We start from the raw sequence: 120,556 nt of genomic DNA on the forward strand, positions 1-120,556 counted from the left end.
TTTGAATTCAGGTCTTCTTGACTCCAGGCCCAGAGCTGTAGCTGCCCATAGTGCCTGATACATAGCAGTTGCTTAATAAATGCTCATTGACTTGACTCTTGTCATCAGTTTTCCCTGTGTCAAAAGAGGAGGCTGGGTTAGATGACCTCTAAGTCCCTTCTTCATTCTAAATGTATGATTCTATGACACAGCCACGTTTGATCAAACATAGCCCAGTTTCTCACTGACTCTCCTTCATCTCAAAGAGACGGTCATTTCCCAGGTTCTGTTGATTCTCATTCTCTGAGCATGGCCGGCTGCTCTCATATCTTTTCTGTGCTGTTCATCCTCATTGCCACCAGACTGATTTAGATCTTTATCGACTATTGCCTCCTGATTGGTCTCCCTACCTTCTGTTTTTCTCCATTCTGCACCATCCTTCACACTGTGGCTCAATTACGTTTCCTAATGGCAGCTAAAGGGCTCCCCAGTGGCTTAGTGTTGGACCTGAGGTCAGGAAGACCTGAGTGCAAATCTGGCCTCAGACACTTCTAGCTGTGTGACCCTGGGCGAGTCACTCAACCTCTGTCTGCCTTAGCTGCCTCAACTGTAAAATGGTGATCATAGCAGCACTTTCCCCTCAGCATTGTTGCGAGGATCAGATGAGAAAATAGTAGTACAGTGTCTGGCACCGCAAGTGCTGAATAGAAATTAATGCTTGTTTCCTTCCTTCCTAATTTACAAGTCTAATCATGTCACTCCTCTGCTCAAAAACCTTCACTGGCCCATCTTAGGTGCCACCTACTCCATACAGCCTTCCTTGATTTTTCTGCTGCTGAAAGTGATTTCTCTCTCCTCCTAGAACACTATTATGCTTGACTCTCTCCTTTGCCCCTATCACAGTTTGCCTTGTAAAGCCTGTGCATTTGTGTATATGTCATAGCCTATGGCGATGACTGTAAGCTCCCTGAGAGCAGGGGCAGTCTTGTTTCTTTTCCTAGTTGCCTGTAGAATTAAATAGAAACCCCTCACTCTGGCATTGAAGGCTCTCCACAGTCTGGTTCCAACCTCCTTTTCTCACTTTATTTCCCAGGACTCCCCTTTACACAGTCAATGTTCTAAGCATACTACACTACTTGTTGTTCCTAGGTCTCTTCCTGTCCTCTTCCATCTCTGCATCTGCATATAACTGAAACATATTCCCTCTTCCTTCAAGGCCCATCTTGGGTGCTTCCTCCTCTATGCAGCTTACCTTGATTTTCCCCCTCTGAAAGTGATTTTTCTCTCTCTCCCCATAGAACACTATCATGCTTGAATCTCTCCTTTGCCTCTAGCACAGGCTACCTTGTATCCTACTCATCTGTGTATGTGTCATAGCCTACGTATTAGATTGTAAGCCCCCTGAGGGCAAGTGCAGTCTTGTCTCTCATCCTTGTAAACTCAGTACTGAGCACAGGGCCCTGGCTCAATAAATATCTGATGAATTTGTTTGTGGAGAAGATCTACTTCTCTACCCTAGATGACCTTAGGATTTGAAGCTGGACAAGGCCATAGGTCATCTAGTCTAACCCCGCTTCATTTTGTAGACAGGGAAATTGAGGCCGCTTGCCCAAGGTCACGCACTGAGCTGGTGGAAGAGTCAGTAACAGAATTCAGACTTCCAGACTCCCAGACCAAAGTTCTTTCTGCTCAAACATAGAGCATATCATGACACTAATATTAACAGCTCCCTCCCAAGCCGCCTAGGGGCTCACTTAGTTGGCTTAATGTCCTAAATCCTGTCCCTGGGGACAGTCCATCAGAAAGGGAATGTGATTGGCCTAAGCTGGTCCAACATGTGGATGCTGGCCCCGGGTGCCCTCATCACCCCCTTGACCGGCGACACTGGCACGTGTGCCTCAACCCCAGGGCGTAAGAGGCCCCAGAGGAAGGGATTGTCTTCCAGATGAAGCAGAAGTGGGAGAGGAAGGAAGCCTGGATCGGTGAAGGGTCTGTGTCGCCTCCCTCCTCCCCCCTCCTCCCCTTGTAGCAAGAGGCCAGGGAGTAAACAGGAAAGACTGACTGTTCCATGATGGGTATTGGGGGTGTTAGAAAGAGCCAGAGGGAAGGGGGGAGTACTGAAGGAGAAGCCCTTGCCCTTGTAAGTGGGGAGAGGCAGGAGAGCCTTGGCTCCATTGGAGGCTACACTGGAAAGGGCCTCAGAGAATCTTGTCTAACCCCACTCATTTTACAAATAAGGAAACTGAGGTCCAGGTGGGAAAAGGGTCTCGATCAGTCATGCAGTGAGTCAGTGGCAGTGGGCAGGTAGGTATCTTGATTCCCCATCCACTGCCTTTTCCACTCCACAGCTTTCTCTGTGTCTCTTCCTCGGCACCAGGATGTCTGGGGCTCCAATTTTGTACCAGATGTGCCCCTCACATAGCCCAGCAGCCTCCTCACCTTGGACCACCAAGACTAAGGGAAAAGGTCAATGCCACCCGGGCTCTTGGCTGGGGGGAGTGTTGTGGAGTGTTGTGGGGTGTGAGAGAGGAGTCTCTCCACTGATGGAGAATGAGAAAGGAGGCCAGGTGTCCAGCCCAGGGTGGTGGAAGACCTAGACATCTCAATGCCTCACTCCAGACTGACTGGTCCCAAGGGGCTGCTCGCCTGGCACCCCTGCCCCTTCCTTCTGGGCAGAGAGGGAGGCTGTGAAGGGCGGCCAGTCCGGAGCCAGGACAGACCAGCCCCCCAGGACTTGGCCCCTCCAGATCAGATAAGGCCTCGGGAGGACAATGGAGAACACAAACACTGCTGGGGTGTTTAGTCCGACAGGGTGCAGGGGGCGGCAGAACCAGGCTGAAGGCGCCGGCCCCAGACAGAGGCCCTGACTTGCCCCTTCATGGGCCACTAGGGATGATGGAGCTTAATTCCACTACATCTCTGTGAGTTCGCTTAAGTTTATTATTGAACCCGCTTTCTACAGTGCCAGAGCTGAAATACATCTTAGAGACCGATTGAGTCTCATTTTAGGGATCAGGAAACTGAGGGCTACAAAGGGGAAAGGACTTACCCAAGGTCGCACTGACAATTAGTAGCAGAAGTCCCCAAGAAGTGGGCGTTTGGGGTATTACCAGGTAAAGTGGAGGATTTAGGGAGCATTTGGGAGGCTTTGAGTCAGGCCAATCCTGGGAGTGACAGTGGAAAGTTACCTAGTAGAAGAAGTGGACAGGAGACCTACTTGGAAGCTGTCCTTGGAAGCATAGCCCCCCCCCCCCGCCCGCCCCCGGGGTGCCAGAGTTTGTGGAACAGAGGCTGAGATCCTAGGGACAAGAAGCAAAGGACCACTTCAAACAAGGACAGTGGGATTTCATAGTATAGACCTCACCTTCCACCCTGCCTTATTCATTCACAGGCAAGAGTGGGGGGTTGGGATCAGACACCTTTTCATGGCCCCTGGCTCTGGGCCGAGACTGGAGACAGGAGGCTAGCTTCAGTGGTCCCCAGGGGCAGCACCAACATTCTTGGGGTGGCTAGCAGCCAAGGGAACACTCTTGAAGTCCGTCCCTCTGGGGTCTTAGCCTGAGAGGATGTTCTCTCCTTGATCCCTCCCTCCCTCCCCCCAAGATTCTTGGTCAGCAAGGAAGCAGGAAAGAGCCAGATTCACTGACCAGTCTGTGGAGAAATCTCTGGGGCTCTCCTGAGGAAACAGAGCTGTCTGCTCTGGGAGAAGTTTAATTAATATGTTTTCTTAGAGGTCCTGGGTCATCTGATAAACTTAGGCATTCCAAGACCCAGGGGGTCCTAGATATTACCCCATTTGGACTCGATATGTGATCCTGAGGGATGGTACTGATAACCTCACATTTATGTAGTACTTAAGGTTTGCAAAGTGTTTTCCTCATAATACAGGTTGTCCCAGAAGTCTGTGTGCCATTTTAGGCTATTAAAGCTAAAACTTAGGGGGCAGCTAGATGGTGCAGTGGATAAAGCACTGGCCCTGGATTCAGGAGTACCTGAGTTCAAATCTGGCCTCAGACACTTGACACTTATTAGCTGTGTGACCTTGGGCAAGTCACTTAACCCCCATTGTCCCACAAAATTAAAAAAAAAAAAGCTAAAACTTAGAACTTCACTAAATTTGAGGTAGGTGGTTCAAGTACAAGGTGTTCCAAAAGTCTTAATGCCATTAAAAGCTTAAAACGAGGGCAGCTAGGTGGCACAGTGACTAGAGCACTGGCCCTGGCTTCAGGAGGACCTGAGTTCAAATCTGTCCTCAGATACTTAACACTTACTAGCTGTGTGACCCTGGGCAAGTCACTTAACCCCAATTGCCTCACCAAAAAAAAAAAAAAAAAAAAAGCTTAAAACTGCACTGAGACTCTTGTGCCCTTCTGTATTATTTTACAGATGTTGAAACTGAGGTAGTATTAGACCCCAGCTCTCCTGGTGACAAATTCAGCATGCTACCTGCTAACCCACACCACCTCTCCTTTCTCAAGGTGGCACTTAACTCCCAGAGGAGCACTAGATTTGGAGTTTGGCTGAGGACCAAATCCTGGTTCTATCCATTGTTTGACCTTGGGCAAATCATTTAATCTCTCTGGTCCTCAGTTTCCCAGTCTGAAATAAAGCCAACCTCCCAGGCTATGGTGAGGAGAAAATGAGGTGATATTTGCAAAGTGCTTTGCAAACCTTAAAAACACCATTCTAATTGGGGCAGCTAGATGGCACAGTGGATAGAGCACCAGCCCTGGAGTCAGGAGTACCTGAGTTCAAATCCGGCCTCAGACACTTAATACTTACTAACTGTGTGACCCTGGGCAAGTCACTTAACCCCAATTGCCTCACTAAAAAACAAACAAAAACACCATTCTAATTGTTGTTATTATTATTTGTATGAGGGGGTTAAATTAAATGGTCTCTAAGAGCTTTTATAATTGTAAAGAGCTCTTTAATTTATATATTATATAGAAGTAATTTATATATTACATATAATTTATGTATAAATTATAAATGTAAGCATCCCTTGGGCAGAGGTGGGGAATCATGAGAATGAATTTGCAGATTCATTCAGGACAATGCAGATTCTCCTATGATCGATCCCCTATTTAGACCTCAGTTTCCTCATCTGTGAAATGAGAAGGTTGGGCTGGAAAACTATTATGGTCCCTTTCAGCCCTCACATTTTAGGAATAACAGCAGCTGACCATTTACCGCCTACATTCACTTTGACGACTTCGCTTATACTCCCCAGTGCCCTACGAGGTAGGTAGTACAAGTATTATTAGTCCCATTTTTTTTTTTTTTGGTTTGTTTTTTTTGTTTTTTTTTAGTGAGGCAATTGGGGTTAAGTGACTTGCCCAGGGTCACACAGCTAGTGAGTTTCAAGTGTCTGAGGCCGGATTTGAACCCAGGTACTCCTGACTCCAGGGCCAGTGCTCTATCCACTGCGCCATCTAGCTGCCCCCTATTAGTCCCATTTTACAGATGAGGACCCTAAAGCCCAGAGAAGTGATGCCACTCATCTTAGGTCCCGCCACATGCCAGCTGGGGCGTCTGGAGCCTGAGCTACTTCCTTCCCACCTCCCTTCGTGTGCTGTTCTGTGGACCAGTATTAGGCACTTGGTGGATTTCCTCCCAGATCCACACCCACCCCGGCCTGTGCCCAATGCCGGCTGTCTTTGATGGGAAATTTCACTTCCCCATTGGCATTGGTCAGAGCGGCGCCCTTGGCTAGTGCTGTCTATCTCATTCTCCCCTGTCATGTCTGGCTTCCCATTTTACTCACTTGAGAAACTGAGTTAATTTTCACGCAGCTACTGAGTTCAGAGTCAGGATTTCACCCCATGTCCTCTGCTTCCAAGACTGGTTACTCATTTCTCTGACTCTTTCTTAGTCAAGTCACTTCATCTCCTCATCCTTGAAATAGAGGAATTAGCCTAGGTCCCAGGGTCATAGATTTGATGCTGGAAAGGGCCTTAGTGTTCATATAATCCAACCTCTTCATTCTGCAATTGAGGAAGCAAAAGCCAGAAAGATTAAGTAATGGCCTGGATCACATGGGCTATTAGGAAATGACAGAAGTGGGATTTGAACTCGGGTTCTCTGACTCCCCATTCAATGTTCTTTTCACTGTACAACACTGCCTCTGCCTCTGCGGGAATCCTACATGATCCACCTCTAAATCCTCTCATTCTGTCATCCTTGGGTGGTGAGAACTGAAATAAAGGGGCAAAAAGAAGCTGATATTTGGTGGGCTAACAGTGTGGGGATGGGTGGACTGTGAAACCTCTTTCCCTGTCCTGGTCCCATGTTCTGGGGAGAGGGCCTTGTGGAGAGTGGACACCATGGGAAAGTGTATGAAGGAGATTTTTAGAAAACTCCCATCAGTTGTCCGAGAAGAGGGATGAGTATCAATTCAATTCAATTAACAAGCAACAAAGGAGCCTTCTGCTTTTTTAGCTCTCTCCCTATCTCTGACAATCCCAACACCCACACCTCAACCCTCTCTCTACACAGCCCCTGAACTGCACCATACCCTTTCCCCGGTAATTTCAGGAAAAGAAATAGGACAGCAGGGTGCCCATCCCCCTCCTCCACCCTATCTGGGGGCTTCACTGAAAGGCTAAGGGGGAAGCAGCTGGAATCTCAACCCCATTGTCTTGGATGGATCCCCCCCACACACCCTCCCCTTTGCTCTTTCCTCCCCTAGGGATCCTCTTCCTGGCAGATCTTGCTTAGTGCCCAGATTCCCGGTATTTCCGAGGGTGGGATATGGGGACCATAGGGGCATCAGCAAGGGCCTTCCTCGGCTCCTTGCCTGGGGGCGGGCCGAGGTCCTGGAATGTGTGTTTGGGTTCCTGAAGGGAGCTGCCCTCCGTCCCTGAGGAGACTCAGCAGTCCTCAGACCCTGGCCCCTCCCTTCCTCCTTTCTCCCCCACCCCCCACCTCCAACTTCTGGTGGGCTGTCTTCTCACTGGCGAGAGACCTTCGAGATAAACAATGGGCACGGCCTTTGATCTCATCAGCTGCTGCCCAAGACAAGACACCAGGAGGCAGCTGGCTGGATAGTTTAGGTATTGAGCAAGGGGAGCTGTCCAGGAGTGGGGAGGGGGGAGGTGGCCTTGTCAGGCCTGGGTGAAGGGAGCTGTCCGCGGGTAAAGCCTCGGTCTCCTGGGATTGGGGAGACCGAAGAGAGGACAGCAGACACAAGAACTATTGAATCCATTATCTGTGCTAATGAAGGAGAGACAGTCTAGAAAATCAAAAAGCAATGGGGTAATTTAAAAAATAGCAAATACTATACATTGGATATATATTATGAATCACATTTCCCCTCAGTCTGGCTAAGGATGTTCATCAAAATGAGTTTGCATTCGCTGGGGGCAGCTAGCCCGGGAATAAAACGTGCCAGACACCAGACCACTTGTTGATAAAAGAAGATTACAACGACGGTTGGTCTCGCGTCCAGTTTTCTGTTCTCACAAGCGTAGCCCTGGGTGGTCAGGACAACAGGGTTCCAGGGCAAGCTGTTACCATCTCTATTCTTTCCCTCCCCTTTCAGGAAACCTTTCCTGACCATGAAATCAATGATTCCTTCTTTTGAACTTTCAATGTCCGTGGGCTTTGGACACCTCATTCTGGCCCTTAATCATCAGATAATCTCTGGGGATACTTCCTAGCCACACCAAGTACTTATTTGTCTGAGTCGTCTCCCTAACTAGGTGTTACTCTTCAAGAAGGCACAAGCTACTTTGCAGTGATCACAGGGTATCAGATTAGGTACATGGTAAATGTAATAAATTCTTGCTGAATAAATGAATGTACAACCAAGGATCACTCGCTAAAGAGTGCTTTGAGATCCTGAGAAGAAAGGCGTCAGATCCCTCCTCAGAAAGTACTGACTGTCCCTCTCATCCACTGGCCACCAGCTCTAACCCCCACTCCTCAAAGCAGTGGTAGGAGTCCAACAGACCAGAAAGGGGGGCACCCAGGGATTTCCCCTCTTGGGGATTGATGCCTCTCAGGAGCTGATTGACAGAACCAGATGTTTCCTGCCAGATGTGCCGGTCCCTGTCAGTAGAGACTGGAGAGAGCCAAAGAGGGGAGGTGGGATAGGAGTGGGGGAGGGGAGTAAAGAGTTCTGTCAGGCCCTGACAGCCCCCCAATCCCAAGCCCAGACTCTAAACAGCACTTCCTCTCTCCCTTTGGCTGGTAGCCGCCCCACAGCCCCTCCTCTAAGGAAACTCATTTCCTGCCTCCCCGGGTCACTGGGGCTGGGCTGCTCGCGAGCAGCTCACTCCAGAGAGTGCCTAGCCTCTGGTCAGCTACCCCAGCCGGCCTTGAGGACAGAACTTTCTCTCTCCCTCTCTCTTACTCTCTCTCTCTCTCTCTCTCTCTCTCTCTCTCTCTCTCTCTCTCTCTCTCTCTCTCTCTCTCTCACAACATCCCTCCTCACAACCCCACCGGGCTCACCCTCCCCTACCCCCCCTGACATCATCCCATCCTTCCTGCCTCTTCCTCCATCTTCTCCCCCCCACACTTTCCCCACCCTTGAGAAGGCTGGAGCAGGGAAGCTGCCGGACCCCTTGCCTCTGCCTCTTTGGTCACGAGGACAACCCACGCCATCCAGCGAGGCCCCCGGCTGCCCTGCCTCTGGACACTGGATAAGGTCCCAAGGACAGACAGACAGAGGGACGGCATGGAGGGAGCCTTCTACATCGCGATGTTTCTGGCTGCTTGTTCCTTCAGCCTGGCAAGTAGGTATCCGACAACTTGCCCCAGGACCCTCTCTCACTCACCTTCTCCAATGAAAGGCATCTCTCTGCCATTCGAGAGGCCTTCTGCCTGCATTAACTGGAGGTGTTGGGGACCCCTCTTTCCCTCTCTCTTGGGTTAGTTAGTTTGGCAGGGTCTCCTTACCCTGGGTCCAGCCTAGCCTCCATCTTAGCCTCCCTTCTAGTCTCCAGCCTCTTGCTAGCCTCCTAGAATACAGCCAGAGAATGATGAGCAAAGCCCACCATCTCTGAACCCTGGTCTATCTCCCGAACCCTGCTGTCCCCCCCCCCCCAATCTGGGAATATCCCCGCCAAGCTCATTCTGCTGCTGAGATAAGCCAGGACTCCTCTAGCAGCCTCGTAGAAAGAGACCCCTGAGTCAAGAGGCTTGGGTTTCCATCCCAGCTCTACCAACAAACTTGGGCAAGTGGCCTCATCTACCTGGGGTTCAGTTTACTTTGTAAAATGACGAATTTGGACTCCATGATTCCTGTGGATCCTGCCAGATCGAAAGAGCCAGGATTCTGTAGATTCCCAGCGATTCTTCAGGCTAGATCATCAACTTCTTGTCTTTAGGGGCTTGGTAGGGAAAAACTGAGGCAGCTTTTTGTTTTCATCAGAACTTCCCCCTCCCCAGTTCCCTGGGGTAAAAGTACTCAGTCATGGCTAGGAGGGAGACATATATCTGGGCTGATACCAGTTCCTAGTACCTAGATCCTGGACCTCCACTCCTGAGGGGAGGGAGAGGAGGAGAGCAGAGCCTGGGGACAATAGACCCCCCCGCCTCTCAGAAGAGGGATGCCCTTCCACCCCTATACTCTACAGTTAGTGCCTCTAACTCCCAAGCTGGGGAAGACTGAGGCTCTATTCCTATGGAAAACTCCAGGCCGATACCTTATACCTCACGGCACAATCTGGGAAGGCTGACCAGGGGAGGTTGGGGTGAGGACTATAGGGAAGGAACCTTCCTTCAGGAGGGTTGAGACTCAAGGTGACTTGGCACCTTCACAGTATAAAGAACACAGGACTGAGAGTCAGGAGACTCGGATCCTGGTTCTGATCCTGTCACTCATAATTGGTGTGATATTGGGCAAGTATCTCTACTTCCCTGGGCCTCAGTTTCCACATCTGTAAAACGAGGAAGTTGGACCAGCAGGGTTTCAAAGGTCCTTTGCAGCTTTTACCATGCTATGTCCCAAGACCTGTCATGGGTGTAATGTTATGTTCTAAGGTCTCTTCCAGTTCTGACATCCCGCTATGCCCAGTCCTAATATTCTATGATTCAGTGAAACCAAGAGATTCAGTGTCCACTCTAGGGCCATTTGAGATGGTGCCTGGCTCCTTCCTTTTCCAGATTGTCCTTAAGATTCTCCAGAAACCTGCTGAAGGGAAAGGAGAGCCAAGGGACACTGAGGAGAAGCCCCTACAAAAGCTGCTGTGTGCCTTTGCACGGCTGAAGCTTGCCAAGCCCCCCAGCCCCTCACTTGGTTTTTTCGTTTTTGTTTTTTTTTTAAGTGAGGCAATTGGGGTTAAGTGACTTGCCCAGGGTCACACAGCTAGTAAGTGTTAAGTGTCTGAGGCCGAATTTGAACTCAGGTACTCCTAACTCCAGGGCTGGTGCTCTATCCATTGCGCCATCTAGTTGCCCCCAGTCCCTCACTTGGAAGGAAAATAGTCAATAGTCTTCAATAAATTACACTATGGGACTCCACACCCTACCTCATCCTCCCCTCTCACATCATCCCCCCAAGGAACTTCTCTTGTAGATGCACCTCCCTGGACATCCCTGGGCCCTAGACTGAGTTCTGGCTTCCCACTTGGGCCGGGGTCGTGTTTGAGGCCCAAAGAGAGGGTGGCGGGAACACTCTGAATTCTGTAAATAGAGGAGAAGGGGGAAAAGGAGGAAGGAGGAAGAGCAGCAGAATTCATCCAGAAGTGAGGAGATAGCGTGGGCTGCAGAACCCTCGGGGTTCTCCCTCCTAGGTCTGTCCCCTCATTTTTTGGGAGATGTTATAGAATCATAGACTATTTGAGTTCACAGGGACATTATGGATCATCTGGCCTTGGAGTCCAATACCAACTGGGTAGCATTGGGCAAGTCACTGAAAGCTCTCTGGACCTCAGTCTCCTCATCTATAAAATGGGAATAATTCTTGGAGGGCTTTTCAAAGTGCTTTGTAAACTTTAAGGTATCTTATAAAGGTGAGTTTTCCTCCTCCTCTTCCCATTATTTTTATATTCAAAACTTTCATTTTAGAGATGAGAGACTTGAAGTCTAAACAGGAGCAGTAACTCACCCCAGGTGTCATAGCAAGTCAGTGGAACAGCTGAGACGAAAGACCTAGACTGCCCAGCTTGTACCCTGGGCCTTTTCCTACTCCCTCTGGCTACTTCATTTTGTGGTAGAATTTTGATGCATTTCGTTTTTTCAATTGTATAAATTATAGAAATTGTAGTTATCAGGATAGTTTCTGGTTTGTGTCCTATCAGAATAATATGTATGCAAGGAAAGCGCATGGCGCATGGTTGCCCAGCTGACTTACTGTGCTGGGGGACATGGGAGATGAGCCCTATACAGGGTTGACAGAGCCCTGTCCTTAGGGGCTACATTCAGGGCCCAGAATCCTGCCCCATCTCCTCTGGGCAGCTGACCCATCCTTCAGAGGGACCATACAGGGGAAAGAGCAGGAGAATTAGAGTCCAGGGACTTGAGTTTGAATTCTAGCTCTGCTTCTTACTGTCAGCGTGATCGTTTCTTTGGGCCTCAGTTTCCTCTATCTGTAAAATGAAGGGGTGGGACTAGAAGCCCCAGGCTCTCTGCCAGTTCTATGATCTTATCTTCAACCTTGGGGAAAAAAGTGGCTCTGACCAACAAGGTTAAGGCACACACACACACACACACACACACACACACACACACACACACACATACACGAAGATGCCACAGGTCTCTTGGGAGAAGATTGAGATGATAGGTTTTCATGTTTATATGGTGTTCAAAGGTTTACATACATGTCCTCTACATGACATCTCCAGCAGGGCATCAACAGCTGCCTCCTGAGTCAGGAGGACCTGGATTTGCATCCTACCTCTGACACTGACTGTGTGATCCTGGACAAGTCACTTACCCTCTCAGTGCCCAGGCAATTCCCTAAGACTCTGAGTGATCAAAGGGCTGCCAATCTGCATCAGCGGAGGGAGTTTACTCATTGGGAGTTTCTTACATTGATAAAATCATACACCTGGATCATAAAAACCTCCAAAGACTTAAAGAACACTTCCCTTACAATGACTTGTGAGCTATCTGATACAAGTATTCCAGATAGGCACTAGACCTATGATTTCATTTGTATAGGGAACTATAGTTGTATGTAGTAAATCGTATTTGTAAATATACTATAGATGTATAGCCGAGGACCCTCCCTCTGCCAATTTAAGTTAGCACCTCCCTAGGCCCTAGAGTAGGTGTTACTGCCCCATAGCTAGGTGGCACAGTGGATAGAGTACTGGTCCTGGAGTCAGGAGGACCTGAGTTCAAATCCAATCTCAGATACCATGTGACCCTGGACAAGACATTTAATCTCTATTTGCCTCAATTTCTTCACATGTAAAAGAAGGACAATAGTAACACCCATCTCCCAAGGTTGTTGTGAGGATCAAATGAGGTCATAATGGTATAGTGTCTGGTACATAGTAAGTGCCGTAGAAATGTTAGTTATTATTTTTATTAGGAACCCCTTCTCAGGATGATGTTTAAAAAAGAATCATAATTGAAAAAAAATGCTCAATTTTAAGTAGAGAGTAATGAAAATAAAGATACATCTATTCCTGTCCATGTTCACAGGCCCCCTGAAATCTAACCACCCTTCTCTAGAAGGTAATGGGGAATCGCTCTCTGGGAGAACCTGAAATCCTTTTTGTTGGGGGTGGGGGCGTGGGGAGAAATCAATGAACTGAGCCCCAGTCCCTGGGCATTCTTCAAAGTGGCTTAGATTCCTAGGAATCTGGGGAGATAGTTTTATTCTGGCCTCATCCCAGAAGGAAGATCAGGAAACTCCTGGAATATTCTCTAGCCTTCAGATGGCTCTTTCTCATAATCTCCATCTCCTTTCCACTGAAGAAGTGACCACTGAGGTCCTCTAATCCAAGCCCCACATTTTCCAGGTGAGGAATCTGAGGCCCAGGGAAATTAAGAGACTTACCTAAGGTCACACAGAGAGTTAAGTGGCAGAGATAGCATTTGAACTCGTCTCCCTATGCCAAATCCCAGTGTTTTTTCCACCGGACCCCACTTCCTCATCTCTCTGTTCTCTCCAGCCCAGGATCCCTATCTTAGATCAGAGAACGTGGAAATGGAAGAGATATTGGAGATCATCCTGCCCCAAATTCTCATTTCATGGGTAAAAGATGGAGGAGGCAGGGCTAGGTAGCATTTTGTTTGCAAAAGATGAGGTGGTGTTAGTGGACTGCAAGCTTGATATCCATTATAAGTTAATGATTTGACATGTCCATGAAAAAGGCCAAGAAGACCAAGAAAAGTGACAGTCCAGCTGTGTTCCATCTGGTCAGAACATACCAGAACAGTTCTGAGTGGTACATTTCAAGAAGGACATTGACAAACTGGAGGAGGACATTGAATTGGATTTCCGTTCATTACATTTGAGGTTCAGTTGAAGGAAGTTGTCATGTTTAGCCTAGAGAAGACTTAGGGGGCATATGAGAGATGAACTGAAGTATCCCAAGGGTCTTAACATAGAAGACAGATCAGATTTGTTCTCCTTGGCCCCAGAAGTCAGAGCCAGAAGCAATGAGTGGAAGTTGTAGGGATGTAGATTTAGGCTCTTTGTGAAGGAACATTTTTTGGCTATTAAAGTTATCCACAAGTAGAATGGGATGCCTTGGGAGGTAGTGGGATTCCCCTTCACTTGAAACATTTGAAGACTATGTGATACTTGTTTGGGATACTCTAGTGATGATTTCTGGTCAGGTAGGAATTGCACTAGATGACCTCTGAGGTCCCATCCAACTCTGAGATATAAATTAGGAAACTGAGTCCCAGTTAGGTGAAGCAATTTGTCCAGTGACATGGAGTGGTAAGTAGCAGAGATCGGGATTCAAACTCAAACCCCCTGATTCCAAATCCAGTGCTCTTCCACTATACCACAGTGTCCCCGGCTAGTCTCATCTCTCTGTCAGTAGGTCAGTCAACAGCACGGAACAAGTGTTTTCTGTGAAATGAGAAGGTTAGAGCTGGAGGAGACATTGAAAATCATTGAGCCCAACTTCATCTTTTTTTTTTGTTTTGGGGGGGGGGGGTTTGGTGAGGCAATTGGGGTTAAGTGACTTGCCCAGGGTCACACAGCTAGTAAGTGTCAAGTGTCTGAGGCCGAATTTGAACTCAGGTCCTCCTGAATCCAGGGCCGGTGCTCTATCCATTGTGCCACCTAGCTGCCCCCCAACTTCATCTTTTTACAAAGAGGGAAGCTAAGGCCCAGAGAGGAGAGATGACCTGCTCTCTAGGTCATACAAATTAGTGACAGAACCGGCCTGGAACCTCTGTCTGCTGACCCCTTCCACTAGACCTGAGCCTCTGTTGGTTTTTTTGGTTTATTTCTCCATTTCTCTTCTCCCTGGGACACATTAGTTTATGGAGAGTTCAGTCTGGTTTGAAAACTGACAGATCTCAAAGCGTCATTAACACCCTTCTGTCTCCAGTCATCCCACTCGCTGGCTGGCTCCTTCCCATAGAAGCCTCCTCCCTCAGACCTTTCGTGTTTCCCTGGTGCCTGCTTAATTGTGATTAAGCTTTGTTTTGATACCGTCCCCCCTGGCTGGCCCCACTGACCATGGGGAGACAGGATGGGGCGTCACACTCCCTTCTGTCTCCCCATTCTCCTCTGTGTCGGGGAGGAGGAGGGGGAGGGGAAGGGGGAGGGGGAGGGGGAGGGGGAGAAAGCCGGCATTCGAAAAAGCCCCAAAGGACCAAAATAAACGGGCGCTTATCTGATCTCCCAGCTGGCTCTGTTATCTGATCATTACATAATGCAGCTCAACTGGACCTCTCCTTGCTGATGGAATAGGGACTTGGGAAGGAGGGATGAGAAGAGAGAGGAAAACATCAGGGCTTTTTTGTGTTGTTGTTTTTTTTTAACACTCTATTAGCAATCAAATCATTACCTTCATTCTTGGAAAGGATGATTTGGTCAATTGTCCTCCCATCGTCACTAGGATTTCCCAGACCAAAACACCCCTCCTTGGGTCCCCCTCCCTTGTTTGTATTGTCTTCCCGTTAGAATGTGAGCCTCTTCAGGGCAGGAATAGTCTTGCTTTTTTTGCATTTGGAGCCCTGGCACTTAGTACAGTGCCTAATGCAAAAGCTTTTCTGCTCATTCGTTCATAACACTTCTAGACTGACAGTATCTCAAGAATTAACAGGGCAGTATAAAGAGCAGAAATCTTCTTGAGTGTCCTGTGGCATGTTAACGTGGGTTAGTCTTGGGCAGTAGCTTCTGGACGTCAGAGTGGTGTCTGATGACCCTATGTCCAGCTGTTCCCCTTTTGGCCACTGACACTCAAGATGGTGCCTGTGTTGTTGGCTTTGACATGGTGAAGAGATGGAACTCTTCCTGGAGGGAACTGTCATTTAGACTTCTTTGTCTAAGGGCTCTGTATTCCTTGGGACTGAGAAAAGGGAGACGGGGTTAGATGAAAGTCCAGGGGTCAATAGAAAGTTCCTTTCACCCTCATTCCCCCTGCCCTGCCCCCCTCCACCAACCCTATCAATCAGGCTTGCTTCTGTTCCCCACCAGAGCCCATCTTTGATCTCGAAGAAAACAGGAAGTGAGCAGGACAAGATGGAGACACAAACTTCCAAACAGTCTCCCCTTCTCCATCCTCCTCCTCCGGGCTCTGCGCATTCCTCAGGACGAGGTGTAGGGGGCCTGTTTCCTCTCCCCTTCCATGCCTGGCAGAGTAAATTTCCACTCTCTTCCCTCCCAGTTCAGAGCTTCCTGTCAGTCCCAGTGACGGGAGGCCCAGAATGTAGACTGGTCATCCCCCTACTTCCCTTGCTCCCTGGCATCATGGGATCATAGGGCTGTGAGCTAGAAAGGATCTTAAACATCATCTAATTCACTCCTTCCCCCTCATTTTTCAGAAGAGGAAATTGAGACCCAGAGAGGGAAAATAACTTGACCAAGGTCACAGAAGAAGTAATTAGCAGAACTGAGATCACAGTTCCCTGTTCAAGTACTCTCTCCCAAGTGACCCTTGGTAGGGTTGACTCTGAATCCATTAGTCCCCTCCTAGAATTTTTGATAATTGTATTTTTTTTTTTAGGCAGGGCAATAAGGGTTAAGTGACTTGCCCAGGGTCACACATCTAGGAAGTGTCAAGTGTCAGAGGTCAGATTTGAACTCAGGTCCTCCTGAATCCAGGGCCAGTGCTTTATCCACTGCACCACCTAGCTGCCCCTCCTCCTAGAATTTTTAAGTTGAAAAGGCCTTTGGAGATCATCTGTTCCAACTCTTTCATTGTACAGATGGGGTAACTTAGAGAAAGAGAGGAAAAGTGATTTTTTTTTTTTAGGGAGCAATGGGGGTTAAGTGACTTGCCCAGGGTCACACAGCTAGTAAGTGTCAAGTGTCTGAGGCCACATTTGAACTCAGGTACTCCTGAATCCAGGGCCGGTGCTTTATCCACTGCTCCACCTAGCTGCCCCGGAAAAGTGATTTATTCACCCAAAGTCACAAACTAGGAAGGAATGAGACCAGAAGCTAGGACACGTAGCTCCTGGCCCAGGAATCTCTAATCTGTCACATAACTGTATCTTTAAATGACCAAGCCAAATGTTCCTACCATCATTCTCCCAACTGGTGTTTTCTCCGATTTAAATAGTCAAAAAATAAGTATTGGATTAGCCATCCCTAAGCCTAGCACTGTGAGGGAAACAGGAAAGGAAGACACGGTTTCTGCCCCCCAAGAAATTTCTAGTTTAGTTGGCAACCCAAGACAAACACATGATCTTTCTGCATTTTGCCCACCCACTGTCAATCAATTAATCAAATAACGGAATTTTTTTATCAAGCAATTACTATGCACCAGGAATGCAAAGATAAAGACAAAACCAACTATCTCTTCTCTTAAGGAGCTTACAGGCTTTTCTTGTAGCCCTTCTGACTTGTGGAGAGAAGAGAGGGGCCTAGAAACCCAGCCTGTGTGACTGCACCTCAGTTCGTCTCCTCATTGGATTAAGTGGCCCCTGGAGTCCCTTCACCTCTAGTTATAGATCCTATGTGCCATAAGTTAACATACTACAACGATCCCTCTTTTCCTCGAGCAAGGCAGGGGGTTTGGGGTGAGGGTGGGGACAGGATCCCTATCTGTCATTCCGAGGCAGGCATATATCCGTCCAGCCAGGCAGCTGGGTGACACATGGGCAGGGCCACTGGGGCAGGGCCTGGAATTGTAACTCTCCAGCCAGCTGTAGTTTGGTAGGTATGGCTGTAACTGGAATGCCCCACCCTACTCCTGGCCCAGAGTAGTACCAAGTGAATATCTACATGAGAAGGCATCCCTCCACTTCTGATTTCTGTTGGTTCAAGCCTGGGAGGCTTGACAACCACATACCTGGAAGTACTCAACGGTTATCCTCAACATCTTGCTAGTACCCAGTGGAAAAAATCAGGGTTCCACCCTGAACTATCTCCACTGTTTAGTGGTATCAAAGAAGTCAGTGAACAGTCTGCAATGTTTCATCCTTATCAATAAGGATTTAGGTCTGTTGTAGTAGGAACTGGAGTATGTGCCTGGAGGGAAACCAAGGTACAAAGGAAAGGCACCGTGGCTCAAAGAGAATGGAGAATTTTTAGAGGGGGAGTGAATGGTTGAGGTCATAAAAAAAAAATTATTTAGAATTTTATTTTTCCCAAATTACTTGTAAAAACAAATTTTAACACCGATTTTTAAAACTTTATGTTCCAAATTCTCTTCCTCCCTCCCTCCCCACCCCCTCCTTAAGAACTCAAGCAATTCAATATAAGTTATACATGTGTATTCATGCAAAACATTTCCACATTAGTCAGGTTGTGAAAGAAAACAGACAAAAAAACTTTAGAAAAAGGAACTAACAAAAAATTATGCTTCAATCTGTATTCAGATACCATCAGTTCTTTGTAGATTCACCCCTTCATTTTTTTTTTTTTTTTTAGTGAGGCAATTGGGGTTAAGTGACTTGCCCAGGGTCACACAGCTAGTAAGTGTTAAGTGTCTGAGGCCGGATTTGAACTCAGGTCCTCCTGACTCCAGGGCCGGTGCTCTATCCACTGCGCCACCTAGCTGCCCCCACCCCTTCATTTTTAAGATGAGCCACCAGAGACTCTAGGAGTTGTGTCTTGTCAGAAGTCACAGAGCTAGTTAGAAGTGGCAGAGTTAGGATGAGGCTAGCAATGTCTGTTACCAAACATAGGGACCAGCATGGCTGTCAGATTGGTCCCATGAGAGAGCATGGATTTCTTTTCTCTATCACATTTAGGCTTGTTTTGGTTTTTTTCCTTGTTTTTTGTTTGTTTGCTGGTTTGTTTTGCCTTGCCTGGCATGTTTTAACACTCAGTTAGTTTGGAATCTAGTTAAAGGAGATATGACATAAGCAATGTCTCTGGGAGAGGAAAAACCTGGGGTTTAATGCTCCACTAAGAAGTCTTGGGTGGGACTATGGAGGCCTCCGGAGTGGGGCCCTGGTAGGACCCTAAGGGTTATCAACCAATCTGATGGTAGGAAAATGAGTCAAACTCCCAACTTTTCCCCTCTGAACCAGACACTGGACCCTCAGGGAAGTCATGACCTAACTGCTACCTTTGCACCTACAGCAGCTGCTGCTCAGGTGCTTTTGTGAACCCCCCCACCCAGTACAACCACCCCCTTCCCCACCAGATCAGCCCTCATCTTTGTGACAGCAGATCTGGGACAGAGTCATCACACAAGATAAGCAAATATGTAGTTGTTCAGTCATGTCCAACTCTTTGTGACCCCATTTGGGATTTTCTTGGCAAAGATACTGGAGTGGTTTGCCATTTCCTTCTCCAGCTCATTTTACAGATGAGGATACTGAGGCAAACAGGGCTAGGTGACTTGCTTAGGGTTACACAGTGTCTGATTTGACACTTTAGACTAGATTTGAACTCAGATCTTCCTGACTCCAGGCCCAGAACTCTATCCACTATGCCACTTAGCCGCCCAAGCGAACAGGAATGGTTAGCAAATATGCATCAGAGACCTCTTTCTGTCACCTTCCTCTTCTCCTTCTTCCAAAGCCACCCCTCTTCAGAACTTCCCTATTATGGTCACCAAGGTAGTGATCTGGTGTCATCTTTGGCTCCTCAGCCTCCCTTGCCCAAACAGATGCCAAAGTGTGTCGTTCCTCCCTTCCCAACATCCTCAACATTTGGAATTTGAGCTCTGTTCCCAGAGTTCCAGAAGGGAGCCATTCCCGCAGTTCAGGCACTTATCTCCATTCTCCTGGACTATTGCAATAGTTTTCTGTCTCGTTTCCCTGTCTGAAATCTCTCCTCCTTCCAATCTGTCCTCCACAAAACTACCAACATGATTTTCTTTCATCACAGGTCTGTCCTCAGTGGGCCCCCACCATTGACTCTCGATACAAATATAATTTCATCTTTATCTCTCATTCTTTTTCAATTTATATTTTATGCATTTTATAATGTACATAAATACTAGCACATAAATATACTGTATACTTTATAAATATGTAAATATAGAAATAGTGGAAGTGCATGCTCAAAATTTGGTGTTTTTATAATTGATGGGTTACTTGACCAGAAATATTCAGAGATCTTTTTGGAGAAAGCTCTAGACCTAAAGTGAGAGTCTCAGCCACTTCCCTCACCTTTGGCCTTTTGGGGTTTGATGGTATTCTTCACCAGAAGTTGAATAAGTGCCTATTAGGCAAAAGGGGAAGTCAGGGATTATACTGAATAAAGAGCTGGCCCTAAGCTTCAGGGAAAGTCTGGGGTCCAAGTCTCATTTCACACATAGAACTGGCCGGATGATCTGGGACAAGTCATTTAATCTTTCTGTGGCCCAAACAACCGCCCAAAGCCTTATTGCAGAGGAGATGGTGATCTACATTGGTGAAGAGTGTTTCCTTATTTGGAGTTCCCAGTGAAATCCCAAGTCCAGTTCCTGTTCAAGGCTCTGTATCATAGATGGTTCTGTGAGTTGGCATTAGAAGGCCTGTTCCATTCTAGTCCCAGGTCTGCTACTGATTGAGTTAGTGGTGATTCCCCTTGTCCCACAGGGCATTTTTATTCCTTCTTAAGGTGCCCTCAGGTCCCCAGAGAATAGGTGAGAAGATGGAAGAACCACCTCACCCCAGAAATAGAAAATCCCACTGCCTTTTATGGGGGTATAGCACTGGAGACTAAGAAACGAAGTTGTGATGCTCTCAAGCCTATTTTCTCTGGGTCTTGGGTCAACCATTGGGCCACCAACAGTATGGGCCAGTCACATATGTCTGAGTGACTCATATCCTCATCCATATACCCAATGAGTTGCAATTTCCTGACACCAGGATCTTCCCTTGATCATAGAATTCACTTATAGTAATCTAGGAGAAACAATACCCCCTGACTATATCACTTATTTACCATCTTCTCAACATAAGGCATGAAGAAATGACAAGCAGACTCAGAATTCCAGGACCTAATAACCCCTGATGTAGAATTTGGCAAGGGGGTGGGGGGAGAGGGAAGAGAACAGGCATTTATTTTTTAAATAGTATTTTATTTTTCCCATTAAATTAAAGATAATTTTTTAAATAAAAAGAGACTTATTAGGAGAGAGGAATATATGGCTAGGGGACAGATCACTATGGAAAACTGTCCTACTTGAACAAGAGAAGACCTGGTCTTCTGTATGTTTACAAAACAAAGGGGCCATGTCCCATGCCTGTAGTTTCAAGGAAACACCTGGTTGCAGGCAGGCCTTAGACCTGGTATGTTTGTCTCCTGCAACAATTCTTCTGAATGGGGGGCATTAAGGCCATGACCTAGGTCCAAGAGTTCTTAGCTCTCAGTGGGTGTCTCTTACATACCCAAGTGTCTGCTTTAGCTACTGCTTCTCCCAATAGAATCAGGGCCTTATCACTCCAGGTAGCAGAGTCCATCTTTTCAAAGTTATGGGAGAGCCCAGGGGATGGTGAGGGGAGTGGCCAAAAGTGGGATGGTTTAGTCCCTGAGGCAGCAGGCTGTGTTAAGAACATTAGGCACAAAGAGCAGAAGGGTCAAAAGTAAAAATGAGGGTACAAAGAAGAAAGAAGGAATACTTATTCCATGGTGTCTGAAAGACAATTTTTAATGTTCGTATTTAAAATTTTTTGAGTTTCAAATTTTCTCCCTTATCTCCCCCTCCCTAAGACAGGAAATAATTTGATATAGATTATATATGTGCAATCATGTAAAACATATTTCCATATAAGTCTTGTTGTGAAAGAAGAAACAGACTAAAAGGGGAAAAAACATGAAAAAAAGAAAGTGAAAATAGTATGCTTCAATCTGCATTCAGACTCCATAGTTCTTTTTTTTTTTTTGGCAAGGCAATGAAGGATTAAGTGACTTGCCCAGGATCACACAGCTAGTAAGTGTCAAGTGTCTGAGGCCGGATTTCAACTCAGGTACTCCTGAATTCAGGGTTGGTGCTTTATCCACTGTGCCAACTAGCTGCCCCCTTCACAGTTCTTTTTATGGATGTAAAGATCATTTTCCATCATGAGTCTCTTGGAATCATCTTGGATCATTGTATTGATGAGAAGAGCTAAGTGTGAGATTAAAATTGGATATTAGATCATAAATCTCCCCTACTTAACCTTTCCTTTAATTTATCTCCCAGACTAGTAAATGGAAGAAGCTTCTGGTTTTCTAGTTAGAGCTTTTATTGTATGGTAGTTACAAGGTGATGTTGATTAGAAGGATAGGAAAGTAGAAATACAATACAAATCGTCTTAAGTCTAGGCTTAGTCTATATTCCGTATAAAACTCACCAAAACCCAAGGCCACCTTTGGGGAGAGAGACAGAGTCAAACACGTGCTGTTAACTGAGAGCCGGGCCGAGTCAAACTCCAGTCAGCGTCTGTCTGTGCAGCGCAGCCAGGAGACCAGTGGAGCAGGAAAAAAGGCCCCACTTCCATTCTCTCCTTGCCTTTTAAGCTCGCACCCCGGAAGTCGAGTGCTCAGCAGGCAATCTGGCGTGCGTCGCAGGCGGACTGGTGTGCGTAGCTCATGCTGTTGGTCTCCTCCCCAAAAGGGTGGTCCTAAAAAAAAACTGGCGTCTCTCCATTATCTAACCGACTGTTAAAACTTTTTACCACATAAGTCATTCATAGATGACTTAGTTCTCAGCAATACTCTGATCCAAGACAATGGTCATCTCATTGATCCTCACACAATATTACTGTTAATGTGTACAATGTTCTCCTAGTTCTGCTCATTTCACTTTGAATCAATTTACATAAGTCTTTCCAGGTTTTTCTAAAATCTGCCTGCTTATCATTTCTTATAGCACAATAGTATTCTATTACAATCATAAGCCTCAACTTGTTCAGCCATTCCCCAATTGATGAGCATTCCCTCAATTTTTAATTCTTTGCCACTACAAATGATTTACCCAAAGCCATGAGACAAAGCAGGACTGTTGGCAATTTGTCCCAGATGTCAATGTTGGGGTGGGGAAAGTATCATTCCTTCACCCAAGGTGGTCTGGCTATCAATGTGCCCCCACCTGACCCCACAGGGGCCATGAGGAAAAACAGGCTGAGGAGAAGGGCAAAGGAATGGTATTGAGGCTGGAGGAAGGGGAGAAGAGACACATTCTAGGTCTGGGGACCCTAGAGGTCATTTAGTTCAACCCTCCTCATTTTATAGTTGAGGTAACTGAGACTCAAAGAAGTTAATTGACTTGCCCTACAAGAACGCACTGGTTGTGAGGGTCAGAGGCAGAATTTGAACCCAGGTCCTCTGATTCAAGAGCCAACATTCATTCTACTATATCACACTACCTCCAAATGAAAGTTGTCCATTCCAGTAGTAAATGGACTATCTTCTGAGCCCATCATACCTCTCCCCCTGCCCCTCCTCAACTGTTTTGGCCATAGATTAAAAAAAAAAAATTCTTAGTTATGCTTCTGACCAAGAACTAGGACTAAATCTTGGTTTTCCTGACTCCTACTCCAGGACTTTTTTCACTTTTTTTTTTTTTTTTTGGTGAGGCAATTTGGGTTAAGTGACTTGCCCAGGGTCACACAGCTAGTAAGTGTCAAGGGTCTGAGTCTGGATTTGAACTGAGGTCCTCCTGAATCCAAGGCCGGCGCTCTATCCACTGTGCCACCTAGCTGCCCCACTTTTTCCACTTTGAAAGCAGGGATCATAGTCCCCAGTCATCCTAGCTTCTTTCCTCCCCCATCTCTGCCTCCCTGCCCAGGTGGCTTTAAAGATGACTATGTGTATTCCTTAACAGATGCTCTGAAGGAACCTGACTGTGACCTGGAGCTCCCGGATTCTGAAACAGGAAAGGTGACATACACCACAAATCAAGTCTTCTGGGGTTGCCTGGGCAAGAGATCCCTTAACTCTACCCAGGAAGTCCATGTCCTCAACCTGAGGTTTCTAAAGGTGAGTTATCCCTTGACCAGCTGGCTCCAGGGCCAACTGCCATAGGACGCAAAAGGAAAGTCTCCCCAAACCTGACACCCCCTCTCAACAGTAAACAGAAACTCAACCAGCTGTTACTGGCAGGTCTCAATGTCTTGAGATGAGCACAGTGACACTGGCATCTTACAGGGAACAGGGTGGCTCTTCCTGACCAAAACGCCCACCAGAAAATCATTTGTAAATGATGCAAATTTCCCGAGTGCTATCATTAACTAAATAGGCTTCTTTGTTCTCTGATTGGGACTAGGAAGGCCAGATGACAGTCAAACAATCAGCAAGCATTTATTAAGTGCCTACCATATTCCAGGCATTGTGGGATAGAAAGAAAAAGGAAATAGTTCCTACCTTTGATAGATAGACAAACAAAAGATGATCTAAACTGGATGGATGGATGGATGGATGGATGGATGGATGGATGGATGGATGGATGGATGGATGGATGGAGAAAGAAGGAGGAAGAGAAGGGGAGAGAGAGAGAGTTCAAATGAACATTTATTAAACACTTATTTTGCACCCAGTACTGTACTAAGTGCTAGAAATACAAAAACAAGCAAACAGGACAGTCTCTACTCTCAAGAAGCTTACATTTTTTTTTTTTTTTTAGTGAGGCAATTGGGGTTAAGTGACTTGCCCAGGGTCACACAGCTAGTAAGTGTTATATGTCTGAGGCCGGATTTGAACTCAGGTACTCCTGACTCCAGGACCGGTGCTCTATCCACTGCACCACCTAGCCGCCCCCAAGAAGCTTACATTTTAATGGCGGAAGACATACCAGTGTTGATCGGCAGTTTTCCTTCAGTATTCTTTTTTTGTGTGTGTGAGGCAATTGGGGTTAAGTGACTTGCCCAGGGTCACACAGCTAGTAAGTGTTAAGTGTCTGAGGCCAGATTTGAACTCGGGTACTCCTGACTCCAGGGCTGGTGCTCTATCCACTGCACCATCTAGCTGCCCCTTCAGTATTCTTTATTAGCCTTGGGGCTATAACGAGCATGTGATGACAAAAATAAAATTGTCCCTGTCCTCAGGGAGCTTACATTCTGTTAGTCCATTACGCATCTACTAAGGCTTCTTGCAGCTCTGAGTCCTATGGTTGGAGTCAGAGCAGGAGCCCTAATGCTTTCCATCAGCAAGATACAGGAGGAGCATTGATTGCCCCCAGGTTCCACAATCTGCTGGAATCCTTAGTCCTGTGACCTTTCCTGACTTGAGGCCTCCTCTATAGATCATACTCCAAAGGAGAGAGAATTTCTCTCATGGAATCTGAAGATTCCCTAAAGTCATGAGTTATCCCTATGTGGACAAAGCCAATAAAAGTCCTTAGTTAGGGGGTTTGAGGAGAGGGGAGTTCCCCTCTAGGGTGGGCAGACTCAGCAATTTCAAGGAGAGAGGTTCTTGACTGACCTGACTCTCCTAGCTCTGACGGTTCTGGGAAGCTTGTTGTGGAAACAGGAATAAGAACAAGCAAAGGGACAGGGCTCCATTAAAGCTGCACCCCGAGTCACATCGTACTCTCAGAAATCAGGAAACCACCATGGGGTGTCTCATGGGCTGTGGTAAGAGAGCTTCAGCATAAACACCCCTCACAACCCCAGACCAGTAGGACTGATTCAGCCCTTACGTAGATTCCAGTAGCGCCTTGAACAACACTGGCTGGAAATGTGGAGATTTGAGGATTTTCTGATTAATAAGACAGTGACTCATTCTTGATGACAATGGCCAATCCTGTCAAAAAGCAGAGACCAGGAAAGGCTCCTTCCAGTCCTTGGGCAAGGGAGTGGGGGGGGTTCCTGCCACCTCCCCTGGGGCCAACTGGGGATATGAATAGGGAGGCACTAGCCCAGCGGATTTCACTGCCGTAAGAAACTCCCAGGTTACGAAACTCTCTCTGCCAATACAGGTTGGCACATTTTCTATAACTCTCACCGACACTTACATAGAAAGCCAAGAGGTCGAGTGATCTGCCCAGAGTCATACAGCTATTACTTATTTTTTTTAAATAATACATTTATCATTTATTTATTTTAAGCATTCATTTAAAAATGTTTTTGCATTCCAAATTCTCTCCCTCCTTCCTGCCCCTCCCCCACCCATTGAAAAGGCAAGCAATGTGATATCAGTTATACGTGTGAAATCATGCAAAACATATTTCCAAGGGTGGCTAGGTGGCGCAGTGGATAGAGCACCAGCCCTGGAGTCAGGAGGACCTGAGTTCAAATCCGGCCTCAGACACTTGTGACCCTGGGCAAGTCACTTAACCCCAATTGCCTCACTAAAAAAAAACAAAAACAAAACCAACATATTTCCATATTAGACATGCTACAAAAAGAAAAATAAAAAGTGAAAAAAATCACGCTTCAATCTGCACTCATGCTTCATCAGTTCTCTCTCTGTAAGTGGATATCATTTTTTTGCTGGGCAATGGGGGTTAAGTGACTTGCCCAGGGTCACACAGCTAGTAAGTCAAGTGTCTAAGGCCGAATTTGAACTCAGGTACTCCTGAATCCAAGGCTGGTGCTTTAACCACTGCGCCACCTAGCTGCCCCAAGTGGATAGCATTTTTCATCAAAATTGTTTTGGATCATCGTATTGATCAGAGTAGCCAAGTCTTTCACAGTTGATCATCACTACGATGTCGCTGTTACTGTGTACAATGTTCTCCTGCTTCTGCTCACTTCCCTTTGCATCAGTTCATAAGAGTCTTCCAAGCTTTTTCTGAGCCCATCCTACTCGTCATGTCTTACAGCAGAATAGTATTCCATCACAATCATACACTACAATTTGTTTAACCATTCCCCAGTTGATGGGCATCCCCTCAGATTTCAATTCTTTGCCACCATGGAAAGAACTGCTATAAATATTTTTGGTTTTGATCTCTTTGGGATGCAGATCTAGTAGTGGTATTGTTGGATCAAAGGGAATTCGTGGTTTTATAGCCCTTTGGACATAGTTCCAAATTGCTCTCCAGAATGGTTGGATCAGTTCACAACTCCACCAGTAGTAGAACCATTAATTACTAGAGGTAGAACCTGAACCCAAGTTTTCCAGGCTTGGAGGTCAATTCTCTAACTACTTCATTATGCTGCCATCTGATACAATAACAATAATAATGATATAAATAATAGCTAAAACAATGTAAGCATTTATATAGCACTTTAAGGTTTGCAAAATATTTTTACAAATATTATCACATTCACTCTTTAGTACCAATGGTGTCAAACACAAATAGGAATGGGAGCCACGAATCTATAGCTAAGGTTCCCTGTGAGCTTAATATTGACAGTTTTAAAATGGAATATTATGTTTTATTGTATTTTTATTTATTTTGTTAACTATTTCCCAATTTCATTTTATTTTTATTGAGGCCTATGGTTCCTTGTTTGACACTTCTGCTTACAACAGCTCTGTGACATACTATTACTTTCCCCATTTTACAGATAAGGAAACTGAGGCAAGCAGAGGTTAAGTGACTTGCCCAGCATCACATAGCTAGTAAGACTCTAAGGCTAAATTTTAACTTAGGTCTTCCTGATGACAGTTATAGTGTTCTATACATTGAGACATCCCCTTACAGGTTGAAAAATATGTTCCCATACATTAATGCATCCTCACGATGACCCTTGTCAACAGGAAAGGGATTATTAGAAGGTCTGCATATTATTCTACTGGGCCTCTAGGTGGCATTATGAATAGAGTGCTGGGCCTGGAGTCAGGAGGACCTGAGTTCAAACCTGGCCTCAGACATTTCCTAGCTGTTCGACCCTGGGCAAGTCACTTAACCTCTGTTTGCCTCAGTTTCCTCAACTGTAAAATGAACTGGAGAACAAGGAAATGTCAAACCACTCCAGTATCTTTGCCAAGAAAACCCCACATGGGATCGTGGAGAGTTGGACATGACTGAAAATGACTGAACAAGAAAATAATCTACTAGAGCAGGCTGCAGGAGGCAATGGGGACAGTGCCTAGCTTTGGACTTGGAGTCAGGGAGACTTGAGTTCAAATTTGGCCTTAGACACTTGGTAGCTGATCAAATCCCTCTCTTGGCCTCAGTTTTCTCACCAATAGAATGGAGATAATAATAGCACTTACCTCCCAGGGCTCTTGTGAAGACAAAATGAGATTCTATTTGTAGAAGACTTTGCAAACCTTTAAGCATTATCTAAATGCTAGCTATTATTATTACTTTTAATGTGTAAGGGCAATGTTCATGACACTACATATGTAAAGTACTTTGGAAAACTTGAAAACACTCTATACATACGAGCCATTCTGGTTATTCCCATTTTTCTGATGAGAATACTGAAGCCTAATGAGGTGTAGTGACTTGCCCAAGATGGCACACAGTGAGTCTGTGACAGAGTTGGGGCTAGAATATGATGTGTTTTTCCCCTGCATTCTGCTGCTTCACTGGATGGTCAGACAAGGCGGGGATCAGAGTCCCAAGGCTTGGCTCGATGCAGCAGCTTGTTGGTGTCTGGGTTGGGGCTGACAGACAGCCGGCTCCTAACCAGGCTTGGGTGGGAGGGGGCCTGGAAGGGGAGAGGGAGGAGGACCAGCCACATGGCTCCACTCCTAGAAGAATTACTGGAAGCTGCTTTCTATAAGTGACTCCCAATGTGCAGGGGACAGAGAGACAAAATTCCCTTTCCCGCAGTCGCTGGGTCCATCAACAATGGTCTCTGGAAAACACAGGCAACAAAAATAGAAACGGAGGCCCCACATGGCCTGGGGGGAGGGAGGGAGCCCTGGGGTCAGTCAGGGGCCTGGAGTCCTGGTCTGGAGCTCTAATTCTCCCTTCTGGAAGTCACATGAGCTTTAATGGGATCACAGGAGGAGGGGGGAAGGAGAGGCGATTTGCTGCCAAGCATCTATGAGGGCTAATACTGGAGCCTAGTCCCTCTCTCCTCCAAGCCGGAGGCAGAAAGGGTAGGACAAGTGGAGTCATCTGGACTGGAAGAGGATAGGGATCTGTTTTCCCAGAACTCACCATCTCCATGTAGGCAAATGCAGAAAAGAGCTGCAATTTTGTCAGTCGGGAACCCCTGGCTTGGGAACTCCATCCATCAAAAGACATCACGACCAACTATGTCTTAGGAGAACATAGGATTGTCGGATCATTGATTTAAAAGCCGAGAGGACTGTGTTGTTGTTCAGTCGTTCGGAGTGTGCAGCTCTTCGGGACCAGGTCAAGGCTGAATAGGCTCTTCTGTGGGAATAGGGAAAGTATCTCTCTCTCTCTCTCTCTCTCTCCCAGGCAAGTGACCTATATAAAGGGTGAGTGAGATAGCTCAAACTAAGGCCCACACACACAGAACCAACTTCACTGGCAGTTGTTGTTCAGTTGTGTCTGATTCTTTATGCCCTTTTGGGGTTTTCTTGGCAAAGATACTGAAGGGGTTTGCCATTTCTTTCTCCATCTCATCTAACAGATGAGGAAACTGAGGCAAACAGGGTTAAGTGACTTCCCCAGTGTCACATAGCTAGTAAGTATCTGAGGTCAGATTTGAACTCGAGTCTTCCTGCCTCCAGGCCTGATGTTCTGTCCACTGCACCACCTAGCTGCCCAGAAGAGACTATAGATGTCATCTTATTCTTAAGGAGTTGCTTGAGACAGAGAGAGGTTAAATGATTTGCTCCAGGTCACACAGCTAGTAAAGTGTCAAAGGCAAGATTTGCACCCAGTCTTCTTGACTCCAAGTCTAGCTCTCTGTTCCCTATTCTTAGCCACCTCCATAGGAGTGTGTCTACGCATGCATAAATGTCAGTCCGGGACTGGCAAATGGATCTCATTTATGCTGGAGATGCTCCGTGCATTTCTATGAAATGATTTGTCCTGCTTTACCACAGTGTTTTCAAGCTTTATTCTCTTGTTGTGTTACTTCAACTTCACTGAGCCTCAATTGCCCTCTCTGTAAAATGGGGAATTGGTCTTTTCCAGCTCTTAACATTCTAGATCCTATCTATGGGCGGTAAGATCAACACTGTTATCAGCCCTTAGGGATTTTCCCAAGTGACTTTTTCTGAAGATCTCCGTAGACCTTTCCAGAATGAGAGGAAGGAGACTGATAGGGTGACCTGGCGGGCCTGGCCCCTGCCCTGCCAGCAGAGTGTCCAGCTCTTGGGTGGAAAGCCTGCATTTCCCCAAATGTCGTCGGTGCCGAATTGTGAATTTTCTCCAGCTGACTTCGTGGTGGGGCTCAGACTTCCCAAGGGAATGAATGGGTTCTCTGCTCTGATCACCCAGGGCTTACACCGGTGCCTGGGGGGTCCTGTGCTCCTCTTCCTCCCCCTGCCCTGGCAGCTTTAGTGATCCCTGGACTGGGGGATGGGCCTGATGTAGTTAGGTTTGTATTGGCCTTCTGCCTTGGGGATATATGTCCCCTCTGGTAATGTTTTTCCTGCCTCCGCGCTGTTTGCTGAAATCATCCACCACCTCTGTCTCTCCCTTCTGCAAGAAGCCTTTCCTCTCTGCTCCCTGTTTGATCTTAATGATCATGGAATCACAGAATCTACATGTCAGAAAGGACCTCAGAGTTCAACTAAACATACCCTCCTCTCTCACTCCCTAGCTAGCTACCACCCTAGTAAGGCTCTCATCACCTCTCACCTGTACTACCATAATAGCCTTCTTCTTCTTCTTCTTCTTCTTCTTCTTCTTCTTCTTCTTCTTCTTCTTCTTCTTCTTCTTCTTCTTCTTCTTCTTCTTCTTCTTCTTCTTCTTCTTCTTCTTCTTCTTCTTCTTCTCCTCCTCCTCCTCCTCCTCCTCCTCCTCCTCCTCCTCCTCCAGGGCCGGTGCTCTATCCACCTAGCACCATCTAGCTGCCCCCATAATAGCTTTCTAACCAGTCTCCCTGCCTTAAGCCTCTCCCTATGCCAATCCATCCTCCACTCAGCTGACAAAGTGATTTTTCCTAAAGTGCAGGTTAGAATATGTAACACAGGGGCAGCTAGATGGCGCAGTGGATAGAGCACCAGCCCTGGATTCAGGAGGACCTGAGTTCAAATCCGACATCAGACACTTAACACTTACTAGCTGTGTGACCGTGGGCAAGTCACTTAACCCCAATTGCCTCACCAAAAAAAAAAAAAAAAAAAAGAATATGTAACACACCAGCCTCCCTCTCCTCCTCCTCCTCCCGACTCAATAAACATCCATGCTCCCTATTACCTCCAAGATCAAATATAAAATCCTGGTTTTTTCATCTAAAGCCCTCCACAAGCTGGCCAATCCAGGCACTCTATCAACTAGCCACAATGGCTTCTTTTCTGTTCCTCATACTCAGAACACTTCATCTCCCACCTCCATGTATTTGTACTGGTTATCCCTGCTCCCTCCCCATTCCTATAACACTCTGCACCTTCATCTCTGCCTCTTAGCTTCCCTGGCTTTCTTGAAAACTCAGGTCAAATCCTACCTCCATCCTTTGATCCCCCTTACCCCCATCTCACTAACTTTCCTCTTAAGTCACCTTCCTTGAGAGCAGGGACTGTCTTTTGTCTTTCTTTGTGTTCTCAGTGCTTAGCACATACTAGGTGCTTAATAAATGCTTATTGACTAACTAAATGTATATATTATATATGTATGTAGTTATCCACATCTTTTCTCCTCCATTAGACTATGAGTTCCCTGAGGACAGGGACTGTTTTTTTCCTTTCTTTGTATACCCTGTGCTTACCACAGAATTTGGCAGCTGGGTGGCTCAGTGGATAGGGTCCTGGGTTTGGAGTCAGCAAGACCTGAGTTCAAATCTGGCCTCAGACATTCACTAGCTGTGTGACCTAGGGCAAGTCACTTAGCTTCTCTTTACCTTCATCCACTGGAAAAGGAAATGGCAAACCACTCCAGGATCGTTGCTAAGAAAATCCCATATAAGCTTATGACAAGTCAGACACTGAACAACAAAAAGTGCTTAATAAATGCTTGTCAGAGGTTTGTAAAACACTTAATGTTAAAGAGGAGTTAACCAGAATCCTCAGAAGGTAGGATTTTCCAGCTCAGATTTTCATTCTATAATCTCAGCTTTTTTGCATGAAAAAGAAAATGATGACATTTCATTATTGAAAATGAAATTAGTTTGAATTTTAAAAAAATAAGTGCTTGTCAAAAAAAAAAAACCTTTTTAAATAAAAATAAATAAATAAATAAATGCTTGTCAGTCAACTGTCTGACAACCCACTCGTTGCAGAACAGAAATCCCCTCGATTACATATCTACCAGGTGGTCGTTCAGCCTCCACTTCCAAGACCACCAGTGCTCTTGGAGGCAGCCTCTTCCATTGTTGGGCAGTTGGAGATTTTTTGTGTTGAGCTGAAATCTGCCTTTCTGACACCCTCATCTGTTACTTCTCAGTACAGATGACCCCTATCTTCTGTCCCCTGAGTGTTCTCCAGGCTTAATCACCACAATCTCTTCATTTCTGACCCCTCCTTGTCATAGTTGTGAGTTCACACATCATCCTGTTTTACCCCTCAGGACCACACTCCAGTCTGGCATTGTCCTTCCTAAGATGGGGTACCCAGCTCTGCACTCAGTGCTCCAATCCCAAGTTTTCCTGCTCTTAATTCTAATTCTTCTCATAATGCCATAAAGGGGGGGAGGAGCAGCTAGGTGGCTTCGTGGATAAAGCACCAGCCCTGGATTCAGGAGGACCTGAGTTCAAATTTGACCTCAGACACTTTACACTTACTAGCTGTGTGACCCTGGGCAAGTCACTTAACCCTCATTGCCCCAAAAGAAAAAGAAAACAAAACAAAACAAAAATAATGCCACAAAGGTCCTCATTTTCACCTCTCTTAAGAAACTGAAAGCTCTATGTGAGCAGTGTCCATTTTAGGGACTTGAGTGTATCACAGTACCTGACACAGAGCCAGGCACACAGAAAGCCCTAAATATAAATCTGTTGGTTGGGTTTAATAATAGCACACTATACAAAATGGCGCTTTGAGCTTTGCAACCCAGTGCAAGGAGGAGATAGGAATTGGTCCAGAGGTATGCTGGCTCTGGAGAGCCAGTTGTTAAATTTTCAGTGTATTTATGCCTCAAAAGTCTTCCAATGCTACAAATCAGGGCTTGGTTGGTTTGTTTGTTTGTTTATTTATTTGGCAATGGGGGTTAAGTGACTTGCCCACGGTCACACAGCTAGTAAGTGTCAAGTGTCTGAGGCCGGATTTGAACTCAGGTCCTTCTGAATCCAGGGCCAGTGCTTTAACCACTGCGCCATCTAGCTGCTCCCCCCCCCCCCCCCCCCCCCCCCCCCGCTTGGTTTATTGATTGTTTAGACTTAAGAAAGTGGTGAAAAATGTTAATCCGCTAACACAGATTAAATTTAAAAGTCTGTCCTTTGTAAACTTTTTTTCCTCTTGGGGAATCAGTTGTTAAACATTTACCAGCACATCACTGAGCTATGATTTCACTGATATAGGGAATTTGATGATACAGAAGTTCCCTTTACCAGTGCGGGTTGGCACTTACTCTACTATTGTTCCGTTGATGGGTCATACTTGACCTTTTGTGATTCCATTTGGGATTTTCTTGACAAAGACACTGGAGTGGTTTGCCATTTTTTTCTTCAGCTCATTTTACAGATAAGGAAACTGAGGCCAACACAGTTAAGTGATTTGCCCAATATTACACAGATAGTAAGTGTCTGAAGTTAAGATTTGAACTCAGTTCTTCCTGACTCCAAGCCCAGTGCTCCATCCACTGCACCCATCTAACTGTACCTTAAAGAGTTGCCTTTAGGGGTGGTTTCAGAAAAACCTGGGGAAAAAAAAGGAAAGAAAAACCTGGAAAGACTTATATGAATTGATACAAAGTGAAGTGAGCAGAACCAGCAGAACGTTGTACACAGTAACAGCAATGATGTATAAATGGCCAACTGTAAATGATTTAGCTATGCTGATCAATACAATGATTCACTACAATTTCAAAGGACTCATGATGAAAAATACTATACAACTCCAGAGAGAGAAAACTGGTGAACTCTGAGTGGAGTTGGAGCATAATTTTTTCACTTTATCTTTCTTGTTTTGTTTTGCAACATGGCCAAAGTGGAATGTTTTGCATGTTTTCACGTGTCATTAATATCATATTGTTTGCCTTATTAATGGGTGTGGGAGAGGCTCTGGAGAAGAGAGAATTTGGAACTCAAAATTCAAAAAAATTAATGCTAAAAATAATTTTTGGTTATAAAAAGAGTTGCCTACATCACTGGAAGCTTTAGTGACTTGCCCAACATCACACAGCCAGAATGTGACAGCAAGTTGGGGGGAATCAAATCCATGCCTTCCCACCAACACCAGCTCTTTATGCACTATATCACAGGTGCTTCTCATCATATAGAACATATGTGATTATCTCCATTTTGCAAGCGAGGAAATTAAGTGCCCAGGCACACATAGGTTAATAGATGCAGAAGTCAAGACTTTAACTCAGATCTTCTTGATTCTAAGAACCAGACATGACTGAAATAACTGAATAACAAATGTGTCTTCATGTTCCGGTCTTGGCTCACTGGGCTACACTGGGTTTTCAGCCCATGCTCAGATTTTTACTAATGGAGTAACCTGAGACTTTAGAACTGATTCTCTGATGATTCCTAGAGCAGAGTGGGGCCCAAGGATGACCTAGGCTGTGCATCTTCCTAACCCGAACACTACACATGGATCCAAGTGAGATCTGCTTATAAATATCCAAAGCAGCCCCCAAAAGCCTGAGGAGGGAATAGAAGAAGGCTAGAGGATCTTCTCCCTTTGTCTCCAGTTGTGAGGGGGATTGTGAACTGGTTCTGTATATGTTCATTTATTCATTCAACAAGCATTTATCAAGGGCCTACTGTGTGCATGGTTCTGTGCCTTGATGCAGTAGAAACAAAACAAAACAAAAAGTCCCTAACCTCAAGGAGTATATATTCATGCATGTATGCACATGTGCATATACATGTGCATGTATATGCCTGTGTGCATGTATATAAACATGCATGTGTGTATACGTACATAATTACATATATTTGTACCTCAAAAAATGCTACAAACCAAGGCTACACAATGTGTGTACACACATACACGTGTATATGCATGCACACATATATAAATGTACATATATTGGTTATATTCATTTGTGTGTGTGGTGCATGCACACATCTTTTTTTAGGACCAGTCAAAGGGGCTACCTCATGCTCCACCACAGATGGTCAGAGATTTGGAAGGGAATTTAGAAATCATCTGGTCTAATCCCCCCTCAATTTATCTTTAAATGTACTTTATTGATGCTTTCTGTCTTCCTATCACAGCCATTTCAATGGTTCCTGTTAGGTTGAACCTTCCTTTGTGACAAAGAAAAAGAAATCAGCAAAAACATGCCATGCAGTGCCCGCATCCAAGCATCCGGCACTCTGCCCTCGGCGTCCCCTCCCTGTCTACCAGGAGCCCCTGCCCCACCCCTGCCATTCAACATATGGGCACACAGGAAACAAGTGGCAAAGCAAGTTTTTCTGCCTCCAAAAGCAATGTTGTCTCCGCTCCTCTGCCTCCTTTAGACTGTTAAGCAAACTGCAGTGCTGGGGCATAGGGAGGGAAGAGCTAGGGGACCCATCCCCACAAATCAGGAGGGTCTCTTAGAACAGCTAACTTTGATCATCATATGAGGTCTGACTTTGTCTCTTTGTCTCTGTCTCTCTCTCTCTCTCTAGTCCTTTTTTTCCCAGGGTCTCTCAGAACTGGAGCTGACTATTCAGTCCAGCAAGGGAAGTGGCCCACAGATCAGACCTCCCTATGTCGTTCTCGGTGTCCAAGGTCGCATTACGCTTTCGCTCCAGGTCAAAGGAATCTCAGTCAACCTTTTCATGGTAAGGGCTCTGGGCAAGAGTCATGGGAGGGGGGCAGCTAGGTGGCGCAGTGGATAGAGCACCGGCCCTGGAGTCAGGAGTACCTGAGTTCAAATCCGGCCTCAGACACTTAACACACACTTACTAGCTGTGTGACCCTGGGCAAGTCACTTAACCCCAATTGCCTCACTAAAAAAGAAAAAAACACCTAAGAGTCATGGGAGGGGTACCTCCCATCTGGGAACAGATATGGGGAGGAAATATTGGCTGTAGCCTTGGGTAAGATATATGTCTACATCCCTGGCTCTCTGCTTTATTATTCACTGTCCCAAAACTTTTCATACTCTTTTTTTTTTTTTGCTCCCAGGAAAGTAAATATCATAATCTTGGTCTGATCTACCTTACAGAGCCAGATAAAATGAGATTGTAGTTGATATGATTTTAATACACTTTTGCAACCTTGGACAAAGCACAATCCCTTCCTGAGAGTCAGTTTACTCACTTGTCAAATGAGGTTGGATTAGATTAGGGGGTTCTTAACCTTTTTTGGCATCATTGACCCCTTTGGCAGTATGGTGAAAGCTATGGACTCGTCAGAATAATATTTTTAGATGTATCGAATAAAATATATGGAATAAAAAAGAAACCAATGATTATGAAATACAGGTATCAAAGTTTTTAAGAAACAAATTCACATACTCCAAATTGAGAACTCCTGGACCAGATGTGTTCAATATCCCAGTGAGATGGTTCTATGAAATTCTAAGCAAGAAAAGAAAAGAAAGAAATTCTAAGCAAGGCATGAGTTCTTGAAAAAGAAGTTTAAAAGCACGGCACAAATGGGGGAAATTATTGTTGTCTCTCTAAATAGTGTTCTAGGATCCCTTTTCAAACAAACTAAATTTAGAGATTCTCCAAACCCCTCACTCTTGTTTCATCCTTGGTTAAACCCTCTAACACTATTTCTAGACAGGCCTTGGAGGTGGGGGTGGTGCGTTGGAGGAAGAGTGAGAGAAAACAGGAGAGAAAGTCACAAGACCATAGAATCAAAGAATCTTAGGCTACCAGTGTTAGAAATAATAGTTAACAATAATTTAGTCCAACATCCCACCCAGGACAAGAATGTTCTCTGCAGCATCTCTGATCAGTCATTCAGTGTCTGCTTAAACACTTCCCGGGGTAGCTAGGTGGTTCATTGGATAGAACACTAGCCCTGAAGTTGGGAGGATCTGAGTTCAAATCTCACCTCAGACACTTATTAGCCATGTTACCCTGGGCAAGTCACTTAACTCCACTTGCCTTAAACATCTGGGACCATCTCCAGTCATCCTGGCCTACATCTTGCCACTGGAACCAGATGACTCTAGAGGAGAGAGTGAGGTTGGTGAATTTGCACAACCCTCCCTCACTTAAATCCAAGTCATGACATCACCTCCTAATGTAATTGGTCCTCTTCCAGAGGAGGCTCATTCCACAAGGCAGCAGCACTTTGTTGGACAGGTCTGGTTAGGCTAATCAGTCAATCAACAAGCATTATTTAAATAAGTTATTGTGTGCTTGACACTATACCAAATGCTGGAAATACAAAGATAAGAAAAAGGAAAAAAAAAGAAAAAGAAAAACAGTCCCTGCCCTCAAGAGGCTTACATTCTAATAAAAACTATTATTTATGTAAACAGAGCACTTTGATAAACATTATCTCATTTGAGACTCAAAACTCCTCCTATAAGGTAGCCACTTACAGGTATTACTATCCCCATTCTCCCATTGAGGAAACTGAGGCCCAGAGAAGTTTAGTAACTTGTCCTTAGTCACATTAGCTGAGGCAGGATGGAGAGTGAGGTCTTTCCTGATGCCAAATCCAGTGCTCTTTCCACTAGACCAAAGCTGCCCTGGGGGACCAATTAATCTTTGCTGGGAGACTATGGAAAACACACTCAGAAGACACAAGACATATACCTAGGAGGCACATAAACCGCGGTGGGCTGAGGAGCAGCTGGCTCAGACTCTGAAGCCAAGTGTCGAGGGAGAGTCTGTAAGAACTGGACAGAATCCCAGCCTCTGTCCTCCACTCTTCCACAGCCAGCAGATCTTCCCAGCTGTTGTTCTCAGAGAAAACAACACAAGAGAGGAGTGAGAGATAACCAGAGAGATGAGAGACAGAGAAAGAAGAAAGACAAAAAGAAACAGAGAAAGAAGAATAGCAGGGAAAGATTTGGGGACCAGGAAGGGAAGGGGAAAGGGAAAGAGATAAACCATAGGAAAAATGGGAACAAAGGGTCAGAGACGGGTGGAATGGTATGTGTTCAGAAGTGGGACGGGGAATCAAACAGTAAATAGCAAATTGGAGTCTGTTATCTTTCACCAAAAAGGTCAAGTCCTCAGACACCAAGGAGTTTGACCCCCTTGTTTTGGGTGGGGAGACTGAAGCCCAAATGTGGGCATGGGCTTGTTCAAAGTCTCCATGGCAGAGCCAGGACTAGACCCCAGGGCTCCTGGCTGGGTGCTTTTTGCTAGATCATCTTGGGACATGTGGAGCTACCTACTCCCTCCCCTTAGCCCTCCCTGGGCAATTTCCTTGCCTGCTGGCAGCCTGCCCCTGCCCTGGTGAGTGATCTGAGTCCTGAGCCAGCAGGGACCTGAACATGACGCAGAAGACATGAGAAGGGGCCCGAAGCCCAGGGCAGGAAAGTGATCTCTGGCTCTGGCTCTGGCTCCAGCGGGGCTCTGGGGCCCGGTGCCCAGGGGAGGGGGAACAGCCAAACGCCTTCCTCTCGGTGGCTAATAATACCCTAGACGGGTAGACAATGGCTGGAGCAGTGACTACTATTTGATGTAACACGTGGCCCTCACCCACACAGGGCCCTGAGCATCTCCTCTGAAGAAGTGGGAGCGCCACTTCTTCAGGAGTCCAGAACTGAGAAAGGACAGGACCACACAACCAGGGTTCCCCCATGAGAGGTCCCCCTAAGCTTCCTCTCTCCTCTTAGCCTGGATCCAGTCTAACAGATGTGGGGGCTGGAAGAGTGAGGGTTAAGTAGAAACTTCAAATCTAACCTTCAAAAGAGATGGATGGGGCAGCTAGGTGGCGCAGTGGATAGAGCACCGGCCTTGGAGTCAGGAATACCTGAGTTCAAATCCGACCTCAGACACTTAACACTTACTAGCTGTGTGACCCTAGGCAAGTCACTTGACCCCAATTGCCTCACTAAAATAAAAAAATTTTTAAAAATAGAGATGGATACACTGGAAGGAGGCTTGCCTATTTGTCTGTGGACCAAAGATCAAGTTTGGGAACTCCCTGCTCCCCTTCTACAAATCAGGAAATGTGAAGACGCCCCAGGGTCTGGAAAGAGAAGCTAGGGGATGTGGTCATGGATGAGGGAGAGTGGAAATTAATGGGAGCAGGTCCAGTCAGGAAAATGGGGAATCTAGGTGTGATCCTGGAACTAGCAGGAGTCCCCAGAAGCCATCCAACCCAACCTTCTGCTTCTGAACCACCTCAGACAGTTGTCGCCCTGTCCTCTTTTTTAAAGAGCAGCTCATCAGTCTGCTGTTTGACCCCCTTCGTTTCCTCTCCCTCATGCCTCAGTGAAGACTGATCTAGTTGCGCGCCACACCCCCTCCCCTCCCCAGCCGTCCCTCAGGTGAAATTCTTCCTTTTCTAAATCTCACTCATCCTTCAGAGTTTGCTTAAGAAGACAGGCCCCCTTGGGGCAGCTAGGTGGTGCAGTGGATAAAGTACTGGCCCTGGATTCAGGAGGACCTGAGTTCAAATCCAGCCTCAGACACTTGACACTTACTAGCTGTGTAACCCTGGGCAAGTCACTTAACCCCCATTGCCCCGCCAAAAAAACAAAACAAAAACAAACAAACAAACAAGAAGAAGAAGAAGAAGAAGAAGAAGAAGAAGAAGAAGAAGAAGAAGAAGAAGACAGGCCCCCTCCAAGAAAGACTGCAGCTACCTGAACTTACTCTGAACTCTTGCCGTGCTTCTGTCCGCACCTCAGAGCGCTTGGGCCACTTCTAGCTGGTATTGTTCTGTTCTTAGCTCTCCAAGTAGAAAGGAAGCTCCCCATGGCAAGGACTTTCCTCTCTCTGGCTCTCCCATGGCAGCTAGCACGAGGCTCTCCCAATAGGCAGACAGTAGGTGCTCCAGAAATGAGTGTCAATGGATTGAAATAGCCTCTCACCCTCAGCTCTCTTGCTAATCTCTCCCTCTCTTCTCTTGTCCTGGGCTCCCAGCCCCTGTGGAGTTAGGGAATAGGGAGAGTGGAGGGGGCTGGAGAGATTCTTCAAAGACACATTTCTTGGAGAGCAACAGAGAGGGTCCAAGGCTCAGGTCCATCCCAAAGGACAATTACAGTGCAAATTACATCCCATAACATACATATCAGTTGAAGTTAAAATGAATACTCAGACTTTTATTTTATTTTTTAATCATAAAAGTATTTATTATTTTCCAATTATATGTAAAGATAGTTTTCAGCATTTGTTTTCATAGGATTTTTAGTTTCAAATTTGTCTCCCACCCTCCCTTCCCTCCCCAAGACGGAAAGCAATGATATAGGTTATATATGTACAATCATATTAAACATATTTCTGCATTAGTCATATTGTGAAAGAAGAATCAGAACAAAAGTGAAGAATCTCAAAGAAGAAACTAAATAACATCCAAAAAGTAGAAACAGTATGGTTCAATCTGCATTCAGAAGCCACAGTTCTTTTTTCTGGATGTGGTGAACATTTTCTATCGTGAGTTCTTTGAAACTGTTTTGGATCATTGCACTGCTGATAAGAGCCAAAGTCTGTCACCGTGGATCGCTGCATGCTGTTACTGTATACAATGTTCTCCTGGTTCTGCTCATCTCACACACATTAGACTTTTAAAGGGGGGAAGAAAGTCATTGAGGAGCAGTTTGGGAAGTGGGGTGGAATAGAAAGACAGCGGCAGACTCTTCATTTTGGTGATGGTATAGACTGGTTGCATGTAAAAAGTCTTGACTTTTTAACCCCAGTTGAAGAAGCCTTGTCTAGTAACATGCTGGTAAATGTTTAACAATTAACTCTCCCTATGAAGACATACTCCTAAATTTAATCTGCAATATTAACATTTTCTCCATTGCTTTCTTAAGTGTAGACAATCAACAAAACAAAAGAGCTTTTTTGTAGCTTTCTTTGATTTCCCAGGTGTAAATGCTCACACTGTAAATTTAACAATTGGCCTTTGGGTCAAGTTGGCTCCAGAACACCCCTACTTGTCCCTCTCCCCATCTGCCACCCCTCTGATTTACAGACCAGTTGTCTGGTCCCCTCAGCAGAGTTGGAACCGACTTTCTCTGCCCCAGGGTAAATTTCACAAAGCATGCCCAGGAAAGCAGGATAGAAAAGCACCTGCAACTTTTTAATGTAGGTGGATGTCCTGCAAGGGATCAGGGCCCACGTAACCTCCCCATGGAGTCAAAAAGTGTAGCCCAGCACCATGGGAAGTGCTCCAATCCAGCTCCTGCTACATTAAGACAAATTCAGCTGAGGTTGAGCCTCAGACCCTGACACATAGAAAGACTAATCCCAAATGGAGGAGCTCACATGCAGACCAGAGTGTCAGCCCCTGGAGAAGTCTATCTGGTAGCTTCCACTTTTAATTAATCATGCTTGCTAACTCATTGCTAAGCTCAGTTGTTTCAACCTTGCTGAAAGAGTTTAAGTGCTATCAATACCCTCTAAATTTTTATGCCCTGGGTCAAACTCTACTCAACCTGCCCTAGATCTGGCTCTGCTTCTTAGTGCTGACAGCCTTTCCACAGGATGTCTCTGCTTAGAAGAGCAACTTTCTGAGAATTTCCCTCATGTCCTTAGAATCCTACAAAGGTCTTCTTCAAAGATACACCAGTCAGCTACAGTATCTTGCCAGAATTCTCCACAAGGGAAGAGCTCCTTGACTGGGCCCAGAGGAAATATGGAAACATCACCTCCTATGCAGAAATAGATGACCCCCAGAGCATCATACTCCATCTAGATCAAGGTCAGTTTCCCCAAAGAAGGCCCTCCTTGAGGCACAAGTTTCTTTCCCCCCAAACTCCTACCCCTCTTTCCTTGTAACAGTGCTAGCACCCACTGCTAACGGTGGGAAAGACCTTAGAAATTGTCTCCTTCAACACTATTCCCTCCCCATCCCCCAATTTTTTTTTCAAGGATGAAGGAAACTGGGGCCTGGAAAAAAGGTGAAGTGACTTGCTGAAAGACAGTACACAGTGTGGTGGCAAAGAAAGGGAGATGCTCTATTTGGCCTTTTCTTAACATGGATAATACCATTTTAGAGTAACTTGCTTTTCTTTAAAATGTGTTAAACAGGGGCAGCTAGGTGGCACAGTGGATAAAGCCCCAGCCCTGGATTCAAGAGAACCTGAGTTCAAATCTGGCCTCAGACACTTGACACTTACTAGCTGTATGACCTTGAGCAAGTCACTTAACCCTCTTTGCCCTGCCCCCCCCAAATGTGTTAAACAGACAAGTACAGCTAACCCTCATATTATACCCTCCTTCAGCCCACTTCTCACGAAGTGTGGCTCAGAAGACAGAGTCTACCCTATGTCAGACCCTTAAAGACAATATCAGGCTGGCAGATTAGAAAGTCTTTGTAGCCACTCCCTGGGAAAACCAACAAACTGTCCCCAAGGTCAATGATTGTCCCATTGTGAACCAGCATGACCAAGCATGTTCTGTACAAGTGCTTGTAGGAAATGGTTCATCATCAGAAGTCTATTTGACCCACAGGGACACACTTCTGAGTGTGCCACCTGTTGCTGCTCCCGGCCCCCTGCTTGTAACTTGGTGTTTGGAATCATTTGTTTTTTACTCATGTATTCTGAATTGCACTGGGTCTCTTTGCCCTGTAAGCAGAAAGAATAGAGGAAGCAGCAGAGCTAGAACCCATTCTTTTGACTCCCAGTCTAGCATCCATGTGAGCAGAGATTCATGATATCAGCACTCTCCAGGCTCCCAGTCCCCAGGCTTCTCCACTCCAGCAGCCCCCCACCCATGCAGTACCTAGAAATTGCAAAGCCCTTATAGATATTTTAGAATAAACCCATATCTTGCAAGACTTTCACTAACTGGCCCTCGGACCATTCTTGAGGTTCTCTGAGTTTCCTTAATGCTGAGCCTGGGCCAGAAGACTCATCTTCTTCTTTTGGGAGGTCCTGAGCATGGCTGGTTTGATGACCTCCCAACCCTTTTCTCTATCACCTCCCCAGCTCTGGCACCTGCATTCCCATGTGTCCCAGAGTCTAATTTCAACATGGGCAGCTACCTTACATGGAAGGCCATTGCACCGGTGTACAAAGGCTGCTACATCAGGAAGGTGCCGGGCAGGAAAGTGGCTCACATCGTGAAAGTCATGCAGAGTTCCTCAAGCAGGTAATATAGCTGACCCAGGGGCCCAGACCTTTTGCCCCAGTCTGGTCAGGGTTGCTAGTACCCCCTCTTGTCTCCCTGGAGTTCTTCCTGTGTGCCCATGGTCAGCATTTGTTATGCTGAAGTCCTATACTTCCTTTCTCAGCTTGTCCCAGCCTGTGCCCACCACCTGGCATTGCTGCTTTTCCAACTTGCTCACAGATGATTTCCATCCTTGGTCTTGATATAATGGTCCCATTGTCCAACTCCCAATGGCAGGTGGCGCAGTGGATAATGCACTGGCCCTGGATTCAGGAGGACCTGAGTTCAAATCCGACCTCAGACACTTGACACCACCTGTGTGACCCTGGGCAAGTCATTTAACCCTCATTGCCCCACCAAAAAAAAAAAAAAAAAAAAAAAGAATGCCAAAAGGATCCTTGACACAAAAGAGGTTTAAAAACCCCACTCTAGTATATCTACTTCTCACCTCAATCAGAAAGAGTCACACTTGCCAAAACTTCATATTCTGGGGGGCGGCTAGGTGGCGCAGTGGATAAAGCACTGGCCTTGGATTCAGGAGGACCTGAGTTCAAATCCAGCCTCAGACACTTGACACTTACTAGTTGTGTGACCCTGGGAAAGTCACTTAACCCTCATTTGCCCTTCAAAAACAAAAACCCAAAAAACAAACAAACAAAAACTCCCAATGGCAGGACTGATTCTCCCAAGAGGTCTCTCCTCCTTATGCCTAATTACAGGGGTATTGGGGTGGGTGTTCTCGTAGCCCTCAGATAGTGGAGGTGAAGATGAACTTGAGCTGTCCTTTGGGGAATATGGCTCCCACACTGGATGCTGTGGTGATTCTGCAGGGACCTCCCAACGTCAATTGGCTGATTGACTCCGACTACAATGTGCAGATCTGGGTGAGTTCAGGTCCCTACCCCTTCCTCCCTTTGCCTTCCCCTCACATAGGGGTGGGAGAAGCCAACTCCTAGACACCTCATGTGGATAAGGTCAATTATTTTATCCAACTCTCAGTTTTCCCCAAATAGCTTATCCACTTTTGGGAAGGTCACCAAGTTAAAGACTGTTAGAATTGCAAAGGTTGTGGAAAGAGGGGTTGGCATGGGTTAGCATAAGGAGCTCTGGGGGAGAAGGAATGAAGGGTCCCCAATTCTTTAGGGCTAAAGGTGAAAAGAAAGAAAGTGGTTTTCACTGTGCAGTGCTCCTTTCTCTTCTCTCTGTAAAGAATTATTAAAAATTGGTCCCCACATCTCCCATTCTTATCTTTGCTCCTCTCGCCTGTATCTGCTTTTTTCTCTTTCCTTGATATCGTTCTCTTCCATTTCTCTCCCTTCATTCTTGCTTCTTCCTTTCTTCCTCCTTTTCTCTCTCTCAATTCCTGCTTTCCCTCTTCCCCACTGCCCCTTCTCTGTCTTTCTCTGTTTCTCTCTCCCTACCTTAGACCACAGGTGAATACTCCTTCAAGATCTTCCCCAACAAGAACATCCCTGGCTCCATCCTCCCTGACACATTCCCGGAACTACTTCATGAGGTCCATAAGAAGTTCAATGCTAGCATCTTTGCCTCCTACGTGGAGATTCCATTTACCGGCCACATTGCCCTGTGGGCCCCTAGTTGTGGTGAGACTTCCCATTCTAAGACTTCTTGATCCCTTCTAGGAACCTCTTGAGCCTTCCCCAAAGCTCAGCCATGATGCAGAGCCTTGAGAGGTGTACACGGCCTTACTGTCTAGACTGGTCTGAAGGCTTTGGGTTCAATCCTGGCTATGCTGTTAATTCACTGTGGGACTTCGATCCAATTTATTTGGGTCTTAGTTTCCAAGGTTATAAAATTATGAAGCCTCGGGGCAGCTAGGTGGTGCAGCGGATAGAGCACTGGCCCTGGAGTCAGGAGGACCTGAGTTCAAATCTGGCCTCAGACACTTAACACTAGCTGTGTGACCCTGGGCAAGTCACTTAACCCCAATTGCCTCACCAAAAAAAAAAATAATAATAATAATTATGAAGCCTCTAAGAATCCTTCTGGTTCCAATGTCCCATAAGTTTGCCCTTTGTGGGGCAACTGGGGGGAGGTTGGGGTGGGAAGAAGTTGGAAATTTTGGCCTCACAGCCCTAATCTCCTGATTTTTCCTACAGCTCCCCAAGTAGAAACCTCACCTTCTCCAGTGCTGACAACTCCATCCTTGATGACTTGTTATTTGCCTCTGCTGAGTTCCCTGCTTTTGCCCCAGTGCTCCCCAGACAGCATGACACTGGTGCTAAAGAAGAATATTCTCATGGTATGGGCAGGTATTTGGTTGGGGGGTGGGGTGGATGGGAGGACCTGCAAAGAGTATGGAAGGCATAGTTATAGTCTGGGGCTGGGGTGGAAAATATGGAATCCAGGAATGCCGACTCTGGAAGAGGTAGCAAGATGGCACAAACCCATCAGACTCAAATGTCTATCTCCTCCATGAAATCTGCCTTGATTTACCCTGCCAGTAATGACCTCCTTCTTCAGGCCTCACACAATAATTTGTTTTGCTCCTCTGTAATGCACCCATCACAGAATACCACATAGTACAGTTATGTGTTTCTGTCTTACCCCCCTACTTTAAATCCCACAAGGGCAAGGGCAGGAACCATGTCTTATCATGCATGGTTGTCTTCCCTAATAGAATGAAAGCTCTTAGAAAGCAGAAAGCACTTAATAAATGCTTATGGTTTATCAAAATTTAAACTCTCGGATAGAACACCAGCCCTGGATTCAGGAGTACCTGAGTTCAAGTCCGACCTCAGACACTTAACATGTGCTAGCTGTGTGACCCTGGGCAAGTCACTTAACCCCAATTGCCTCACCAAAAAAAAAAAAAATTAAACTCCCCATCATAGTGCTTTCCACAAAAATGTTTGCTGAAGGAATGAAGAATATTCACACAACATCCCACCCTGGGGCTTCAATTTACCTCTCTACAAATTGAAGGAGCTAGATCTGATCTCTGAGATTACTTCCAGATTTGAAAACATCTTCCAATTTCATGATTTAGCCAATTAGGCAGGTCTCTCGGTCCTGACAATGCCTTGCTCCTTCCCAGGTCCTGAACTGTCAGATCAAACATCTCTCCTTCCGGGACCCGAGTTGCCAGTCACAGGAGAAAGATGATGAGCTGGTCCTGAGCAGCAGCTTCCATGGGTGTGGGATGAATGTGAAGAAAGGTATCATTTTAGACAATGAGGTGAGTTGAGGCTGGAGCCTCAGGGAACTGATCACCTAATCAGCATTCCCTGAAAAGTCCAAACAGACAGGATTCCCCAGCTCTGTTTTCCTTCCACGGGCATCCTCCAGGCCCTGGGGTCAACCAAGAACCACTCCCATGGATCTGCCATCCTTTTGGGACTGACCATTCCAGGCGGTTCCAATTCTTAAGGGCTTTTAAAACTGGTCTTTAAGTTACCTCTTCAAGCCCCAAGGGTTCCCTTACAATTTGGAATTCCTAGATTAGATGAATGACTGCTCCTGGCTTGCCACCGGCTCATTCTATGACCATGGGTAGGCAGTTATCTTGCCCTACCTAGCCCCTCTGTAAAATGAGGGGATTGAATTAGACTTTCTCCAAGGTCCCAGTTGGCTCTGACATTCTAGTTTTTTATTTCTGTTCTCCCAGGTGGCTGTGACCTTGACCTCCAGCTCTGTTCCAATTCTGGTGAGCAGAAACTCTCTTCCCTTTCTCTCCCCCTTCCCCAGTTTTCCTGTGTTTTAATCCATATTCTCTGGATTGGAATTTGGCATTTCTCGTTTCCCTCACTGACTCCAAGGTGGGGAGCAGCAGGGGCGGGGGGGGGGGGGCCGGAATATGACTGACCTCTCCTGCCCCCTGCTACATGCTGAGGCAGCACAGTCTGGTACAGCTGTGTTCTGGGGCAGGTGGGGGTTCCTTGTCTCTAATTGACTGTGTAACCCTGGTCAAGTTCCATTTCTCAAGATGTTTCTATATCTGTAGAATAACAAAATTCATTCACACAATGGTCTATCACATTCCTTGGCCTAGGGTGGGACAAAGCTAAGGCATCAAACCCCCTCCTAGACAATGTACCCATCACCTTGAATGACTTTGTCACACATGGGATCTCTCCGATCTCCTTCCCGGAGTGACAGAACCACATGCCTGCCTCCCTGTTCCTTACAGACAGAGGTTGAGTGTCTTAACACCAGTGCCTTATCTGTCCACATGGATGCCTACAACAGCCAGCAATTCCTTCGCACCTCCAGCACCATTGAGCTGGGCCAACGGGTCTATGTGCAGGTACATGTCTCCCTGCCTCTACCACAGCTGCTCAAACCCACAGGAGGGGGAAGTCCCAGAGTTCCACACCTCCAGTCATCACCCTGCCCCACCTTAAGGCTGATCTTGGACTAAGGGCTCCATCTTCTTACTGTTCTGAGCCACTCTTTCCATAGGTGACAGTGACCCCAGCTGCTGAAGAGCTCGCTGCATACCTGGACACCTGCTCCCTGGACCTGGGGCCAGAGGCTGATCCTGTGGAACTAATCTACGATCAGATGCCTAAGAGCCCCCGGGTGAAAATCCTGACATCAGTCTCCAACAAGATACAATTCAGCTTCCTTCTCCGGGGTCACATGGTGCCCACACCAACTGCTGCCATACTTAATTGTAATGTAGATCTGGTCCTCCGGGGCAAGCCTGAGGTAAGATGGAGGCTCTGGGGCAGGAATTCAATTCAACAAACATATATTAGAAGTGGAAAGGAAAGAGATCTTGATAGGGTGCTAGATTTCAGGAAGACCTGAGCTCAAATCATCTTTCATACATGTTCTAGCTATATGACTGAGCAGGTCACTTCATTGCTTTCAGCCTCAGTTTCTTCATCTGTAAAATAGAGATAATAATATTTACCCCCACAGGGTTGTTGTGAGAATCAAATGAGATAAAATATGTAACATGCATTGTAAACCCTTATTATCATTATTTCTATCATGTCTGACTCTTCATGACCCCATTTGGGGTTTTCTTGGCAAAGATACTAGAGCGGTTTGTCATTTCCTTCTCCAGCTCATTTTACACATGAGGAACTGATGCAAACAGGATTAAGTGACTTGCCACGGTCACACAGCTAGTGAATGTCTGAGGCCAGATTTGAACTCAAGAAGATGAGAAATACTACATAAAATGCTAGCAATATTATTCAAGGGGCTTGCTACCAAACATCAACACAGCTGCATTTCACAATATAACATAAGTGCTTTAAGTTTCAAAGTGCTGGAAACCTACTATGTGCTAGATGGAGGCACAAAAGTGTACAAGACATTGTCCCTTCCCTCAAAGAATCTGCAATCTAATTGGGAAGACACAACACACAAAGGTTACTAATGATACAAGGTTGGATATGGTTAGTGGCATGTCTGGCAACTGCTAAGGAGGCTGGGAGTTAGGGGATGATGCTGTGAACCAGGGTGACCAGGAGAGGTGGCATGGATTGGAACTTGAAGAATGGGGTAGAGTTAAGCTGTGTGGAGGGAAGGGAGGAGACGAACTAAGAGACAGAGCTACAAAATGCTATTCTTTCTTCCCACACCCTAGACCAAGGTTATCCTTAAGACCTCTATGAAGCTGAACATCAATAACCCCACACTGACAAGTGAGTAGGACATTGGTCTCTTCTCCATCCCCACCCCTCCAGGAGTAAGAGAGGGGAGAGGGTTTCTGAACCTGACATCTGGGGTCCCTCAACTGGAAACCCAGAGTGGCAGGATGTGGGGAGGATGACATTGGTCCAGGCCTGAATCTGGGAGCTGTGGGGCTCCTGAAAAGGACAGGAGGGAGGGGAAACTCAAAGCTAAGCTGTGAGGGGAGAAGCTGGAACTGAGTCCAGGTGCCCCAGGCCTATCAGATTGAAGAGGACCAGAGAACCAATCACAACATGTCAGGGCTGGAGGCGAGCTCCGAGATCATCCATCTTCACCATGTTTGTACTTGTGAGTTAGTGTTGCTAAGCAGGGAAAATACCTCTTCCCTGGAGATGGCCACAGTCTCGACTTTTGGCTTCACCTCTGAGCTGTTGTGTACAGGAGACTCTCTTGGGAGCGGGGAAGAAGGGGATGGAGCATTCCTTTGGGGGACCAGTAGGACTGGAAAGTAGCTCTTCTTGGCCTGCCTGGCTTCCTACAGAAGTGGGCTCCAGGGAGCGGCTGCTACCCTGGGGAGTGTGGCTCAATTTCCTTCCTCTCTGGAACGTGCCTAGGACACATCTCTCCCCTTCCTAGTAGCCCCCAGAATGGATGACTCTCCCCCCTCCTTTCCCCCATGGCTTCCTGCCTCTGTTTGCTCGCCTCCCTAAAGACCCCTGTCCCCAGTGAGCAGGAAGAGTCGCTGACTCTGGGGTCAGTGCTGATACTCCCCCCTCTCCCTCCTCCCCTCCACTTTAAAGCTAGAGCCAACATTCCCTAGAAAGGACCCAGGTGTCCAGGAAAGAGAGGAGGAGCCTTTGCTATCTTAGAGCCTTGGCTTCTTCAGAAGAGCTAGATTTGGTCACACCTTTTAGAGAGCTCGTGGTGCCAAGCCCTGCTGGGGAGAGTGTTGGCTCCCCGTTTTAAGAGAAACAGAGGGGAAACAAATGCCACAAAATATGAAAATCACAGTAGACCAATGGTCAAACTTTGGGTGAATATTCTGCCAATTTGGTCCAGGTAGGACAACCTCCACTACAGGTACTGAGCACAGCCCAAGGACAACTGATCGCTACATTAGGTGGGCCCAGGGAAGACTTGACCACAAAGTCTGACCTTGTGGACTATGGCAGGCTGCTACCCCACCAACCAACCCCTTACTGTTTGCCTGGGATATATCACACACACATCCCAACTTCCCACTACCCATTATCTCAAGACTAAGGAAATAAGATCCTCCCTCTGGAAAAGGATGGAGAGCCCAGAGCTCGAATATAATGCCAAAAACAAATTTATCATTGACATGAAAAACCCTCAGGGATCAGGTCTGGACAATGTCCAGTGGCATTGTTCCTTAAAAGAACAAGGCTATACTATAAAGTAGGCCCACACAAGGGCTGGGTTGTTTAGAAGATCAGAGACAAGAGGGTGAGAATGAAGGACCTTTGGGGACCTGCTATTGATCATTCTCAGTGACTCAAAACCCAGTGGACTGAGATACCACAGGTGAAAAAGTTAGGCCAGGAGAATTAAGACAGGTTGGCCTCACCTTGACACCAGGGAATAGCTAGCCTGGGATGCTGATGGTCACCACCCTGGGCAGTGGTGTTGGGTCTGAGCTGCCCAAGGCTTTGTTTGATAGGAGTCTGGGATTCCAAGGAATCCAAGGGAGTAATGAGAGTTTGGAGGCCCTGCAGAAGGGCCTGCCTGGCACCTTCTTCTGATCTGCCCTTTCTTGTCTCCTGCCAATCCAAGGCCTGAGCATGCCTGCCGTCCTGGGAATCACCTTTGGAGCCTTCATCATTGGAGCCTTGCTCACTGCGGCCCTCTGGTACATCTCCTCCCATACCCGTGAGTACCCGCATCCCTCTTGGTCAGCATCCCCTTCCCTCCCCAAGACAGATGGGTGAGGCCTAGGCCTCCAGATTGGTATTAAGGCCCCAAGCTAAGCTAGGAATCTTAATGTTCTGTTCAAGTTTTCTCCTTCTGTCCTCCGTGGCTAATTAGGGAGTACCCCAAGGGAGGGTGGGGGATCAGTTATCTTACTGTCCCATGGAAACCACTCCAGGGGTTATTAGGGTGGGAGGTGGGGTGGTTGGGAGAGAAGACGGTTGGTTTGGAACTGACTGTAGGAGGTGGGGTAGCTTATCACCACTCCAACCACCGGCCCCCACCCAGGTCCTCCCGGCAAGAGGCAGCCAGTGATGGCCACTGTGCCAGCCTCTGAGAGCAGCAGCACCAACCACAGCATTGGCAGCACTCAGAGCACGCCCTGCTCCACCAGCAGCATGGCGTAACCCACCCTGACTCACCCCCCACTAGCCCAGACTGTACCATCTCCAGCCTAAGAAAGCTCACTCGGCACCCTCTACCTGGACCATGTCTCCAGCTTCCAGGAGTCGTGCCTGCCTTCTTCTACACTCTGGACTTTTGAAGAGTCAGCCTGGATCTGGCCTCTTTGGGCCAAAGATGGTGGAGGGGTGGAGGGATGGAAGGTAGGGCCAGGGCATCATCATGAGCCTGACACCTTCAGAGACAAGCTACACCCCCTACACACCCAAGAGCAGAAATGGGTGTTGGCAGCCCCCAACTGGCATAGCTGATAACCAGGAGTCTGGGCCCCAGACTCTTAACGCATTCAATGAATTGTGTCCACCCAAACCCCAGCCCTAAAGACAATCCCCTCCCAGAGCTCGATGAGTCACAGCTTCAGGTTATGAACAGAACCCCTTCCTCCACCTCTAATTCTCAAGAGGGGACCCATCTCAAAGCACCTTGAGTTCATTATTGGGAATTTGGGTTCCAACTGACAACCTCTCAACTGGTCATGGAGTTTTGGGGGTGAGAGACATACTTCCTGAGCTGTATATATGCCTCACAGTATTTCTATATTATTGTATAAATGTATGTTATTTTAATATTGGCCCAGAGTTTTCTGAGCTCTGGAGAGTTTGCGGATAGAAAGGAATGAGTGAATTTTATACCCAGAAATCAGCCTGCCCCCTTCACAAGGCCCCCCAAAGAGGCTTCAGGGATTGGGGAGAGATCAGAGCTGAATTCTCATTTTCTGGTGAGTCATCCACCCCAAACTCTTCTTGTAGCTGTGTGGCCTTGGCTGAGATCAGCTCTCCCCTCCCGCTTCCCCATTTGGATTTGCCCAATGCTCGCCCCTAGCCCCGCAGGGCTTGCTCCCTCTGCCACCAGCCAAGGCCTTAAGCTCTACAAGCTCCCCTTCCCCTCGTCCTTCCCTGAAGCTGCTGCAGCAACAGTGCCCCCATGGACCCCTGTGCCCACCTGTCCTAGGCCCTCCAGGAAGGACGCGGGCTCAGGAGAGGGGCTGCCACCCCAGCCAGCAGGGGCCTCCCTTCTCTACATCCCAGCAAGAAAAACGACCATGGAGTGCTTGCGGCCCTTCTCTTGGCCACAAGGCAATAGGAGAGGGAGACGCAGAATAATGAGTGAGCTTCCCCACAGCCCAAGGGTTGACTGGATCCTGAAGCTATATAGGCCATACAGGCCCCCACCCTCTGCTCTCACTGCTGCCATGTTGGAAGAGACCTAGAAAAGCACCAGCTTCTACCTTCGTACATCCAGATAGAGCCCCATATCAACCCCTTCACTTTAAAGAGATGGGCACTTTTACACTTTATAAATCCCTCTGCTCCCAACAACCCAGGGATCATCTCCCTTTTACACTTGGGCAGGAGCGAGCAAAGTTGAGTGGCTTGTCTCCCACATGGCTTGTAACTTGACAGAGCCAGGATTTGAACCTACATCTTCTCACTCCACATAACTGCAGTTGGCATTTATTCAGCGCTTTTAAGTGTGCAGGGCAATTTACAAATAGCATCTCATCTGATCCGCACCACAAACCTGGGAAGTAGGTGCTATTATTGTCCCCATTTCACAGATGAGGAAACAGAAGCAAGTAGGGATAAAGTGTCCTGCCCAGGGTCCCTTGGCTATTATTAAGTGCCTGAGGGAAGATCTGAACTCAGGTCTTCTCAATTTCACCTCCAGCAAGCTTTCCACTCAGCCACCTAGCTGCCAGGAAAGAACATCTAGGGTTCTTTCTCTATCCGTTAGTTTAAGGCTAAGGGAGGCGAGTTTAACTGATCCCAGTCTCCCAAGAGTACTTCTGCACAAGAATGTCAGGACCCATTTAAATCTTCTGCCCAGAATCCTTAGTAAGATTCTGGAGCATTGCTGGGGTAAACTGGACCAGGCTCTCAGGCCTCCACGTCTGGGGTGGACCAGAGGGGAGGCTGGAATGTGGAAGAGGGGTACAGACCTCAGGAGCTAGAAAGGGCTCAGCATCTTCCAGAGGGGAAACTGAGGTCTCAAGCTGGGAAGTGAGCTGTCCAAAGGGAATACAGCTTCTAAGTGCTGGGACTCAAAATTCAGCCTCTCCCTGAGCTATATTTCATGGATCTCAATTTTCATGTCTGTCTGGGCAGTCAAGGAAGCTTGAGGCATAAGTCTCTTGGAAAAAAAATTTTTTTTAATTAAAAAAGCTTTAACTCCCTATCATCTTGTATTCCATGACTCTGTTCCACCCCCTCCTTAGGACCAAACCCCACCCAGGGTCAGGCCCTCAGCTTTCCCAGAACCCTCTGGGAGGAGGAAATCTATCAAGCAGCAGGGTCCTGGGCCTCCAGCCAGCCTGCTCACACAATGCACTGGGCCCAGGCCAGGAAGGCCTCGGCTCCACAGCTTCCGGGCTCCCGAGGACACCCAGGCGGGGGCTGGGGGTGTCAGGGTCTGGGTGCCCTCTAGGGCAGCACTAGGAGGTGGGGGGTGGGGAGGGTGGTAACAGTAGCAGTTGGAGGGGGGTGCGCCTCTGCCTGTTCTCCAGTGACAGTGTAAGTGAGGCCCAGAGTAGGTTGCCTCAGGGGGACTTGCACAGGGGAGTCGGCAGTTTGTTAGTACGATGGGATCCTGCTGATCAGTCCTGCTCCGGTGAGAGATGAGCTGTGTCCCTCCGAGGCCGGAGAAACAGCTTGGTACCCAGCTCAGCCACTCATGACCCGCCAGCCCCACACCCCTGCCCGGGGGGAGAGAGGCCCAGCTCACACAGCTCCCTCCTGAGGGAGGTAACAGAAGGGGAGGCCTCCTCTTACGCTCACCCCACCTCCCCACTCCACAGCAGGATGCCTTCCATGGCATGGAAAGTTCAGAGGCAGAAGGAAAAAGGCACCTGTCGGACGTGTGGAGGAGTTTGGGGAAGATGGGGAAGAGAGAAGGAATGGAAATGAAAAGGCCACAGGCAGAGGGAACTCCAGGTTCCCCTCTAGGAATGAGCTCCAGCCCCATTACTGGGACAACGTGGGATCGAGGAGCTTTAAGACACCACCCACTAGGTGAAGACTGCCGGTGACCAGCACCTGGATGGAGGAGGCTTCCTTGAGAAGGACGGCCCCACTGCTGGCCACAGGGTGGGAGTGAAGGCCCCGGGCAGGACTGGGGGGCTGAAAGTATGGATCCCGGCCCTGGCTGATCCACTGTAGGGCATGGGAAATGCAGCTGAAGACCAGGGAGCTGGCGTTGAGAGGCCGGGGAGCAGGGGGAACCAGGAGAAGGGGCCCATGCAGGGGTCCACTGCTGGGTTCTGGGGCTTGAGCCAACCAGGGGTCCAGTCCGGTCTTATCCTCTGCCAGCCGGTTCCATTGTTTCTGGTTCTCCAGACATCTTGTCAGCATGTGGTCCAGGGTGACTGTAAAGTTCTGCTGGTCTAAGGGGTGGGGGAGAGGGAGACAGAAGAGTAGAGTGGGATGAGACTATTACCTTGATCACCACCACAGCTGGGGAGAATGGAGCAAAATGCAGAGACGGGGTGAAGGATGAGGCTCACAGAGGAAAGGTCATCCAAGTTCAACTGAGGCAGCACAATACAGCCCAAAGAGCTCTGCACTGGGGAGCGAGAGATTTGGGTTCTAGTCCCAGCTCTGGCACTAAACTGGCTGTGTGACCTTGGGTAAACCACTGGATTTCAGTTTTCCCACATGTAGCACGATACGAGTGGAACTGGATGATCCCTCAAGTCCCTTCCTGTTTTTCCCACACCCTTGACTTAAGAATGAAAGAGGGAGAAGCCCCTCTTCAGATACCCTGTACTGCCCCCTCCTCCCTCCCAGGCTGGAGTTTGGGATGAGGTCACTCTTGGGTGATGGGCTCCTTCAAAATAAAAAGGGAGGGTACAGAGGGGATGAGAAGAACATTCTTCTCTCCCGTCTTTGCTGCTGGGCATGTCAGCTGTCCTCAGAGGCACTGAGTGCAGGACCGAACAGCACAGGACAGAGTACTGTCCAGGGGGTAGAAGGGATTATCCAATTTTTCAAGCTGGATTTGGTGGGAGTGCATGACACATACGTTCTCATTCTCTCTCAGAGGTCTCCTGTGCAACAGACAGGGAAACCCCCTCCCGTCCCCAGTGCTCAGGGGTCCTTGATATCTCTTACCTGCATTCCCCACAGTAGACACCTCAGTCAGGTTAGGGCAGAAGACGGCATAGTCAAACTGGCACGACTGAAAAGATCCATGGGCAATAAGAGTGGTATCAGGCAGAGGAAGAGTGTCTATGACACCTGAAGCCCAGAGTCCTTGCTGAGACTAAAGGTAGGGAGTCAGAGACTGCTTTTCTAGGTAAGGCTCTGTTGCTGGCTAACTGACTGTGCCACCTTGAGCAAGTCCATTCCCCTCCCTGGGCCTCAGTTTCTCCAGTTAGGACATGTGAGAATTAGATGAAAGGGCAAACCCTGACAATCTCCTTACAGTGCTAATGCTCTGGAGTTCTGAGTGAAGAACTGGCTCCCCCACCTTGGGAAGCTGCCCCACCTGGTGGACACAGAGAATTGCACAGCCCTTCAGTGGCAGGGCTCCAAGAAACACCCCTACTAACCCTGTCAGAGGCTCCCTTACCTGCAGCAGCTTGAGTAGTGCTGCTGTGTCCCGTTCTCCAGTGGCATTGAAGAGCAAAACCCGAACCTCAGGGCCACTGTGGGCAAGAAATTCAATACAATTGCATAAACATGACATGCATTGAAGCCCCTGCTGTGTCCTGTGGTAGGCAGTAGGTGAAAAAAGGATTCTCCCTGCCCGAAAGGGCTAGGAGTTGGTAAAGTCAGAAAAAGTGCATTCGAGGAAGATTTGAGGAGAGGGAGGAACAAGACAGATGAATAAAGAAGACAAGTAGGAAAACAGGAGAGGAGAATTCCAGGGGCTAAGCTCAGGGAGGGATCCCTGCAGGAGGTAGCGTGTAAGCTATGCCTTGAAAGACAAGGATTTTAACATGAATGAAACATGTGACTTCCAGACATGGAAGAAAAAGGAAACTCTTCCTCAGCTCCTAAGTTAGGCACCCAGTGACACATGTCATATCACTGGGTCTCTGGGATCAGAACCCCAACACCTTGGAGCAGTTAGGTGGTGTAGTGCACAGAGAGCCAAGCCAGGAAGATCTGAGTTCAAATCTGATCTCACATTTACTGTCTGTGTGAACCTGGGCAAGTCATTTAATAGCTGTTTTCCTGTTTCCTCAAATGTAAAATGAAGATAGTAACACTACCTCTCAGATAACAATTGTAAAGTGCTTAGCACAGTGCCTGGCACATAGTTAAGTGCTATGTAAATGTTAGCTCTAGATATACAGAAGAACAGGACAGCAGGTTTAAAAGAAAAGTGAACAAGCATGGAGAGAAGCATGGAGTCCCACCAGCATAATTTTCTCATCTTCCCTAAAAAGGCCCCTTATTCTCATACCCTGATCAAAGAACTTACTTGTTAGGTCTCTCTTGGTTGAGCACTGCCCGGCGGAACCACCGTACCCCGGCCTGGATGCTGCTGGTGGTGTGCGCCCCATCCAAGTACCAGGTGAGGGCCCCTCGTCTCAGTATCTGTGTCCGGCCTAGCCATTCTGTGTCCTGCAGCCCTGGAACAAGGTGGTGGGATAGGGAATTCAATTGTCAAGCATAATCTGGTCCATGAATGCTGCCATGATCTCCCCTCCCAAAGATGGAAATGCTCTCTCTCCATCCTTGAAACCTCAAACACTCATAGTACTTCCTAGGACCACAAGAGCACAGATTTAGCACTGGAAAGGACCTCGGGGTAATGTAGTCCAGACTCGTCATTTTATAAGTGAGGTGACCTGAGGCCCACAAAGGTGAAATGATTTGTCCACGTAGTAAGCAATAGAGTCAAAATTAGAATGCAGCTCCTCCATTACACTGTCTTTATATTGTACAGATTTATGTACCTCTTCTTACCCATCTGTCTCCTCTCCATTAAAGGTACATACCTGGAAGGCTGGGGCTATTTTGATTACTGTCACTGTACCCCAACACTTAGCACCATGCCTGGAACATAGTAGTTGGTTTAACAGGTGCTTATTGACTGACTTTAGAAAAAAAGAACTGGGGGCAGCTAGGTGGCACAGTGGATAGAGCACCGGCCCAGGATTCAGGAAGACCTTAGTTTGAATCCAGCCTCAGACATTTAACACTTACTAGCTGTGTGACCCTGGGCAAGTCACTTAACCCCAATTGCCTCACCAAAAAAAAAGAAAAAAAGAAAAAAAGAACTGAATAATAAGAATTGGTCAGTATCTATCTTGCAGGATTCAGGGTAGTATAGCAACCAATTCTAATTATCTAGATAGAAATCTCAATAGTGTGGAAAAGGCCAGTTCATTAGGCCTCTCCAAGGGCCACAGTTTGATGGAAATCTCTCTTAAAAACAGAAGTCCTTGGGGACAGCTAGGCGGCACAGTGGATAGAGCACCAGCCTATTCAAGAGGACCTGAGTTCAAATTTGATCTCAGACATTTAACGCTTACTAGCTGTGTGACCCTGGGCAAGTCACTTAACCCCTATTGCCTCACCCCCCAAAAATAAATAAAAGTAGAAGTCCCATAAATATATATATATATCCCTATATTTAAACTTTCTATTTACTGAGTAACCTTCAGAGCTGCAATTTAGTCTTGTGGATAAGCCTCTAACCATCCAAAAGTTGGCTGATAGATACAGGGTGACCAGCACTGGTTCTTGGGCCACATATAGGCAAAAAAATGAATCAACTGCCATTCTAGTCTGTCAGTAAGTTCCACTTGAGACTGGTTGGTATGACTCAACTGTCCAGAGCTTAAACACCCTGGGGTGAGTGGATAACATTGAGCTTATGAACCTGCCATCCTGGGCACTGGCTCCCCTAGACCGAGGTGATCCCACGAAGGGGCAGGTGGATGCTCTTGAGGCAAAACCCAAACCACTAGCTGCCATTCCTCATTAGAGTCATCTTAACAGCAACAAGGAGAACGCAAAAGATATTGTGCCATAAGAAGCAGTATAGCCAAAAATAAGTTAATCGGGAAATAGCTTACAAGTTGCACCATGTGAACATAAAAAATAGACTATTATGGCAATGTAAGAAACAATGACTACAGGGAATTCTGAGAAACATGGGAAGATCTGCAAGAACTGATACAGAATATAGAAAGCAGAATTATCCTGAAAAAGCAGCCGATCTCAGGTTAAATACAATGGCTCATTTTAATCTTGGAAGACAAAATAATGAAACATGCTTCCTGCTTTTTAGCAGAGAGGTGGGTATGGGTGCTGAACAGGACACATACTATCTATCAGACAGTGTTTCTGTGTGGGTCAAGTTCTGTTTTAATCGTTTCTCTCTATCATGAAAGAGATTTATAGGGGGAAGGAATATTGGGAAAGGACTGTGGAAAGAACAAACTAAAGACTGGGAAAAAAACTGTAGTTAATATATAAGGACCTGGCACATACAAATGTATATTCCCAGTCAAAGGATATGAAAAGGCAGAAGTACTTAAAGGAACACAAATTTTACAGTCACTCAAAATGTTTAAACTCTAATAATCTAAGAAAGGCAGATTTTTAACAAATATTTTGGTTGAACGATGCTAGGATTTATTTAAATGCTTGGCATTTAAGAGCCCTTCACAATCTGGCTCCTGCCTATGTTTCCTTATTTATTTTGCCTTAGTCTCCCCTTCCTGTAGTCTCTTTTCTAGTCAAGCCGGGTTATCTGCTGTTCCCTGACCTCAACATTCCATCTACCCCCTGGGTGCCTTTCCACAGACTGTCTCCCATGCCTGAAATGCACTCCCTCCCTCCCTTTCCACCTCTCTACCTCTTAGAATCTTTAATTGGCTTCAAGTCTCAACTCACACGTGCCAATTTTTTCAAGCCCCTCGTTGTTGCTCCCTCTCCAAACTACATCCATTCATCTGTACATGTGAAGTATCTCCTCCTAGCAGAGAGGAAGCTCCTTGAGGGCAGGGGTTGTGCTTCATTGTCTTGGCACCCCTAGTGTCTTGTATATGGTGGGAACTTAATAAAATGCTTGTTGGAATGAGACATTAAATTGACAGAATAGTTACAATGATACAATTTCACATTCTCAGGACAGTGGGGAAGCAGCCAGTCTCACACAGTTGGCAGAGCTGTGAATGGGCTGGTTCTTTAGGGAAGACACTCTAGCAAGGTAAGGCCAGTCATCAAATTGATGGGGATACTCTTTAACTGGGGGATCCCACTATTAGGGCTATACCCTAAGGATGCTATTGTAAGGGGAGGGAAAAAAGCCTCTCTGTACAAAAATATTTCTAATGCCTTTTTGGTCATTGCAAATAACTAGAAAATAACCTCTACTCCCAACAAGTAGAGAATGGCTGAACAAATAGTCATAGATCAATGCAATATGACTTTTCCATTAGAAATAACAAATATGAGGAAAACAGAAAGAAATATGCCAAGATTTATGTGAAGGGATATAGAGGATAAAAGCAGAAACAGAAAACATTCACTGATTGGGAATATTAAAAAGAAAAGAGCAACAAAATCTGATAAGTAAATGGGCAAAAAAAAAAAAAGCATCATTTTTGTTAACGTTGTTTCAGCGAACTAAAATAGTTTATGGTTTTACCAGAATTTATATTTTGTGGAAGACATGTAACATCTGAAAATGAGGCGATTAAGAGCTCTACGGCCTTCTCTAGCTCAAAACTGATGATCCTATGACATTATCCTTGCTCCTCAAGGCCCTTCCTACCTAGCAGAGGAGCCAAAACTCACATGTAAGACACGTCTAGAAAAACCATGAAGGGCCAATGGGCTTGGTACTAAGTACAGTTGGAGAATCACAGAAGGTGTGTGGAGATCACAAAGTGGGGAAAATGCAGGGAAGTTGCAGGGAAAGGTCAGACTTGAACGGGCCTTAAAGACGGAACAGAAATTAGAAAAATGGAGGGAAGGCAGGAGGACTTTCTAGGTGAAAGGAACCACCTCAGGGGAGGGCTGAAAGTGGAAAGGTGTGGCTGGAAGCCAGGGAGAAAACTGGATGACTACCAAGAGTTTAGAGTCCAGCCCTGTCCACCCTGAGTACAGGACTGTTATGGAAAGGGTTTAATTAACAAATATTTATCACGCATCTTCGATAGGCCTGCCAAGATATGTACTAGGCACCAGGGACAAAGACAACAAAAACAGTCTTTGCTCTAAGGGATTTCCGTTCCAATGGGGGCAAAAGCATTTACACATAGAGGAATTTACAAAACATACAAAGCAGACACAAGGTAACCTTGGTGGAGAAAGCACGGGGGCGGGGGAGGAGCAGGGAAGGGCCCCTGTAACAGGTGGCACCTCAGCTGAGTCCTGAGGGAAGCCAGGATGAGTAGTCCAGGGATGAAGCCTCACATGGAAAGAACAGGCCAATTAGCTGTCGAGGAGGTCAGAGGGGCTGGAAGAGAGCCTCTCTGGAATATAACAGGTAAGGAGACTAGAAAGGCAGGATGGGGACAGCATGTGAGCGAAATGGAGGGGTTGGGATTTGATGGGCCCTGAGGTGCCTTCCTCCTCAGACATTCGATGGGATCCCTTCAGAAGCAGGGAACACCCCCGCCCCCCAGTTACAGGAGATGTCAGGACACTTACCCTGCTTCATGGTCGGGGTGGGATGGAATACAGGAGCCAGGGGCAAGGCTCGCCGGGAGGTCAGCCAGGCTGCCTTCAGTTCCCCAACAGCTGCACAGGAAAAGCAGTAGTGTTAAGACCCCATGCCCATCCCCTGCCTCACCCTCCAGCATCACATGGAAGTCGATTTAAAAATAACGGAAGAGGGCAGCTAGGTGGCACAGTGGATAAAGCACTGGCCTTGGATTCAGGAGAACCTGAGTTCAAATACAGCCTCAGACACTTGACACTTAATAGCTGTGTGACCCTGGGCAAGTCACTTAAACCTCATTGCCCGGCCCGCCCCCCCAAATAAATAAATAACGGAAGAGCTAACTTCCTGACAGCTTTTCTCAGTTCCTCATCTTCTCCTAGACTCACACCCCTAGAGTCACAGGGGCAGTGGCACCTTTCCTAAGGGCCATCGATCCTGACCCTGAGGTAGCCAGATCCCCCCAGCACTCCTGGTCTGGTGAGGACAGGAAACTCACTTCCCTTTAAATCAATTGAGTTAAGAGTTTACACCTGGTAATTAAAGAAAGTAAACAAACCATTACAAAGCTAGAGACAATGTAGTCTTGTTTCAACAACCCTGGTTGAATTCTCTTCCTAGGGCAGCCTTCCTCAGCCCCTTCATTAACCCATTTCCATCCTGTCCTCTCCCCATCCCAATTCCTACAAGAATGATGGGGGGGGGGGGGAGAAGAAGAGGGGGCAGTAGTTGACACAGTGGATAAAGCACTGGCCCTGGATTCAGGAGGATCTGAGTTCAAATCCGCCCAGCCTCAGACACTTGACACTTCCTAGCTGTGTGACCCTGGGCAAGTCACTTAACCCTCACTGCCCCACAAAAAACCCCAAACTAAACAAAAACAAATTAAAAAAAAAAAAGAATGATGAGCGGCAGGGTCTGGGTAACCACTGATGCTAGAGAGAGGAGTTTTGCTCAGGTTGGACTCTGAGGTCCCTCCAAGCTCTGGGATGTGTTAACAACACTTCTAACTGCCAGCATCTGATGGATCCCCCAACATCTCAAAGAGGCACTGGCACCATACATACATCAACCAAAGCAGGGTCTTCAGTGAATGAACATTGGGTCGAATCCACTAAGTGCCCTGAGGCAGCAAGAGGAGCTATTTCTGGACACCACCTTACCCTTGTGGCCCTGCTGTTGGAGCCAGCACCGGGCCAGCTGCAGAGCCAAGGCAGCGTTGCTCCTCTGGTGATCACCTGCCAACCCCAGGGACAGTGGCTTGGCTTCCTCCTCAAAGGCCTCCAGTGGGGGGCACAGGTACAGCGGACACTGCAGGGCAAGGGCAAGTAAAGGCTTTACGGAGCTTCCCGTCCTCCAAGTTACTGGTGATGTGGAAATTCAAGATGCCCTCCTACTTCCTCTCTCCCTTGGCAAATTCTAGCCAGTCCTTCCAGCTCCACCTTCCAGTCCTACCTGCTCTATTGGAAAGGACATAGATGTGGGAGCCAGGGGATTTGGCTTCAAGTTCCCAGGTCTGTCGCTGGAGGGCTCTGGAACCCTGCTCAAGACACTCTTGACTGAGTGTCTGGTTCCCCATTTGTAAAATAAAGGGATTGGACCAGATGCCCCCAAGCTTCTCTTCTAGCACGGATATTCAGCATCAGCCCACAGTAACTTCTATTCCTACTCTAAGAGACTTTAGAGATGAGTAAAACATGCTATTTACCACATGCTGCCCTGTAATAGTCTTGTACTGGGGCAGTGGATAAAGCACCTGCCCTGGATTCAGGAAGACCTGAGTTCAAATCCTTTCTGAGACACTTGATACTTACTAGCTGTGTGACCCTGGGCAAGTCACTTAACCCTCATTGCCCCACAAAAAAAATTAAATAAAAGTAAGAGTTTTTTACTGAATGTTGGGTCCTAGAGCTGAAGTTCCCCTTAAGAGATCAACTGGTCCAGGACCCTTACTTTAGACAGGTCAGCATTAGCCTCATTTTACAGATAAAGAAACTGAGGCTTACAGAGGTGAAACAACTTTCTCAAAGTCGCACTATCAGACAGTAGCAGAAGCAAGCCTAAAATCCAGGTGTCCTACTTCAGTCCATGTTGCTTCAAGGGCCAAAGGGCATGTGGTTTAAAGGCTTTCACTGACTGCTGACCAAGATGGTAGGTTAGGGTCAGTTAGGGCTTGAAAATAGGCTAGCTGGTTGGCTTATATCCCTCGATGGATTGTCAAACCCCAAACATAATTAATAGGGACAATCCAGGGCAGATCACACATGTTCTGGAGGGGATGCTGAGGATACACATGGCCCAGAACGGTGACAAAGTTCTTTCCCTGCTAAAATCCAAAGGCAGTTACTCACCTGGAGCTGTCGGGCTTGGTCCTTCAGTACCTCCAGGGGGGAGTCGGGCTGGGACACAGTGAAAGCTGGGACTCCAGGCTAAAGGAAAAGGGGATTGTGGGGGAAGGAAGGAGACAAGACTAAGTCCTCTCTCTAGCCCTGGTCTAGCCTCCCATTGCTCAGGCCTCTCAGGACCTGTTGTAACACTCAAGTAAGCATTTTCCCTTTGTAGATACTCACTGTTAAATATCTTGGGGGCAGCTAAGTAGCGCAGTGGATAAAGCACGGGTCCTGGATTCAGGAGGACCTGAGTTCAAATCCAGCCTCAGACTCTTACTAGCTGTGTGACCCTGGGCAAGTCACTTAACCCTCATTGGCCCACAAAAAACCCCAAATCTATCTTTACAGCCTACCTTCCGCCCTACATTCCCAGCTTTACCTTATATTTCTACTGCCCATGAACTTTAAGTTCTGGGACAAACTGGTCTATTCTCTGTTCCCCACAAGGCAATGCAGGCTTTCTCGGATCTGGGCATGCCTTTGCTCACACTATGCCCCCTCTCTCCTTCACTTGCCCTACCTACCCAACTCTAATCCGTCTCCTCAATGAAGTCTTCCTTGATCTCCCTGACTGATACCAATAATTGGCTCAGGATCTAACACCTTTGTCAGTTCAAGTGACAACGCTCACAGGAAGCCTTTCCAGATTCCAGATCACTTTGTATTTACTTTGTATCTATTTCATGTGTTTTCTCTCCCCCAACAGAACAGAAGCTTCTTGAGGGCAGGGACTGTTTCTTTTCTGTCTTTGAATCCCCAGTGCCCCGCACACAGCAAGAGCTTAATAATCGCTTGTTGTGATACACAATATTGCCTGACAATTAATACTTACGACATATCCTAAACTAGGCCTAGACCCCTTGAGGGCGGAACTGCGTCTTATCTAAAATGGGCAACTTTCTGTTGGTGTAGCTGTGAGCTGACCCAACCATTCTGGAGAGCAATTTGGAACAATGTCCAAAGGGCTATGGGACTGTGCATCCCCTTTGACCCAGCAATACCACCACTGGGTCTGTACCCCAAAGATATCAAAGGAAAAGGAAAAGGACCTGCAAGTACAAAAACTGCAGTTCTTTTTGTGGTGGCAAAGAATTAGAACCTGAAAGGATGCTCATTAACCGAATTGTGGCTGAACAAATTATGGTATAGGATTGTGGTGGAATACTACTGTGCTGTAAGAAATGAAGGGGATGATTTCAGAAAAGCCTGGGCTGACTTATATGAACTGATGCAAAGCAAGGTGAACAGAACTAGGATAACACTGTATACTGCTGACAATTTTGTAATGAGCAACTGTGAAAGAGATGCTGAGACCTAGTGCAATGATACAACCAAGGTTACCCAGTGAATGGGTAGCAGATAGAGGTCTACACCTGAGGTTTCCTGCTTCCTAGTCAATTAACACCACCAACAGCAGCTAAAATTTACATAGCACTTACTTCATATGTGCCAGGCACTGGGCTAAGCACATTACAATTATCCCATTTGACCCTTACAACCCTGGGAGGGAGGTGCTATTTATATGATCCTCATTTTACATATGAGGAAACTGAGGCAGACAGACAGACAGAAAAGTTAAGTGACTTGTCTGAGATGACACACCTAGTATCAATCAGAGGTTAGATTTGAACTAAGTCTTCTTGTTTCCAGGCCCAGGGCTCTCTCTATCCACTGGGCCACCAAACTGCTATTCTCCCATTACCTAGCTGTCCGATGCTCTTGTGCATGCCAGTGTATCTATATATAACCTAAATCAGATTGTTTTCTGTCTTGGGGAGAGGAGAGAAAAGGGAAGGAGGGAGAAAAATCTTTTGAAAACAAATGTTATAGGGCAGCTAGGTGGTGCAGTAGATAAAGCACTGGCCCTGGATTTAGGAGGACCTGAGTTCAAATATGGCCTCAGACACTTGACACTTACTAGCTGTGTGACCCTGGGGCAAATCATTTAACCCTCATTGCCAGGGGAAAAACAAAACAAAACAAAATTTCCCAGGGAAACTAGGTAGTGCAGTGGATAAAGCACTGGCTCTGGATTCAGAAGGACCTGAGTTCAAATCTGACCTCAGACACTTGATGCTTACTAGCTGTGTGACCCAGGGCAAGTTACTTAACCCCAATTGTCTCACAAAAAAAAGGAAGGAAGGAAGGAAGGAAGAAAAATGTTGAAAACATGCTAGTGTATCTGTCTTTTATCACAAGCTTCTATAAGACAAGAATGTGCTTCCTGAGGCAACTGGAAAAAGTTAGTGGGTCTCTCCAAAGAGCCAGATTTTCCTTCCCCAGGCCCAGGAACACTCTGAGAATTGGCAGACCTGAGATGCAATCCCAGCTCTAACATGTATTAGCTGTGTGACCCGGGGCAAGTCCGTTCCCTTTTCTGAGCCTTAGCTTCCTGATCTGGAAACAGGAACAAGGCTACCTTAGGAGTGTGGCAAGTAAAAAAGTGCCTTAGAAATGTGAGGTCAGGGTTTTTTTTAGTTTTTTAATTTCCCACAAGGATTATTACCTTAAAGATGCCCCCTTTCTGCCAGGCAATCTTCTCAATAGTGTCACCCAGGATGTTGGTATGGTCTATGCCCAGAGATGATATCCCACAGACCACTGGCTTCCTGGGAAAAGGGTCAGGGATAAGTGAGAAAGGTTTAACATTGACCCTCCATCCCTCCCTGGAACTCCCATGGGGTCTAGGGAAGGTGTTTCTGCCCACCCATTTCCTTCATTAATCCCTCTGAACCTACTGTGGACAATGGGAGGACTGGGGTCTCTATCTCTCCATCCCTACTCCATTACCTGGGATTAGAACCAGGGCTTTCTCACCTGATAATGTTGGTACAATCATAAGCACCACCAATGCCCACCTCCACCACTGCTAGGTCCACCTGGAAAGAGGATGCCAAAACCTCAAATGTCCGTTTGCCTAACACATGTACCCATATTGCATAAGTGAGCACACATCCCCTTTTCCTCCAACTTTCCCACCCCGGCTGACACTCAGGAGTAGGCCCAGACCATGCCACAGTATAGTCCTGAGGCTGCCAGCCATGGAAAAGCTGATGGGCAGTAGCACCCAGGACAGGTAGAGTTTGGGATGAAGGCCAGAGACAGACATCCTAGAGCACCCTACCTTCTCTTGGAGGAACACGTGGAAGGCCATGAGGGTAAGGAAGCGGAAGTAAGGGGGCATGCTGACACAACTGCCATCCTGAGGGCAGAGACACAGAATCAGGAGAAGGGCGAAAAAAGCCAGGAGAGGGGAGGCATCATGACATAGCAGAAAGAACTCTGACTGAGAGCCAGGAGACCTGAGTTCTCATCCTGCTTCTGTCACTAACTTGCTGGGTTGACCTTGATCAACCATAACCTCTTGGGCCTCGGTTTTCCCAAAATTTCTGCAAAATGAGATAGTTAGATAATATGATCTCTAAGTCCCTTTCAAGGATACAATTCCAGGGCCCAACCTTACCCCTGCTAAATCCGAAGGTTGGGGGGTAGACAAGGAGGCTGAGACCCAGAGAAGGCCAGGGACCAACCTCCCCCTCCAAACCTGCTCATATCTCCCCTACCTTAGTCTCCTCTAGGCGATTGTAGAGACGCCAGAAGTATTTGGTGAAAAGCTCAGGGCTGATGGGTTCCCCATTAATACGGATTCGCTCCCGAACCTGCACCAAGTGAGGAGAGCTAAGGGGATAGAGAGACCTTGGGTGAGGCAGTCTCCAGCATCTAGAGCCTTCTGTTTGGCTCCTGGGAAAGGCTGTGGGTGTGCTCCCGCCTTGAGCCCCCATACCTATAGAATCCAGTTTTCAGGCCATAGCCACGGAGAATGCGCTCTGTGAAGGCACAGGTAGAGCCCTGAAGATACATACAGAGAGAAAGATGAGGGCTCAGAGATATCCCCACACGTGGGCCCCAACCAGGGCCACATCCAAACCTCCCAGATCTTACCTTCCCTTTGGTCCCAGTCACATGAATGATCTTCAATCTGTCTAAATCCTCAATCTGAAACAGACAGATAGACAGACACCTGGCTCATGCTCCAGACTTTACCCTTGTCGCTGCTCTGGTTCCTGTTAAAGATGGTACCTAGGGTGGGGTGCTAGTGGGGCAGGGAAATCCATCTCCTATCCCTACTTACCTGTAGTCCACTTCGAATTAAATAATGTTTCATGGCTTCTAGCTGGGCCTGTGGATCTCCCCGTTCTCGCTTGATCTGTTCTAGGAAGCTAGCATTGGTCTGAAGGGTGTTAAGGGTCCGAACAGCATCCTAAGGACCACGGAGGATTAGAATCAGGCAGGCATAGGATATCAAAGGAAGAAACGTCAGCATCTTAGAAATCACCCTCCCCCTGCACCAGATGAGAAGACTGAACCTGTCAGAAATGAAATCACTAGATTGTAGCTTTAGAGCTAAAGGATCTCAAAGGTTCTGCTTCTACCTGGTCCCTGTACAGATAAGGGAACCAGAGGCTCAGAGGTTAAAAATAACTTGCCCTGGGGGCAGCTAGGTGGAGCAGTGGATAAAGCACTGGCCCTGGATTCAGGAGGACCTAAATTCAAATCTGGCCTCAGATAATTGACACTTACTAGCTGTGTGACCGGGGGCAAGTCACTTAACCCTCATTGCCCTGCAAAAAAACCCCACAAACAAACAAACAAAATTTGCCCAATGTCACACAGCTAGTAAATATCAGAGGAGGGATTTGAGCCCCAATCCAGGCCACCTTCATGACTTAAGGCGATCAGAAACAGAACTAGGCCTAAGACCCCAGGTTTTCTGAACCCTTCAGGCTAACCAACACCAACCACTGTTCCCAACAGTTTAATAAGGTGATAAAAAGAAGCTTGAGGCTTTCCAACCTCCCTCTACATGCGTGGGAAGAGTCAAGGAACAAATGAGTCCAGTTACATGTGATCCCTCTAGCCTTGCAGCTGGAGAGCCTTTAAAAAATACTAAATGCTTTATTTATTTTTAATAATAAACATTTTTATTTATAGTTTTGAGTTCCAATTTTTATCCCTCCTTCACTCCCTCCCCTGCTCCCTCCCTGAGGTGGTAAGCAATCCGATGCCAGTAATACATGTGATTAAGAAAGGCTTCTGAGTCACTAGTATACTCAAAAGCACAGTCACTTCCACTATTTGCATTTGCCCCACATCTGACCAAATTTAAGGGGAAAAGGGAGCCAGTGCACTAAGGTCTCTCTCCAGTACTAAACCAATGGGCTGTCCCATTGTGCAGAGGTTTGGGGGCAGGATGCCCAGGGCTCTCCAAAAAGAGATCATCTGATTAGATAACGCCTTTATTTTACAAACAAGGAAATGGGGCCCGAGTCACCACAATTCTCAGAAATTACTCAACTGGTAAGTGAAAGTGCTGGGAAGAGAAGCAGGCAGGCCTGGGGCTATTATTCTACTGTTCTTGTTATTCAAGTTCTAGAGTAGCAGCCACAGGAGCATACTAAAAGGTAGTTTGTCTGAGCAGAAGTAAATACTTAATTGTTTCACCAGAAAGTTATATTGGGTTTTTTTGTTTTGTTTTGGTTTTTTAGGTTAGGTTATATTATTTTTCCAAAGGAATGAGTTTTGTCTAAACTCACCTGAGGCCAGGGGAATGTACAAGAACGTGAGTGAAATTATAAACCTCAGGTCTCTTTATGAAAAAGTGCTGACCCTACGATGGCTATTTATACTCCCTTCCCCCCCACCCCAAGATCCAATATCTCTCCCAGTCATTCACAGGACCTCCTTGCTGCCAGCTATGTGGACTGGCAGGTGTCAGGCAGTTTCCCCTCTGGAGGGTACCAGGTGTTCTACCCAAGGCAGTCACAGGATCCCTGTGTAAAGCCAATGGGCGCCAAGTTGGGACCTGGGCACCATTACCCGTGGCAATCAAGTCAGAAGGCACAGAAACAAAGGGGACACCACACAGGGAAGCTGGCAAAGTTCCTCCTTGCCAACCTGGGCTGTAAGGCTTCCTTGATCCTTTACTTCCAAGCCTGGACTCCTGAGTTTTCCACACTCCCGCATCCCAACCCCTTGGCCCCATCAGAAACCTGGGAGCCCCTAACCCCTGACCCAATTAGATCCTGGAGTACCCCCAATCTCTGATCCCACTAGATTCCTGGGTACCCAACCCCTAACCCCATCAGACTCCTGGGAGCTCCCAAACTTCGACCCCACAAGACACCAAGGCGCCCACACTCCTTGAAACTCCTTGATTGCAACCCCTGACCCCACCCACCCAAGACTCTAGGGTCCTCCCCTGCTCTTTGGAGCCCCGGGTATCCCGGAGTGGCTGATGCTGCGTGGCCCCGGCCGCTGCTGCCCACGTGTCCACCCGGCCTGACCCGACTCATGCCGGCCGCCCCAGTACCTGGTACTCCATCCCGGGCTCCTGCGGCACCGGTCGTGCACTCAGCCCCCGCCTTGCCGGTCCGCCCCCAAGCGGAGGCGCCGCGGCGAGCCGCAGCGCCGCGTGCAACGCCCGGCAACGGGCCCAAGACATCCCGCCAGAGAACCCCGAGACGAGGTTCCAGCTGCCGCCTGCCAGTCTCCCGGCCCCGCCCCGCCCCATCCACGTGTGGCTTGCACCGCCCCTACGACGACATGCTCACCAATCCTCGACCTGGAGGTCTTTCTTTTCCACCAATGGTGGAAAGGTCCCTCCGGTCACCATCTTTGTTAGGGGCGGAAGCTAACAGGATTTAGGGGCACTGCGAGGCAGTTCGAAAAACAGTGACGCCATATTTGTAGGGCTTCCAACTTTTTCCCGTTCCTGCTTAGAAAGGAATTGACAGGCCCTTCTGTTCCTGCTGTAGTCCCTTTAGGAACCTGGCTGCAGCCTCAAAACATCCCTGCCCCAACCAAGACCTGTGACCTCCCCCACCCCACTCCGAGGTTTAACACTCTCCTCTAGGCTCATGACAATTCACACTTTACCAGCCTGTCCACATCCTCAACAAACAAGACGGTATTTGGTCCAAACCCATTTTACAAATCTGGAGATTGCGGCCAAACGAACGGTGGTAAAGAGAAAAGGGTACTTGCTCTGGTCAGTAGACCTGGGTTCAAAACTCTTCTCTGATATGTCATGTTGAGCTCTTTGAAAACAAGGACGTTTTAAAACTTGTCTTTGTATCCCCATTCTTAGCACGGTGCTTGGCAGATAGTAGGTACTTATTTCCTGCAAAACCCAGAGCAAGTCACTCAAATTCCCAAGCCCCTACCACCACCCCCATCTTTTTTTTTTTTTTTGCGGGGCAATTGGGGTTAAGTGACTTGCCCAGGGTCACACAGCTAGTAAGTCACTTGTTAAGTGTCTGAGGCCGGATTTGAACTCAGGTCTTCCTGAATCCAGGGCCAGTGCTTTATCCACTGCGCCACCTAGCTGCCCCCCCCATCCTCTTTTGTAAAACCAGGGGGTGGGGGGTTGGTGGTGGATGAAATGGCCCGAGGTCCCTTTTACCTGTACCTCTGTGGTCCTAAATTACTTCAAATGAGTTTGATGGAAGAAATTTAGAGAAACAGAAGAAAGCCCAAAAAGGATGGATGAGTTCGTTACCTCCATTCTTTCCCTGCGAGATTCCCTGCAGCCCTTCACTCTCCCAACTTTGTTGAATATACGGCCACCACCAAACAAGGCAGGCAGCTACCTACTAGCCTCACCTTCCTGGGCTCTTGTTAAAGGATGCCTAGCTCCTCCCCACCGTGATTTCATCATCTCATCATTTTTGGATAAAGTGATCAGGTCCTGCCCTTTAGAGTCATCCCAGCCCTTTCTAAGGCAAAAACACCATTCAGAGAACAAGTATCCCTTAACTTCTGGCCTTTGAAGTGAAGTGACCCTGGTGCAGTGATCCGTCCTCTACGGTCTCCTCAATGAGACTAATTCTAATTGTGCCTGTGTGCTTGCAGACCTGGGGAGAGCTCACAGAAAAAAAGAAGAAAACACCAAGGCTTCTTCTGTTTTTACTGTTTTCAGTCCACCCCAGTGTTCTAGCAAACATTAACCTCACTTAAAGAGGGTTTAAATATTCATCAAGAGTATTTTCAATATTTTAGGAAGGGGAAGAGGGGAAAGGTTATGCAGAGATCGATCCTAGTTAAGATTACATGGACTATACATGCTATAGTAACAGTTCAAGGCTGCCCAGCCTTTTAATCCGCTTCTTGGCGACCTTTGGACTTCATTACTGTGGGCTTTTGTAAAATGAAGGGTTTGAACTAGATTTCTAGGGTATCTTCCAGCTGGAAACTCTGTGAATGGGGGCATTTACACATCGTCCATCTCTTACAAATTCCTTAAAAACTCCGCTCAAAGGGCACCTTCCTACATGGGATCTGCCTTAATTATCCCCTCTGCTACAGGGATAGAGCACCGGCCCTGGAGTCAGGCATATCTGAGTTCAAATCCGGCCTCAGACACTTAACACTTACTAGCTGTGTGACCCTGGGCAAGTCACTTAACCCCAATTGCCTCACTAAAAAAAAAAAAAAAAACAAATTATCCCCTCTGCTACTAATGCCTCCCCTTACCTCAAATTACCTTGTATTTATTTTGCCTATTTGTGATCCATTTCTGCCTTTGTAACCCCAAAGCTTACTTAGCACAGTGCTGGTACTGTATTAGGAGACTTAAAAAAAAAAGTTTGTTGATTTAAAAAGCAAACATTGATGGGATGGAGAAAATGGTTTAAGGTTGAAAGTCTCAGAGTTATGTCAAGGATTGACATAAGCTTCTACAAGAGGAATGTGGGGGGCAGCTAGATGGAGCAGTGGATAGAGCACCGGCCCTGGAGTCAGGAGTACCTGAGTTCAAATTCCGCCTCAGACACTTAACACTTACTAGCTGTGTGACCCTGGGCAAGTCACTTAACCCCAATTGCCTCACTAAAAAAAAAAAAAGAGGAATGTGAATTAGATTTGAGACATCTGCCCGGACTGCCATGGGAAGGGGGCAGTGGGAGAGGGAGAGTTGAACTTGATGGCCCTCAGGTCAGGATGTGAAGCCCTAGGGTGGACAGTGTGAATAGAGCTCTTCTCTGTAAAAACAGGAATGATGGTACTTGCCTATCTACTCAACTGGGTTGTGGTGAAGAAAGTGCTTTGCAAACCTTAAGAAGCTATACAAATATGAGCTATTATTATTCTTGCCGGAAGCAAAGTAGCCATGGGAGGAGGCTAATATTTTAACTTGCCCCAGCCTGAACTGCAAAGATGTCACAAGTTTCCAGGAAGTTAAAGGCTCCTCGATGGGAAGGGATTTTAGAGATCATCTAGTTCCATTTACCTGTTTTATTGATAGGAAAACTCCAGAGGTTGTGTCCTGTTGAAGGTCACACAACTGACCAGCGGCTGAGTCAGGGACAAAAATCCAGAAAAACTGACTTTTAGGCCACTATAGGGAGCGGTCAGGTGTGTCAACAGTCCCCAGTGTGGCCAGAACCATATTAAAAAGTAATTGGTGAGGGGGCAGCTACGTGGCTCAGTGGATAAAGCACCAGCCCTGGATTCAGGAGTACCTGAGTTCAAATCTGGCCTCAGACACTTAATTACTAGCTGTGTGACCCTAGGCAAGTCACTTAACCCCAATTGCCTCACAAAAAAAAAAAAAATTGGCGGGGGTGGGGGGGGAAGGGGAGAGGGGCTTGTCTCATTAAGGAGGTGGTACTTGACTTAAAATGGGATGGAAGCTTAAGGAAGTCTAAGTATCTGAGGTAAGGAGAGAATATATTAGCAGATGAAAAAAGTGAAAGTGAGAGAAAGCAAGTATGCCAGTGTATCTTAAGTCTGGAAAGATAAGGAGCCAGGTAGTGAAGGGATTTGAATGCCAAAGATGATGATTTTTTTTTATCCTAGAGGCAGTAAAGGGCCACTGAAGCTTCTTGATGGGTGGAGGGTGAATAGTGTGCTCACTTGTGCTTCAGAATGTAACCTTCTTACATGCAGAACCAATTGAACATCGTACACAGTATCAACAGCATTCTCAGCAATGCAGTGATCCAAGACAATGCCAAAAGACTTATGGTGGAAAATGCTCTCCACATCCAGAAAAAAAAACCTATGGAGTCTGAATGCAGACTAAACATACAATTTTCATTTTTGTTGTTGCTTTTTTGTTATTGTTCTTGTTGATTTTTTTCTTGCTTTTTTTTCTTTTGTTCTGATTAATGTGGAAATATGTTTGACATGATAGTAATGTATAACCTATACCAAATTACTTACTGGCTTTGGGAAGGGGAAGGGAAGGGAGAGTGGGGGAAAAACTTGGAACTCAAAAAAATCTTTACATGTAGTTGAGGAAGATTCAAATAAATAAATAAAATTTTAAAAAGGAAAAAATGTAACATTCTTGAAGATACAGACTGTTTGGGGAAATTAATAAATGCTTATTGAATGCATGAATAAGTGGATGGAGAAACCACTATTGAGGGAGGCCTGAAGCAAGCAAAGTTCTCCATCCCTCGATTTGTTTATTCAGATTAGGGATGGGGACGGAACCTATGATTCTATTGGCATAAGGTACTGGTTCCTGAACCCTTTAAGACTCTTAAAAATTACTGATGACCTCAAATAACCTTTGCTTATGTGACTTATAGCTATTGACATTTACTGTATTAAAGATTAAAATTATTATTATTATGAAAAAAGTCTTTAACCCCAGGCCTTCTAAAAGGGTGGCTAGATGGTACAGTAAGGTAAGAGTATGGGGGGTGGGGGGCAGCTATGTGGCGAAGTGGATAAAGCACTGGCCTTGGATTCAGGAGTACCTGAGTTCAAATCAGGCCTCAGACACTTGACACTTACTAGCTGTGTGACCCTGGGCAAGTCACTTAACCCTCATTGCCCTGCAAAAAAAAAAAAAAAGATAAGAGTGCAGGGCTTAAAGTCAGAAAGACTCCTCTCTTCCTGAGTTCAAATCACTTAACAACCTTTGCCTCAGTTTCCTTATCTGTAAAAATTAACTGGAGAAGGAAATGGCAAACTACTCCAGTATCTTTGCTAAGAAAACCCCAAATGGGGTCATGAAGAGTTATTGTTATTTCTCTTTTGTTCTCAAAAATGACCGTGACATCAGGAAGTGATATCATGACTAGCAGTGAACTGGATTTAAGTGAGGGAGGGCTGTGCAAAATCACCAGCCTCCAGAGCCTTCTGGGTCTAGTGGCAAGAAAAATATCAGGATGACTGCGGGTGGCCCCAGATGTTTAAGGCAATTGGGGTCAAGTGACTTGCCCAGGGTCGCACAGCTAGTAAATGTCTGAGGTCAGATTTGAATTTGGGGCCACTCAGCTGCCCCATGAAGAGTCAGACATGATTGAAAAACAACTAAACAAAAGCCTTCTGAAAGGTTCTGAGGACTCCCCCAAGGGATCCCCAAACCATTTTGAGAACCCCTACTATAGGGAAGCCCCAGGTGAGGTTACTCTCCTCTACCAGATCAGTAACTACAGTATTCTGCAACTTGGTCTAGAGAGTTGCCTATGGTAGTGAGAAGCCCAGGGTCACAGTGTATGTCAGAGGCAGGTTTCGAACCCAGGTCTTCTAGGCTTCAGGGGCAAATATCTATTATGCTGCCACCTGAAACTGAACATGCCCCAAACTGAAATCATCTTTCCCCTTCCATCCAAACTTCCTTATTATTTATTGTGAAGGGCATGAGCATCCTTCCAGTTACCTACCTTGGAAGCTTAGGGGTCATCCTTGATTCCTCTCTCTCAAGTCAGTTGATTTTACCTTTGCAACCTGCCAAATACAGGAGAGAATCCTCTGACGCTGCTACCACTCTAGTGCAGGCCCTCATCACCTTACATCTCAACTATTGCACTAGCTTGCTGGGGGGTCTGCTTGCCTCAAGTCTCCTCCCACTCCTATCCGTCCTCCAATCAGGTGCCAGAGGCATTTTCCTAAAGTGCAGATCCAATCTTGTCACCCCCTGTGCGATCAACTCCAGTGGCTCCCTGTTGCCTCCAGGAGCACATTCAGAATGCTTTGTTTGGCATTCAAAGCCCTTCATTCATAACCTCTCCCCCTCTTACCTTTGCAGTCTTTTTATACCTTACTCCCTGCCAAGTGCTCTTAGACCCAGTGACACTGGTCTGACTGTTTCATAAACAAGGCACTCCATCTCTCTCCACTGTGGGCATTTTTATTTGCTGTTCCCCTTTGCCTGGAATGCTCTGCTTCCTCTTCTCTGTCTTTTGGCTTCCTTGTCTTCTTAAAAGACCCAAATAAAATTCCATCTTCTACAGCAGGGGTGTCAAATTTAAATAGAAAGAAGGCTATAAAACTGTATACAAGAACTCCTTGCAGGTCAAATATTGACTTAAGAAAACCCCATTATGTCCTGTGGCGTTTTTTTATTTTGTTAAATATTTCCTAATTACATTTTAATTTTGCTTGGGCACTTGGGAGGGCTGTGGGTGGAGTGTTTGACAGTTCTATTCTACAGGGAACCTTTTTCAACTCTTCTCAATCCTAGTGCCTTCCCTCTGTTAACTATTTTTCATTTCTTCTGTATATAGCCTATTTGTACATATTTGTTTGCTTGTTGTCTTCCCCACTAGAGTGTGAGAGCTCCTCGAGGGCAGGGACTGTCTTTTGCTTCTTTCTGTATCCCTAGTGCTGAGTATAGTGCCTGGCATATGGTAGGTGCTTAATAAATGCTTACTGACTGACAAACCTAATTGGCTTTCCTGCCTCAGGTCCCTCCCTTCTAGTCCATCCTCTATACTGCTACCAAAGTGATTTTCCTTAAGCTCAGACCAGACCATGCCATTTGCCTATTCAATAACCTTCACTGACTTCCTATCTCTAGAATCTACTCTAAACCATGTTTAGCTTCTAAAGCTGTCTTTCTATCAGCAGCAGTTTGGTTTGAGCTCCACAGGACTTCACACCTCACCCAGGACAAGATGATCATTAGAAATCTCATTATCATGCTGCTTAACTCAGTTCTGGATCCTTAACACCTCAGCCATCCCCAGTGCCTTGAACTCACTCCCTTCTCCCTTCTTGCCTAAATAAGAATCCCTTTCTTCAAGATGCAGCTCCAACACCAGCTTTTAATTAAGCTTTTCCTGACACCCTCAATGACTAGTGCCTTCCTTCTCAGACTATTTTGTATTTATTCTCTTTAATAATTATTATGAATATACTTATATGTGAATGAGTTGTTTTCCCTCATTAGAATGTAAGCTCCTTTCACATAGAGATTATTTCATGCTTCATATCTGTATCCCCAGTGCCTAGTGACACTGCCCAGCACATAATAGGTGTTGTACAGAGCCAGAAATATGTGTGTGGGGAGGGGGAAGGTGGAAGGGTATTCCTTGGTAAAGGTCCTTGGGTATTACTCTGTAAAGAATTACCTTGGGACAGCTAGGTGGTGAAGTGGATAAAGCACTAGCCCTGGATTCAGGAGAATCTGAGTTCAAAGCCAGCCTCAGACACTTGACACTTACTAGCTGTGTGACCCTGGGGAAGTCACTTAACCCTCATTGCCCTGCAAAAAAAAAAAAAAAAAACAATTACCTAGAATTAAAGTGGTCTTTTATTTGGCTCTAGAGAAACTGACCAAGGGGTAAGTTAAAGACTTCACCCCTAGGGAGGAGGTGAATTAGAAACACTTCCTTCCAGAACAGAGGGAAAGCAAAAGCTTTTATAGAGGATAGATGTGGTGTCCACCTGAAAGTGGAAAGTTTGGATACTTGTCATATTCCTGCAAGTCAGGAGGATTTTTCCGGGGAGAATGATGGTCCTGACCTCTGTCTTTTAGCTTAGGTCAGGTAGTAGCTGTGTAACTGATTTTCCTGCTATAGAATTTTATCCCCCCTTACTTTTTAGGTGTGTCTGTCCTGATATCTATTTGGTTAGTCTACACTTTCATAGTCCCTTGATTCCTCTATATGTCTGTCCTGTTATCTGGTCATCTTTGGTTTTGCTTCTCACAGGAGAAACTTCTGATTTATTCTAAGCCCATTGTCAGTTTCTATGATCACTTTAGGGAGGATTACTTATCTTTCTGCCACTGACTCCTGTTTTGATTTTACATTTTTTAACCTCTCCCACCCTAAAAAGTTAGCACACTAAGAAAGAGTTTCTGTCCCATTTAATAAAATGAATAGGAAAAAAAAAAAGCAAAAGTTAATGGCATCTGAAAGTGGGGGACTAAGAGGACTCACTACTTAAACTTATTTCTGAAAACTGAAGAATTCTTCTGAATTGGCAGGGCTAGTCTCTGCTAACTTTCTGGTTGTTCTCTCCGACTCATATCTCTCCCTACTCCAATTAATCAACATTTATTAAGTGCTTACTATGTCAAGCATTGTGCTAAGTGCTAGGTGCTCTTTCCAAAGGAATATGTTTATTTACTGAAACCTCACAAGAAGTCCTGGGGTTTACTTGCTAGATTTCTTCTAAGAAAACCCAAATAACTGTCTCTCATTGACCAAGAATAGGTCCCAGCCCCAGCCTCATTTGGCAATTGTTTGGCCTCTGGATGACTCAGAGTGGGTGCAAACAGCAATTGTTTCTATTTTGGCCAGAAACCCTCAGGTTCTCCCCACTTTCTTTCCCCGGCACTTATTTATTTATTTGTTGGGTGGTTTGTTTGTTTGTTTTGTTTTGTTTTATTTTGTTTTGTTTTTGGCTAGCTTTTCTTTGCTTTGTTTCTTACCTAGCCTTAATCACTGAATGGGCATTGCCTCAGGCAAACTAAGACCAGTGAAAGCCTTTTCCTTCAAAAGCCTAGGTCTCTTTCTACTTCATCCAGGGACGACTCCAGTCCTCCTGATCTATATCTAGCCACTGGACCCAGATGGCTCTGGAGGAGAGAGTGAGGCTGGTGAGGCTGGTGACTTTGTACTGCCTCACTTAAATCCAAGTCACTGCAAATCATGACATCACCTCCCCAAAGTCATGGTCCTCTTGAGAGAACCCAAGGCCAAACTACCATGAGGGATACAAAAAGAGGCAAAAGACAATCCCTGGCCTCAGGAAATTTATGATCTCATAAGGGAGAATTATTCCGATCCCTCTATTCCATTGCCAAAGTGTTCTCCTTAGGGCAAGTCTAACCATGTCAACTCCCTGCCCCAATTCAATAAACTTCAGTTGGTGCCTATTACAAATATAAATTCCTCTGTTTAGTTTTGAAAGCCCTTCATAACTTTGCCCCAACCTATCTTTCCACCCTTGATGGACGTTATACCCCTCTCTCGTGCTCTACAATCTAGCCTCTTCTGTATTCACACACAAGCCCAATCTCCTCTTTCCACACTTTACTTGTCTGTCCTGCATCCCTGGAATGCATTCCCTTCTCACTCTCCAGTAGCAGAATCTCTTTCCTTCAACACACCCCATCTCCTGACCCTGAACCTTCTCTTTACCGGTTGTTCCCCATGCCTAGAATGGCCTCCTTTCCCCTAGCTTCCTTTGTGACTCAAGTCCAATTCTGCCTTCTGGAGGAGGGCTTTTCTAGTTCCACCACTGCTGTTATTTTCCTTTTAAGATTACCTGCCGTTTCACTGTATGTAGCTTGTACGTACAATTTTTTTGTCCTTAGGCAAGTAAATAACAACCCTCTCTAAGACCTTACATTGCAGAGAATATGTGGCTCTGCATTGGCAAGGAGGGTTAGAGTTAGGGTTAGGGTTCATGAGGAATGCCCTATCCAGATAAAATCATAAGTCTGGAAAAAACCCCAAAAGCCAGTTTTCATGCTCAATCGACATCCAAAAGCTCTGCACTGATGTACAATGCGCCCTGGACTAAAAGTCAGGATAGTTTGGTTCTAGTTGTTTTCCTTCTCTGTTTGAGCAAATTCCTTCCCTGCTCCAAGTTTTATTTTCATGGAAGTCTATAAACTCTTTGGTGCTAGAAAGGGGCTTGAGAAATCATCTGGTTCAACCTCCTTTCTACATAATAAAATGGAGGCCCACAGAGGCTGCCAGAGACATCACCTCCCCATCTGGCTGAAATACAGATGGCAGCCTGCTGAAATGACCCTGAAGACATCAGACATAAGCAGTAACCACATATGGGGTAGATTCACAAGATTTGGGGGGCCAACTTGAACAGTGGCAAGTCTGACCATTTGATTTTTCAGCATCCAAAGATTTGGGGAGAGGAATCTTATTTCTCCTGTCAAGGTCCAAGTTGTGGTCACTTCTCTATTATTCACATGTGGATTATCTTTAGTAACCACAGTTTATAGGGCTGGAGGAGCAAGGCGGGACTTGGACACAGGGGTTGGTGGAGCTGTACGCTCTTGCCTTAGGATGCCTTCTAAGGTCAAATGTACTTTTTAAATTATTTTCAGTTTTAGGTCATCTACAACTCTCTTTCACTGTCTATATTTTGGCTGGCTGGGAAACCAAAGTCCTTTTCACTCCATAGGTAGGATCATCAGCATTACTGACTGAACTGCTCAAGACCAAGCCACTGTAAGAGAAGGGCCGCTGAAAGCCATTTTGTCATTGAAGCCCTCCCTTCACTACCTATCCACTTACAAGAACTGGCTGTGACCTCGGGCACCAAAGATGGGAGTGCTAAGGAGACACCATCAAGTCCAGATGTGGGACTTTGAAAGAAAGGAACTAGAATACCCCACCCCCACCCCCAACACCAGAGAGTGCTGCTGCTCTCAGACGGTCCTCTAAAGACTCTATGATCTAGAAAGCTGGGTCCCGCTGGCTCACATCAAAATGTTTGGGGCTCACTTTACATACCTCAAAGGAAGCATTTTCATCCCAACTAAGATGGGTTGATATGCTCCGACAAATCATGGAAACGTTAAACCATAAGTTGTATCCTCTAAGGCATAGGCTAGAAGTTGGCCAAAGCCTCCAGAGCTCTCTCATGGTGTGGCTTCCGAATCCCCATCTGGCTGTGCACCAAACGGAACCACAGGGAAGTCCACTCCTCCCACCAGCTCCTTGATCAAAACTGACTCCTCCTCTAGACTGGCTGACCCCCTTCCCGAAGTTATACACCCAAAGTTACTAAAGCCAAGGGAATCTTCAAGTGGAATGGGGATTTTTCCAGGCTGGAGGTTAGACTAGGGAAGGCTCCAACTCCAGGCTACGAGAGACATTTCAGACGTTGCCTGACAGTTGAAGCATCTGTTATCACCCATTCAACAGCAACAACTTTTCAAACACCTGCTTCCTCCCCACCTCGAATGGCCCAGACATAAACTTATCACAATCCAGTTCGGTCTTACCTGTTGTGTTTCTTTTTTCATCCTTCTCCTTCCTTCAGAGGCTGGAGTCTTAGGGCTCACTCCCCGTTGCCTCATTATTGGTTTCTGGAGTCACCAGGGGTTAAAGGACAAACCGGAAAGGGACTGAAGGTGAATATCTACTGAGGGTGAAGAAATGGGGCAAGAGTCCAAAGCATGGGGGTTGGGCACTATTAGCTACAGAGGGCCCCACTGGATCAGTTCCCAAAGTAATTTCTGGTCACAAAGGTGATTTGTACAAGGTCAGAAAAAGCATTCAATAAACTGCTTTGTTTAAACTCAGTTTTCACTCTTAGATAATCTTAACGTGAGAGATACATTAACAATCTCACAGCTTAAAAGTAACTTTAAGAGACCACATCTAAATTGCTCCCCAAATAACCTTTTTTTTCTTTTTGAGGCTAGTTGGTGCTGCAGGACCTGAAGTCAGGAAGACCCGTGTTCAAATCTAGCTTGAGACACATACAAGCTGTGTGACTCTGGACAAATCACTAAAAAATTTGTTCACCTCAGTTTCCTCATTTGTAAAATGGGGATCAAAACAGCACCTACTTCCCAGGGTGGTTGTGAGGATGAAATGAAATAATTATAGCATGCTTAGCAAAGTGTACGGCACATAGTAAGCACTATACAAATGTTGATTATTGGGGCAGCTAGGTGGCACAGTTGATGAAGCACCGGTCCTGGATTCAGAAGGACCTGAGTTCGAATCTGGCCTCAGACACTTGACACTAGCTGTGTGACCCTGGGCAAGTCACTTAATCCTCATTACCCCACAAAAAACTAAAAACAAATGTATTATTGTTATTGTTGTTGTTATTATTATTATCATCATCATCATCATTATCATCAAGGGGAAAAGATTCCCATCCTTGATAACCTGTCACAAAGTCTCATGACTCAAGTGTGGCTGGGAAGTTTTCTTTATTCCTAACCTAGCTTAGCTCCTAGGGTTAAGAACCAGGTAGTTCTTAACCTGGGATCCAAAATCTTTTTTTTTTTTTGGTAACTATGTCAATGTGACAATTTCTGGTATGTATTATTTTATGCATTTAAACATTTTTGAGAAAGGGTCTGTAAGTTTCACCAGCTTGTCAAAGGGGACCGTGTCACAAAGCAAATTAGGAACCCCTGGTTTCAATTCTCATCAGAGATTAGGTATCAGACTGTCACTATCTGTGTTTTAGAGACAGGAACTAGATTTTGTGGTTTCATTAGGATAGGGAACCCTCAGGTGAGGAAATGCCCTCTACCAGGCACACTGAGTGAGCATCTTCTCTGTGGCCTATCATCTCAGAGACCTGCCTAGAGCAGAGAGGTCAAACACTGGCCAGCTAGGGAAGCCTAAAGCAGATTAAAATGGAAGGTGAAAATATTTAACAAAATACAATAAAACAAGATAATATTACATTTTAAAACTAAGTCAAGATGAGGCCCACCAAGATCCCTATGTACAGATACAGTGGTGCCCTTTCTATTTGAGGTAGCTACTCCTGGTCTAAAGTATTGAGAGAGTTAAATTGTTGGTACTTTTGTCTTTTCAACTTGCATGAGACCTGCCTAGCTGATACAGACATCTCTTCTTCCAGGAAAACACATTTGCCTATCAATCAGTACCAAACACTTATTATATGCCCAAGGAACATAAGGCATGGTCCTTTCCCTCAGGGACTTTACAATCCAGTTGGGGACATAGGACCCACAGGTTGGGTAAGAAATAGCCTCCTATTGTGTTTTAAGGGTCAGATGAAGAGGGTTGACTTTAAGTGCTATAAAACAGACCATTTTTGATGGAGCTAGCAGTGAAAAGAGTTGGGGTTTGAACAGCTCGGCCTTAAAGAAGATGGATGGGATTTGGATTGCTGGAGAAGAGGGGAGAGGAAATATCACAGGAGGGAAAGAGCAAAGATAAGAATGTGCAAATTGTGATCGAAATAATGCCATAGGACAATGCCTGGCACAGCAAAACCCACAGAAGAATGTGTTGAAATCATCTTCTAACCAAGAATGGCTTGGAAGGTCAGAAGGAGGGAGCTGCTGTGCTGAGACAGGAGTAGAGCCCAACCCCACAGTCACCCTGACATAGATCCAGTCCCAGGAAGGCCTCACCAGAGAAGGAGACCCCCAGAGCCTCTGAATCAGCTTGAAGCACCAGTGTTGTCTGGAACTAAGATCACAGTCTGGTGAGAGGGCTGAGCCCTGGGCAGGGGGGAGACTACAGGGGTCTATGCTGGTGCTGAGGCAGAACTTGGATTTTTCACCCCTGCTGAGAACCAGGAGGTAGGCTTGAGTAGCAGTGGCCCAGGTGGGGGAGGGGCACGGGCTTGTCAGAGCTGACAACCACAACACACAAAGCTGGTTGATTAGCGAGTTGGTCTGGGGTCATCTACTGGCCAGGAGAGTGAAGAACCTGATCCTCCTTAAATTATACCACCTGGGACTTCTGAAGCTTGGGATACTGCAGCCTGGAAACAGTGCCCCACTTTAAGGAGCTAAAAGTCAAGTAAAAGAAAGGAAAGATGAGCAGACAGAGAAAGGTGAGGACCATAGAAAGTTTCTTCAGTAACAAGGAAGACCAAGGGGCACCCTCAGAGGAAGATGTCAACCTCAGGGCCCCTATATCTAAAGCTTCCAAGAAAAATATGAATTGGTCTCAGGCCGTAGAGGTGCTCAAAAAGGACTTTGAAGATAGAGAGGTAGAGTTAAAAATGGAAAGAGAAATGAGAGTGATGCAGGAAAGACATGAGAAAAAAAGCCAAGAGCTTGGAAAGTCAAATTGGCCAAATGGAAAAGGAGGTACAAAAGCTTTCTGATGGAAATAATTGCCTAAGAATTAGGATTGAACAAATGGAAGCTAGTGACTTTATGAAAAACCAAGACACAATAAAGCAAATCCAAATGAATAAAAAAATAGAGGGCAATGTGAAATATCTTCTGGGAAAAACTGCTGACCTGGTCCAGGAGAGATAATTTGAAAATTATTGGTCTACCTGAAAACCATGATCAAGGAAAGAGCTTAGACATCATCTTCCAAGAAATTGTCAGGGAAAATTGCCCTGATATTCTAGAAGCAGAAGGTAAAATAGCAAATGAAAAAAAATCTACCGATCACCCCCAGAAAGAGATCCCAAAAGGAAAACTCCTAGGAATATTATAAACCAAATTCCAGAGTTCTCAGGTCAAGGAGAAAATATTGCAAGCTGCCAAAAAGAAAGAATTCAAATACCGTGGAGCCCCAGTCAGGATAGCACAGGATCTAGCAGCTTCTACATTAAAGGACCAGAGAGCATGGAATATGACATTCCAGAGGGCAAAGGAATTGGAATTACAACCAAGAATCATGTATCTAGCAAAACTGATCATAATCTTTCAGAGGAAAAAATGGGACTTCAATGAAAAAGAGGACTTTCAGGTATTGATGATGAAAAGATCTGAACTTAATGGCAAATGTGACTTTCAAATACAAGACCCTAGAGAACTATAAAAAATTGGAGTTGGGGGACATACCTGGAGTCGTACAGTGGGTGACTGTCTCGTGTCTGAGGTTGGGTTTTGGCTGAGATCCCCCTGGATCCAGGGTGGATGCTTTGTCCACTGCATCACCTAGCTGCCCCATGATAACATCTTTAGGGTTAAATTGAGGGGTGAGGGGAATGCACTAGGGGTGGTGGGGAAGGGCAGAGGTAAAATCCTACATGAAAGAAATAGGAAAAGGCTTATGGAGTGGGGGAAGAGATGGGGGAAGAGCAGGGCAGTAAATGAATTTTACACTCATCAAAAAAGGCTTAAAGACCTTAAACTCATCAGAGCTGCCTCTAGGAGGGACTAACAAATACACCCAACTAGGTGGAGTAATCTATTTAATCTGGGCAGTAAATGAGCCTAACACTCATCAGAATTGGCTCAAAGACCTCAATCTGATTACAATTGGCTCAAGGAGGGAATAATGTACACACTCAATTGGGTGGAGTAATCTCTCTAACCCTTCAGGAAAATAGGAGGGGAAAGGGCTATAGGAAATGACAAACAGGATGATCCCCGAAAAACCTGGAAAGACTCATGAACTGCTGTATAGTGAAGTGAGCAGAGCTGGGAGGACAATGTGCAGGAGTATTGTTCAATGAGCAATTGTGAATGACTTTACTCTCAGCAATTCAATGATCCAAGACAATCCCAAGGGACTGATGATGAAGCATACTATCCACCCCCATAGAAAGAACTGATAAAAAGAACACTTGTGGATTGTACATATATAACCTGGCTGCTGTCTTGTGGAGGGGGGAGGAAAGGGAGGGAGGGAGAATTTGGAACTCTAAATTTTATGAAAATGAATGCTGAAAACTACCCTTACATGTAACTGGAAAAAATAAAATAAATGTTGCCCCAAAAAAGTACAAATTGTGATTAGGGAACCACTGTGCCAATTTGGACGTTTGTTGAATTGAAAATTGAATTGAGTTGACCAATGGATAGTGGGGGACGGAGCGGGGAAGGAATGGGAAATCAGCCCAACGAGGTAGGCAGAGGCCAATCAGTCAAGGGCTTTGAATGGCAGGCAGGAGCTAGGACTTTATCCTTTAGGGAATAGAAAGCCAGATTAAAAGTTTCTGATGAGGGGGCAGTGGATAGAGCACCAGCCCTGGATTCAGGAGGACCTGAGTTCAAATCCAGCCTCAGACACTTGACACTTACTAGCTGTGTGACCTTGGACAAGTCATTTAACCCCAATTGTCTCACCAAAACCAAAACAAAACAACAAAACAAAAACCAAAAAGTTTCTGATGAGGTAGGACCTGGATTAAAGTGTCTGCTATAGTACTGAAAGGGGAAGACAGAAAAGACAGGGAGTCTTTTTAAGGCGACTGTTTCAATGATCCAAATATGGAGGGCCTGAACTAAGTTTTGGTGCTGGGAATAGAATGGAGAGCTTTCCTCCCCATACTTGGTGGCAAAATCAAGAGAAAAAGTAGCCCTGGGAAAAGCCAGGGCAAATCATCTACAACAAGAGCACACTTGATGAGAAGGAAGCCTCAGGGCAATGCCAGTTGGCCAATCTATCACCTTCCTGGAAGCCAGCAGCCTTATAGGATTAGCCTTCTAAAGCAGAAGTTCCCAAACTTCTTTGTTTTATGGTGTGAAGCGTGTCTCAGTAATTTTTTCACAGCACCACTGGGCCAAATGAGATATCTAACAGTTCTGTTCATTAAGTTAGGTTAGAAAATTTTGAAGTCCTGTGGCGCCCTCTTGGGCACACTTGATGCAATGCCCCAAGAAGCTGAGATACAGAATTTGGAAAACCGGGGCCCTAGAGCCTCAGAATTCTAGCAGGGCTTCTAGGAGCCTTCTTCTCATAGGTATGGGTGAGATGCCCAGGACATGGTATCCCTTCTTCATGTTACCTCAGTCCTTGACTCCTTTTGTGATATGGCCTCACTCAATCCTAGTAGAAGTCTTTGTAGCTGTATCTGTTAGCCTCCCATGTTGACCTAGAAGCCCTGTGCTCCAAAATCTCTCTGGGATGGCTTTTTTGGAGGGAATATCTATTTACTAAAAATTGACAGGTGGTGATTTAAGAGGTCCAACCTTTCCCAATCTCCACAGAGCAACCATAAAACACTAAGGTGGACACATCAATGAAACTACAAGTCAGAAGACCATGTCCAGTTCTAGTTCTGCCACTCTCTGTGACCTTAGCCCAGTTTTTTAGCCTCAACATTTGATGTTTATTGCATAAAATAACACTTCCTATCCAATGTAGTTACTGGAAGGATCTAATGATGAGCAGCTAGGTGGCACAGTAGATGGGGTGCCAGGCCTAGAATCAAGGAGACCCATCTTCTTGAGTTCAAATCTGGCCTCAGACACTAGCTGTGATCCTGGGCAAGTCACTAACCCCTGTTTACCTGTTTCCTCATCTACAAAAAAATGAGCTGGAAAAGGAAATGGCAAACCACTCCAGTATCTTTGCTGAGAAAATGCCAAATGGAGTCACGAAGAGTTAGACCCAACTCAACAATGATGACAAGGAGAGGACAGATATAGAGGCAATTTGAAATGTTTGAGTTATTGAGTACCAAAGGTGAGGAGCCTGAGACTTTAGGCAGTCCCTTCAGGGACTTTCTGCCTACTCCTTGAAACACAAACTGGGATATGATTTTGATAACATCATGTAGAAAGGCTTCCAGTTTCAATCCTTCTGGGATTTTCTGTTAATATCGGACTTTAAACAAAAACAAAACACTATCACAGTGGTTTGTAATGTTGCTACACAAAACTCAGCAAAACTGATGCACTTTTTACAGCAGGTCTCATGCATGGGCTTAACTGGGAATCAATATTTTTTACACATGCCTGATTCACACGTCTGTAATCACATGACAGAGAGATTAAGGAAGGCCAAACCAAAGCTGAGCATGGTGGCTGAGGCTTGATTCGCAACAGAACAGGCTAAAAAAACCAAAACTGGCCCCTCACAATTAAAAAAACATTTCCAAAAGTAAGGGAATATTTCTCTACATAGACATTAGGGAAGAAATACTATCACTTTTATTTTTTTGTTTTTTGTTTTTTTTGTAGGCAATGGGGGTTAAGTGACTTGCTTAGGGTCACACAGCTAGTAAGTGTCAAGTGTCTGAGGCCGGACTTGAACCCAGGTACTCCTGAATCCAGGGCTGGTGCTTTAACCACTGCGCCACCTAGCTGCCCTGAAATACTATCACTTTTAAAATGACATACTATTTCCACTGTCCAAGAGTATGCCCAGCACACTGGAGACTCCTTAGTCTTCAAACTACAAAGCAAGCCCCCTTACTTTTATGCTATGCAAATGAGAAGGGGCACTAATGGAGAGAGGAAGTATTATAACTACTAGCCCTTAAATGTAAAACTTGTGGATGGTGCAGTGAAGTACTGGACCTGGTGTCAGGAAGACCCAAGTTCAAACCCCAGCTTAGATACATACTAGATTTGTGATCTTGAACTAATCCCTTAATTTTTTATCTGCCTCAGTTTCCTCACCTGTAAAACGGGGATAATAGCACCTACCTCTTAGGATGGTTGTGAGAATGAAATGAGTTTATAAAGTGCTTTACAAACTTTAAAGCACTATATAGACAGTTCTTGTTTATGTAAATTCACGATATACAAATTTGATTTTAATGAACTGTGAAAGAAATCCAAATTCCAAAAACACCTACGTTAACAGTATTGTGCTCTCTCTTCCCTCATCAAAAAAAACAAAACCAAAAACCCTCCTTGTAAAAGTAGAGGGGCTGTCACCTTTGATCAGGGGGTTGGCTTAAGACCTTGGCCCAGTGAGACCTTTCTGCTTTCATCTACCTACCAGCCTTCTTCCTCTTTATTCTGGCCAGACCCCTCCAGGGGCTGGCCTGGCCCAGCCCAGCCTATCAACCCTGCCCCTCTCTTCCCTCCACAGGCCTCCAGGGAGCAAATTCCCAGAGGTTTGCAGACCTATTCATTTGTATAAAGAACTAGTAAAAAAAAGTCACTATATGGAGTAAAACCACATATTGGGAATTTTAAAAAACTTTTTGCCTCTAGTTATCTCATTTGATCTTTTTTTTTTTTAAAGGGCAATGGGGGTTAAGTGACTTACCCAGGGTCACACAGCTAGTTAAGTGTCAAGTGTCTGAGGCTGGATTTGAATTCAGGTCCTCCTGAATTCAAGGCCAGTGCTTTATCCACTGTGCCACCTAGCTGCCCCATATTTGATTTTTTTTTTTTTTTTAGTGAGGCAATTGGGGTTAAGTGACTTGCCCAGGGTCACACTGCTGGTAAGTGTTAAGTGTCTGAGGCCGGATTTGAACTCAGGTACTCCTGACTCCAGGGCCGGTGCTCCATCCACTGCGCCACCTAGCTGCCCCCTGCCCCTCATTTGATCTTAATAGCCTAGTGAGAAACAGCAGGAATAATTAACTGCATGATCACAGAATTTCAGAATTAGAAGGCCCCTCAGGGGCCATCTAGGTCCAACCTACCTGAAACAAGAATCCCTCCTATACCAGTATACTAGAGCCAACAGACCACCTGGCTTTTAAGATAAGCTCTCCAGTAAGAAAGCCATAAAAAGCTAGGTGATAAAGCACCAGCCCTGGATTCAGGAGGACCTGAGTTCAAATTTGGTTCAGACACTTGACACTTACTAGCTGTGTGACCTTGGGCAAGTCACTTAACCTTCATTTCCCTGCCAAAAAAAGAAAGCCACAACTCTCCCTCCTGAGTTAATCTATTTTGGGGATTTGGGGACAGAGCTAATTATTCAGTTTTTCTTGACATAAAGCCTGAATTTGCTTCCCTACAACTGTCCATTACAAATCCTGTCCTATGGGTCTAACAGAACAAATATAATCCCTTTTCCACATGATATCCCTCCTCAAAATACCTGGACAGCATTCTCTAAGTTTCCTCTTCTTTAGGATAAACAGCCCATGCTCCTTAAAGTGATGCTTGGATGGCAGGAATTTAATGCCCTTCATTTATTTTGGATGCTTTCTAATGTCCTTCCTAAAAAGGTAGCATCCAAAATTGATCATAGTCTTTTTTTGGGGGGGGGGGGAGATTGGGGTTAAGTGACTTGCCCAGGGTCACACAGCTAGTAAGTGTTAAGTGTCTTGAGGCCAGATTTGAACTCAGGTCCTCCTGACTCCAGGGCCGGTGCTCTATCCACTGCGCCACCTAGCTGCCCCAACCATAGTATTTCAAATCAGCAGGACTACCTAGTCCAGGACATCATTACCTTATATGGGCTTAAAGTTGTGTTTTCTTGGATGCCCTATCCTACTATTCAGACTATAGCTCATTAACAATAGCCCTTGGGGCAGCTAGGTGGCACAGTGGATAGAGCACCGGCCCTGGAGTCAGGGGGACCTGAGTTCAAATCCGACCTCAGACACTTAACACTTACTAGCTGTGTGACCCTGAGCAAGTCACTTAACCCCCATTGCCTCACTAAAAAAAAACAAAAAACAAAACCCCTTGCTGTGCCCTGCTCCCCAATCTCTCTCAGGAAAACTATTATCTAGCCATGTTTTTCCACCTTGTACTTATCACTTTTTTTTTTTAAAACACAGGTCTAAGACTTTATATTTATTCCTTTCAATTTTCATATTCTATTTTGCCCCATGTCCTACTGTCAGGATACTTTAAAATTCTAACTTAAAATCATCCTGGCAAAAAAAAAAATCATCCTGGCATGTGAGCTATCCCACCCAGCTTTGTGTAGCCTTATGTTTAATAAGTATCCATTTATATCTTCATCAAGTCATCAATAAAAATGTTCAACAGCAGAGTCAAGCACACAGATTCCAGGGACAAGATGACATCGACCAATAAAGTGCTTTTTGACCAGCCATTCAATCACCTGAGTCCCCTCCTATACCATTTTCCAGGTCATATCTCCATTTTTCCGTGATACCACAAGTGACTGGCAAAAGCTTTGCTGAGCCATTGGTATAATTCGGAGTTTCACTTTGATATATCCAAAAGCTGTAATCTTGCCACTCCCCTCTCCACCCCTCCTCTCAAAAGGAAACAGTTTGCCATGACCTGTTCTCAAAATTGTGCTGGCTATTGGGATCTTTGCCTCCTTTCCTAGATCTTTAAATATATTTTAGAATTTTCAATAATTGAAGACAGGCTCACTGGACTATCTACATTTTGCAGATAGTGGTCTCTTCCTCATTTTTGAAAATCAGAACCTAATATTTTATTTTACCCATCTCTAATCTGCAGCCTCTCCTATCTCCTATCTCCTCTCTTCCAAAGACCAATGACAGCACCTCAGTCATTCCATTTTCCAGGTCTTTCAGCAAGCTACAATGGAGTTCATTACAAGGTAGCCTAGTTCTATCACCTTTATCTTAGTTATTGATTCTCAATTAGTGATTGCTGTTCTATCCTTTATGAAGATCATTTCTCTTGGCAAATCATACAGAGCAAAATCAGATGGGAAAAGCAGTTCTGCCTTCTCATGACCAGCTTCATTGTTGTCCCATCTCCCTAAATCACAGCTGCCACCTTTACTTTGAACTTCCCTCCTCCAATTTCCCTCCAACGGACTTCAGTCCATTTTTGTTGGGCTTAGCTGTAAAGTATCAAGCATTTGACAGATGAGGAAACAGACGAAGAGAGGTGAAGTGAGTTGTCCAGGGCATACGGGTAGGGAGTTGACCCAGAGCTAGTTCTACCTCACCATGATGCCTTTGAGGTCACAAATAGGGCCTGCAAGCCTACTACCATGTAGGACAGTGTGAAAGTTACAACTGTGCCAGAGAAACACGGAATAGTCAGCCAGCTAGGAAAAGTCAACTTTTAATTATAACCAGTGTTACCAAAGCAAAAATCAAACAGAAGTTAACATGATACAGTTCTTCTAAAAAGAAAACCAAAATTGTTCTTCTGCCCTCCAAGTTACAGTGGGATCAAGGAGGGATCAGACCCAACTGATCCCTTTGGATTTCCAGGGGTTCACTCCATGGAAGAGTATCTCCCAGAATACCCAGTGGGGGGTTGTCAGGAGGACCATGGGATTCAAAGAGGATTGGTATTCTCATCAGTCAAGATGAACACTCTCCATAGGCAAGACTCAGGCTCCAAAGCTATCCAAGATAATCTAATCCCCGGCTAACAGAGGAAGAAAGAGAAGCCTGTAGGATTTCTAGGATGACCCAGAAAGAGGACAACCCGGAGATTCTCTGTGCCTGCTCCCCTCAAAAAAAGGAAATCTCTTCTAGAGGGGCAGACAGTATCAAGTGTTATCCAGAAATGTGGGTCCTGGGGATGAAGTAGCCAGATGTGCAATGTCTTTGCATCAGTCCTAGCTCCATCCTTACTAGCTAGCTTGCCATTCCAGTCCAGGCTAAATGCTAGCTGGGATCCCTGATGCCTGGAGCAAAAGTTTAAAAAAATATATATGTGCAATGGGAAACAATTAAAAATGCCCCATAATCTCAGCAACATAATAGTTACATGTGTGTATATATATATATATATATACACACCCACATATCTATATATATATATATAAAAACAACCCCAAAAAGGACCAATCTTGTGTGTGACCTTAGAATACTCGGTCAAACTCTGTCTGATTAGTGGTTGCTGGGTTGCGGCTCTGATTGGCTGGCTGTTGGGGCATATGCCCACCGCCTCTCCGTCTGGGTGGAGCCAGGTACTCAAACATGGAAGTGCTATGAGTGGAGAGCATATTCTTGAGGTCTGAGGGCATGGGGTCTGACCAGAAGAAGTCATGGTTGAGAGCATCATCACTGTCAATCCGCTGGGTGGGGTCCAGCACCAGCAGTTTGTCAATCAGGTCCAGCGCATAAGGATCCTTAACGTAGGCTTTGAGCCGCTCTTTTACCTTGCGTTTCTGTCCTTTAGGAAGGTCCAGTTTCTCATACAGTTCATATTTATCCACATTGGGCCACACCTACAGGGGAGAGATCAGCCCTTCCATGGTTAGTGTGGGGGAAGGGTGGGCTTTTATGTGTCAACAGGATAAATGGGCCAAAACCTAGAATTTTGATCCAATTATTTTCAACTAAATTATGAAGTCACCTTGTCATCTCTGCCCCTGCTTGAGTAAGGAGAAAGCTTGTCCTCTTAGTACTGAGGAGAGCTATGGGCCTGAGGCTGTCCACACAGCACAGAGGGCAAGTAAGCATGGAGCTTTTCTGCCCCATGCCAGGTGCCAGATCCCTTTCGTCTTACTGGGCTCCTCAAGGCCACCCCAGTCCTAATGCTTTGAAAGTTTCTAAAAAAGGCAGGGTCTCTCCAAATTTTCCATGTCTATCACCCTGCACAGAGCCATGTACAATCAGGTCCTTAATATATGTAAGGGTGCTTTTGTTTTCAGCTGTCACTGACAATAACAAACATGGTAAAAATCTGGAGGACTGGCAACATTTCTGGGGGCAGACTTGTTTTACTTTTAATTTATGTTCCAATTAAGTGGGCTTCATCTGCTAGTGGATCCAGTTGGGAATCAAGGTGGCACTGTGACAGGTTTTACCTACATCCATTGCTGCCAACAAAGGCTACTGAGACACAGGTGTTCCAAGAGCCTCAGATGCAAGTATAGCTAGTACACCTGCATTTTTAGGTGACTGATGTTTTGGTACTGGGCAAGAAGGTAGCAGTCATCAGATTACAGAAGGCAAGATCCAAGGACTATGGGGTTGGTGAGGAGGGAGGAACTTACTTCAGGGGTAATGGAGCCACAGAGCTGACTGATGAGGGTCAGCTGGTGCTGCTCAGTGTTACCCTGCATGATAGGGCTACGGGTCCACATCTCTGCCATGATGCAGCCTCCACCCCAAAGGTCTATTGGAGGGCCATAGTCACGTTCTCCTGTGGACAAAAGCAAAAGGGACAATTGTAGTTATGGGCTTAGGCAACCTGGAACCCTCTACCTCTCATTCAGAAGTCCTGGGAAAAGAAAAAGATAGATGAACTAGGTCAGTTTCCCAGTCTCTTCAATGCAACCAGTCTCCTTGCTCTACTCTCCCAAGACAAGTAGGTGGTACAGTAGACTGTGCTGAAGTTGGAGTCAGAAAGAACTGAGTTTAAATTCTGCCTTATACTTACTAGCAGTGTGACCCTGGGTAAATCACTTAACCCCTCAGCCTCAGTTTCCTCATCTGCAAATTGGGAATAATAGCATCATCTACCTTATAGGGGTAGTGAGGATCAAATAAGAAAACATATGTAAAGCACCACAGTTATGTCTGACCTCATTTTACAGAAGAGGAAACCTAGCCCTAGAGAAATGACTTGAGCAAGATCACAGACCTAAATTAGCGGAACAGTCAGGACTAGAACCAAGTCTTCTGATTCCCAGTGCTCTTCTCATTGTACCACAGCTTCTAGGGCTATGGGAAAGGGTGCTCTCAAATACCAAAGGCCATAGCATCTGCTCCACAGAATCACCAACTCACCTGGACACTCCCCCCACAACACCCCGCATCCCCATACTCTACACCCAATGAGACCATACCAAGCAGCAGCTCTGGGGGCCGGTACCAGAGGGTCACCACTCTGTTAGTGTAGCGGTTTGGCTGGCTGTTCTTGGCCAGACTGAAAGCCCGGGCCAAACCAAAGTCAGCCAACTTCAGAACCCCATCCCGGGTGATGAGCACATTAGCAGCTTTCATGTCTCGATGCAAAATCTGTTAAAACACACAAACAGAAAACGAGGTTAGAGCCTAAATGTGCCCAGGGGACAAGGGCTCATGGGAAATCAAAGTATAAGATTATTGCTCCTAGATACCATTATTCCTCTTCATCTCTCACAGAAGAACTTTTGACCTTGTGAAAAAAATGGGCATTTTAATGGAAGGGGGTGGTAGTAGTAAGAAGACTTCCGCTTCAAACCAATAGACTTTTTGAGACTAGAAACAAAAAGAACCCACAGGGTATTTGCTTATATAGTTATCACTCATTTAGAAAGCAGTTCTCCCATAAAAAGTCTAACTATCCTTCAAGAGCCAGGTCAACCTCTTCCACTAGGCCTTCTCCAATAAAGCCCAGCCCACTATAAAAAAACATTCCCTTCCTTTGAACTCCTATAGCACTAGCTATCACTCCACTGGAATTTCACCACAATATAAAGCAGTCTCTGCCTTTATCACCATTCTTCTGGACTATTAAAATAGCCTCTTAATTGGTTTCCCTGCTTCAAGTCTCTTCCTTTCTCCAATACATCCTCCATGTAGTTGCCAAAAAATGCTTTTCCCAAATAACAATTCTGACCAGGTAATTCCACTATTCTACGAACTCGTGTCTCCCTACTATCTCCAGGATCAAACAGAAATGCTTCAGGCTGGTATCTTAAAGCTCTCCCAAACCAGGCTCTTTCCACTCTTCTGCCTTTATAAACAAGTTCCCTTCATACACTCTTAACTGCTTCTCACAACACGACACTACCTTCCATGGTGGTACCTCTGCCCTGATGGTACCTTGTGTCTGAAAGCTCTCCCTCTGCCTCTTTAAGTGTCTATTACATAAAATCTTTCCTGATCCCCTTAGGTGCTAGTACATTCCCACCAAAAATCCTGCACTTATTTAGCATATGCTTTGAGAAAAGGGAATAAATCGCCTTTCCTGTGTTGGACCTCTGACAGTCTGATGAAACCTATAAATCCCTTTTCAGAATGTTTTTGTTGTTGTTGGTTTTTTTGGTGAGGCAATTGTAGTTAAGTGACTTGCCCAGGGCTCACTCAGCTAGTAAGTATCAAGTGTCTGAGGCCAGATTTGAATTCAGGTCCTCCTGACTCCAGGGCCAGTGCTCTATCCACTGTATCACCTAGCTGCCCCCTTCCTGTCATTGTTAAGGGCCCTTTGGCTCACCTTGTTCCGATGGATGTAGTAGAGGCCATTGAGCAGCATCTGCATCACCTTCTTGATCTCCGACAGAGTGAACTTGACATGGGCATTGCTCAGCAATCCAGCAAGGTCATGTTCACAGAAATCAAACACCAGGTAGATGCTGCCTTTGCATCGGTTGTAGGGAGAGGCTAAGATGGGATGACAGAATGGTCAGAAGAATCTTCTTGCCTACTGCCAGTAAAATTCCTACCAACTAGCTGACCATACTATCTGGGGGGCACCAGGTGCATCATGGACATCTTTGGTGCAAAAGGAGCAAAATAAACAAATGAATAAAAATCAAAAGAAACAGTATTTGGGAGACAAAAAAAGCACCCAAAGGAAGAAAAATCCAGACCAGTACTTCAAGACAGAATTATCATTAAGATTTATGATTTAATTTCCAGAAATAGAGACACACAGAGATAGAAACAAACCTTAAACTACAAGAACACAGAAACACAACTTACCTTTAGTCCTACAAATCTCAATTAGGTTGACCACATTCTCATGTTTGAGAAGCTGGAGAATCTTGATTTCCCTTAAGGCAGTGATGGGAAACTATTCAGGAGAAAAGAGAAAAAAATAAGGGATCAAGGTAACACGACAGAGAAGCTGGATTTCAATCCATCTTCCAAACAGCTGCTAAACTGATTTCTTTCTTTTCTTTTTTTTTTTAAGTGAGGCAATTGGGGTTAAGTGACTTGCCCTGGGTCACACAGCTAGTAAGTGTTAAGTGTCTGAGGCCAGATTTGAACTCAGGTACTCCTGAATCCAGGGCTGGTGCTCTATCCACTGCGCCACCTAGCTGCCCCCTGATTTATTTCTAAAATGCAGATCTAACAGTATATCACCTCCTTGCTCAAAAAGCTTGAGTGGCTCTACTGTCTCAAGGATAAAATATAGGTTTTTTTATTTAGCATTTAGACCCCTTAACAAGCTGGTTCCAACCCATATTTCAAGATGATTTCACATTATTCCTTTATTTTCCTAACTACATAACATTCCATTTCCTACCTCTACATCCTTGATTGGTAGAAGCTACCCTTCCTCACATATACCTCTTGGAACAGAAAGATTCCTTCAAGGCTCAGCTCAAGTACCACCTCTTTCATAAGTGAGAGGTAGACTTTCTAAATGAATGAATGGGGAGTAGGGAGAAGGAAAAGAAAAATATTTTCTACCCTACTCCCAAGACAATCCATCCAACTAGAGGTCTAGTTTCAGGAAAGCTCTTTCATCCTTACAAAACTGTTAAGAGGAATATGAATTAGATAAAAAGTCCTTAAAAACCATATGACATGGGGCGGCTAGGTGGCGCAGTGGATAAAGCACCAGCCCTGGATTCAGGAGTACCTGAGTTCAAATCCGGCCTCAGACACTTGACACTTACTAGATGTGTGACTCCAGGCAAGTCACTTAACCCCAATTGCCTCACCAAAAAAAAAAAAAAAAAAGAATCAAAATCATCTGACACAAGTTCTAGTACCAATCTTATAAATGTTAAAATTCTAGATCTGTGTTTCCAGAAGCTCAAAATCAGACAGACACCTGGACTAAAATTGGAAAATGAAATCTGAGGAATTACAGAATTCTTAAGTATTCTAATTCATTCTCAAGGTGACAGTCAAACACAACAAAGCACTTATAAGGCTTTGCTCTTTGAAGCTGAATGCTCTTTACCAAATGAAACTGAATTATCTCAACTCAGCCATTCCAGTGCTGATGAATTCAAACTTCTTCCTGGTGTCCAATTTAACAAATATCCATTAAAGGTCTATCCCTGTTGTCAAGAACCCTGTGCTAGTTTCTGGCCAAGATAAAAAGTTAAGTAAGACAATCTAGAAGTTCACTGCTTTATCCTTCCACCTTGTGTACAAGAGTGCTAGAATCATTTCTTTGGAATTAAACAGGTAATTAATAAAGGTTTCTTGACAATAACCTCCTTCTGCACAGACACAAGTGCTTACGCTTCTACTGTAAACTTATACCTTCTACTGTAAACATATGTAAGTGAAACCATGTCATAGTTGAATCCTTTCTGATAAAAGTTCTGAGTTACTCCTTCTTGGGATTGACAACCTAGTTTCTTGCTAGCCAAATACACTGAAATTGAGCTCTTCACAAGCTTTTTATATAAATCTTAACAGACTAATAGGGTGGGAATAAAATTTTCCCTAGAGGAGCCAATATTCATTTATCAATATAATTAAAGCATCAGAATTCTTGCCCTACCTAACACACCCTCACTCTAAACCTTTTTAAGGGGTGAGGGGATGGGGAGTATCAACAGGAAGGAGAATGATAGAGTGGTTGTATGTGTATACCGCATTAATAGGTGGACTTTGGTGTAGCAAGTTCACAGATTGTTAGGACTACAAAAGGTTGGGAAAATGTTAACAAGGTGCTAAATGGACTTGTCTGTATTAATCAGGAATAAAGGAACAGGTGTGAAGAATCAAAGTACTTAGAAGGATCTATGAAGGGAGCCTACCTACACACTTCAGTCCTATAGTATCAAAAATTTTTTAAATCAACCTTGCAGCACTCCAGGCTGACTTAAGGCTTTCCACAGACACCAGGCTAAACAAATTAAGAGGATAATGGGGCTAGGGTTTCACATTCCCCGCCAGCTTAGGACCCAGATTCCATTCACTTACCCCTTCCTTTTCATTTTCCATCAGCACTTTCTTCAGGGCCACCTTCTTGCCAGTCTGTCGGTGTTTGGCCTTGAAGACTTCACTACAAGCCAAAGGGTAGCACATTTGTTAATTCAGGCTCCTTTTCTGCCCAGCACCATCTCCCAGAATTTATCAGAAGCATCAATTACCCTTTATGCCAAATTCTTACACCAATTATTAGAGCAGGAAGAAGCTCAGAAGTCATCTAGTCTAAAAACCTTTCACTACATAGATAAAGAAACTGAAAGTGGGGAGGGAGTGTGCCCAAGATCACATTATGAATTAGTGGCAGAACTGGAATAAAACCCCGCAGGCTTTCTGAATTCCAGGCCCTTGTTCTTGCCACCAAACCATGCTCTTAGTTTAACGGAAAAAAAAAAGAAAAAGGAAAAACCTGACTGTAAAAAGACACACCTTCAGATCTACCCCTAATTCTACCTTAAAACTCTCCCTCACTTATGGATCTCCTTCCCTTTCTGAGCCTCCTTTGTTCAGCTCCTCCCCTACCAGAAGGCTCTCTCCCCCAAAGTGCAGCCCCTTCGCCCTCCCTGAGGGTCCCTTCGCCTGCCTCTCTTCTCTCCATAACCTCCTTTTCCCCAAAAACGTTTCTCGCCAAGCTGCCTTAACCCCCAGGGTCCCGGGCAGACTCACGCCGGTGGCCGGACCTTAAGCCCTCCGGTCTCCCTTGTCGGACAGCCTCGGAGTCCAAGACCGAGCCCAAAGAGCCCCCTCTGCCTCTGGGTGCTGGTAAGGAGGGCTCAGCCTCCTGCCCCAGCCTCTATAATCAGGCTACTAACTTTCCAGATTCGGCCCCCTCCCCAGCGAGCGGTTCCCCCCGTCCCCCGTCCCTCCGGTGCCCCCATATAGTCTCTGGGCCCCAGGCCCGCGGCTCCGCTTAGGCCTCGCTCCTGCCCCTCCCCAGAGTCCCGCGGGCTACCCTGATCTTGCCCCGGTTTCTAGCTCCGGCCGGCCCCTGAAGGACCCTTACGGTCCGGGGTCTCGGGAAGCCCCAGCCCGCAGCCCCTCCCCAGCTTGCCCCCGCCCTGGCCCAGCCCGGCGCTCACCCGAAGGTGCCCTGACCGATCTTGGCCAGCTTCTCGTACTTGGTCACCTCGTCGCAAAAGGGGCATTCCACCGTGTCATACTGCTTGGCCATGGCGGCCTCGCCCGTGCCTCCCGTCGCCCCACTGGCCGCCCCCGCTGCCCCTGGCCCCGGCCCGGGCCCCGCTGCAGCAGCCGCCGCCGCCGCCGCCGCTGCCGCTACTGCTGCCGCGGCCGCCGCGCCCCCCACGCTCCAGCCCCCTCCTCGGCCCCGCCACTTCCGCCTCCCAGGCCACTTCCGGCCCCGCGGTGCGGGCCCCGCCTCTTCCGCCCTGCGGCCGCCGCCAGGACCCCTGGGACTTGTAGTTCCCTGGAGGACGGGGGCTGCTGGGGCTGTAGAGCCGCCACCGCCGCCAACACCGCCACCACCTCCGCCGCCGCCGCCAACACTACTAACACCTCCGGGGCCGGGAAGGCGGGGCCCCGGGATGGGGGCGGGGGCGCGGAGCGGCCCGTCCCGTTGCATTGACCCGGCAGCTAGCCCGTGGTGCTGCTCCGGAGAGGATCCCGGGCGAGCCGCAGTCTCCTCCTCCTCCTCCTCCTCCTCCTTCTCGGCTCCGGCTTCTCCGACGCCGCCGCCGCCGCCGCCGCGAGGCTGGGGGCGGGGAGGGGAGGGCGGGGGAAGCCGCCCCCGGGAACCGGAGCCAGAGCCGGGCCCGGGGACGCTAGCTCCTCTCCTCCTCCTCTCCCAGGCCCTGGCTGGGGCAGGAAGAGAAGGAGAGGCTGAGACAGGAGGAGAAGACACCGAGAGGGGGTGGGGGCGATGGGGGGAGCCTGGAGGGGAGGGGCTGGGGGCGCGTTATAAAGGGGGGGGGGACGGGGAGGTGCCGCCCGGCCTCGCCCGCCTACTCCGCGGGCGCACCTGCCGCGGCCCCGCCCCAGACCCGGACCCGGGCCCGCCCGCTGGGGGGGTGGGGGTGGGGGGGTCACGGTGCGTCACCAGGCCCTGCCGCGGCCCCTCCCCCGGGGGGTCCAGTCCCCACCTCCCCTCGCCCCCGTTAAGTGCGGGGGAGAAGAAAGCGAAGAGTGACGTCTGGGCCCAGGAGCCCGGACGCCTGGGAGCCTGGAATCGAGCCCTCGGTTCGCCGACAGGGAGCCGTCCAGCGCGTCCCGTCTGCCGCCCAAGCCGTGCCTCAGTTTCCCTTTCTGCACCCTAGGCCAGGACACCCGGGGCGTCCCCAGGTCTTGGCCGTCGTGGGGACAGCGAGCAAGCTGAGCCCTTTCCTGCCCGCTCTCCCCACCTACACACACTCTTCGGGCTCCGAGACGGGAGAACGGCCGAGAGGCGCACGGAGGAGGCGCGGAGTGAGCGGGGCCGAGCCGGGGGGCGGGGGCCGCCTTCCCCCCGCCGGCCCCCCGGATTCCCTTGGTTGACATGGCAACCGATCGCCGCCAGGGGGAGCAGCGAGACCAGAGGAGCGAAAGGAGGGACGGGGGAGGGGGGAGAGGAACTGGCCGAGGAAGGCTTCTTGAGGGCAGGTGGGCAGAGCCTTGGGAGACTCTTTTCCCACTTTCCCTTGGGACTTAAAGACCCGGGAGACCAGAGAGCTTAGCCGGCCCTCTCACTTTTCTGGGGGTGGATTGGGAGGAGAGAGAGAAATCTCTCTCGACTCAGTTTCCCCTAGAGCTGAGTTTAGGATGTTAACTTTGCAAACTCACCATGTCCAAAACTGACCTCCTCACTTTCCTTCAAAATTGGCTGTTTTTCCAGACTTCCTCATCTCTGGTCCATTCTTCAGGATGAAGACTTCTGGCCGGGACCTAGGCAAGGAATTATTAACAACGAATGCGGTCTAGACCTGTGCTTTTTCCAGCTGTGTGCTTGAATGTGAGGTGTACCCCCTGGTGTGAAAGCTCCCTTCCAATTCAGAAGGACATGTAATCTGTAACTTACAGTTTTAGAGAGCTGCTGGGTTAAGAGACTTGCTTGCCTGTGGTCAGAGAGCTGGGATGTGTCAGAAGGAAGAGCTTGAACTGAAGTTCTCCTGACTCCAAAACCTGCTATCCACAATGACCCAGGCCTTCTGATGGCTAAGTCCGATGCTATTTTTTTAAAAGTATATCCTGGGGGGCAGCTAGGTGGCGCAGTGGATAGAGCACCGGCCCTGGATTCAGGAGTACCTGAGTTCAAATTCGGCCTCAGACACTTAATACTTACTAGCTGTGTGACCCTGGGCAAGTCACTCAACCCCAATTGCCTCACTAAAATAAAAAAGAAAAAGTATATCCTGCTGCCTGTCTGGTCATCAAAGCATGCCCAGTCTTCTTCTGAAGTATCCTTTTAATACCTTCTTCCCTCCCTAATTCCTGACTCCCACAAGACTTCAGTAGATTCCCTCTCTGCACCCTGAGTCCTAGCAGAACATCAACTGCCTCAGCCTTGCATAAAGAATCTAAGCGATGACTAAGGAACCCAAGCTTCCTGATACCCAGACCCCTACAGATCTTCGCTTTTCACCTAGATCATTGCAACAACTGCCTTCCTGGCCTCCCCCTCTATTCTCTCTGTAGCCTGTTCCTACAAAGGCTGTTAGATTAACATGTTTGAAACTGTCATCTCCCTGTTGGAAAACACAAAATGGGTTCCAACTGCCTCCAATATTAAACCCAAACTCCTCAGCCTGGTGTTCGGTGCTCTCCGGAATACCTCTCCAACCTCGCCTTCAATGTTACTTCCCCCTCTCTCTCTAGCCCCCCACTGTCCCTGGGGAGCACCCCTAGGATTTTCCTGTTTCTTTGCCTTTTTTTGTTAGCAGTGTTTCCCCTACCTGGAAGGCAGAGCCTGGCACATCCTACACAGGCAATTCAATTCAATTCAGCAAGCATTTATTAAGTACTTACTGTGTTCCAAGCACCGGATAGGCTAGGAGGAATGGGGACACAGATAAAAATAAAAGAATCACCTAGAACTTACATGGGAGGGGGGGAGAAGAGAACAATATATAAATAGCAAATTAAATACGAAATTGATACAAAATTATTCCTAGGTAGGGGGCACTGGCACCCGGGCTGGGGGAGGTCAGAATGGGCTTCCCATAGCAGGTGGCAGTTGAGCTGAGCTTTGAAAAGAGATAGGGATTCTATGAGGAAAGGCTGAGGAAAGAGGGTAATCCAGGCATAGGGGGGCAAAGACACAGAACCGGGAGATGAAATATCGTGGGTGGAAAACTGGAAGTAAATCGGTTTTGTTGGATGCTGCAGTGTGTGAAGGAGGGTGAGGTCTAATAAGCCTGGAAAGAAAGTCTGGAGCAGAACTGCCAACGGCTTTAAAAGCCAAATAAATAGAGGCATTTGTATTTTATCCCAGGAGAAACGAGGAACCACTGGGATATCTCGAAGAGGGAAACAACACGGTCAGACCTATGCTTTAATAGTATCAATTTGGTAGTTTATGGGGGGTGGAATGGAGATGAGGGAGGGAGGCTACATTTGGGGATTCAGAGGCTATCCCAATAGTCCAGGTGAAAAGAGATGGAGGCCAGAAGGGAGTGAGGGTAAGGGTACGGAGAAAAAGATTTGAGAGATGTCACAGAGGCCAAATAAACAAGACGTACCAATTGGCTTGTATGTGGGGGGCAGAGGGTAATGGAGAGGGAAGAAGGGGGCAGCTAGGTGGCACAGTGGTTAAAGCACCAGCCCTGGATTCAGGAGGACCTGAGTTCAAATCCAGCATCAGACACGACACTTACTAGCTGTGTGACCCTGGGCAAGTCACTTAACCCTCATTGCCAGGAAGGTGGGGGGGGCAGGGGAAGGAGAGGGAAGAGTGGAAGATGATTGGAACTGAGAACCCAGGTAATGGAAAGAATGGTGGTACACTCAACAAAAACAAAGTCAGGAAGAGGGGAGGATTTTGGAGGAAAGATAGTTTTGTTTTGTACATCCAGTTGGCGATTGTAATGGGTGGTTGATGGAGTAGATAAGATCTGCTAATTGTACCCTGTATCTTATTGTCCACCAAAGGCTTTCTACCTTCACTATAACACGTGGGACTTAACTAATCACAAAATAAATTGCTACCTCTGAATTAGAAGAGCAGAATTTTCTTCCATTCAAAATGTGTCTGGAACTTAAGCCACTGGGGGAGTAGGGGAGGGGGACTCTGGATACTTTGTGCTTGTTGTCTGTAAAAATACTCCAAGGGGCAGCTAGGTGGCGCAGTGGATAGAGCACCGGCCCTGGAGTCAGGGGTACCTGAGTTCAAATCTGGCCTCAGACACTTGACACTTACTAGCTGTGTGACCCTGGGCAAGTCACTTAACCCCAATTGCCTAAAAAAACCCAAAAAACTCCAAGAATGAGTGTGTCAAAGCCTTGCCCTGGTGCACCTCATAACAAGGTGTTAGTGGCTGAAGAAGATTCCTTGAGTGAGAGGAGAAAGATAACAGAGAAGGATCATAGATTTAGCGCTGGAAGGGGCATTAGAGGCTCGGACCAAGTGACTGGCTCAAGATCACACCCCTCCAAGGTTGACAGAGTCAGAATTCAAACCTGGAAGCAGGGATAACTCCAGATTTCCTACCCTTTCCATAAAACTTCATTGCCTTTTCCCCAGTGGACCTTGGAAGAGCCTAAACAGGAAAGACAAATAAAATGGCAGAGGGGTGAGAAATACAAGGAGATCTGATAGGATTTGGGAGGATGGACTCTTGGGGAGAGCTATGGTTTACAAAAGTGAGCAGACCAGTTGACTTTCTTTTGGCTTTTTGCCTTCCCCTGTTCAGAAGAAAGCCCAGCACGCAACAGGGCAGGTCTGGCCTTTGATGGAAGGGAAGCCTCATGCCTAAGTGTCTCTTCCCCTAAGGAACAAGAAAAGGCATCTTGGAGCAGAGGTATGTGGGAGTGGCATGTGCTCATCTGAGGAGGCCTGAGGAGACATCCAGAAAGTAGACTCTACCCACTCAGAAGATGGCCCGCAGAAGGCCATGGCAAAGGCTTGTGCTTGTCCGCTTGACCCAAGAGGGTAGCTCATGGACAGTGTTTATGAGTCCCAGTATCCTGTGCTAATGAATTTGAATTAATTCTGTTAGGTGCACCCTGAGCAGTGTGAGACTGCAAATCTAGCCTTCTGGTTCTAGAGGAGGGAGGCTTCCTGGGCTGGACCTGACCCAGGGCTTACCTTATGGGTAACTCTAGGTTCAAAGGTTCCCCAGGTTGAGAATTTAGAGATGAGACCACTTACATACCTTGGAGGAAGAAGACCACCACTCGCAAAGTTCCTGCGCACTATCCCACTTGGAGGTCTGAGGGGAAGGGGGTTGCTCATTCATCAACCCCAAACTGTGTTTGCTTTCAAACCACAGAGTGACACTATGATTCTGGGAAGGTCTTTGCATGACCCTGTGGGAAGGCTATGAGCCCATCAGAAGGTTGAAGGGTGGCCCCAATGGCTACCCCAAGATCAGTTCCCTTCTGAGGGGAGCTGATGGGCCCTGTGGATGCTTTAGGTATTTATCTATTTGTGGACTCCTATGAGGCCTTTGTGTCCACTAGTATTTTCTGAGGTGAAACAAAGGCTATTCCAATCAAATAAGAAAATATTTGTAAAACACTTAGCATAATACCTGCTATATAAATGCTAGTTATTATTATTATTAGTGTATGTGTATCTTAAGTGCTTGTAGTGCAGCTAGGACCCTATTACATGCATTTAGGGAAACCTAGACAGCTGCCGAAAATTAGCATAGAGATTTTCTTGGAGTAACTCTAGGCGGGGCTAAACAAGCCAAAAAAAGGAATTCCCCTTTGAATCACCCCCGAAAATCAGGAACTTTCTATGAAGCCTAGTCTTGGGGACTTAGGTGGGGAGGGGGTAGGGATGGGTCAGGGATGAGCCACAGGTTTTATATATACATATATATGTGTGTGTGTATGTGTGTATATATATATAAACAAACATTTATTTTATTTTTTCCAGTAACATGTAAGGGTAGTTTTCAACATTCATTTTCATAAGATTTAGAGTTCAGGACAGCTAGGTGGCGCCGTGGATAAAGCCCTGGCCCTGGATTCAGGAGGACCTGACTTCAAATCTGGCCTCAGACACTTGACACTTACTAGCTGTGTGACCCTGGGCAAGTCACTTAACCCTCATTGCCCCACCAAAAAAACAAAAACAAATAAGATTTAGAGTTCCGAATTTTTCTCCCTCCCTCCCTCCCTTTCCTCCCCCCTCCACAAGATCGCAACCAGGTTATATATGTACAATCCACAAGTGCTCTTTTTATCAGTTCTTTCTATGGGGGTGCATAGTAAGCTTCCTCATTAGTTCCTTGGGATTGTTTTGGATCATTTCATTGCTGAGAGTAGTTAAGTCATTTATAATTGCTCATTGAACAATACTGCTGTCACTATGCACATTGTCCTCCCAGCTCTGCTCACTTCACTATACATGGATGTTCATTAGTCTTTCCAGGTTTTTCGGGGATCATCCTGTTTGTCATTTCCTATAGCACAAGACCATTCCACTACAATATAGCACAGCTTCTTCCATCATTCCTCAATTGATGAACATTCCCTTGATTCTCAATTCTTAGCCTCCACCAAGAGTTGCTATAAATATTTTTTGTACAATTTCCCCCCTTTTCTCTTTTTCATGATTACTATTGTTAACTGTTTCCCTTCCATCCTATTCCCTTCCCCATGATATTTATTCTATTATCTATCTTCTTTCATCCTATCCTTCTTCAAAAGGGATTTGCTTCTGTCTGTCCCCCCCCCATCTGCCCTTCCTTCTTTTGACCCTCTCTCTTTTTTTTTTTTAATGTATAAGGTATTTTATTTTTTCCGTTACATGTAAAGATAGTTCTCAACTTTTGTTTATACAAGCTTTACAATTTCAGATTTTTCTCCCTCCCTCCCCTCCCTCACCCCTTCCCTAGACAGCAGGTAATCTGATATAGGTTATATCTATATATCTCTATACATATACATATACATATAGACATATACACACACATATATATACACATAATAACATTAATCCTATTTCTGCATTAATCCTGTTACAAGAGAAAAAATCAAAGCAGTGATACAAAACCTCAAAATAGAAAAAAAAAACAACAGCACCCAAAACAAAAGAAATAATATGGTTCAATCAGCATCTATACTCCACAGTTATTTCTTTCTTTTTTTTTTCTTGGATTTGGAGATCCTCTTCTGTACCATTGCATTGGTGAGAAGAATATAGTCCATCACAGTAGGTCAACACTCAATGTTGATGATACTGTGTACAATGTTCTTCTGGTTCTGCTCATCTCACTCATCATCAGCTCACATAAGACCCTCCAGCTTTCTCTGAACTCCTCCTGCTCATCATTTCTTACAGCACAATAGTATTCCATTGTATTCATATACCACAACTTGTCCAGCCATTCCCCAATTGATGGGCACCCCCTCAACTTCCAATTCCTTGCTACCACGTAAAGAGCAGCTATAAATATTTTTGTACATGTGGGTCCCTTTCCCCCTTCCATGATCTCTTTGGGCAAAAGACCTAAAAGTGGAATTGCTGGGTCAAAGGGTATGCACAGCTTTATCGCCCTTTGGGCATAATTCCAAATTGCTCTCCAGAATGGTTGGATCAGCTCACAGCTCCACCAACAATGCATTAGTGTTTCAATTTTCCCACAGCCTCTCCAACATTTATTATCTTCCTTTTTTGTCATTTTAGCCAATCTGATAGGTGTCAGGTGGTACCTCAGAGTTGTTTTAATTTGCATCTCTCTAATCATTAGAGATTTAGAGCATTTTTTCATATGGGAATAGATAGCTTTGGTTTCTTCATCAGAAAACTGCCTGTTCATATCCTTTGACCATTTCTCAATTGGGGAATAACTTGGATTCTTACAAATTTGATTTAATTCCCTATATATTTTAGAGATGAGGCCTTTATCAGAAGCACTGGCCTCAAAAATTGTTTCCCAGTTTTCTGCCTCCCTTCCAATTTTGGATGCATTGCTTCTGTTTGTACAAAAATTTTTTAATTTAATATAATCAAAATCATCCATTTTGCATTTTATAATATACTCTATCTCTTGTTTTGACCCTCTCTCTTTATCCCATTCCCCTCCTATTTTCCTGTAGGGTTAGATAGATTACTCCACCCAATTAAGTATGTATGTTATTCCCTCCTTGAGCCAATTCTGATGAGTATTAGGCTCATTTACTGCCCAGATTAAATAGATTACTCCAGGGGGCAGCTAGGTGGCGCAGTGAATAAAGCACCAGCCCTGGATTCAGGAGTACCTGAGTTCAAATCTGACCTCAGACACTTTGACCCTTACTAGCTGTGTGACCCTGGGTAAATCACTAAACCCCCATTGCCCCTCAAAAATAAATAAATAAACTAATTAAATAAACAAACAAACAAATAAATAAATAGATTACACCACCCAGTTGGGGGTGTGTGTTATTCCCTCCTTGAGGCAACTCTGATGAGTTTAAGGTCTTTGAGCCTTTTCTGATGAGTGTAAAATTCATTTAGTACCCTGCTCCTCTCCCATCTCTTCCCCCACTTCATAAGCCTTTTCCTGTTTCTTTCATGTAGGATTTCACCTCTGCCCTTCCCCCTCCCCCAGTGCATTCCCTTCACCACTCAATTTAACCCTAAAGATGTCATCATGGGGCAGCTAGGTGACACAGTAGACAAAGCACCACCCCTGGACCCAGGGGGATCCCAGCCAAAACCTGGCCTCAGACACAAGACAGTCACCCACTGTATGACCCCAGGCATGTCCCCCAACTCCAATTTTTTATAGTTCTCTAGGGTCTTGTATTTGAAATTTGCCATTCAGTTCAAGTCTTTTCATCACAAATATCTGAAAGTCCTCTTTTTCATTAAAGTCTCATTTTTTCCTCTGAAAGATTATGATGAGGTTTTTTTTGGTTTTTTTGTTTTTGTTTGTTTGTTTTTTTAGTGAGGCAATTGGGGTTAAGTGACTTGCCCAGGGTCACACAGCTAGTAAGTGTTAAGTGTCTGAGGCTGGATTTGAACTCAGGTACTCCTGACTCCAGGGCCAGTGCTCTATCCACTGTGCCATCTAGCTGCCCCCGATTATGATGAGTTTTGCTGGGTAGGTGATTCTTGGTTGTAATCCCAATTCCTTTGCCCTCTGGAATATCATATTCCATGCCCTCCAGTCCTTTAATGTAGAAGTGCTAGATCTTGTGCTATCCTGACTGGGGCTCCACAGTACTTGAATTCTTTCTTTTTGGCTGCTTGCAATATTTTCTCCTTGATCTGAGAGCTCTGGAATTTGGCTATAATATTCCTAGGAGTTTTCCTTTTGGGATCTCTTTCTGGAGGTGATTGGTAGATTCTTTCAATTTCTATTTTAGCTTCTTCTTCTAGAATTTCAGGGCAATTTTCCCTGAGAATATCTTGGAAGATGATCTCTAAGCTCTAAACTCTTTTCTTGATCATGGTTTTCAGGTAGACCAATAATTTTCAAATTATCTCTCCTGGACCTATTTTCCAGGTCAGCAGTTTTTCCCAGAAAATATTTCACATTGCCCTCTATTTTTTTTTATTCATTTGGATATGCTTTATTGTCTTGGTTTCTCATAAAGTCACTGGCTTCCATTTGTTCAGTCCTAATTCTTAGGCAATTATTTTCATCAGAGAGCTTTTCCATTTGGCTTTTCAAGCTGTTGACTTTTTTCTCATGTCTTTCCTGCATCACCCTCATTTCTCTTTCCATTTTTTCCTCTACCTCTCTAATTTTATCTTCAAAGTCCTTTTTGAGCACCTCTATGGCCTGAGACCAATTCGTATTTTTCTTGGAAGCTTTAGATATAGGGGCCCTGATGTTGACATCTTCCTCTGAGGGTGCCCCTCGGACTTCCTTGTTACTGAAGAAACTTTCTTTGGTCCTCACCTTTCTTTTAATTGACTTTTAGCTCAAATTAGGGCACTGTTTCCAGGCTGCAGTATCCCAAGCTTCAGAAGTCTCTGGTGGTATGATTTAAGGAGGATCAGGTTCTTCACTCACCCGGCCTGTTCCCTGGTCTGTAAATGACCCCAGAACAACTTGCTAATCAACCAGCTTTGTGAGCTGTGGTTGTCAGCTCCGACAAGCCCGTGCCCCTCCCCCACCTGGGCCACTGCTACTCAAGCCTACCTCCTGGTTCTCAGCAGGGGTGAAAAATCCAAGTTCTGCCTCAGCACCAGCATAGACCCCTGTAGTCTCCCCCCTGCCCAAGGCTTAGCCCTCTCGCCAGACTGTGAGCTTAGTTCCAGACAACACTGGTGCTTCAGCTGATTCAGAGGCTCTGGGGGTCTCCTTCTCTGGTGAGGCCTTCCTGAGACTGGATCTATGTCAGGGTGACTGTGGGTTGGGCTCAACTCCTGTCTCATCACAGCAGCTCCCTCGTTCTGACCTTCCAAGCCATTCTTGGTTAGAATATGATTTCAGCACATTCTTCTGTGGGTTTTGCTGCTCCAGGCATTTTCCTATGGCATTATTTGGATGTTTTTTGGAGCGATCATGTCATGAGTTCGAGAGCTCACTGCCTTTCCTCTGCCATCTTGGCTCTGCCCCCACAGGTTATATTATTTGGTTTTTATTTTTTAATTTGTTTTTTATTTTTTGCAGGGCAATGAGGGTTAAGTGACTTGCCCAGAATCACGCAGCTAGTAAGTGTCAAGTGTCTGAGGCCAGATTTGAACTCAGGTCCTCCTGAATCCAAGGCCAGTGCTTTTATCCACTGCACCACCTAGCTGCCCCCCCACAGGTTATATTATAAGAGTTCATATTTCTACAAGGAGATTGTAATAGATATGCTCTAAATTCTCTTTCAGCTCCAAATCCTGAGATCCAATGTCTACTCCTTTTTCTTAATCTACCTACAGTTTATAGCCTTGTCCAAGGTACTCCTGAAGGAGGACATCAGAAAGGAGAGATGTGCTTGTCTTGAGGGTGAGAACTATAGAGAGAACAAGGTTGTTTTCTGATGTAATCAAGCAGAAGCAGCTCCCTAAGACACAGAAAATTGCATAGAGCTGATCTTTGGCTGCTAGGTTGCATGACTAGAGGTGGAATGGATGGGGCCTGGAGTCAGGAAGACTGAGTTCAAATCCATTTACTAGCTGTGTGACCCTGGGCAAGTCACTTAACCCTGTCAGCCTAGGTTTCCTCACCTGTAAAATGAGCTGGATAAGGAAATGGCAGAGCATCATTTATTTGCCAAGAAAACCCCAGATTGGGTTCAAAAAAGTTGGACGCCATTGAAAATGACTAAACAACAACAATGATCTTTGGCCAGACCATGACAGCTGTGGAGCACAATGGAGTCTTGCAGAAGCATTTGTTTAATTGAACTGGACACCAAGGACTGAAATGGGAGCTGCTCATGGGAAGTCTTGCTAAGCTTAGGAAACTTAAAGGAACCACTATAGCCTCAACTCAAAAATTCCTCCAGAACCTTCTTCAAATAACTTTTTTGACTTCTAATTCACTAATACTCTTAGTTGAGTTTTATAGTCTCTGGGTGGGTATCCTGTTGCATGAGGGGCACTGACTATGGCATTTTTTTTAAGTGAGGCAATTGGGGTTAAGTGACTTGCCCAGGGTCACACAGCTAGTAAGTGTTAAGTGTCTGAGGCCAGATTTGAACTCAGGTACTCCTGACTCCAGGACCAGTGCTCTATCCACTGCTTCACCTAGCTGCCCCGACTATGGCATTTAAACACTGTATTTCTTTCTTTCTTTCTTTCTTTCTTTCTTTCTTTCTTTCTTTCTTTCTTTCTTTCTTTCTTTCTTTCTTTCTTTCTTTCTTTCTTTCTTTCTTTCTTTCTTTCTTTGGTGAAGCAATTGGGGTTAAGTGACTTGCCCAGGGTCACACAGCTTGTAAGTGTCAAATGTCTGAGGCCGGATTTGAACTCAGGTCCTCCTGAATCCAAGACTGGTGCTTTATCCACTGCGCCACCTAGCTGCCCCTAAATACTGTATTTTCCCCTGGGGCTCTGCACCAAAGAAGGGCCCGAGAAATGTGTATCACATTACTTTGCATTGCATTGTAGATAAGAATGGATGGGTTTGGGCATCTGTCCCCCTATTCCACTTGTGCCCTTTTCTCTATTTCTGTGATATTGCAATAAAGTTGCCCATGATAGATGATGGTTGGCATACTATAAAGACACAATGATGGTATCTAATATAGAAGTCTTCCTGGGGTTTCAGATGGGGATTCAGAGCCTTAGAGCTGAGAACTACCACCCCCCGCCCCATCACACACAGATGGCCTAGGCCCTTTGTTCCAGACAGACACAAAGTAATATGTGGTAGACTTAGAGTCAAAGAAATCTAGAGTTTAACTCTTTCCTCTGATGCTTATTATGACCACAAGGAAGTCGCTTAATGTTTCTAAGCCTAGACTGAGTGGGAAGAAACCTTAGAATTCCCAGAGGCCAATCCCTTCATTTTACAGATGAGGAAACTGAGATGCCAAGCCATCTAGGTGGCTTGTTCATCTGTAAAATGGGGTTGATGATACCCAGAGCACCTCCTTCACAGGGCTTTTGTGAGGCTCAAATGAGATACTGAGCGTTAAAATGCAGACCTGAAAGCCCTTTAAAAATGCCAGTTATTATTCAATGGTCTCTCACCAGCCTGACATTCTGCCACTCGGGCATCTAGCTGGACCCTATGTTTCTGGCCTTATTCTCTATTACTCCCCTTTATGTTTCAGCCAAACTAGACTAGTATCTCTTTTCCAAACCTGACCTTCCCTCTTCTGTCTGCGTATCCACTGGAGCACATCACCATGCCCAGAACATACTCCTCTACTGAACTCTGGTCTTTCTTCAAGGCTTTGCTCAGATGCCTCTTTTTCTAGGAAGCCTTCCCTATCTACTCAATTGTGAGTTTCCCTCCCTCCTCAAATTACCTTTTATTTACTTATTTGTGTACATGTTGTATTCCAGTAGGGTAGCTAGGTGGCACAGTGGATAAAGCACCGGCCTTGGATTCAGGAGGACCTGAATTCAAATCCGGCCTCAGACACTTGACACTTACTAGCTGTGTGACCCTGGGCAAGTCACTTAACCCTCATTGCCTCACCAAAAACAACAACAACAAAAAAAAAAAACAACGAAAAAACCATGTTGTATTCCAACCTTCCCCTTGTCCCCACATCCCCCAGCAGAAAATAAACTCCAGGAGAGATCATAGGAAATCTTCCATTACCTCTTGTTTAGTAGGTGTTTAATAAATATTTATTGAATTGGCTTGAAAATTTTATTGCTGTTTAGTTGTTTTTCTGTTGTATCTGACTTTTTGTGACTCCATTTGGGGTTTTCATGGCAAAGATAATGGAGTGGTTTGCCGTTTCCTTCTCCAGCTCATTTACAAAGGAAGAGGGGAGGCAAACAGGGTTAAGTGACTTGCCCAAGGTCACATAGCTAGTACATGTCTGAGGAGAGATTTGAGCTCAGGAAGATGAGTCATCCTGACTCTGGGCCTAGTGCTCTATCTACTGCACCACCTAATTGTCTCCCAAATTATATAAATATATACTTTTATATTACCCTTATTTACATTTACAATTATATATACACATATAATTTTCAAGTCCATCTTATGTGCTGTGTATATAAATATCAATTTATTGTCATTATTCAGTCATTTCAATTGTGTCCAACTTTTCATGACCCCATTTGAGGTTTCCTTGGCAAAGATAATGGCGTGATTTGCCATTTCCTTCTCCAGCTCATTTGACAGATGAAGCAATTTAGGCAAACAAGGTTAAGTGACTCACTTAGGGTCACACAGCTAGTAAGTGTCTGGGGCTGAATTTGAATTCAGGTCTTTCTGACTCCAGGCCCAGTATTCTATCCACTATACAACCTAGCTGTCCCCATAAATGTATGTATGTATGAATGTATATGTATATATAGTGTGTCTATATATGTCTATATGTCTATGTATATATATATGTATATATGTGTGGATAGAGATAGATATAGATGATATAGCTATAGATCTTTAGGGGCAGCTAGCTGATGCAGTTGATAGAGCACTGTCCCTGGAGTCAGGAGGGCCTGAGTTCAAATCTCACCCCCAGACACTTACTAGCTATATGACCCTGGGCAAATCACTTAAGCCCAGTTGCCTTAAACATGTGGAACCATCTTCAGTCATCCTGATACAAATCTTGCTACTGGATCCTGATGGCTCTGGAGGAGAGAGTGAGGTTGGTGATCTTGCACAATTGATCTTGCCTCACTTAAATCCAATTCCCTGCAAGTCATGGACATCCCCCTGATGTCATGGTCCTCTTCAAGAAGGAAGGACAAATTATGTATGTAGGTATATATGTATACTCTCAGCCTACATAATGCTCTTTCTGTTAACCCACCATTTATTGTGGGTCATTGTTTCAAATTGCAGTCATCTGTATATGTGTCTTATTTTTTCCCATGAGGTATGAGGTTTGTTTGTCCACATTGCTCATAGCACTTAGCACAGAGCCTGGTATAGACCTCTAGTAGGCACTCAGTCAGTATCTGCAGATGTGCTGATTGTTATGAGAGTTCCACCTTCAGCCCTGAATCTGTGTTCTCCCCAGGGGTGTCTCCAGCCAGGCCGTCCATCAGCTTCCAACACTGGCTAGATGGTGCTTTGTGATCCATAGAGCTCAGTCCTCTGGTCCCTCCTTGGAATGAGACAGAGGCCAGCATGACCGGGAATAGCTAACTGGCCTCAAGAAGCAACCATTAAGTGCTAAGAGCTGGGAGAGAACTTAGGCTTCAGAATGTCAGAGCTGGGGGAGCCTTAAAACGAGGAATGTTTGAGGTAGAAGGGGCCTAAGAACAGAATGTTGGCTCTAGGAGGACCTTAGAATAAAGAATGTTAGTGCTAGGAAGAACTTGAGAGCATTAGAACTGGAACAGACCTTAGCTCTCATCTAGTTCAATTGTTTTCTCTCACAGAGGAGTCTTGAGTTCTACTCCCACTTTTGACACTAAGCTTAGGACCTTGGGCAAGGTCCCAAGGACTTCAACTTCTTCATCACCGCCACACCATCCCAGGAGGGATTATGCTTTTGAGTGGCTTGGAGGTAGAGACCTAGCCAGATTTATTACTGGCTAGACTTGAGGGGCCCAGGGAATGTCCCACTGCCCAAATTCTTTTCCCTTCCAGGTGCCACAGGCCTGAAATCCTATCATTGGAGAGAGCTGTTTCAGTTAAAAGTGTGTCCACTTCCTGCAGATCCTCTCTTAAAAAGATAATTCCCTGGGAGGAATAGCTGATTAAGTCACTAGTACTTCAGACCCCTGAGTGGGTGGGTGGGTAGGTAGAGGAGAGTCCCCACCTTCCAATTTCTTCCAGGGTCCTGGTATGTGGGTTTTCATTCATTCTTTGCTGGTTTCAAAGCCAATTCTCCCCATCTCACACTTACTTTGGAGGGAAAGGGTGTGGAAACCGAGACCTACTAAGGGGAAATGACTTATGACACCTCCTGGGGGATGGGAGGGAGATGTGGGGACTGTCCCTCGTGGGGAATGACAAAACAAGATGACTATGGCCCAACAGGATATGACTCAGGAAGTGGACTCCAGTGGGGGTGGGGGAGAGGAAGGGAAGGAAGGAGAAGGCTGGAGTTGGGCCTAGAGAATACTGAGCAGAACTGGGTTCAGCTGAGAATTTGGCCCTGGACATCCATCCCTTAAGCCTGGGGATTTCCACTCACTGAAAGTTGGAAGCAAAAGCTTAAATATTTCAAGTTTGTCTCTGCCGTTGTTTTCTGCTCCCCTCTTCCCTTCTTTTAGAAATATGTGACCTCTTAACCCTAACAGAAAACATCAATTAGACATGAGAGCTGAAAGGGATCTTGGAGGTCATCCAGTTCAATCTTGTTTTACCAGTGAGGAAACTGAGGCCCCTCCAGGAAAGGGACTTACCTAAGGTTGTGTAACAAGTTAACAACTTCCTCCTCTTCTGTTTGTCTCTCCCTGTCCAAACAAAAGTCAAGATCAGGCTGTGTGGGGGCAATGGAAAGACCCCAAGAGCACAGGATCCTAATGTAGAGGTCCTGGCTTTGAATCTCAGACTGTGGACTTTGGACAGTCACTTCAACTCTCTGGGCCTCAGTTTCCTCATCTGTAGAAATAAGGGGGTTGGACCAGATGACCTCTAAGATTCCTTTAAACTCTATATGATCTTAAGACACGCAAGCGCATGCACATGCACACACACATGCACAAGCATACCTACACATGCTGATAAATATTTAACAGCAGGCTCTCTGAAAAGGCAAACCACAACTTTAAATTTAATTGACAATATTAACATTAACATTTCCTCCATCACTTTTTTTTGGGGGGGGCAATGAGGGTTAAGTGACTTGCCCAAGGTCACACAGCTAGTATGTGTCAAATGTCTGAGGCTGGCTTTGAACTCAGGTCCTCCCGAATCCAGGGCTGGCACTTTATCCACTGTGCCACCTAGCTGCCCCCTCCATCACTTTCTTAAATCTAGATGATTAACAAAGCAATAAATCAAGCCCTGATTTATTTCGTTGTTGTTGTTGTGACCCCATTTCAGGTTTTCTGGGTGAAGACAACTGGAATGTTTTGCCACTTCCTTCTCTAGTTCATTTTACAGATGAGGAAACTGAGGCAAGCAGGGTTAAGTGACTTGCCCAGGATCACACAGCTAAGTGTCTGAGGCTGGATGTGAATTCAGGTCTTCCTGACTCTGGGCCTCATGCTCTATCTACTGTGCCACCTAGCTGCCTGATAGATAGTATATGCCAATTTCTGGGGTATAAATGTTCACACTGAAAATTTAACAATCGACTCTCAAAAATACAAGTTGGTTGCAGTATACCCCTAAGTATGTATGTGCACATATATGTGTGTGTATGTAAATAAACATCTCTTTATGAAGAACCCTGTTATCTGAAGAAGGGGAAGACAGAGGAAGGAGGATACGAGGCCTACCTGAAAACATGTTTAAACAAACCAAAAAGGGGGCAAGTATATAAATATAATCAGTTCATTGACAAGCATTTACTGTACAGGTTAAAGGGAATCTAAAGCTATATGACATAATCCATGCTCCCAATAATAATCAATAGCAGCTGATATGGCTGTGGAATAGGGGGACTTCAACAACAGAAATGATTCTTTACAAATATACAAACTTAACTGCTCCAGCACATGAGAGATGTGATCCTGCTCCCCACCTTCCCACCTCAGTCTCTAGGGAAAGGAAAGGGATTAGTTTCATAGCTCAATTTCTTTCTTAAGTGACTTGCCCAGGGTCACACAGCTAGTGTCAAGTGTCTGAGCCCGGATTTGAACTCAGGTCCTACTGAATCCAAGGCCAGTGCTTTATCTACTGCACCACCTAGCTGCCCCGCATAGCTCAATTTCTATAGAGCTGCGATTATTTGCAGTTTCAAGTCCCAAATCATCCTGGGGCCTGAGTTCTAGGCATTCTGTCTTTTCAGGGCTTCCATGCTGGCCTAGCTGGGTATACCTGCCTGCTATCTTGGCTCCAAGGTTGCTATGGTTCAAACTACCAGTCCTGTGAGGATTGCCTGTGACACCTGAAACTGAGAAGAACAAATGACACAGAACAGAAATAAACACCCTAAAGCCCATTTCTGTTGTAGAAGAGAGAGAGCAGGGAAAGGCAAGTCATCTCCTCTTATCAGTTCAATTCATGGCCCCCATGTTCTGGGGGAACAGGAATCTTCATCTTCTGAAAGTGGGAGAAAAGAGTGATCAGCTCAATCTTAATGCTCCAAAGAGCCAATCAAAGGAGGTGGTAGTGGATGAAGGCCTTCATGTTAGGCAATCTGGACATGCTCCAAGAAGGCCCCTCAAGGGTGCCGTCATCTTTTTGTTTTTGGAGGCAGGGCAATGAGGGTTAAGTGACTTGCCCAGGGTCACACAGCTAGTAAGTGTCAAGTGTCTGAGGCCAGATTTGAACTCAGGTCCTCCTGAATCCAGGGCTGGTGCTTTATCCACTATGCCACCTAGCTGCCCCAAGGGTGCCGACATCTTAACCTAACTGGACATGCCCAGAGGAGTCCAGGTTACATCCACATGAGGAAACCAAGAGACTAGAAAAATGTATCTTGGGCAGGGTCACATAAAAAGTAAAAAGTTTATACTCTAATAGGAGAGGGGAAACTATGGATTATATTTACACATATTACATATATATCACATATATTATTACATATACTTTATGCATATTTACATATATATGAGTAAGTAGAATATGAGGCAGAATGTGGTATCACAAACGGCACAAAGGACAATGGGAAGTCAGAAGGAGGAAAGATGATATGGATTTCAGGGAGGATGTAAAACAGATGAACTTTGAAGGATAGATAGGATTTCCATGGACATGGTAAACTCAACATGTCCAAAGCGAAACTCGTTCACTTTCTTCTTTTTTCTTCTCAACTTCTCTGCTGCTGTTGAAGGAGCACCACCATCCTCCCAATGACCCAGGCCCACAACTTCAGTGTCATGCTCTAGTCTTCTTTCCTCTTCCCCCTCAGCTCTGGGCATTTTCACTGGCTTTCCAGTTCTCGTTTCTGCCTCCTGACTCTTCTGTCCCAGCTAAGATCCCACCTTCTAAGAAGCCTTTCCCCAGTCCTCGCTTCATGCCAGGGCCTTTGGCTTGTTGATAATCTCCAGTTTATCTTGTTTATACATTGTTCGCACATGACTGTTTGCCTGTTGTTTCCCCCCTTAGACTGTGAGGACCTTGAAAGCAGAAACTTTTACCTTTCCTTGTATCCTCAACACTTAGCAAAATGCATGACATATTTGTTGTTGTTCAGTCTTTTTTCAATCATGTCCAACTATCTCTGACCCCATTTGGAATTTTCTTGGCAAAGATACTGGAATGGTTTGCCATTTCCTTCTCGTTTTACAGATGAGGAACTGAGGCAAACAGGGTGAAGTGACTTGCCCAGGATCTGAGGCTGGTTTTGCCTTAAGGAAGATGAGCCTTCCTGATTTCTAGCCCAGTGTTCTATCCACCTGGCTGCCCACCTGACACAGTTTTGTTTTGTTTTGGTTTTTTTGGTGGGACAATGAGGGTTAAGTGACTTGCCCAGGGTCATACAGCTAGTAAGTGTCAAGTGTCTGAGGCTGGATTTGAACTCAGGTCCTCCTGAATCCAGGGCCAGTGCTTTATCCACTGCGCCACTTAGCTGCCCCCACGCATGGTAGGCTCTTAATAAATACTTGTTGACTTGATAGGAGGAACAAGGATATTCTGGGCAGGGCAAAGAGTCAGAGAGGTAGAACTATCAAAGGCATGTTAGAGGAACAATGAAGCAATAAGCTTGTCTGGAGAGGAAGCTGTAGGCAGGAGATCAGTGGGAGAATTGTTTTGAAAAGTAGGCTAGGCAAATGGAAGGCCTTGGATGCCAGGCTAGGCTGTCTTATGCTTAATTCTGGGTGTACACTGAGAATCTGGAACCTATCCAAAGGAAAGTGACTGGGATAGTGGGGAGATGAGGGCAAACCCCAGACAAAGATCTACTAAGAACTGGTGGTTTGACCAGCAGAAGAAAAAATTTAGGGAAAAGATTTTTGACTTTTTTTTTTGTGGGCAATAAGGGTTAAGTGACTTGCCCAGGGTCACACAGCTAAGTACGTGTCAAGTGTCTGAGATCGGATTTGAACTCAGGTCCTCCTGAATCCAGGGCTGGTGCTTTATCCACTGTGCCAACTAGCTGCCCCCTAGGGAAAATATTTTTAACCTAGAGCCCATGGATAGATTTCAAAAGGTCCATAGACTCAGATGAAGGGGGGAAATTATGTCCTTATTTCAATATAATAATTTTCCACTGTAATCTTCTGTATTTTATTTTATACAATTTAAAATATATTTCTGAGAAGGGACTCAGGGGCTTCACTGGACTGCCAGAGGGGTCCATTAACACAAGGTAAAGAACCCTTGACCTAGAGGGACACCATTAGTGTCTTCAGGGATGTCACATGGATTAGAAAGAAAGGAAAGAAAGGAAGGAAGGAAGAGAGAAAGAGAAGGAAGGAAGGAAGAAAGAGAAAGGAAAGCATGAATAGTTCTTGACCTAAAGGACCTCACAGTGTAAGGGGGAAGACAGCAAGCAAACACATATGGACAAACGACATGTATACACCACCAGGAAGTGAGACTTTAGCTGAGACCTCAAAGAAATCAGGAAACAGAGAAGAGGGGGCATGGGCAGCAGCCAGTGAAAATGCCAGAGTCAGGAGATGGAGTTCCATTGTTACTGGATTGCAAAGTACACATAGTGCAGAGTAAAATATAGGACTGGAAAGATAGGAAGGGGTTCCAGGTCATGAAAAGTCTTTAAAAGCCAAACAGAGGATTTTATATTTGATCCTAGAAGTAACAGGGAGCCATTGCAGTTTATTGAATAGGGGAGGGACATGATCAAATATGGTAGAATGGATGGAAGTTGCAAAGAGGTAGCTTTATGCACAATATAGGGAAAAACTGACTAATTATTGAGGTTCCCAAATCGAATGAGATTTTAATTTTCATTTTATTTCTTTTTAATTCTTTTTTCCCCTTTTTTCATTTTCATTTAAATTTTTTTCTTATTGGCAAACATGATCATTTTTATATGTAAAAAATAGACAAAGAGGATTGTATGTGAAATTGCAAATCTCTATTACATACATTTTTTCTAAAAAGCATGTAATATATTTAATGCAATGTTTCTAAAACTATACTACTTTTCTGTGACTCTGATCTCCCTTATGTTTTCTTCTGTGTATTTTTAGATGTTTCCTTGATGCTCTTTTCTTTCTTTTATTTTTTGGGGGGACATCATTAACCATATCCCAGCTTATCTTCCCATAACACCAACCTCCACCTTCCCCACTCCACACCCCCCCCCCAAAAGAATCCCTTTCTTGTGACAAATCAACATAGCCAAGCAAAACAAAGCACACATTGGCTATGTCTGAAAATGTTTGGTTTCTTTCTGCATTCCTCTGTCAAGAGAAGGAAAACAATGACTGTCTTTCTGGAGTCACTGTTAGTTATTGCACTGATTAGAAAACTACTTTCAGAGGGTTTTTTGTGGGGTGATGAGGGTTAAGTGACTTGCCCAGGGTCACACAGCTAGTAAGTGTCAAGTGTCTGAGATCAGATTTGAACTCAGATTCTCCTGACTGAGGAACGGTGCTTTATCCACTGCACTGTCTAGCTGTCCCCCAGAGTTCTTTTCTTTTACAATGTTGTGATGCTTGTATAAATTGTTCTGGTTCTTCTCCCTTTACTCTGTTTCCAATCCTACAATTCTTCTCAGGTTTCTCTGAAGCTGTCCCTTGCGTCATTTCTTATGGCACATCACATTTATATACCATAATTTGTTGAGTTATTCCCCAACTGGTGGACACCCCCTTTGCTTCCTGTTCTTTGCTATAACAACAAAAAGAACTGCTATAAATATTTTTGTGTACATGGATCCTTCCCCTGTTTTTTTTTTATCTCTGGGGTGTGTGTCTATTAGCCATACTGTTGGGTCAAATGGTATATATATATTTTAGTGACTTTGGGGTTGTAGTTCCAAATGGTTTTCCAGAATGTTCGAACCATTTCATTGCTCTACCCACAGTGCCTTAGTATGCCTTTCCTTCCACAGCCTCTCCACAATTGTTCTTTTCTTTTCTTGTTGGTCACCACTGCCAATTTGATGGGTGTGAGGTGGAACCTCAGAATTATTTTAATTTGCATTTCCTTTATTATCCATTTGGAGCATTTTTTCATCCATTATTGATGGCTTACACTTCATCTCTTAAGAAATTCCTATCCTTTGGGAACGGCTCTTTTTCTAACATATTTGTATCAATTTCCTATATATCTCGGATGTCAGAATTTTATCAGAGAAATTTGCTGCAAAGATTCCCCCCTCCCCAATTAACTATTGACTCAATTTTTAAAATGGTAAGTGGGTCTCCCCTTTCTGGAGGTCTGGAAGCAGAAGCTAGAAGATCCCGTATCAGGAATGTTGACAGAGGGGATTTTTATTCAGTTATGGATTGGATGAGATGGTTCCTGAAGTCCTTTTCCCACCCTGGGATTCTGTCATCCCCAACCTGATATCTTCCTCTTCATCTCTCCCCCTCCTGTGGCCTCTGTCTGCGTGCATACCCAAGCCTGGCTCCTGTAACCACTAGCCAGCCGGCTGTTGGAGGCAAGGCTGCCGCCGGCCTGCTCCCAACAGGTACACGCATTGAGCCTTGCTAACGGCCACTTGAGTCCAAACAATGAAGGCTCTGAGTACAGCCACCTCCCCGGCACTGAGACTTCATTCATTCTTCAAGAGCTCCAGACAGCTGTGGAGGCGCCTGGCAGCAGTAGAGGGACAGGGAACTCAGGCTCAGCTGTTTCTTCTTGGACTTTCCTCGGCCCCTCTGGGGCTAGGGA

At 46.0% G+C, this 120,556-nt stretch overlaps 3 protein-coding genes across 6 annotated transcripts; 1 reads left to right on the forward strand and 2 right to left on the reverse strand.

Moving 5' to 3' along the window:
* The first annotated feature begins 8,220 nt into the window (after nucleotides 1–8,220).
* On the forward strand, nucleotides 8,221–52,890 carry ENG (endoglin). Its single transcript, XM_043981180.1, has 15 exons — nucleotides 8,221–8,717; nucleotides 23,262–23,416; nucleotides 35,143–35,298; nucleotides 41,137–41,302; nucleotides 42,534–42,696; nucleotides 43,460–43,598; nucleotides 44,141–44,318; nucleotides 44,835–44,977; nucleotides 45,773–45,913; nucleotides 46,343–46,381; nucleotides 46,865–46,981; nucleotides 47,137–47,385; nucleotides 48,278–48,335; nucleotides 50,119–50,214; nucleotides 50,542–52,890. Exons 1-15 carry the CDS (start codon nucleotides 8,660–8,662, stop codon nucleotides 50,658–50,660), a joined length of 1,977 nt encoding a protein of 658 aa, XP_043837115.1. The 5' UTR covers nucleotides 8,221–8,659; the 3' UTR covers nucleotides 50,661–52,890.
* FPGS (folylpolyglutamate synthase) lies at nucleotides 52,842–80,039 on the reverse strand. 4 transcript variants are annotated; one of them, XM_043981183.1, is made up of 15 exons: nucleotides 79,951–80,039; nucleotides 66,862–66,990; nucleotides 66,672–66,725; nucleotides 66,514–66,578; nucleotides 66,293–66,407; nucleotides 65,854–65,931; nucleotides 65,547–65,608; nucleotides 65,236–65,338; nucleotides 62,691–62,768; nucleotides 61,503–61,650; nucleotides 60,330–60,419; nucleotides 56,140–56,290; nucleotides 55,282–55,357; nucleotides 54,822–54,888; nucleotides 52,842–54,094 (listed from the first exon to the last, which is right to left on the reverse strand). In XM_043981183.1, the coding sequence occupies exons 1-15, from the start codon at nucleotides 80,023–80,025 to the stop codon at nucleotides 53,676–53,678; spliced, it is 1,710 nt and encodes a 569-aa protein (XP_043837118.1). In that variant the 5' UTR covers nucleotides 80,026–80,039; the 3' UTR covers nucleotides 52,842–53,675. The 4 variants fall into 4 exon arrangements, with proteins under 4 accessions (XP_043837118.1, XP_043837117.1, XP_043837120.1 ...); XM_043981182.1 differs by lacking the exon at nucleotides 79,951–80,039 and adding an exon at nucleotides 79,457–79,600; XM_043981185.1 differs by lacking the exon at nucleotides 79,951–80,039 and adding an exon at nucleotides 74,408–74,471.
* Nucleotides 80,040–90,289: 10,250 nt separating this feature from the next.
* CDK9 (cyclin dependent kinase 9) lies at nucleotides 90,290–98,780 on the reverse strand. The gene is made up of 7 exons (XM_043987980.1): nucleotides 98,099–98,780; nucleotides 97,014–97,095; nucleotides 94,824–94,914; nucleotides 94,336–94,502; nucleotides 92,984–93,155; nucleotides 92,189–92,337; nucleotides 90,290–91,417 (listed from the first exon to the last, which is right to left on the reverse strand). Exons 1-7 carry the CDS (start codon nucleotides 98,599–98,601, stop codon nucleotides 91,049–91,051), a joined length of 1,533 nt encoding a protein of 510 aa, XP_043843915.1. The 5' UTR covers nucleotides 98,602–98,780; the 3' UTR covers nucleotides 90,290–91,048.
* Between the last annotated feature and the right edge of the window lie 21,776 nt (nucleotides 98,781–120,556).

This window comes from Dromiciops gliroides, chromosome 2 (genome assembly GCF_019393635.1).
Source record: "Dromiciops gliroides isolate mDroGli1 chromosome 2, mDroGli1.pri, whole genome shotgun sequence".
Classification (NCBI taxonomy): Eukaryota; Metazoa; Chordata; class Mammalia; order Microbiotheria; family Microbiotheriidae; genus Dromiciops; species Dromiciops gliroides.

Bases quoted from the DNA above. Each gene is read 5' to 3' on its own strand.
- FPGS (XM_043981182.1), bottom strand. From the start codon at position 79,588: ATGAGAGAGCTCTGGAGGCTTTGGCCAACTTCTAGCCTATGCCTTAGA. The intron at 65,609-65,853 runs GTAGGGTGCTCT...TCCTCTTTCCAG, and splicing joins ACGTGTTCCTCCAAGAGAAG to GTGGACCTAGCAGTGGTGGA. The intron at 62,769-65,235 runs GTAATAATCCTT...CTTTTCCTTTAG, and splicing joins AGAAAGGGGGCATCTTTAAG to CCTGGAGTCCCAGCTTTCAC.
- ENG (XM_043981180.1), top strand. From the start codon at position 8,660: ATGGAGGGAGCCTTCTACATCGCGATGTTTCTGGCTGCTTGTTCCTTC. The intron at 8,718-23,261 runs GTAGGTATCCGA...ATTCCTTAACAG, and splicing joins TTGTTCCTTCAGCCTGGCAA to ATGCTCTGAAGGAACCTGAC. The intron at 41,303-42,533 runs GTCAGTTTCCCC...TCACCTCCCCAG, and splicing joins CATACTCCATCTAGATCAAG to CTCTGGCACCTGCATTCCCA.
- CDK9 (XM_043987980.1), bottom strand. From the start codon at position 98,601: ATGCAACGGGACGGGCCGCTCCGCGCCCCCGCCCCCATCCCGGGGCCC. The intron at 97,096-98,098 runs GTGAGCGCCGGG...TTTGGCTTGTAG, and splicing joins ATCGGTCAGGGCACCTTCGG to TGAAGTCTTCAAGGCCAAAC. The intron at 91,418-92,188 runs GTAAGTTCCTCC...TCTCCCCTGTAG, and splicing joins GTGGCTCCATTACCCCTGAA to GTGTGGCCCAATGTGGATAA.